The 127,315-nt window shown below is 42.7% G+C and overlaps 3 protein-coding genes across 4 annotated transcripts; 1 reads left to right on the plus strand and 2 right to left on the minus strand.

The window, feature by feature from the left end:
• Positions 1-40,334: 40,334 nt before the first annotated feature.
• MYBL2 (MYB proto-oncogene like 2) lies at positions 40,335-64,553 on the minus strand. Its single transcript, XM_075845365.1, has 14 exons — positions 64,455-64,553; positions 61,114-61,207; positions 59,221-59,292; positions 58,983-59,075; positions 58,645-58,865; positions 57,578-57,716; positions 56,375-56,617; positions 55,219-55,587; positions 54,782-54,921; positions 54,432-54,531; positions 49,099-49,212; positions 48,873-48,986; positions 47,766-48,152; positions 40,335-41,823 (listed from the first exon to the last, which is right to left on the minus strand). The coding sequence occupies exons 1-14, from the start codon at positions 64,472-64,474 to the stop codon at positions 41,695-41,697; spliced, it is 2,235 nt and encodes a 744-aa protein (XP_075701480.1). The 5' UTR covers positions 64,475-64,553; the 3' UTR covers positions 40,335-41,694.
• A 1,728-nt stretch (positions 64,554-66,281) lies between these two features.
• On the plus strand, positions 66,282-76,840 carry LOC142665502 (uncharacterized). Its single transcript, XM_075845217.1, has 2 exons — positions 66,282-66,755; positions 74,511-76,840. The coding sequence occupies exon 2, from the start codon at positions 74,542-74,544 to the stop codon at positions 75,343-75,345; it is 804 nt and encodes a 267-aa protein (XP_075701332.1). The 5' UTR covers positions 66,282-66,755; positions 74,511-74,541; the 3' UTR covers positions 75,346-76,840.
• Positions 76,841-85,020: 8,180 nt separating this feature from the next.
• Positions 85,021-115,632, minus strand: IFT52 (intraflagellar transport 52). 2 transcript variants are annotated; one of them, XM_075847063.1, is made up of 15 exons: positions 115,380-115,400; positions 112,055-112,131; positions 111,601-111,713; positions 109,690-109,777; positions 108,893-109,022; positions 105,993-106,068; positions 104,627-104,698; positions 103,003-103,129; positions 98,726-98,812; positions 92,902-92,970; positions 92,639-92,793; positions 92,444-92,531; positions 90,709-90,817; positions 90,392-90,537; positions 85,021-86,401 (listed from the first exon to the last, which is right to left on the minus strand). In XM_075847063.1, the coding sequence occupies exons 2-15, from the start codon at positions 112,064-112,066 to the stop codon at positions 86,357-86,359; spliced, it is 1,317 nt and encodes a 438-aa protein (XP_075703178.1). In that variant the 5' UTR covers positions 112,067-112,131; positions 115,380-115,400; the 3' UTR covers positions 85,021-86,356. The 2 variants fall into 2 exon arrangements, with proteins under 2 accessions (XP_075703178.1, XP_075703177.1); XM_075847062.1 differs by lacking the exon at positions 112,055-112,131 and having other exon boundaries at positions 115,380-115,632.
• Between the last annotated feature and the right edge of the window lie 11,683 nt (positions 115,633-127,315).

Raw genomic sequence — 127,315 nt, forward strand, 5'->3', positions numbered from 1 at the left:
ACTTTATATGGTAATAAATTTACAATGCATTTCCCTATCCAAGTGATTCTGAGATTGTTTTTTCATGACACATTGTACTTTCTGTTGGTGGTAAATTTTTGTCATTATGCTTTGCGTTTATTCATTAAAAAATGCTAAATTTACAGAAAATTTTGCAAAATTAGAAACTTTCTAAATTTTAATTATTCTGCTTGTAAGACAGTCATACCACACAAGATAGGTGATAGTTAACATTTACCACATGTCTACTTTATGTTGTCATCACTTTTTGAACAACCATTAATTTTTCTAGTACATTACAAGGCTTATAAATTTAGCAGCAATATCTCACATCTTCAAGAAAATTTCCAAAACCTATTTTTTAGGGACCCATTAAGTTCTGAACTGGCTTTGAGGGACCAATATAATAGAAAACCCCCATAAATGACCCCATTTTAGAAACTGCACCTTCCAATTATTTAAAATTTCATTTAGAAACTTTGTTAACCCTTTATGTGTTCCACAGGAATTAAAGCAACATGGAGGTGAAATTTCAACATTTTATTTTTTTTTTACAAATTTTCCACTTGTATCAATTTTTTTGTGCAACAAAGAGTTAACAACAAAGCAAACCTCAATATTTATTACCCTGATTCTGCAGTATGTAGAAATACCCCATATGGGGCCCTAGTGCGCCAGTTGACTCAAACACAGTCCTCAGAAATTAAAGAGGCTCTGTCACCAGATTTTGCAACCCCTATCTGCTATTGCAGCAGATAGGCGCTGCAATGTAGATTACAGTAACGTTTTTATTTTTAAAAAACGAGCATTTTTGGCCAAGTTATGGCCATTTTTGTATTTATGCAAATGAGGCTTGCAAAAGTACAACTGGGCGTGTTGAAAAGTAAAAGTACAACTGGGCGTGTATTATGTGCGTACATCGGGGCGTGTTTACTACTTTTACTAGCTGGGCGTTCTGACGAGAAGTATCATCCACTTCTCTTCAGAACGCCCAGCTTCTGGCAGTGCAGATCTGTGACGTCACTCACAGGTCCTGCATCGTGTCGGCCACATCGGCACCAGAGGCTACAGTTGATTCTGCAGCAGCATCAGCGTTTGCAGGTAAGTAGCTACATCGATTTACCTGCAAACGCTGATGCTGCTGCAGAATCAACTGTAGCCTCTGGTGCCGATGTGGCCGACACGATGCAGGACCTGTGAGTGACGTCACAGATCTGCACTGCCAGAAGCTGGGCGTTCTGAAGAGAAGTGGATGATACTTCTCATCAGAACGCCCAGCTAGTAAAAGTAGTAAACACGCCCCGATGTACACACATAATACACGCCCACTTGGACTTTTACTTTTAAACACACCCACTTGTACTTTTGCAAGCCTCATTTACATAAATACAAAAATGGTCATAACTTGGCCAAAAATGCTCGTTTTTTAAAAATAAAAACGTTACTGTAATCTACATTGCAGCGCCTATCTGCTGCAATAGCAGATAGGGGTTGCAAAATCTGGTGACAGAGCCTCTTTAAGAAGCACCTTATGTATTTTAGGGCCTTGATTTAATTAGGATGTTTTTAGGCACCGTGTCACATTCGATGAGCTTCTAAAGTACCAGTACAAAGAAAATTTCCAAAAAGTTACCCCATTTTGGAAACTCCATACTTCAAGGAATTTATCTAGGGGTAAAGTGATCATTTTCACCCCACAGGTGTTACATAAAAGTTACCGTACAAATGAGAAATTGTATTTTTTCAACTAAAAAATGTTTCATTTTCACAAGAGGTAATAGGAAATAAAGAACCCTAAAAAATTCTACGCGATTTCTACTGAACTCGGAAATACCACATATGTGGTAGTGAACTGCTGTATGTGACATGGCGGGGCTCAGAAGGGACAGAGAGCTATTTGGCTTTTGGTGCAAGGTTTTGCCGGACTAGTTTTCAGGCACCATGTCGAATTCGTTGAGCCAATAAAGTACCAGTACAATGGAAATCCCCAAAAAGTTGCCCCCTTTTGGAAACTACACCACTCAAGAAATTTATCTAGGGGTATAGTTATCGTTTTGACTCCACAGGTGTTACCTAAAAGTTTTTAACCCTGGGCCGTGAAAATGAGAAATTGCAATTTTTCTACTAAACCAACCCATGGGGCCTCTGTTCTTTTTCAGTGGGGGGGACTTCTGTGATGAAATGTTGGCCAGGAACAATCCTGCCGACATTGCTGCTAGATGTACTGACCTCCACTTCCTGGTCAGCACATAACAGGGATAACAGGGATTTGATTACTCTTTCCTGAAATTGTAGGAATGTGTCCCTACTGCCAATATATCTGTACAAAACAAAGGCATTGTATAATGCTATTTGTGTCAGGTGGACAGACAGCTTTTTATACCATACCTTTGTTTTGTGAATGGCACTGTATGGCTTGATGGCTTGATCTGAAAGATCAACGCCACCAATAAGTTTGTACTCCTGTAGACACAGGGATTGAGTTCTTGGGTAGTGGACCTGCGTACAGGGACAAGGCTGCTGCTGCCATCATGTATCTTCGCTGCAGACGGCCCTGCTCTCTCCCACCCTTAACGACTGTCACAGAAAGAGTTTTGGGGAGGCCTTCCTGTTTTTTTCCGGATTGTGCCACAGGGCAATGTGCATCGGGGATAAGGAGTTTGAGCAAAGGGATACTATTATAGAAATTATCTATGTATAAATGGTACCCTTTGTCAAGCAGCGGATGCACAAGGTCCCATACAATCTTCTCACTGACTCCTAGGATAGGGGGGCATTCAGTGGGATACATTTTAGAGTCCTTTCCCTCATAAACTCTGAAGCAATGGGTATACCCGGTGGCACTCTCACAGATTTTGTATAATTTAATACCGTATCGTATCGGAAGGTACTGCCTAAACCTGAGCCTTCCCTTAAAACAAACAATATATCCACCGCAATATTCTGTATATGGGTATAATATTGGAAAAATGTCTGACAATAATGGTCCGGCCAAAATTTGGGGCATCAGGGGTTGGGCAGTGACTGTTGTCATTAAAATGCAGGAATTTAATTATCGCCTCAAAGCGTGTCCTGCTCATTATTGTGCAGTAGAGAGGGGTGTTATATAATATATCGGGGGACCAGTAATCTCTAGTGGTCTTTTTTATAATGCCAAAACTTACAAATATGGCCCAAAATTTACACAGCTTGGCAGCATTTGTTGGAGTCCAATTTTGGCCCCTGGCATAGTAGGAGTCAGGGTTTTGGGAGATAAACTGAGCAACATCAATGTTTGTCTGCTCAACCATCAAATTTATTAGGGAGTCAGAAAAAAAAAAGGGGGAAAAAAATCAATGGCCCTGAACCCTGTGGCATCAAAATGAATACCTGAGGAGGCTGTAAAATCAGGCACTTGGGGGCTATAATTGTCTGCAGCTACCCATGACCTGCGACTCTACGGCACTGACGGGGGAGTTTGGAGTCAATTTTGCTAGATACGGAATCAGATGAAAGCTCAAACTGTGTTTTATCTTCACTTGCTTAGTCCATATCTGAGCTTAACATTTTGTATGCCTCATCAGCAGTGTAAAGTCTTTGGCCCATATTTTATATTTCTAACAGTACAGGAGTGACTGGCCAAAAATGATTTAAAAAATTTGTATTTCTTTTTTTTTAATTCAAAATTTTTTTATTGTATTTTTTATATAGTATGTACAGGTGATGACAGGTCTGGTGACACTGATCACCAGATGATCGTGGTTGTTTAGCAGTTGGTTATCGGGCTGATCGCCAGCTTTGTTTTTTATATTCTGGCTCTGTCAAGCTCCGGGACACAAGTGAGAAACAATCCTTCTGCGCTGTGATTAGCCAGTCAGTACAGACTGGCCAATCACAGCGCTCACCAGCACGGGACCATTCTGATTGGTCCCATGCCAGCATCTCCTGCCCAGCAACTCTGCTTTAGAGCTGAGTTGCCGATTCTGTCACTGTGTCGCTTTAAAGTGCTGACGTGCCTGGTATATGGAAAAGTAAGGTGTAAAAGAAAATAAATAAATAAATAAAGTACCCCAAAGGTGTCTTCTGACATTTGAGGGGCAGACCATAATAAGAAAAAAATAATAGTTAAATAAAGTGCAAAAAAACTTATAATAATAAATACACACAAAATACCTGCCCAAAAAAACATCCGCCCCCCCCCCCCCTGCCAATCATTGTCATAACGCTAGCCCTGACCAAGTTACCCTAAAATAGTAAAACATGTAATATATCAGAATTTACGGTAGACAATGACGATTACAAATAACAGCTCTATTTTAGGGTAAACCTATAGTATTAAGAGAAAAAAAATAGCTTTTTTTTTTACTATTATTTTCAAACTTTAAGCCAAGAAATTCTAAAATAGCAAAAAACGATATGTATAAAAATGCTAAAAAAGAAACCTGCATTGTCTACAAAAAAACATTGCAAAAATCACTTTTGCTAGCCCAACAAATAAAAAAAGTTATAGCCGTTTAACTAACGTGTGCTAAACGGTCTTGCAAGCACAAAATAGCCCAGTCCTTAAGGGTATGTTCACACGGCCTATTTTCGGCCATTGACGCGTAAAAAAACGGCCGCGAAAAAGAAGTGCAGGACACATCTTGGGAAGTTTTTGGAGCCGTTTTCCATAGACTCCATTGAAAAAAGCTCCAAAACGGGCTGTAAAAAACGCAGCGAAAATCGTGAGTGGCACAAAAAAACGTCTGGAAATCAGGAGCTGTTTTCTCTTGAAAACAGCTCCGTATTTTGAGACGTTTTTGACTCTGCGTGTGAACATACCCTTACCGGTTAAACTTTGGGGATTTATTTACACCACTGAGATCCAGAGAGAGACTATACCACAGCTTCACAGCTCTTACTGTAAAGAAGCCTTTTTGTATCCGGGGATTTGAACCTTTTTTTTCTCCAGTTTGGATGAGGTATTCTATTGGCTCCTTTTTTGAATGGATTTTTCGTTACCAGAAATCAACTATGCCATTCCCATGCAAGTTAATGCAAAATGCAACAATTATGGTCATAGCCAAATATCTCTCTATGCTTGGTGCATGACATTTGCACAAATCTTCGATGATTATCATTTCTAGACTTCAACTCTGCGCAGATCAACCATGGGACCTGAAGGCCGTGAAAATCCGGTGGTTTATTTCTATCCTCTGTCTTTCAGGTAAACAAGTAGGATGGAGGGACAAAAAAAGACACAGGGGAGTTCAACATACAGGACAGCAGAGTCATAAATATACAGTAGACAAGGCAATGCATGGCAGATAGATAGATATTGGCTGTGTGGTCGGAGCGTATCATTCTTTTCTCTAGTATTCAAGCTGTGTAACACACTGTGCCCCCAATCCTATTACTCTGATTGCAAACACGGAGAAGCTGTCGTCACATTGACACCACAGTGCAGATTTTCTCCTCGGCTGCAGGAAAATGACTCTGTGTAATTCTTGGTCACACACAATGTGAGGAGCAGCAGAGCCTCAAATTACAAGCTCGCCACCTTGCAAAGGGGGGAAAGAGCCTGCAGTGTGCACTAGAATACAAATTGGAGAGCAACCCCTCGCTGTGTGGGTGACAGGGACGATGTGTATTTAATCTCCACAGCAAAGTCTCATTAAAACACAATTAAGTTAAGAAGTGTGACAGAAGAGAAACGCTGAATAATTGTATTATTAGTGAGGGGAGAAGATAATGTCACATCTCACGGTTCTATAGAGGAACATATCCAAAGCCTTGTGTGTCCTTCAAGAAAATAAATGCTGATTATAATCAGTCCAGTACGGAAATACACGGCTATGAGGCTACGTCTGTATAGAAGAACAACATAATGGACTTCCGATATGACAGTATACGTCGCTATATATACATTTATTAAAATAAAAAAATGTGTCATTACCATATGGAATCTATTTTATATTCAACGTTTTAGAACTTGTAGCATCCAGCGTTATTAAAATGTAACATGCGTTTTTTTAAACGTTTTTGGTGGTGTTGTTTGTTTAGTGTCATTTTGTACGTGCTTTTTTTTTCTGCCGTTTTTGAAGAACTACAGAGAAATCTATGGGAAAAACACCTGAAAACACGTCATACCCAGAACATGCTGTGTTTAAAAAAAATAATAATAAAAACACCACCGACCACAAATTTGCCAAACCAAAATGCAGTTGCACGTAGTGCCTCTTATATTTTACTATAGATGAAACATCTGGCTGCTCTAAAAACACATTAAAAAGACGCCGTTAAAAACATCACGAAGAATGCAGAAAAACGCTGTATGTGACTCCAGCCGAAGGGAAATTGAGCAAAAACTGTGTAATTGCAGTGGCTTTCGATAATTGCTACCAGATTTTAGACCCCCGGTTTGGAACCCAGGAGAGACCTACACTGTAGTTTAGAAACTGCAGTGTGGTTCATTATAAGGGTCAGTACACACATTGCGTAAATACTGCGGTTTATCCGCAGCCGAATTCGTTGCGGAAAATCCGCAGCAAATACAGTAGCGGCAAAGTGGATGAGAGAAAACAAATCTCATCCAGTGGAAAAAACGCTCAGAAATTAACATGCGGTGCAGAATTTGAATCCGCAGCATGTCGATTGTATTTGCGTAAACGCTGCTTATTTGTTGTGGGTTTTCCCCATTGAATTCAATGGGGAGGTATATCCTGCAACAGATAGCAGTTGTTGCGTTTTTGCAGCGGGTTCGCACCGATCCCACCGCAAAAGACGAAATTCAGAAAAAAAAACACATTTATCTAGAAGTCTGTGTTCCTTCCTCCAGCGTGGCCTCCTGGGATGACGTTTCATCCCATGTGACTGCTGCAGCCAATCACAGGCTGTAGCAGCGGTCACATGGGATGAAACATCATCCCAGGAGGCCGGCCTGTATAACGTCAGAGGGCCTGTGTCCTGGGATGACGCTTCATCCCATGTAACTGCCGCTGCACACAATGACAGGCTGCAACAGTCTCCTAGGATGAAACATCATCCCAGGAGGCCGGCCTGCTAGCAGACATTCCGGGCGGCAGTCCATGTGACCGCTGCAGCCTGTGATTGGCCATTGCAGTGACCTGCATACAGAGGAATGCTGGGAGGACACAGAGCATGTCCTCCCAGCATTCTCCCCTCATGTGACAGTTACAGGCCTGTCACGTCCTTGCAATGCCATGGATTTCAATGGCAAGGGCCCAAATGCAGGAATGAAGCTTCCTGGCTCCCAGTGCTCACATTCAGCGCTGTGTTTAGCTTTTTTTTGTGACAGGGATCTGATCATTTCAGCTCCCTGTCACTTCAGGAGGATAGGGCTGACAAAGTGTCAGCCCGATCTCTTTAATAGGAAAGCGCCATAGAGCGCAATCAGCCATTAAAGGCATACACGTATATTTCTGTTCTAGTTGCACGGGCCAACAGCAGCTAAAGACGCAAATATATATATTGTGGCTGTCCAGCGGTTAAAGGGGTTGTACGCAATAAGAAAAACATGCCTGTTTTTTCCCAAAAAAAAACAGCACCTCATTATTCAATTTAATGTGGCTTAGCTGCAATAACAGACACAAACTATGGACCGGTGTGGCGCTATTTGCGGAAGAAAACAGCCATGTTTTTCTAATCCTGTACAACCTCTCTAAACAACTTCAGACTCTTATCTTATAGAGGCTCAATTGGCTCAATATATGTGTGGCACTTACCGGCCTTCTTTTTCTCACTTGTGGTTTAGGTGCTTGCAGTTTATAATCATTCTACGCATGCTGAAGTACAAGTCACCTCAACATGTTCTGACTTCCTGGCAAGCCTATTCTGGGCTCGTAGTTATACATAGCAGTTAATTTAAAGGGAATTTGTCACCAGGTTTATGCTGCCCTATCAGATAGTATCATAAAGTAGTGCCAGGAGACCTTGACTCCAATGCCGTATTACTCACTTTTTAGCGTTCAGTAGTTTAGATATAAAAATCTATTTTTCTCCAGCAGCACAATCATGAGCTGCGCGTAGACCCGCCCACTGGCCGCTGATTGACAGCTTTCTCTCCATACTGTGCATGAGGAGAAAGCTGCCAATCAGCGGTGGGTGAAGATCGAGGACTCCTGAGCGCGAGCACATCATTGAGAGGATTTGCGCTACAGGAGATAAACAGGGATATTCGGAAAACGACTGAACATCACAAAGTAAGTTATACATCGCTGGAATCAGGGTCCCTGGTGCCACTTTATGCTGCCCTCAGATAGAGCAGAATAAACATGGTGACAGATTCTCTTAAATTAAGGATATGCCATAAATGTCTGATAGATACAGGTCCCATCTATGCGATTTATGTAACTCACATAGAAGTGAATGGGAGTTACGGAAATAGTGTAGCAGAGGTAGCGGTGCTGTTTTCGGATCTCTAGAGTTAGAGAAACTGCCTAGCTCGCTGTGCTGCACTGTTTACGGAACTCCCATTCAGCGAGCACGGTTGTTTCTAGAACCCCGACCACCTCTGAAGTAATTCCCTGCCTGGATGTGGCAGCCAGTGGCCATCTCACCAGACGAGGTCAGGGGACCCCGATCTCAAGATAGATGTGTGTGACAGAGTTGGGACCCTCACCTATTAGACATTTATGGCATATCCTATTCACTTGCAGTTAAGCAATAAAGAAGTCAACATTGAAGAAAATACATAGAAAAAAGTATCGCTAATGGGTTAGTGGCTTGAATATAATTTTATAGACTTTAAAATGTTGTTTTAATCACTGATGTAGGGAACTTTTTCAGAGGGCTTTCTAAGCAGAAGCCGGCCCAGGACTCAGCTGATCTCCGCTGAACTGGCTTTTCTATCCCCAACAGATCAGCTGTTATCACCAGGGGTAGCCATGTCACCAGGGGTAACATTACATGCCGGCCATTCAAATCAACAGCCAACCATGTCTTGCGTGGACAAACGCTTTAAACATTTCTGTGTCTACGCCACAATCATATCACCACACCTGCAAATGTACTTCATTATTATTTATAATGCTGAACATTACTTGCTGCTGACATCATAAATAGTGTGATGATGTCACTCAGCTCGAGTATAACAGTTCAAAACTACCTGGCAGCAAAGAGCAATTTTTCCCCAGTCATACCTGAAGAAGTGTGTATCTATTCTCTAGTGAGTACATCTACTAAATTCAACAGCACTTATGACGCAGCTTTGATTTTTCACATTGTTCTTTGCCTCAGCAGATTCTGTAATTTTTATTTTTCGCAGCATGCATGTTTTTTTATGCTTGCCAAAAGTAGACGGGCAGTAGCATGGGACTCAACATCATGATGCCCCTCAACATGATTGACATGGCAGTCACACAGTACTCTTGCTAATTACAAGGAACATAGAGACTGTCAGATGACAGCTGCTCCACTTTCTTCTCACGCCTGGATTTGTATGACCCTGGCAGTAAACATATACTGTAGTTATACTTTGTGCAGTCTACCGCATCAGGAATTTAGAAGGCATAGCTCAGTGTGTAACATTTCATCCTTCTGCATTGTCTGTGGCTTCATTTTACAGAAAAATTCCCAAATGAAACAGAATAATCTTCACCTTTAAAATGTTCCCCTTTTAAAAATCTAAGTGCCCTTACATAAGACCAGATGCTTTAGGGAACATCTATCAATCCTGCTGTGTATTCCTTCTTTGTGAGTGAATACACGTTCTGAAATCGCCCTGTCTTTAAAGCCTCTCATATCTCAGCACTCCCCTGCCCTTTACTGTAGTCAAATCCCGTCATTAAGAAGACCTCGCTTTAGAACATTCACAGCCAGCGAGGAAACAAGAAGAGCGGCTGTAGTGCACGTCTTTTACTAGGACACCCATAACACTGAGATTGGTTAAATTCAATATATTAACTTACATATACTCTAATTTAAAGGGCGTCAATTATTTTAAAGGGTGCAGTCACATATGGCAGATTTAGTTGCAGAAATTTTCTGCAACTGAATATTAGTTCCATTCATTTGAATAGAACTTGCAGGAATCCATACACCTGCTGCAGAAACCAACCCCATTCAGATGACTGGAACTGATTTTCAGTGTAAGAAAATTTCTGCAACAAAATCTGCCACATAGGACTTCACACTTATCAAGGCTGAGTTCCCACAGTGCAGATTTGCTGCAGATTTTGAATGCGTTTTTACGACAAAACCAGAAACGGAACATGTATAAAGTAAGGCTTTACTGGATCCAATTCTGGTTTTGGCTAAAAAAAACAAAACACATGCAAAATCTGCACTGTGAACCCAGTCTAAGTGTGTAAGTACATGAAGGTTTAGTTCAGCCTTTTGTATGCTGTTTTATAGGTTAAAACCAGGTATGGCTCATAAAGGGGCAGAAAGTATAATGGACAAATTCTCCCTTTATTTGAATCCACTTGCCGTTTTGGCTTCATAAACTGTATCAAAAAACCTGGTCAAAACATGCATGTGTACTAGCACCCGGTATCGTGATTTTATTTCAAACGTGTGTGTGTGTGTGTGTGTGTGTGTGTGTGTGTGTGTGTGTGTGTGTGTGTGTGTGTGTGTGTGCATTCTCTGCATGCACTACGGGTAGAAGGTAAGCTGGCGAAGAAATGTCCTGCCATTCCTGTGGATGTTACTCTGACAAGTGCCAGCTACCAAAATGTGCGCCCTGCCACACTGCAAAAATTGTTCAGGAATAGTTTGAGGAACATGACATAGAGATCAAGGTGTTGAATTGGTCTCCAAATTACCCAGATCTCATTCTGATCGAGCATCTGTGGGATGTGCGGGAAAAAAAGTCCGATCCACCTCACAACTTACAGGACTTACAATTTTTTTTTTCTTTGACATAGTTTTGTTAAAAAAAGAATCCATGCTGCGGAACAAAGTATTACTAGAAATTGAATAGGTATATTCACGTATGCAATTTTTTTTTTTTATTATTGCTTCAATGGATCTAAAATTAGAAATAAACCAACTTTGCAAAAAGTCTTGATTTTAAATCTCCTACTATTTTGCATCTACCACACCTATGCAAACCTACAGACTACTGCACATACTCCCTTCCTGCTTTCCCATTCTTCCTGATTTTACTTACCAAACCTATGTTAACAATCAGGGCCGCCATTAGGGCAGTTAATGCCACTCCTGTCAGTCAAAAAAATAAACATCCCGCGACATTGTCCACCACTGCTGCCCATAGTTAATTTGGTGAAAGGTCCCTTCCCCAAAGTAACCAACGTTGTGGCCCTTCTTCACAAGACCGATGCTGGCTGGCACAACGACATTATGCACATACGTCCTGAAGTTGGCGTCATGACGTTGTATGAGCTGCCTCACCTGGCCAGCGTCAATCTTGTGAAGCAGTGCCCCTGGGCCCGGGGAAAAGAGGCGCACAAAGGAGAAGAGATGCCCGGACGGCAAATGGAGGTAAGAAGACCCAGGAGCGGTAAGTACTTAGTGGTCTAAAATTTCTTTGGTCTTGAGTGTAAATTAAATAACCTGGGGTCTAAATTTAGGGGTCAGGTTGGAATTCTAAATTAATGTAGGGCTCTGGTCTGGGGTCTGAATTAATGTAGGGGTCTGATTGGCAGTGTAAATTACTTTAGGGGTCTGGTCTGGGGTCTGAATTAATTTAGGGGTCTGGTCGGGAGTCTGAAATAATTTAGGGGTCTGGTTAATTTTTGATCTGATTGGGGTTGTGAATTAATTTAGGGATCTGAACTTGTTTAGGAATCTAGCATGGAGTCTGAATTAATTTAAGGGTCCGGTCAGGGGTATGAATTCATTTTGTGTCTGATGTTTATGCAGGTCACATGGGTACGACGTGTGAGGAGAATGCAGAGACTTCGGCCAGGTGTGCTGCAGCAGTGAAAGATCAACGAGCCCGCAGGAGCCATAGGCAGCGGCCAGAACTGCATCCTGTTGTGTGACTCTGCTGTGTAAAAGCAGCAGCTTCAGTGCAATGATTTTATTTATGTTGCCCCCCTGCACACCTACTGTCTCTTCCTCAGTGTCCCACAGAGCCCCTGTCATGGTGCGTATCCCCCTTAGCCCCACTCCCGCCACCGTCACATTCTGCTCTCCTGGCCATTTCCCCCCCTACAGAGCTCTGCCACCTAGTCTTCTCCCCTTGTCCCCCGACAGATCTCTTACCATCCCACTGTCTACATCCTGCCCCTCCATAAAGCCACGGCCAGTTTGCGTCTCATCCCAGTCACCCCCTCCCACCACTTTCCATTGTGACCCCCGGTAATGGGGGGCCCAACCCTTTGTAAGGGGCCAAGAAATTTGTGATGGCTGCCCGGTTAACAATGGAAGACTATATACTGCAGTTCAGAGGCCAGATGCCTATGAAGGTTTTTTTTATTTTTATAAAAGCAGTTATTTGATTTGATTCAAATCAAATCCAATACATAACGCCGTCATCGGCATTCTCAATCGAAGAAAGGAACTGCAGCCCTCAAGATAATCCAAAGAAGTGTATTTGACTTATTCACCAAGCATAAAAACACTTGCAACGTTTCAACCCATGAATGGGTCTTTATCAAGCATCGGCATTCTCATCGCCCTCCAGTACCGCTGCCTAACTTGGTCCGGACGCCAAACAGCGCCAGGACCTTGTGTGTACCTGCAACCTGTGAACGTACCCTTACTACTTATGTGGCTGATAGTGGGTATAGTGCCATTGTTTGTGGGTTTTTTCCACTCCCCCTAGATTTTATTTTAAAATAGCATTGTTATCTAGGTAAATGTAAGGAAGTGTTATTTGGCTAATGCCACTGTTGTTTGTGCTCCATACTGTATAATTAGGCACATTAAACAGGGCGGGGGAGGGCATCGACAGAATGTACCACACAGGGTACCATCCAGCTCCAACTTATGCTTATGGCTACATAAACCTTCTTTTCTCTGCCGTTTCTCAGACCGGAGTAGAATTTGGCAGACACCTTATTAGAAAGATCTAGCTCTGCTTCTCAAAAAAACCTCTTCACTGTGACTTCCATACTAAGAGTTAATACCTTTTATAAAATCCTGTCAGCCTCTAATAAAACTGTTGTATTTGATTAAAAATGAAATTTCTTTTGTGCCGGGAGCAGAGTGGTATTGCCCCTTATGAAAGAGTCCTCAGGAAAATTGGAAAATATTTCTGATTCAGGCCTGAATGCTACAGACATGGGATGAAATGTAAGCACTAATGTACTGTTATTACACGAGTATACATATATATAGACGAGGTCATGCCGAGTTTCGTTATGCAATTTGACTACGCTCTTTTTTTTATTTTTTAAAACCCATTCACTCATTATATGCCCAGTAAACAAAGCTTCAATGCAATATAATATGTCAGATACTAGGTGAAAAGAAATGTCAGTTTTTCCATATTGATTTATGTAAAGCCTTACTACTCTGTGTGTTTAATAGGCTTCTGTTATATAGCTACGTGCCATTAAAAGCTACAACTCGTCCTGTAAAAATCCAGCCCTTATACAGATATATTGACGGAAAAATAAGTTATTCTTGAAATGCAACGATATTAAAACAAAAATGAAAAACTAAAATCGGCAGCGTCTTCAAGGGGGTGTCTTTCAACCGTCCCTTATAAGGGTGCAATCACACGTGGCTTATTTGTCTTGTATTTTCGCAGCGTAAAAATATGCTGTGGACAACTTTACAATGTAAGCCTATGGGAAAAATATTCTGCAACACAAAAAAATTAGAGATCTGTCTAATTTGCGAAAAAAAAAAAATCCTTTTGGACATTGTACAGTATGCCACGTGTAAATGCATCCTAAAGTGCCCTATTAGCATCTATTTAGCTGAGGGGATGAGGAGGGGGGATCGCTCATCTTTATCGATTCCTCCCAAGTCCCAAGTGTCCCTATTTAGAGGAACAGTATGTACTTTTTGACACACATCCCTGTGTCCCCTTTTACATCTCAAATGTCCCTCTTTTTGACTTTTGATTTGCATTAATAAATCTACCATATTCCTTCAGAATTCATGTCTGGTTCATAACTATATATTAGTCAGTAGATGTCCAAGATTAGAAAAACGTGGCTGCTTTCTTCCAAAAACAGCGCCACGAATGTTCACAGGTTGTGTGTGGTAGTGCAGTTTTGCCTCATTCACTTAATAAATCGACATCTGTTTGACATATGTGGCATGTAAAATATTTGAAAGTTTTCTAAGAGATGAACTGCAAAATGATATAACGGTGAATAATAACTGGTAACCAGCATGGATACATGAAAAACAGGTCCTGCCTAACCAACATGCTCGGTTTCTATGAGGAGGTAAGTGCAAATTTGGATGTTGGTCATGCGGCTGATGTGATTTATCTGGATTTTGCAAAAGCTTTTGATACTGTTCCACACAACAACATTGTACTGAATCTACAGCGGTAAGGAGTGGAGGACAGTGGCCCCCATTTACTGATGATGTCTAATAGTAAAGGCCCTTTTACATGGGCCACTGATCAGGCAAACAAGCGTTTATATGAACGCTCGTTCCCGATCACTGCCCTGTGTAAACAGGGCAACTATCAACCCATGAACGAGCGAATGCTGCTTCATTGGCTGATTATATCGTTTATGCAGCACAAAATATTATCGTTGTCAGCAACACGTCTCCCTGTGTAAACGGCGAGCTGTGCTGTCGACATGATGGAAATGTATGGGGACAAACGATCGTAGTTACTAGCGCTCGTCCCCAATGACAGCGATGAGCTACCCACGAGTCGGCCGAAAAGTATAAATACGCAGCATTATCTGTATATAGATACCCTGTACATTAAACAAAGCAGCATTTTCACTATATACATGCTCCTTGTGAACGGAGCGCCGATCAATGACCTGTCTTCTTGATCGGCACTCGTTTTCACAGCTCATATTGGCCCTTGTGAAAGGACCCTTTGACAGTGTAAACTCAGAATGCACAAAAAGCAACAATTTTATCAAAGTGGTGCAAGCTGCATGATAATTTTGGTGCATCTAGCAAGACCTCTTCTTTAGACGACTTTTGATTTGGCTTATTTTGTACCATATTGATTTGGCTTATTTTTTTGGCACACATTGGCACATTTTAAGCCACACCCCCACTTTTGTGACACTTTTAAAAAGTTTCTTGTGAGGTGCAAACATCAAAATTGTGTCAAATTGCAGGGCTTTATTTGTTTGCACATACATTTAATTTGGGCTGTTATGGATGTAATGCAGCCTTTGATCTCTGCCAACACATCATGCCCAAATAGCAACCTATGTGGCCCTCCGTGTAGCCATTGTGCACACCAACCCTTCTAGTGTTCATTGATGTTTTCATAAACACAGATCGTATGATACCGGTTGAATATTAAGAAGCCATAGATAATTAAATTAGAAAAGATTGCCTTTAGGGAACAATAAATGAAATGGGATCATCAAATTTTTATATTTTTTCTAATCACACTTCAGTTTTGTGGATATCGCCAATCTTATTTTGCCCTATTAATATTTAAATAGCAACTGGATGACATCATTCTGATACTATGAATGATCATTTATACAAATGGGTTCCCTCTCTTAGCAATTATATTATAATAGGGTTTCTTGAGTTAACTGACAGCTATTCATTTACTAATCTAAAACCGTTACATGAAACATATCCATGTTTGTGTAATTGACAACCATGCATTAGTAATGTCTCTTTAGAGAAATCCATACAGTGAACAGCTGTGAGCCACAATGACAAAGCCCTATCTCTAAACAGACCAACGGACAGAAAACCTGTTCATTTACGCCTTCTAATATTATTCACTAACACAAATGTAGGCGTTCACATACTATAAACAGATTTAGCTATGGTAGGCCACTGACTATATTAGGCCAATACTGCAGCCTCCAAAGAAAAGCAGAGACAACTAGAACTGAAGGAGTGCAGTGCTTTCTTAGGCTATGTTCACACGCTAAAGTAAATACCTGATTTTCAGCCATTTATAAAGCATCAAATGTTTTTTGGAGCCGTCTTAGCAGCTGTTTTTCTATTGACACAATGAAAAACGGCTCCAAAAATGGCATAACGAAGTGACATGCACTTGTTTTTACAGATCGTTTTTATATACACCGGTTTTTTCAAACGACGCGTAAAAAAAAACACTGCGTCGGAACAAAACACAGTTTTTCCCATTGACAAGCCATGAGGAAGGACGTAGTATACGTCTGAAACGCGTAGGCAACGTTCTTGATATATTTCCTTGTACCTGGAAGCTATTCCCTGTTTTTAGGTTTGGAATAAAATTGAAACTCACGTTTCATTTTAAACTTTAATGTGCTGGGTCATTGTTTCCCCAGATTGTTTCCCCAGATGTTTGGAGGAGTTCAGCTTTTGTATTTTCAGGCATTTTTCGGGGCGTTTACATGCCGAAAATCTGCTGAAAATATGCCATGTGAACATACCCTAATGCTAATGACTGGTGCTGCTAGAGGCCTAGATAAGGCACGATAGTAATGGCCCTGACTACGCTATTGTTTCTGTCGGGAACCTTATGGAACGAAGACAAACGGAAACCATTTGCATCGGAAGCATTACCATTGCTGGTTTCTTGAGCATGAATGGCTATAGAAGCCTTATGGGAAAAATAGAAGCATCTATTCCACTATGCGTCAGTGAATTGTTTATTCAATTCACGTTCCAAGGATTTGCAGTATGGGGGGGAGCTGTTGTGTACGTTGGGTGAGAAGCAGATGACAGAGTGTGGCGATAGCATGTGCAGGGGGTGTGAGGGAGGTGGAGAGTCACTCAAAGTCAGTCAGTGAGCGGTGGAAGTTCACGTGTTTCTTCGTAGTAGTGTAGAGATGTTTCAACTGGTTGTATTCATATAGTTGACGAGTGGAAGGCGTGGCGTTCGGTAATATTGTTCTCAGTGGGAGCAAAGAGGAGTAACAGAGGACATGTGTAAAATAGAAAGGGTAGCTGAAGGAGCCACCGAGAAATATGCGGTGGGCTCGGCCAGGGGGAAAATCCGGAATGTCAGTAATTGGAGTGAGTGGACCTAGAGCATCTATGAGGGATCCACCCGACCCCGCTGAGCATAATGCCATAAGGGTTTGTGAAATAGTGAAAGAAGTGTATTTCTCTGAAGTGAGTGCAGTTTGAAGGGGAGGGTAGAGAGAGCATTAGGGCAAATGGCTTGAGATTTAGAGTTCCGGTTGTGAAAGAGATCGAGGATGCGCGCGTGTGTTGCTGCCAAATAATAGAGATGGCAATCTGGCAGATCCATCCCACCCGCAGCCTTAGGGCGAGTGAGAACAGCCCTACTGTCATGATCTCAGGGTATGTGGACCCACTAGGCCGCTCTGCCGTAGCGGAGAGGCAGCTGGCCAAGTCGCAGTCAATGCACAAGTCTATAAAATAAGTACGTAGCACGAAAGTACCTGAGATAGTCCAGACACTTGGCAGAGGCTTTAGCACAGATGAGGCTGGATGTGGCAGGTAGAGCCAGACGTGGCGGATGATAGTAGGTGCAGCAAGTTGCACCAGTTGTGACGGGTGACAGCAGGTTGCGCCAGATGTGGCAAATGACAGTAGGTGCAACAGGTTGCGCCAGACATTGCGGATGACAGCAAGTGCAGCAGGTTGCGCCAGACGTGGTGGATGACAGCAAGTGCAGCAGGTGGCGCCAGACGTGGTAGATGACAGTAGGTGCAGTAGGACACGACTCCAATCACTAGACGGGCTTAGGAACAAAACACAGCACGGGATACAGGATACAGGTAGCAGGGCATGGGAACACAGGGAACAGGATACGGCTAAGGGACCATTTGCAAGACTAACATGGGAATTACAAACAAGGCAAAGAATGAAAGGCCAGGAACCAGCACGCGCCCTCTAGTGGACACTATGGCACAGAGTGGCCGCATTTGCTGACCCGCATTTGCTGACATCTCCAGGGAGGGAGATGACGGCAGGTGGAGGAAGATCTACGTGCGGCAGGTAAGTGGAGGGCAACCTGAGGACCAAATAAAGGATCCAAAGCATCTTTGGATGCAGAGCCAAAAGGATGAAGGATGAGGATAGGGATGGTCTGCAGGAGATTTAATAGTCTGGGAAGCAGTGTCATGTTCATAATGTTTATTCTTCCTAACCAAGAAAATTCCTGTTTATTCCAGGTGTTCGGGTCTTTATGGAAGGAGGCTAACAGAGGGAGGAAGTAAGTGGTGTATACTTGCGACAGATCGGCCATAAGTCGTATTCCCAGGTATGTTATGCCCTTGGAAGGCCACGCGAAGGGGAAGTTAGTTTTGAGAGTAACAACCAGTAAGTCTGGTAGAGACACATTAAAGGAAGGGTGTCGCGAAAAAAAAATGTTTTATATCAATTTGCTTTTAGTGTTTTATTAAAAAATGTTTTATTTATTTGTGTGTTTGTGTTTTACTTTTTTTTTATTTTTGAACTTTTTCTTGTCTACGGGGGCTGCCATTTTTTTTTTTCATCTCTGTATGTGTCGATTAACGACACATACAGACATGGAATACGGCACATACATCCCCCTAGTGAAATAGTGAATGCGAACGGGACCTGTTCCATTCACTATGCTGTACGCCGTCTGTGTGGGAACGGCGCATGCGCCGCTCCCACACAGTCCAAATTGAAGGTCTTCGGCCGAGCGACGTCCGGCGCCATTTTCTTGTGGACCGGAAGCCGCGGCCGGACAGTAAGACTACTACTTCCGGTCGCGGCTTCCGGACTTGTGTTCTAATGCAAGCACTTGGAGCGGAGGGAGCAGACGGAGCGAACAGACCGGAGGGAGCAGCGGCGGCAGGAGCAGGTAAGTTATTTCTGTGTATGTACGTATTTTAGTGTGTGATTACTACTGTATGTAAACCTACTACACTGTGTGTTCGCTCAAAAAATGGCGACACACAGTGTAGGAGGTTTGAACGTTCAATCCCCTCCTTTCTCCTGGCACTAGCCAGGATAAGGGAGGGGGGATTCTGTGAGCTCACTAGAGCGAGTGTGTCTTCTCAAATTTTGCAGCATAAAGCAATGTGGTTGCTTTACCACATGCCAATGCTGCAATTTTTGGAATTGCTCCATCTAGTGACCAGCACTGGGAAATGTTATAAATTAGAATCTAATTTATAATATTTCCTGACTCGTGAAAAAATTAAAAAAATTAGAACAATGTTTAATCATCTATACACTAACTGTTTAACAAAAAAAAAATAATTTTTTTTTTCTAGCGACACATTCCCTTTAAGGGCTTCATGATTTGGAAAGATTAGTTTTAAAGTTGGACCACGTTCCAAATCGAGACAATTCCGACATCAGGGACGGAGGGAAGATATGTGGGTTCGTGAGGTAGACCAGTAGGTCGGCAGCAAAAGCCGAGCACTTATACTCCACTCCCCCTATGGAAATGCCCTGGATGTCCGGATTGCCCGAATGGAAACCATCAGATGTTCCATGACCAGTACATATAGGTGAGGGGACAACCTTGTCTAGTGCCGTTGTGTATGGTAAAGGGCTCTGAGAGGGAACCATAAATTTTGAGCTGTGCGGAAGGACATTGATAATGGGCTAGAATTTTCGTAATAAAGGAGGGGCCTAGTCCTATGTGTTGAAGGGTGGCTTGGAGAGTGGGTGGCAGGTAGAGCAGGCCAGGAAATTCTGTCAAATGCCTTTTCGGCGTCTAATGAAAGAATCATGAGAGGGATTTGGTGGGATTGGGCATGGTGGATGATGTCTAGGGTCTTGAGCGTATTGTCACAGGCCTCCCTGCCAGGCAGGAATCCCACCTGATCAGAGTGTATCAAGGTGGGTAGGTGTTTGTCCAGTCTGTTGGCCAAAAGTTTGGCATACATTTTTAGTTCTACATTGAGTAAGGAAATGTTTCTAACTGGCGCACAATTAGGGGTCTTTGCCATGTTTAGGGAGGACAGTGACATGTGCCAAGTTAGAATTGAGAGGGAAGAGGAACTCAGGGGAGATTGCGTTAAACGATTTGTGAAAGAGGGGCGACAGTTGGTCAGCTAAGAGTTTATAAAATTTGGCAGTATAACTATCTGGTCCAGGGCTCTTGCCCCCTGGTAGATCTTTTATGACAGCAAAGATCTCTGGAGTGGACTGTTTTTTGAGGGGGATAAAGCAACCAGCGTTGCCTCCTTCTTCCTCCATGGGTCCTATAACAGCCATGGGGCTGTCTCTATAATACATTAGCCCCTTAGTTTGTGCCACATTCATCATTGAAATAGCTGTTAACAATATAATTAGTGCATTTGTATTGGGGTCTAATAAATGTCTATTTCAAAATACTCTGCATGGTTGTACGTGTAGCTGGCACACGAGGAAATATAGATCTTGAGAGTCTAGAGGTGGTGGTTGGCAATGTAAGGGTATGTTCACACGGCCGTAAACGCCTGAAAAACAGCCGAAAAATCGGAAGCAGAACGCCCCCAAACATCTCCCCATTGATTTCAATGGGAAAAACGGCATTCTGTTCCGATGGAAAGTTTTTTCACGCGGCCGTTTTTCAAAACGGCCGCGTAGATACGGCCGCGAAAAAGAAGTGCAGGTCACTTCTTGGGACGTTTTTGGAGCCGTTTTTCATTGACTCTATAGAAAACAGCTCCAAAAACGGCCGTAAAAAAAACGCTTAAAAAATGTCCCTTGAATACAGCTCCGTATTTTCAGACGTTTCTGAGTTTGTGTGTGAACATACCCTGAGTCTGAGATTTCTTTATCGGAGACTGCCTCGATTTCATTGAGATGAGGTTTTGTACAGATGTTTTCGGAAGTGATGATTGTTTCTAGACACAGTCATTAACACTCCAGCAACCTATTCAAAATCTTTGTTGTGTGAAGAAATCTCTGAGGCAGAAGGTGCTATGATACAAACGGCTTGAACATATTTACAACCAGTATGAACATAGAGTCACAGCCTTTGTAGGGAGAGATCCCAGTGGAAATCAGGCTTCACTGAGCAGCGGACCATGTTGGCAGCCAGAGATCAGCAGCAGAATAGTCAGTCCCTGCTTTTTACATTTTGTCTTTCATCCAGCAAAGCAAAACTGTGAAAATATTTTAAGCGTCATTCTATTTTTACAATGAGCAGATCACAGACTGTTTCATAATTATCATCATTGCAGAGTAAAACAATATACAAACACATATCCGAGACATAATGTAGCATTGCTTTATACGAAGTAATTATTTCTCGCTCATGGCATTATATTTGGAAACGTCCAAACTCTTAAAATGTTCCTGTGGGCCAATAGTGCATCAAGATCTAATAGTTCTTTACAATGTACTTTAAAAAAAAAAAACTTCTGCATTGGTACATTCCTGTATACAGGTACTTGCATCTTAAGAAGACCTAAGGACATTCGATATGTACCACAATGACAACTTTTGGGTCTACCACCAGGATTGCAGGTCAGGTTGCTTCCTTCTCTATAAGCATTGTGAAACTGTATTGGGCTCTTCCCCACAAATTTGGCAATTTCATTAAACAAGGGTTGAAGGAACTCACCCAAGGGTCACCCCAAGTAACAGGCACTCGTTTTCAAAGTGACTCAGTGGTTAGCACTAGTGCCGTGCAGCGCTGGGGTCCTGGGTTCAAAGCCAACCAAAGACAACATCTGCATGGAGTTTGTATGTTCTCCCCGTGTTTACGTGGGTTTCCGCCAGGTGCTCCGATTTCCTCCCGTGCCCTGAAAAACATACTGATAGGGAATTTTGATTGTGAGCCCCAATGGGGACAGTAAAAGAGGACCTCTGTACAGCACTGCGGAATATGTTGGCGATATATAAATAATACTCGGTAGGGAGAACGTTTTTTAATTTCACCATGGGATTATCTTGTAATGTGATGTTTTACCAAATTTTGTTGCTCCTAATATGCTGTGATAAATAGATTAAAACACAATCCATCAAATAAGTCACTATCAACATCTACCAGTAACAATATAACTAGTTAGCAATAATGGCTATATAAATAGAACATACTGCTCATATGCTTTAATATTTGTTAGATATGCCATAGATTCTTCATGGTGCCACCCAGGTGGACCCAACTTTATTCTTTTAGTAATTAAGTATGTGAAGTTTAAGGCTATGTTCACACGATTAACAAAATACATCTGAAAATACGGAGCTGTTTTCAAGGGAAAATAGCTCCTGATTTTCAGACGTTTTTTGCGGCGTTTTTTACGGCCGTTTTTGGAGCTGTTTTCTATGAGAAAACGGCTCCAAAAACATCCCAAGAAGTGTCCTGCACGTCTTTTGACAAGCCGTCATTTTACACGCCGTATTTTGACAGCGACGCGTAAAATGACAACTCGTCTGCACAGAACATCGTAAGACCCATTGCAGGCAATGGGCAGATGTTTGCCGACGTATTGGAGCCGTCTTTTCAGGCGTAATTCGAGGCGTAACACGCCTCCATTACGTCTGAAAATAGGTCGTGTGCACATACCCTTACACTGTCACCAATACATACACATTATATATACACCTTCATGTACAGAATTACTCACACTTATGAGCATGTACAGGACACGGAGAGGGGAACCATCAGTTATTGATCACTCTCATGCTTCCTCTTCCTGTTATGATCAGCACTGATAGGATTCCCTTAGTCCAAAAACTACCAGAAAAGTCTGAGAAAGAAAATAAAGATAATAGAGCAGTTTGCTTAACCCCTTCCCGCTCCTTGACGTACTATTACGTCATGGCAGCTGTATCGTTCGCGCTCCATGCCGTAATAGTACGTCTCGGGAGTAACGGCCGTTTCGGCCGTCCTCCCGACACATACAGGAGCTGTGACGCTGCTGTCTTGTTCAGCAGCTGTCACAGCTCCTACAGCGGGGACCGATCGCTGTGTCCCCGCTGATTAACCCCTTAAAAGCCGCGTTCTATAGAGATCGCGGCTTTTTAGGGGTTAAGCTGCCATCGCCGGCCTGCTACGCGATAGCGGCCGGCGATGGTGACTATGGCAACCGGACACCAAACAATGGCGTCCGGCTCTGCCATAGACGGAAGCCTAGTGGGTCCTGACAACGTCAGGACCCACTATGCTTGCTGTCAGTGAGTAGCTGGCAGTTCTAATAGACTGCACTACGCATGTAGTGCAGTGTATTAGAATAGCGATCAGGGCCTCCTGCCCTCATGTCCCCTAGTGGGACAATGTAATAAAGTAAAAAAAAAGTTAAAAAAAGATGTGTAAAAATAAGAAAATAAAAGATTTAAAAGTATTAAAAGTAAAAATCCCCCTTTTTCCCTTATAAGTCCTTTATTATTAATAAAAATATATAAACAAACAAATAAACTATACATAATTGGTATCGCCGCGTCCGTAACGGCCTGAACTACAAAATTATTTCATTATTTATCCCGCACGGTGAACGCCGTAAAATAAAATAATAATAAACCGAACCACAATCACAATTCTTTGGTCACTTCACCTCCCAAAAAATGGAATAAAAAGAGATCAAAAAGTCGCATGTACCTAAAAATGGTACTGATCGAAACTACAGTTCGTTACGCAAAAAATAAGTCCTCGCACGGCTTTATTGATGGAAAATTAAAAACGTTATGGCTCTTAGAATAAGGTAACACAAAAAGTGAATGATTGTTTACAAAACGTATTTTATTGTGCAAACGCCATAAGACATAAAAAAAAACTATAAACATCTGGTATCGCCGTAATCGTATCGCCCCGCAGAATAAAGTGAATATGTCATTTATAGCGCACGGTGAACGCTGTAAAAAAAATAGAATAAAAAAACAATAGTACAATTGCTGTTTTTTAGTCACCACGCCACCTAAAAATAGAATAAAAACTGCCGCATGCACCCCAAGAAAACTCCAATGGATTCCTCAAGGGGTCTAGTTTCCAAATTGGGGTCACTTTTGGGGGGTTCCCAATGTTTTGGCACCACAAGACCTCTTCAAACCGGACATGGTGCCTAATAAAAAAGAGGCTTCAAAATCCACTAGGTGCTCCTTTGCTTCTGAGGCCGGTGCTTCAGTCCATTACCGCCCGAGGGCCACATGTGGGATATTTCTCAAAACTGCAGAATATGGGCAATACGTATTAAGTTGTGTTTCTCTGATAAATCCTTTTGTGTTATAAAAAAAATGGTATAAAGAGGATTTTCTGACAAAAAAAATATGTAAATTTCACCTCTACTTTGCTCTAAATTTCTGTGAAACACCTAAAGGGTTCATAAACTTTCTAAATGCTGTTGTGAATACTTTGAGGGGTCTAGTTTCTAAAATGGGGTATTTGATAGGGGTTTCTAATATATGGGCCCCTCAAAGCAACTTCAGAACTGAACTGGAACCTAAAAAAATAAATAAATGAGGCAATACTTCGCTTCTTACATTATACTGATAATAAGCCGTGCCCACCCCGAGATGACCCCAGTTTTGACCGTTTGTATAAACGGAGACCCCTATTAGACCGTTCCAGTGCCCGGTTTTCCCAAGCATACACCCCCGAGAAGTGTATTTCTATTGATGAGTCCTTGGTACATTTTAAAGGGAGGGTTCAATTCCACCAGTACCTGCCGGGTAAGAGGGCAAGGTATGGCGTGAAGATGTATAAGCTGTGAGAGTGCATCCGGGTATACCTACAGGTTTAGGATATATGAAGGAAAGGCCACCCCCAAACCAGACTGCATCCTGGACTACAATAGGTACATGGGAGGGGTGGACTTGTAAGATCAAGCCCTGAAGCCCTACAGCGTCATGCGGTGTGGTATAAGAAGCTGGCCGGGCACATCATACAGATGGCATTGTACAATGCGTACATGCTACGTCGATGTGCAGGCCAGACGGGAACTTTCCTGGAATTTCAAGAGGTGATTATCAAGAACCTAATCTTTAGGGACCAAGAAGGGGGGGCACCCAGTACTTCTGGAAGCGGGGCCACACGCATCGTACCAGGGCAACACTTTCCAGGAGAAGTTCCCCAAACTGGCAAGAAGGGAAAAAGTCAAAAGAGGTGCAAAGTCTGCTATAAGAGTGTGATAATGGATGACACAATATATCAATGTGACACGTGTCCCGAATAACCAGAGCTCTGTATGAAAGTGTTTTAAAATTTATCATACATCCCTTGGTTTATAATTTACCCCAATTTTACTTACCCTGATGCACTCCGCACAGCTTATCCCCCCTCGTCTTTCCCCTCTGGGCCCTGCTGTGTGTCCAGGCAGCTGATAACAGCCACATGTAGGGTATTGTCATACCCGGGAGAACCCACATTACAGTTTATGGGGTGTATGTCTCCGGTCAAAATGCTCACTACACCTCTAGATGAATGCCTTAAGGGTGTAGTTATTAAAACGGGGTCACTTCTTGCGGGTTTCAACTGTACTGGTACCTCAGGGGCTTCTGCATACATGACTTCGCACTAGAAAATCCCCAGTAGGCCAAATGGTGGTCCTTTCCTTCTGAGCCCTCCCATGGGCCCAAACGGCAGTTTATCACAACAAATGGGGTATTGCGGCACTCAGAACAAATTGCGCAACAGAATGGGGTATTTTGTTTCTTGTGAAAATAAGAAATTTTCAGCCAAAACTACATATTATTTGAAAAAAATAATTTTGTTTTCATTCCCAGCCCAATTCAAATAAGTTCTGTGAAGAAACTATGGAGTCTAAATGGTCACATTACCCATAAATGAATTCCTTGAGGGGTGTAGTTTCCAAAATGGGGTCACTTCTGGTGGGTTTCCATTGCTTTGATACCTCTGGGGCTCTGCAAATGCGACATGGCACCCGAAAACCAAACCAGCAAAATCTGTACTCCAAAGAACACACAGCGCTCCTTCCCTTCTGAGGCCTCCCATGGGCCCAAACGGCAGTTTATTGCCACAAATGGGGTATTGATGCACTCAGGAGAAATTGGGCAACAAAATTGAGTATTTTGTTCCCTGAGAAAATAAGAAATTTTGGTAAAAAATTACATCTTATTGGAAAAAATGTCATTTTTTTAATGTCACAGCCCAATTGAAATAGGTGCTGTGAAAAAACTGTGTGGTCAAAATGCTAACAACAACCATAAATGAATTCCTTGAGGGGTGTAGTTTCCAAAATGGGGTCACTTTTGGTGGGTTTCCATTGCTTTGATACCTCTGAGGCTCTGCAAATGCGACATGGCACCCGAAAACCAATCCAACAAAATCTGGACTCCAACAAACATATAGCGCTCCTTTCCTTCTGAGCCCTCCCATGGGCCCAAACGGCAGTTTATCACCACAAATGGGGTATTGCCACACTAAGGACAAATTGGGCAACAAAATGGGGTATTTTGTTCCCTGTGAAAATAAGAAATTTTGATCACAAATGACATTTTATTGGAAAAAATGACATTTTTTTCATTTCAGAGCCCAATTCAAATACGTGCTGTGAAATAACTGTGCGGTCAAAATTGTAACAACAACCCTAAATGAATTCCTTGAGGGGGTGTAGTTTCCAAAATGGGGTCACTTTTGGGGGATTCCTACTGTTTTGGCACGTCAACACCTCTTCAAACCTGGCATGCTGCCTAAAATATATTCTAATAAAAAAATGCACTAGGTGCTTCTTTGCTTCTAGGGCTTGTGTTTTAGTCCACGAGCGCAGTAGGGCCACATGTGGGACATTTCTAAAAACTGCAGAATCTGGACAATACATATTTAGTAGTGTTTCTCTGGTAAAACCTTCTGTGTTACAGAAAAAAAAATGAATAAAATTGAAATTCAGCAAGAAAAATGAAATTTGCAAATTTCACCTCCACTTTGCTTTAATTCCTGTGAAATGCCTGAAGGGTTTAAAAACTTTCTAACTGCTGTTTTGAATACTTTGAGGGGTCTAGTTTTCAAAATGGGGTGTTTTATCAGGGTTTCTAATACATAGGCCCCTCAAAACCACTTCAGAACTCAAGAGGTACCTTAAAAAAAAGGCTTTTGAAATTTTCTTAAAAATATGAGAAATTGCTGTTTATGTTCTAAGCCTTGTAACGTCCAAGAAAAATAAAATAATGTTCAAAAAATGATGCCAATCTAAAGTAGACATATGGGAAATGTGAACTAGTAACTATTTTGGGTGGTATAACCGTCTGTTTTACAAGCAGATGCATTTAAATTCTGAAAAATGCAATTTTTTCAAAATTTTCTCTACATTTTGCAATTTTTCACCAATAAACACTGAATATATCGACCAAATTTTACCACGAACATGAAGCCCAATGTGTCACGAGAAAACAATCTCAGAATCGCTTGGGTAGGTTTAAGCATTCCGACGTTATTACCACATAAAGTGAAATATGTCAGATTTGAAAAATGGGCTCTGAGCCTTAAGGCCAAAACTAGGCTGCGTCCTTAAGGGGTTAAAAGTAAACCTTCCCTTTAAATAAGTTACAATCCTTCTGTTCACTTTCATACAATTATAATATATCCATTTTAAATATTTTTCATATCCACAGTCATTGTCGGCACAGGGAAATCAGACAATAACTGTTAAGTGATACAATATCCATTACAGATTTTGGAATAACAGTGAATTGTGAAGTCCAAAAAAAAAGTCTGTTCTGCAACTTTTAAGTTACATTTTGGAATATTAGGTTACGAATATAAAGGCTATAAGATCTAATCACACATGTATATTATAGTGAATGTAAACGTAGTCAATTGATCGCCTACTGTATATATGAAGATCGCATATCTTGGATAATCTGGTATTGTGGCAGTCCTGACTTCTAGAGAGCTGTATGACTAAATAAAATAGCGGTTGCGGCAGGGCAAAGACCCCTAGGAGAGACGTTACATTTCTAATGAGGAACACATACCCACAGCTTGTAGTCATTTTTCTTCTTTTGTGACATGGGTCACATCCATAGCTTGTGTGGAGAGGATTTATAAATTGTGAATACTATGAGATAGTGCCCAGATCTTCTACTAGAATCAACAGTAAGTAAGTTTTCAATATATTTTAGGCAGTCAGATTTGGTGTCAACATTACCATCACGAGTGTCAAGATCTATCGAACAATGTGTCTCATTTATTAATACCGTCCTTGATGCCCAGAGCAACCAATCACACTGCGGTTTTCATTCCATGAACTACTCTGTTGCACTGTGATTGGTTTCTATGGGCAACAAAGACTCTTGATGTTTTTATACGGGGACCCTAAACCAAATTAAGGGGGGTTTTCAATAAGTCTATAGAAAAAGGGTTTTCCTGTAAGACTAGAAGCTCACAGCTGCTGGATGTTGTGATGGTTACTTAAAGAGGCTCTGTCACCAGTGTAATACTTCTCGAACTCCTACCTAATCGAATAAACGCTTTGATGTAGGTAACTACTGTTTTTTGTTTTTTCTAAAAAAAACGTTTATTAGTGACAAAGTTCTGATAATTTTTACATTTATGCAAATCTTTTGTAAAGGCCCCAATTGGGCTTTTTTTTTTCGTTTCACCAAGTGGGCGTTGTAAAGAAAAGTGTATGACGCTGACCAATCAGTGACCAATCAGCGCCATACACTTCTCTTCATTCATGCCCAGATTTATGCACAGCACAGCGTGATCTCGCGAGATCACGCTGTGACGTCACTTACTCCCGCATTTCCTTCACCGGGCGACGGGAGAATGACCAGACATCGGATCCAGCCGTGCCAAGACGTTTATGCTCCTCAGCAGCAGTCCTGGCACGGCTGGAGGCGATGTCTGGTCATTCTCCCGTCGCTCCGGTGAGGGAACTGCGGGAGTAAGTGACGGGATGTGACTAAAGCTGGGCATGAATGAAGAGAAGTGTATGATGCCGATTGGTCAGCGTCATAGTCTTTTCTTTACAACGCCCACTTGGTGAAACGAAAAAAAAAACGCGCAGTTGGGCTTTTACAAAAAAATTGCATAAATGTAAAAATGATTAGAACTTTGTCACTCATAAACGTTTTTAAAAACAAAACAGTAGTTATCTACAACAAAGCGTTTATTAGATTAGGTAGGAAATAGACAAGTATTAAACTGGTGACAGAGCCTCTTTAAGTGACTAAAGGGTATGTCTTTCATCAGAATGTTATATAATTTTTAATATCAGGTTTTTATTATAAAAAAATATTTGTTTGTTTTTTAAAATCTTAAATATTCCAGCATTCATACAGGCAACGAGCAGAGACAGCTACATGAAAAATAAAAATGTACTAACTCATCAGCTTTGCTGTGTAGACTTGGACAGAGTCAACAGAGTCATCCCACAGCCATTAGAGGGCATATCTAATGTATTGCTGGAGGCCTAAAAAAAAAGGCAAGATAGCAGCATAGATAAGATCTGTATGCATTAGCGTGGTCACTGAGGGTGGGGGCTCTATTACATCTCTTTCTGGAGACTGCATTAATCTACTGACACTTATGACTAATAACCTCATTCATTGCAGCTCCCATAAAGCACACACCCTGCTCTGCTGCCTATATAAACAATGCCAGGAAGAAACGTGTGCTCCATTACGATGGATGGATGGATGGATGGATGGATGGATGGATGGATGGATGGATGGATGGATGGATGGATGGATGGATGGATGGATAGATGGATAGATGGATAGATGGATAGATGGATAGATGGATAGATGGATAGATAGATAGATAGATAGATAGATAGATAGATAGATAGATAGATAGATAGATAGATAGATAGATAGATAGATAGATAGATAGATAGATAGATAGATAGATAGATAGATAAAAGTAGCAGCTTCAGAAGAATGAGTTATTTCTATTTGGCCTATGAATTGAATAATGTACAAGGTTTATTTTAGTGCACACCATTCAGACCTAGATTCAACCAGTGATCTATGGAGTGATATTACTACCTCCCTCTCTGTGTAGCTAATGCCTCTTCCTATACAATTTAGTATCTTGCTGATTTTCCCCTCTGCTTTGCTGCACTGCTTGCTTAGCTCTAAGTCATCTGAAATAATGGCTCCCTGGATCCTTCCTTCTGTAGCAGTTGACATTATAGAGCCATTAATTCTGAATTCTGGAATTTTATGACCCAAGTGGAATACTTTGTACCCTCTATACATTAGACCGCAGTTGCCGCACTCTTGTCCGTATCTCCATATTCCCATAAAAGAAGCTCAATCACAATAGCTGACAATCATCACTTTTGTGCTAACGTTTAGATTACCCCTAGATCATTTTTAGGAATGTCTTTCATCTAATTCTCAGCCGATGGAAATTTTCTATGGGTTGATGATGAATGGAAATCAGATTTAACCACTTCTACAGTCCGTACAAATATATTGGGCAACCCTCTGCATCCCTGAATCGTTCACTAAGCTTATCTATAAAAAGCACTGGGATATATTTATTTTTTCATTAAACTTCAGTATTTTTAGTGGACGTTCCAGCAATGACTACTGAACACTTTTGAGGTACAAACTACAGTTTCCTACATCCATATTATCCAACTAAATTAAAAGACCAATGTGAAGGTTGTGTAGGGTTTGGGGGGGGGGGGGTTAAATATATCCACTATTCAGGTTCATTAAAGCTTGCTGATTTCTTCTATTGCATCTATATGCATGGTGAGTTAAAATGAAATAGAGCTGAGCTGTAATACTAGACACAGCCATGGATAAGAGAGGCGCTGCTTCAGTAAGAAAGCAAACCCTCCTCTCTACTTTCCTAAAACCCCTCTAGAATGGTCTTGATATTTTTCATGGATCAGTTCAGGGTCAGTTCATGAGAGTGCGCCGGAATTGCAGCTCCATGGACGACTTCGAGAGACAGGCTCAGGAACTTACAACCAGAATGAAGGATAGAGGTTTCCCTAAGGGAGTAATCAGAAAGGCCTATGTGGGAGCGAGAGATGCGGACAGGCAGAGTCTTCTTGTTCCTAGACAACGAAGGGAAGAGAGAGTTACGAGACTTATAGGCACTTATGATTCTAAACAATGTGAAATTATGCAGATCCTGAAGAGGTATTGGCGTATTCTTAGTACTGATGTAGATTTGATAGATCAGATTACGCAATGGCCTTCAGTCACATTCCGGAGAGGGAAAAACATCAGGGACAGAGTTATGCATAGTTGTTTTGATCCCATTGTACCTAAAGGAACATGGCTGGACAGACAAATACCAGGCACACACAGATGTGGCAGGTGCAAGGCTTGTGATTTTATTCAAAAAGGTGACAAGTTTAGGAGTGTCGTTACGCAATTGGAATATGACATTCGTGATTTTGTCAATTGTAAAACAGCAGGGGTGGTATATCTGATAACATGTCCACTGAATTATGTGGGAAAAACGGTGCGGCAGTTTCGGCGCCGGATCAGAGAACATGTTGGCGACATTGCGAATTCTAGAGATACTCCTATATCCAAACATGTACACGCTACACATCAGGGTCGTGCAGAATGTCTTAAATTTCAAGCAATTGAACTCATTAGGCCTCCCAAACGGGGAGGTGACTGGGATAACCTCATACTACGAAAGGAAGCCCAGTGGATCTATAGATTGGCGTGCACACAACCAGGGGGTTTAAATGAGCAGACAAATTATGCATGTTTTATTTGAACATTCATTTAAACATGCATTTCCATGGCCAGTTATCCCTTCAGGATAGCAAGAGACCCACATGGTCGTCATGACAGGTGGTCTCTTAATTATCAATGATCATCATGTGGGCAGTCTGGCTATGGTTCCTTATTCAGTAGGTGTTATAATGACACTTTATAGTGGGGTAGACATTCATTTATCTACACAATATGTATTATCAGTGCAGTTGTTTTATCAATGGCAGTCCAGCTGCGGGTTTTGAGCTGATCCGCAACACTTACCCAAACTTTAAATATCTATATACTCCTTCTTTGCAGTGGTGAGTTCCCGGCAGCATGGGCGACTCGATTGTGGCCTCTACTGCGCCTGTGCGTTCGGCTTTTGATGCGGTCGATGTTGGTTCCTGGCTGTCAGCTGATGGCCGGGAGTCACATGGACAGGTGTCACGAATTCGATTGGTGAGTGTGATTGGCTGTTTCGATTGGCGGTGCCGAGGACAGGGGGAGGAGTCAGATGCTTTAAATAACTCAGAGTCCCAGAATGAAGCATGCCGCTGACATCTATGCGAGCATGCTTCCGTGGAGTACAGCAGAATACCTGCTGCTGAACTAAATATCGCTGGCATCCCTGGCCAGAGTGACCAAGCTACAGACCCCTGATGATGAGTATTGAAACGCGTAGGGTCGGTTGTGAATAGGAATTTTTTAGCATTGGGAACACTAGCATTGTTTGTATACCTCAACACTAGGAGCTTCCGGTGCGGTTATCACGGACTCTAGTGTGAATTAGGGTCAAGACTATTGTTATGCCCATTTTTCAAATGCTGATTCCGTATTGATATTCTTGTTGAACACTGAGCTATAGGAGGTTCACAATTGAATTAGAACTCAGAGTTTATTATTTAATACGTTTTTATACACACGGTGGGGCTTTTTCACAGTGGTGATTGTACCTCTGTTTTTAGAGAGTTATAAATAAGTGTTATATTTTACTCATATATTACACCAGTGAATCCTTTAAAATTGTTATGTTGTGGGAGCACAATTGAATACATCTTTGAAATACAGTGAATTTTTTCTTAAACAACCCTGATAAGATAAAACAAAGTTCCTGTACATTACTATTTGATTTAATTCAGAAACTAGGTAAATTTAGGAGGAATCGTGTGTACTAAGGAAAATATATTTTTTATGTTTTTAAGTATAGTCTTTTTTAAGGAGGATGAAATGTACTCCAAGCAATACAGCAGCTGCCTTCCACTAGATGCTTAGGGTATGTTCACACGGCCTATTTTCAGTCATTTTTCGGGCCTGTAAACCCCCCGAAAAATGGGTAAAAATACGGAGGCTGAACGCCTCCAAACATCTGCCCATTCATTTCAATGGGAAAAACGACGTTCCGTTGGGGCGTTTTATTTACGCGGCCGTTTGAAAAAACGGCCCGTAAAAAAAGGCTCGTAAAAACGAGTGCAGGTAATGTAACTTCTTGAGCCGTTTTTGGAGCCGTTTTTAATTGTTCAATAGAAAAACAGCTCCAAAGATGTCTGTAAAAAAACGCAGCAAAAGCCGCCTGATGCAAAAAAAACGCTGAAAATCAGAGGTTGTTCTCCCTTGAAAACAGCTCCGTATTTTACAGACATTTTTTGTTACGCGTGTGAATATAGCCTTATACTATAGATCTTGCCCTGAGTTGTAATCATTTACAACTCTTATGTCTCAATAATACTGCTCCTATAGTTTCCCTCATCCAAACTGATCAGAGTTGCTGAGCGCCAGAATCTTACCCATTAGGAACCGGGCAAGTCCTAAACACTTTCTGTTATTTCCAGGAACTTTCTGCAATATTTGCAAGTTGCACTCATTTTTTATTGGAAAGGACATACAATATTGACAATCTGACATGTGCTGACATCTGGTGGCCAAACAGCCTACACTGCAGACAAGAGATTATATATTATATCTAAAAGAATCTCTGTACAGCCGATAGTAAAATGGAATGTTTTTCCTCATTACTATTAATAAGCAGAGGCTTAATGATAGAACGACACGAGGGGGTTATCGAGGGTGGAGCTGGTGATATCACTGCCCATCTCAAGTTTCAGTCTCCATTGATTTGATCATAAGGCTGGTTTCCCTCTCCTTCCTCCAGAGACCCAACATTCTCAGTTCTAGTTCAGAACCTATACAGTATCCTGCAAGATTAAATATATCATAAATGTCAAGGTGTCTACATTGTTAAAGTTCCCCCAAGTTAGATACTTTTTATGCTGTGTTTAAGAGAAATTGAAGGGGTTGGCCACTTAACAAAGACCTGCTACATAAATTTACTATCGTAACATAATAAAATGTCCAATATACCTTTAAAAACTTTTACGCCTCCTTTTAGAGCCGGCATTTCCCTGCGCATCCCATGCTCCACAGGCGCCAGCAACGCACGTTTCGTCCATGAAACAGATAAAATGGAGTCTACAGGGGCATCATGTGACCGCATCATCCATCCATCACGATCAGCCATGTGATTAGCGGTGCTACGTCTTATATCAGTGAGATCTAATAAGTATGCGCTGGACTTAATAAAATAGCGCCGCTGGTCTATGCTGATAAGAGAAGAAGTACCTGCTGTCCTCTCTTCTGCACGTCAGCCATGTGTTCCCGCCCACGAGGAACTGCAAACAGCAGGAGAAAACAGTGTGAGAGAGATGGGTAGGGCTGAGTTCTATCAGACATACATTATTTAGGTGAAATAACGCTGCCCTGTACATTACTTAACAATTTTAAATTTGATGCAGATGCTGGCAACCCCTTTAATACCAATAAGCTTCTATGACCGTACAGAGATAAAATGGTTACAGGTAGAGATCTTCAAACTGAAACTTGAGATGTGCAACCGGCTGCATGTAAAAACATTATCTCTCCACAAGTGGTAATAAAAAGAAGACATAAAACCCTGAATTTCTCAAGGAGATTGATGCTCTAAGACATCGTGCAGTTTTCTTCATCCCACCTCTATTCTTGTTCCTGAGCTCCCAAGATTTGGACACACATCAAACGGAATCTTAAAAATCTGCAGAAAAAGTAGGATGGTAACATATGATGGCTTCATATAGAACAGGTGTTCATCTCATCTCTTCTGGAGTAGGGCCACTTGGGAATTATTTGCAGGTTGTTGGCACATGGATCATGCCCTATAATTCAGCTTCTACCAGGTAATGATGTCAATGTGCAGAAACTTTCAATTGCCTTAAGACAAATAAAAGATTTAAAAGAATCACAATCTGACACAAAACCAAGGAACACACAAATAATATAGTTTTCAAACTGACTAACGCAAAGATAAGGATAATCCAAAATGACCAGAAAAAAAAACCCAAAACCTAATTGTCAATGCAAAACAGAGTATAGGATGTCTTCTGTGCCCAAAAGTGGGTGCAAATCAATTGGACAAAGCTGCCATCTAGTGGTAGATTAGCAGAAACGCAGTGATGCTTATATATTAATTCACTAAATGAGCAAATTTTTTTTACCGACAAAGTATAATTTACAGAATCTATTTACTATTAACAAAAACATAAGGGCCTCATTAACCCCTTAGCGACCAGCCTATTTTAGGTCTTAATGACCAAGCTATTTTTTTACGTTTTTCCATCGTCTCATTCAAAGAGCTATGACTTCTTTTATTTTTGCATCGACATAGCTGTATAAGGTCTTGTTTTTTTGCGGGACAAGTTGTATTTTTTCATTTCAATACTTTTGTATTGACAATGTTAAAAGGAACAGTGAACATATACAAGTTTCAATCGTCAGGCGCAATACATCTCAGTTGGGAATGCGAAGGCATGAATAATTGAACTGAACAGTGAATGTAGCAGAGATTACATATAACAAAAAAGTTACAAAGGAATAATGTAGAATAACAGTATCAGAACAGTAGTGCAGACCTTGGGAAAAAAACCGACTCTCACATGCAGACATCATATATGAACATAAATGTAAGATCACAACATCCCTGGCAACAGAAGAGGAGGACATCAGGGTTTGAAATCAATGCTCTGAGACCAGGGATTCCATAGAGGTGAATGTATGGAACGACGAGTTACCCAGGGATGATGTTTTTTTCATAAATATATGTGGTGTCGACAATTCATCTAATGAAGGAGCATTGACTTCCTTCCAGTGTTGCGTTATTACCAATTTTGCCATCACAAGGATTTTGCACACCAGTCAACGCACGTGAACAGGTAAATGTCCCATTTCGGGGAATAGCAATGCCAGCTGCGGTGTATGAGTAAGTCGACAGTGGGTGACATCAGTCAAAAGTTCAAAAACCTGCGACCGATAGTTATCTAACTTGGGACATTGCCATAAGGTATGGAAGAGACAACCAATACACCCACAACCCCTCCAGCACATAGGAGATGAACCAGGGAACATTTTATGTAATCTATCTGGGGTGTAAAAACATATTAAAATAGTTTTCATGGCAGCTTCTACATGTTGGGTACACGGAAGAGCTTTGTGGATAAGTTTAAAAGTAGCCATCCATGCTGTATTGTCAAAATGCAACCAATTTCTCTTTCCCAAGTCCGGATAGGGTGGGACTTACAAAAGCAAGAATGCGAGTTGAGCGTATTGTATATATGTTTTAACCCTTTAGTGCGGTTAGAAAAAATGCCAAATAATGTAAAGTTGCACAGTGCATTGAAGTTGTTGTTAGCCATGAGGCAATGTCTAAGCTGCAGATATCGGTACAATTCCGGTTGGGTAGGGAATATTTAAGTACGAGATCTTCAAAACGAACCAATAGATTATTCTCAAACAGTTGAGAGATCTCAGTAACCCCCTTAACTATCCATGTTGTTAGAGTGAGATTTGGGATTATGAACATGAACAAGTCTAGAGGAATATATTTTTGGAGGAGGGGGATACGGTCTAGAGAATTGCGCTGGACATATGACCAACAGTGTAAAGTCGTAAGTGTCAATTGAGACGTTGGTGGAAGGACTGACAAATCCCAGAAATGTAGGAACAGAGTAGACTTCAAACTGGTTGGTGAAATGTATGAGGATTCTATCTGAAGCCAATGTTTATGTTTGTCATTATGCCACCCGGTAGTTATTTGTGCCACTTGGGTGGCTATATAATAATTATGAATGTCCGGAACACTCAGTCCTCCGATCTTCTTGTCTCGGGTGAGTATGTGTCGAGAAATTCTAGGTTTTATAACCCATCCAGATGAAATGGGAGAGTGCTTTTTGTGCAGAAAGGAAGAAACTAGTAGGAATATAAATTGGAAGGGTTCTAAAAAGGTAATAGTCTTGGTAATAGGAGCATTTTGTAGGCAGCTATTCTACCTATCCATGACGTTTCATACGTGAGAAGTCTTGTAGATTCAGTCCGTATGGACTGTAGCAGAGGTTCATAGTTGGCAGTGAATAGGACTTTATGTGAGGGAGTTAAGACAATGCCCAAATATTGGATACTTCTCGTCTGCCAATTGAAAGGGTATTTCGTTTTAAGAAAGTGTAGCGCTACATGATCCAAATAAAGTGGAAGTATCTGGGATTTTTGTGTATTTAACCTGTAGAACGATAATTTGCCAAAGGCGGTTATGGTATCAATAGCGGCAGTAAGGGAGAGTCCCGGATTTCACAAGGAGAGGATGTCATCCGCATATAAAGAAATGGTATGTGACTGATCTCCTACTCTAATGCCTTGAACTTCACTATGGGACCTGATATGTTGGGCCAATGGTTCCATGGAGAGGATAAATATTATTGGGGGGGGGGGGACATGGTTATGTGGAAATCCTCAGAGAGGATGCCAGTTGTGAAAACTTTGGCCGATGGTGCGGAGTAAAATGCCTGTATCGCACTCAATATACTCACGTAGAATCCCATAGATCTAAGGGTATGTTCACACAGCAGCGTCCGTAACAGCTGAAATTACGGAGCTGTTTTCAGGAGAAAACAGCTCCGTAATTTCAGCCGTAATGGCATGTTGAGGCGCTTTTTGCTGCGTCCATTACAGACGTTAAATTGAGCTGGTTTTCCATGGAGTCCATGGAAAACGGCTCCATTTACGTCTTTGACGCGGGCGTCTTTTTCACACCCCGCCTTTTGACAGCGGGGTGTAAAAAAATGACCGTGTGCACAGAACATCGTAAGACCCATTCTAATGAATGGGCAGATGTTTGCCAACGCTATCGAGCCGCATTTTCGGACATAAATCGAGGCGTAAAACGCCCGAATTACGTCCGTAAATAAGCCGCGTGAACATACCCTAAGTGTCAAGAAGGTGTAAGACCAGTTGATACGGTCAAATGCCTTCTCAGCGTCTAAAGCCAGCATTACTGCTGGGGTCTTGTTTTTTTCAATATAATGTAATAAGTTTAAAATCCGTCTCGTGTTGTCTGAGATTTGCTTGGTTTTGACGAAACCGACTTGGTCAATATTTACTAGTGGATAACACGTGAGTGGGTCGAGCTAAAAGTAGTTTGGCATAAAGTTTTAAGTCTGAGTTTAATAAAGATATAGGCCTAAAGTGTTGAGGTGCATCAGTAGGTTTCCCTGGTTTAGGAGGTGTGACAATCAAGGCCGACTGATTTTCGGGAAGGACCCAAGTGTCCATGGCTTGTTGGAAAAATCTTCTCAGATAAGGGACTAGTTTTAGGGAGCAGGTCTTATAGTTGGAGTTTGTAAGACCATCTGGGCTAGGGGATTTACCCTGAGGGAGTGATTGAATAGCAGTCAGGATTTCGTTGTCCGTTATCGGGGAATTCAAGGTATCAAGTTGATTCACTGATAGACGAGGCAAAGAGGCTTTGTGGAGGAAATCTTGTATGTCTGCTGCGGAAGGGCATTGTGTGAATGGATCGTCTTTCAGGTTATAAGGAGTAATATCTGAAAAATTGATCTGCTATCGCTCTGGGATCTAAGGTCTCTCTATGGGATCGGGGGAATACGGAATCCTAGATTTTACGTGTTGGGATTTAAGTCGGGCAGCCAATAGTTTCCCTGCTTTGTTTTTCTGTGAGTAATAATTTGCTTTGGACCTCCTAAGGTTCTTTTCGTAATCTGCGAGTACGAATTGGCAAAGGCATTGCCTTAGGAGGAATAGTTGTGAGGCTTGTGTATCTCAAGGTGAGTTTATTTTTTGTATCTAAAAGACGGATCTCTTCTGTTAGAGATCTCAGCTGATCGGTTTATCTTGACTATGTGACCTAGTCTAATAAAAGGTACCTCTAATCTTCACTTTATGAGCGCTCCATAGAGAAGCATCATTGATGTCTGGAGTATCATTAGTCAGGAAATCGTTATCAAGATCTTTATCCACGGTCTGCTTATGTGTGGGGTGAGAAAAGAAAGGAGCTGCACCGCCATAGGTATGTGGGAGGAGAATTCCGTAATCGTCAATGTGACTGGCACATGATCTGACCAGCGAATATTTTCTATGCTTGTTGGGAGCAAATATCATTAAGATGGTGACAGTATTAACAGAGCAAACGACAAGAATATATCTACCAATGGGATCCGTAATCTATCCAATCAGTTGAAAGGCGACAGTGTTTATTGTTTGTTTTTTTTTACAGCCATCAGCACTCCCCTGGATTTAGTAGAATAATGAGATTGGAAAATATGAGGAAATAAAGGGTGTTTCATACCATGTGCATCTTTTTGTAATAGGTGTCTTTCTTGCACACATAGTATGTCGCATGGTAGTTGATCTTCCTTCCACATATAGGAGCGTTTATGAGGACGAATACATCCGTTGAAGCAAATTTAAGAGCCATGTTTGGGGGGGGGGGGGGGTGCTGATGATTGTAGAACCAAATATACATAAGCATTGCATGTTGTACAATTTTAAGATACATATTCAAATTAGGTAATCTTGAGTGTAGCAGGCATGGCGTGAGATGGTAATCTTGAGTGTAGCAGGCATGGCGTGAGATAATAGTACAAAGGAAGATCTGCACAGAACAAGTGTAAAACACACAACAAGACATAACGGTCAGTTACAATCGTAAAAAGGCGTCTGAACAGCAAGTATGTTCAGATGTCTAGGAGGGGAAACAGTCAATTTGAAGACCGGACTGTAGAGCAGCAGTGTGTACGACGCTTGTTACCGCAACGTCATGAACGGATGTGAAGTTTGGCCATTTGCCATTCATCTCTGAGGGGTGGAGGAAAAGCCCTTTGTTTAGAGTCGGCTGGGCGAACCAAAATGCTCCATTGTTGCCGCAAAGAGGTTCCATCTTCTAATGATCTGACCACATGAAGAGTCGTTTTTATTGAGCAATAGGCGAACTGCAAAGCCCCATCTGTAAAGAATTCCATTATCCCGGAGTGCAGAGGTGACAGGAGAAAGTGGTCTTCGAAGCTGTAGGGTGGTCGCCGAAAGTTCCACGTAAACCGCAATCATTTTGTATTGTGCAGGGAGCGTGTCATTTTGTCTACTCGCAGACATAAAGAGATATTTAATGTGATAAAAGTGAAGGCGAACTAGGACGTCTCTTGGGACATCATCGCCAAGGTGATTCGGCTTTGAGAGGTGGTGAGCTCTGTCGATAATGGGCTCTCTAGGGGTACATTTGGGAAGTAAGGCTTTAACGAAACCTTGAATGTCATGGGTTAGATCTTTGGTTGCAACATCCACCGGTATGACCCGGAAGTGCACATTATTGTATACGCCGAGCTATACGTTTCAATACTTTAGTGTTTAATAACGCATACGCCCGGCGGCAAACGCGATGTGATACAGTAACATAAAAAATAAAAGTACGCACTAATCAATGCACAACAAATGTCATACAGTACAATGCACCATTCTGGAAAGACAGAACTTTATTCACACTGGCTAGTTAGATATTGTCATCCTCATTTTTACATCAACTGCCCATGAAGTACAACTATAGTTTAAATAACACTTCATTCTCGGTAGGGACCCCCCACTTAATAAAAAAAAAAAAACTTCATAACACTGCATTAAAGTGGCGGGGATTATGTAACTATGGCTAAAACAGAGAATAGGGACAAAGTAATTGTCTGAGATTAAAAAATAAAAACCAACATTTTAAAAAATATATATTTTTCCTCCAGAAACAGCGCCACTCTTGTCTTCATGCCGTTTGGTTTTGCAGCTGTTCCATTCAAGTGAACGAGTAAATCGGGCAGAACCAGAATACCCGATACATCCCATAGACAGGAATTGAAGGCTTTCTAATCTCAAACCTCGTAACAATCCTTGGTCCCCAAACGCCAATCTCCGTCTTGGGGGATGTGGCTGCAGAAAGGTTTCTCTGAATGAAGTACGTGTTTGTTTACCCAATCCCAGAGGACCCCTTTAATAGCAGTTACATCAATAGAAAATATATACCTACTGTAAGAAAGAACTCCTTCCCTACATTTTCCACTAGCTCATTTAGATTAGAGTTCTGATTTAAAGGAAAAAAAAAAATAGAAAAAAAAAAAGAAAAACACCCCCCGCTGCTCCATAGTAACCACTAGATTACCAATAAGGCTGGTTGGAAAGAGAATTCTGATTGGTTCCAATGTTCATTTTCTCCAATTTGGCATCTGCACCAATTTTTATCAAGTCCCCTTTGAGTCTGTGGTATTCGCCATCAAACATAGGTCTGGATTGTTAAAAGAGAACTATATCTCTGATTTAACGGAGGAGTATTAACTGCATATAATTGTATGATTTGCTTGATCTTTTAAAGGGGTTGCCCATAATTTAAAAAATAAATAAAAAGGGGGAGGGGTCTGTTTATCTTCAAGAAACTGCACCCCTCTTTGACATGGGGTGTGTGTGGCATTGCAGTTCAGCTGAATGGGGATGAAATAAAATACCAGCCCATGGTGGAAGTTTCTCAAAAATAGCAGACCCTTCTTTTTCTAATCCCGGACCACCCTTTTAAGAGATTGCAACATGGAAACAAATTGTGACTTACCATGTGGTTACATGATTATATTGGGAAAGGGGTGAGGGAGGGGGGGGGGGGATACTGTATCAACCATTTCTTTTGGACCCTTTTACGAAGAATGCACAAGCCTGGGTGATGTGCGTGGTCACAGCCAGATCCCACTATAAATATATAACTTTGTAGCTGCGCGATGAGTTGGTTCTTCTAAATCTGGATGGGTGATGGAAAAGTCCTTTAAAGTCCACAAATTCCTCAAAGTATCAGGACATGATGAGAGTCCTCGAAGTAGAGCTGTGTTTGTGCAAGTTCAGAATTGCCCGTGCTTTCTCCTGCATATGCAGCTGGTCCTGGGAGCCACCAAAAGCAATGATTTTCCAAGCCTTAGTCATCTGGGGAAGAAAGGGTACAGGTACTGTGAGAGGGATAAAAATCGCAACGGTTGTACCCTATAAGCACACTTCCAAATCCCTATATCCACTATAAAGGCATAGCTGCATTACAAGACAGAAAGGGGAGCGCACAAAGTAGAAACGGACATAAAACAATCACTATACATAACCCTCAACAGGCCACGCGTTGCGTGCACAATCCGTCCTCCATCCAAAATGATACTGTTAAAGCGTCTGTCACCACATTATAAGTGGCCTATCTTGTACATGATGTGATCGGCGCTGTAATGTAGATTACAGCAGTTTTTTTTATTTAGAACAACAATCCTTTTTGACGGAGTTATGACCTATATTAGCTTTATGCTAATGAGTTTCTCAATGGCCAACTGGGAGTGTTTTACTATATGACCAAGTGGGCGTTGTACAGAGGAGTGTATGACGCTGACCAATCAGTGACCAATCAGCATCATACACTTCTCTCCATTCATTTACACTGCAGATATCGATATAGCTATATCACTATGTGCAGCCACATGAACACACTATAACGCTACTCATGTGTCATGACAATGAATATACATTACCTCCAGCCAGGACGGGATCTGTATTCAGAATCCTGACCACTTCTGTAGCGTCTCTGTCATTTACAGCATAGCAGGCGTAGTCTCGCGAGATTACACTGTAAGCTGTCATTCACAGCGAGAGCTCGCTGTGCTGTAAATCACAGGGACGCTACAGAAGTGGTCAGGATTCTGAATACACATCACGTCCTGGCTGGAGGTAATGTATATTCATTGTCAGGACACTGCAGTAACATTAGTGTGTGTGTATGTGGCTGCACATAGTGATATAGCTATAATCGCTATCTGCCGTGTAAATGAATGGAGAGAAGTGTATGACGCTGATTGGTCACTGATTGGTCAGCGTCATACACTTCTCTCCATAACGCCCACTTGGTCAAAAAGTAAAACACGCCCAGTTGTCCATTGAGAAAGTCATTAGCATAAAGCTAAAATAAGTCATAACTCAGTCAAAAATGATCGTTTTTCTAAATAAAAAACACTGCTGTAATCTACATTACAGCGCCGATCACATCATGTACAATATGGGGCACTTATAATGTGGTGACAGAGCCTCTTTAAGGCTTGTCCACACACAACGGAGTTGCTGCAGAAAATTTCTACAGCAATTCCGTCGAAAACCAAAGGCTTTCCGCTGCTGCAAAAACGCACCATTTCCTGCGGTTTTTACAGCAGAAAATGGTGCGGAAACTGCTGTATTTTTCCCAATGTTAGGAGATGGTGATATCTCCTCTGAAAAACGCAGCAATTCTGAACACTTTCGATAGCAGGAATGGACATGCTGTGGTCCGAAAAATACGGACTGCAAATCAGTTTCGGCTCGGAAATTTTACGCATCATGTGGATGAGTTTTGTTAAATCTCATCCACTACGCTGCTACTGCATTCTTTCCGGCCAAAATTCCGGCCGTAAAAAAAACGCGCCAATTCCGGAGCGTGTGGACGAGCCCTTATGGTCAACAGCAGCAGTGAATGGTTAGGGTAAAATGCATGGCCATATTCACATAATAATCATGGCCATAAAAAAAAGCATGTCCTAAGGAGTGGTGGGTGAGTAGATGCCTCACAGTTGCCACTACTCAGCCTGTCGGAAAAAAATAATAATTGAATAACTTTTTTTTTAGACGGTTTTACAAAATTAGACCCACTATTCCCTATGTGCGTAGGATTTTGAATCACCTTGCACCTGAGGCGAATGCATTTATCAAAGTTAAAGGCCGTGTTCAGAAGGAGTTTTTCTTTTTACACCGTTTTTGCCAGTGAGATCACGGCAAAAAACGTCCAAAACTGCCGCCCATTGATTTCAATGGGAGGTGGAGGTGGAGTATCTCTGCATTGCCTACCCGGGCGATGGTTAAAACGATGGAGTCGGTTGCGATGTGCAGAGGACTTCCTAAGGCTAAACACTAGCGATCACTCAATGCCCTCCTTGAGATCACAGTAAGACCACCCTGGCATGCAGTGACCTTTACTTCAACTGAAAAGCGGATACACTCAGGAGCCGATTCTTAGAACTGGAGCAGACAATGATCACACATAGGATCCAGGTAAACATTTGATCCGAGGGATGGCTTTAAATGCAGCTGTGGCTTTAAAGGTTTCAAAATGGAAAAGGATAATTATTTAAATTCCTCTAATTATGAATCTGTGTGGGAGCCATGGGTGGCATAGTAATAGCGAGATGGATGTTGTTTGGTACGAGAACACCTGCAGTCAATTCTTTTCTAGCTTCATAATCTGCACAGAAATCAGCATGTGCAATTTAACCTTTTGAAAGCCTAACTTAAACCGTGAATGTTTAGAACCTAAAAGCAGCTCCGAAACACTCAAGTGAATATGTTCTAGCCATTTATACCATGTCATCCACACGGCAGTGTCGGGAAAAGTTTCACTGAAGAAACCAGACACTGCCTGCCGCCAATATGGGCGATAAGCCACTGTTCTATACAATGGAACATGGACCAATGTGCGGTGTACTGCCGTAAGCTGGGTTCCCACGTAGCGCAAAACGCTGTGGAATTTCCGCTTCATCCCATTTAACTGCTGCAGCGGTCATATGGGCTGCAGCGACTTCACAGGAGGCCGGCCTAGGCAGAGAACAGAGGGGCACATCACCATGCCAAGAGCCAGGGAGAAGTATAGACTTTTACTTTCTTTGTTCAAGCTCTGGTTTCGGCAGTAGATTCCGCCGAAAAACCGCACCACTATTGGGTGCGTTTTTTTCCGCCCGGAATTCCCTACAGGTTCTAGGTCAAACACGCTGTGAACTTTTACGCAGCATATTCGACTCGTGGGCACCTGCCTTAAGGTAACCCACTGAACCAGTCATAAATTACCAGTGTAACAGGTATCAATCACCTTTATTAGTTGTGCCCGGTACAGAGGTGGTTTATCGGTGTTCTGTAAATGCAATTTTATATCCTCCTTATCCTACACATACATAACGCCGATTTATCACCACCAGTACCAATAGAAGTCCTTGAACGCTCCTATTCAGTTCTAAAACTGGTAAAATTACATGGTCGTTTCTTAGATAAAGCGGTTTCTAGATGAGGAAGGGCCAACCAATATGGCCATCATGACATCTTCCACTAGGGTTACATAGTACGGTTGAAAGAAAGACATGTCCATCAAGTTCAACCAAGGAATGGGAAAAGGGAAGGGAACAATTTCTACACATTGACATAGGAGCTGATATTTTTTTGTTCTAGGAAATTATCTAAGCCCATTTTTAAAGCCATCTACTGTCCCTGCTGTGACGGCTCCTGCGGTGACTATTCCAGAGATTCACAGTTCTCACTGTAAAGAAGCCTTGTCGTCTCTGCAGGTTGAACCTTTCTTTTTCCAGACGGAGGGAGTGCCCCCTTGTTTTTTGAGGGGGTTTTACATGGAACAGGATTTCACCATATTTTTTGTATGGGCCATTCATATAAGTTAATCATGTCCCCCCTTAGTAGTCTTTTTTCAAGGCTAAATAGGTTTAATTCTGTCCCGCAAGTCCACGCCTCTTTTAATACACAACAATATCTTGCTGGCCTTTGAAGCAACTGATTGACATTGCATGCTGTTATTTAGTTTACGATTTACAAGTACACCCAGATCCTTCTCAACAAGTGAATCCGCCAGTGTAGCTCCCCCTAGGACATGTGATGCATGCAGATTGTTGGTACCCAGATGCTTAACTTTACATTTATCTACATTAAACTTCATTTGCCAAGTGGACGCCCAAACACTTAGTGTGTTCAAATCAGCTTGTAATTCACGAACATCTTCCATAGTCTGAACTATATTACATAGCTTGGTGTCATCTGCAAAAATAGAAATAGTGCTATTAATCCCATCCTCTATATCATTAATAAATAAGTTGAATAATAGTGGTCCCAGCACTGAACCCTGGGGTACACCACTTATAACCGGTGACCATTCAGAGTAGGAATCATTGACCACAACTCTCTGGATACGGTCCTTGAGCCAATTCTCAATCCAATTACAAACAATTTCTAAACCTACAGTCCTTAATTTACCCATTAGGCGTCTATGGGGGACAGTGTCAAATGCCTTTGCAAAGTCCAAATACACTATATCCACAGCGGCCCCTCTGTCTAGACTTCTGCTCACCTCTTCATAAAAACATTAGGTTAGTTTGACAATTTCTGTCCTTCGTAAAACCGTGCTGGCTGTCACTTATACTATTTTTTGTCACATAATCCTGTATATAGTCCCTCAATAGTCTCATTTTCCCCACAATGGAGATTAAGCTACTGGTCTATAATTACCCGGGGAAGACCTAGAGCCCTTTTTGAAAATAGGCACCACATTTGCCCTGCGCCAGTCCCTTGGCACTATACCAGTCACTAGAGAATCTCTAAATATTATGAAGATGGGGACAGAAATAACTGAACTAAGCTCTTTAAGAACTCTAGGGTGTAACCCATCTGGTCCAAGGGCCTTGTGCACATTTTATTTAGCTTGCACCATATCTACATTCATCCAATTCAGTATATCAACTGATATATTAACATCACTGGCAGCGGCTACATCAGATGCTCTTTCTTCTGTTGTATATACAGAGCTAAAGAACCCATTTAGTAACTCTGCCTTCTCTTTATCCCCTGTGACCAACTCCCCATTACCACTATCTAGGGGTCCTACATGTTCATACCTTTTACTTTTTTGAATTTACATACTTGAAGAATTTTTGGGGATTTGTTTTACTATCCTTGGCCACCTGCCTTTCATTTTATAACTTTTTTACAGATTTTATTGAGCTCTTTATATTTTACAAAGGCTACAGCTGTACCCTCAGATTTGTATATTTTTCAAATGCCCTTTTTTTGTCATGTATTGCCCTTTTTACAGAGGGTGTAAGCCATGTGGGGTTTAATTTGAGTCGTTTATACTTATTACCTGTAGGAATAAATTTTGTACTATAATTACCCAAAGTAGATGTTAATATCACCCATTTATCATTTGTACCATTATTTGACATTAGTTCTTCCCAGTCCATATCCTGAATTGCAGCCCTCATCCTGGGGAAATTGGCCTTCTTAAAATGAAGTGTTTTTTCCCTCCCAGCCTGTGTTTGTTTTTTACAGTATAGGTAAAATGTAACTATATTGTGATTACTGTTACCGAGGTTTCCACGAACATTGACATTCCCAACAAGCTCTGCATTATTAGAAATGACCAGATCCAGCAGAGCTTCACCTCTAGTCGGGTCTTCCACAAATTGGCCCATAAAATTTTCCTGCAACAGGTTGAGGAAATGTCTCCCCTTTGAGGTTGAAGCCGGACCATGAACCCAATTAATATCCCTGTAATTAAAATCTCCCATTATCACTACAGTACCCGCCTGTGCAGCCCGCTCCATCTGTTTATATAGCTGACCTTCCATCTCCTCAGTTATATTGGGGGGTGTCTATAGATTACACCAAAAGCAATTTCGGTTAGGGTTGTCACACTAACCTGTCCGGTTACATAGAGGTTACACTACGCTCCCGTAAGAACTGTATCACTAGGCAGACTTTATGTCTAGGAAACCCTGTCAGACCAATGATGACAAACATTAGTTATGCTCTGTTCACACATTTCTTTTCTGCCAGGTTCTCCCGCCGTCATCTTTAAACTTCTGGCAGGAGACGTGGCCATCATGAACGGAGGTACCCTTTAACACAACTGGATCATAGTACGAGTTGGAGCGCCACACTTCACGTTACCTATGAAGAAACAACCTCTATAGAAAAAAATTTATGTAATGTGACCGCTATCAAATTGCGCTAGCTTGTGTGAATTATTGATTCAAATAGTTGGGAAATTCTGGATTACTACCCAGCACTCTAACGTTTTATTAGAAGCCACTTACCGGTTCAGGGTCCTTGTCTGTTCGTGTTGCCGACTGTTTCTCAGAATTACAAATGATAGATTTATCAGGCTTCAAAGCGGCTCCTTTACTTTTGTTATAGGTCGTCTTCACAATGGTGTCTACATCCACAGGCGCGCTTGGGAAAGAGTCTGACATTAAGTGTGTGCTTGGCTCAGTATGGACAGGTATGCGGTTACTGGTCTTCTGAAGAGATGACTCCTGTGTTTTCACCAGCTCTCCAATGTCAGTGTGTGCGGTTTCTTGATGGATAAAGGATCCTTTGTTTGGCTTGACCTGGACAAATCCCTGATTTAATAAACTGTTCTCATTACCGCTGTAAGACGACTCATTGAGGGACATGGATAAGAAGCTCTCGCAGGTTTGAGGCTGAAGGTGGGGGAAATAGAGAAATCATCATCCAAAAGCTATCAAACTGCAAAACCATAAGGCAATACACAGACAGCAACAATAAAACCCCATCAGAGCCATTCTGAAAATTTCAGCTACAGGGAAATCACCAACACAGCAGTTATAAAAAAAAAAAATTAAAACACTTGGCCCCTTTTTTGGAAATCAGCAGATACCCACCCATTATTATCATCTTCAAACATATCATCAATATACATGTCAGTAGACTAGTCACTATCTGTATACACGTCCATAAAAGTCTGAACTATCACAATATAGCGTGAACGCCGTAAAAATAAATTATGGAGTATGGTCATTTTTAATTTAAAAAATATATTATATATATATATTTTGTTTATTTATTTTTTTATATATTTTTTTTTCTTCTAGTTCTGATTTTTGCTGTGGAAATGCAGCTATTCCACATTGCCATTTGTTGCAGTTTCTCTTCCCCTTTTGAACTCAATAGGTCAAATTTGCAACGAATAAGCAACGAATAAGCAACCATTCCGCAGCCTAAGTTGACAAGCAGTGGGTCAATTTCTGCACGGAAGGATCTCTCCCAATTTGATGCTACTGTCATGTGCAGCAGATTTTCCGTGCGCAAAAACAAAAGGAAAAATCTGCAGCAATAACGCTACTTGTGAACTTCAAACTAGTGTTTTCTCAGATGTGCCCAATCCTCATCTAATATTTTACCTCTACTTGTAGACAGACTGCCGAAGAAAGGGAAAGTGTGGAAGGCTTGACCTCCTTGTCAATAACATCTAAAGCAAGAGACTTCCGCACTTTCTTGATCGGACTGTGAGAATGCTGAAAGGATAAAATGACACTTTATACCAATTGTAACTGCGAAGAGGAAACACAAATTTTACATAGTTCTGCACAGTCAGCATTAAACGTGCAGGAATGGACCATTACTTACCCCAGGTTTCCTCTTCTGACGTTCATGCTTGGGCTCCTCTACAATGACCAGTTCTATACCAGACTCACTGCGCAGAACTTCCTTCAGATCCTCTTCAAGATGAGGGGTTGGAGGCTACAAATATGCATCATACTCGAGTCAGCACTGACCACAGCCAACATTGCCTTCAGCATATTACAGCAAGCATATTAACACGTGCTGCTCTCAAAAAATTGTATTTCATTGCTTCCCATTTAGATCTATGTATAGGTAGCAAATATTAGAGCATGTTGACACGCAGCAGATTTGTAGCGGGAATGCCTGCGACTGAAAATCCACCTCATACATCTGAATCGGGTGGTTTCTGCAGCACGTGCATGGATTTCTGAAAACCCCAAATCAGATCAGGGCCTGTTGACATCACGTTTTTTGTTTCTGTCGGGGGTAAACATCGGGAGTAGTACCGACTTATACCTCCAACGGAAAGCACAGACGCGGTATAGGCACAAAGTGGGATATGTCACCCGAACAGTGATGTCAGGTGCTTTCAACTACGGAGTCCCCAGCTAGGGCATCGCATCTGGCCAGGGACTCCTATCTTGGGAAAGCCCTTGACGTAACTGTCCATATATGGTTAAAAAAAAAAAAAAGAATCCATGTCCAGAACAGTGTCACTCTGGCTGGGTATTCCGCTCCTGAAGAAGCCCCTGACATTATATGGACAATCACGCAAGGGGCTTTAAATTACGGAGTCCCCAGCCAGAGCATCAGAGGAGTTCTATCAGAGGAGTTCTGGCCAAGGATTCAGGGACTGGAGAAGCCCCGGACATCACAGTCCATATATGGACAGTAATGTTAGGGGCTTCTCAAGTCCTAGAGTCACCAGCCAGAGAGCTACTGATACTCTGGCTGGGGATTCCATAGTTGGAAGCCCCTTACACAACTGTCCATATATGGAGTGACGTCAGGGACTTCCCCAGGGCTGCAATCCATGGGCCGAGCAATATGTGATGGTCTTCCTGGGGATTCCAGCCCTGGGATAACTCCCTGAGGTATAACATTTAACGGATGTGATGGATGTCATACAGTGGCATCTATCACAGACTCCTCAACATTGAAATTGCAACACCAAGGAGGAAAAGTTTTGGAATTGTGGAAATCACACAGGATCGCTAGACATGTTAATGATATGCAACTGATAAAACAAAAAAAAACTTAAACAAAACATTTTAAACATCTTCATTTATTCAGTATCGAGTATGAGCGCCACACGCAGAAATACACCCACAAGCCTTGGCATGCTATTAAGGAGGTTATTAATGGTGGTCTGAAGAATGTTATGCCCCACTGAATTCACTTGGGTATGCAAATCATCAAGATTGGCTGCTGGCAGCTCCCTTTGCAATTGCCGACCAATGACGTCCCAGATATGCTCGATAGAGGGAGACAAATCCAGAGACGCTGCAAGCCATGGTACCACGTTTAGGCAACGCAGACTGTTCATAGTAGCACGAACATGCAGCCTGGCGTTGTCCTATTGAAAAATGGCTTCTGGGACATTTTGGAAAAAGTGGATGTACCACTGGTTCCACGACCAAATCAATGTAACGTCGAGCTGTTAGTCTACCTAAAATGAAGCCTAGAGGGGTCTGGCTACCGTACATTATGCCACCCCACACCATAATTCTGAGAGTAGGACCGGCGTGATGTTCACTTGTGAAGGCCTCTTCACGGTGTTGCCCATGTGGTCTCCAGACCAGTCTCCGGATATCATTGTGTCAGCGACAAAAGCGGGACTCATCACTGAAGAGGATAGACCTCCATTGCAGCCTTGCTGTGCACCATGATAGCCTTTGAGAGCAGTGGTATGTGGTCAATGGAACACCTGTAGCTGTATATCTGGCTCGTCGCCCAATGTCATGCAAATGCCGTCTGATGCTTTGTGTCGACACTGATTGCCGCCCTAGGCTTGGGATGTGATGTCCAGTTCCACTTGCAGTACAGAATTGATGACGACGCGCCATTGTCCTAATCAGTCCATGCAGAGGTTTGCCACCGCGCAACTCTTGCCACCATTCCGGTTTTTCATTCTCCCAACCTCCGGGACACGCAACGTTGAACGGTGCTGAAATCTCGGCCGAGGCGCGTAGCGATCTGCCATAGTGATGAACCAAGTACTCAGTTCAAGGATTCTGTCCCCCTTAGATTGCGACAATGGCGATAACGGGAATGTCGATGAACAGTAGGCATCGCCTAATCTTCCACACTACTTGATCCGATTTTTGACGTTTTATGTGGCTAAAAAAACGTTGCTATCAATTTGGCTTTTGCCCCGCTCACTTTAGATTGGAGCTAGGTGCTTGAAAATTTGATAATTTACAGATCTTAGCGACACCTGCTACTTCCTTGATTTGATTAACCTTACGGCTTGTCCTTCTTGGTGTTGCAATTTCAATGTTGAGGCGTGTATATGCTCCAATGTTAAAAAAAACGCACAGTGCGTGGTATACTTTTTCTTTTTGCATGATTCCTGAGGAAGAAGCAGCGTTGTATACTACGTTATCCCATCCTCCAAAATACGTATACCAGCCCTAGGAGGTCAAAAGAATACTCTTCAGGCCTCAGACGGGCTAATGGAGCTTTATCGACACGTTTACATACGGAGCTTTCCCAACGTACACTCTAAACGTAATGTAAACAGGCCCTCAATGGGACAGAGGAGAATACCTTGGAGACTTTACAAGGAATTCATTTGCATTCCAGTCCAAGTGATCACACAATCCCGTGCACAATATAGGGTTGCACGATGCATCGAAAGATCATTACTATTTCGATGCTATGCATAACGGTTCAATACTGTTAATTCCTGTATTTCGGCCGCACAGCTTAGTACTGTAAAACATGAATTTGGTCAGAGCTGGGCTGCGGCTGTGTAATACAGCCATTGCCCCGCTCCTGACAAGTATGCGCCCGTGATCAGCATGAGGTGATGCGGCCAGCGCTGCTCTAATGAGCAGCGGGACTGACTACAGAGAGCATGTGGGCGCACCGCAAAACACCCCCATGTTCTGTCATCAGTGTCGGCATTATCAGCGCTGCGCCGGCCGCATCACCTCATGTTGACCGCGCACGCACACTTGCTGTCAGGAGCGGGACAATGGCTGTATCACACAGCTGCAGGCCCACCCTAACAGCGGAGATCAGAGAAACCTCTTATCTTCGCCGCTATTCCTTTGAATGCTGCGATCAAAGCTGACCACAGTAATCAAGAGGAAAATGAGAAAGGGAGCCCCTTGGATTGCGTTACAGGGAATTCCTGTGATGCGATCGAGGGACATACCATATATAGGCATACAGCCCAGGGTCGATTGAAGGACCCCAGGGCTGTCTGACCTTATTTCCAGTTAGGGCATACTTAGGTATGTCAGATTATTCACTGTGCAATAGTAAATATACGTGGTTTTTCCCTTGAGAAATATATGTGTTTCACTGGATAAATACCAATGGGAATTTTTTGGGTTAGAGCCTAACCTTTAATGTGAGATTTATTTCTCTTTTTAGCAATTTAAGATAGTGATACAATTGTATCCATAAAGTTCGTTCACTAGCGCTTGCGCACTTTACATTGATATATGTAATAAGTTCAGATAGGACAAGGATGATATTTAAATGGTTAATACCATCACACTCTAGTATTTATAATTTATTTTTGAATTTTCCTGGTTTTTATTTATTTTTATATATTTTTTCAAAAAATATTATGTTTAAATATTTTAGTTCCAAGTTGGGACCGGTACCCTCCTTGTCACAAGGTGCGTGCCAGGAACTGATGCAGCATGAGCAGCTGCTCTAGGAGTTCCTCTATATGAATCTCTTGTATTTCAGCTACTGCTGCTATAGAGATCTCTGTGCAGCTCTCTTATTAGCAGATCAGCTGCTTTATCAAGCACAGTACCTGCTGATACATAGCTAGCAACTATGTCCAAGTTTGATCATAGAATCAGTGCATTGTCTACACAGACCTCTGGAATGCCAGAAGGTCTAATCTATTAACTCTGTGAGCCCCTGATGAATTACTGCAGAGTTACTTATGAGTAAGGAAACGCGTAGGGCTAGATAACTACAGATAGGCAGGATTAGTGTTTTGCTAAAAACGAGATCTTCATTGTGGAATCCACAGCAGCAGCAGCTGAAGCTGTATCAGCTACTGGCACACACTGTGCTTGATAAAGCAGCTGATCTGCTAATAAGAGAGCTGCACAGAGATCTCTATAGCAGCAGTAGCTGAAATACAAGAGATTCATATAGAGGAACTCCTAGAGCAGCTGCTCATGCTGCATCAGTTCCTGGCACGCACCTTGTGACAAGGAGGGTACCGGTCCCAACTTGGAACTAAAATATTTAAACATAATATTTTTTGAAAAAATATATAAAAATATAAAAATAAATAAAAACCAGGAAAATTCTAAAATAAAATATAAATACTAGAGTGTGATGGTATTAACCATTTAAATATCATCCTTGTCCTATCTGAACTTATTACATATATCAATGTAAAGTGCGCAAGTGCTAGTGAACGAACTTTATGGATACAATTGTATCACTATCTTAAATTGCTAAAAAGAGAAATAAATCTCACATTAAAGGTTAGGCTCTAACCCAAAAAATTCCCATTGGTATTCATCCAGTGAAACACATACTTAGGTCTGTCCTAACAACTGCCTGTGCACTATCCGTATATAGATAAATGCCAGTACACTAAAAGCTTAAAAACAGAAAAGTTTAAAAAAAACAAAACATTTTTTTACAATACACATTACAATAAGTCAATACACAAAATACACACATTCGGTATTGTCACAACAATTTATAGCATCATTTACGTTGTAAAAAAAAAATAATAAAAACTGCTTTCTAAGTGTTATGAATTTAGTACCTCCATGTGCTGCTGCTCATTAATAGTAATTAACTCCATCATGTACCTTACACGTTAACCCAATGTTGCCTGTTATGACTGAGGAACATGATGGGGTTAATTACTATTAATGTGAGGCACATGGAGGTTCAAAATTCATAACACCACGTGCCTCACATCAGAAAACGGAAGAACTTTTTTCTATTATCGTTGGAAAAGTATCGTTTTGGTATCGAGAATTGCAATACCACACAAGGTATCGGTATCGAAGTCCAGATTCTGGTATCGTGTCAACCCGTACACAATACAAGCAGAATTGCAGAAGTTACATGCGCAAAGAAAAGAAAATCAAAAGCAACCTACCATTGCAGTGAATTGGACAAGATCAAGAATATTTAAGTCCCTAGTAACAAAATGATCAGTGTAATAGCACACTCACCAATGGCTTGAATGACCCAAACTTCTCTAAAGCATTCTTGAATGGTGTAGGTGTGTGTGGTGTATTGTCCCCCATAAACTTATGATTTGGCGTCATAAACCTAAAATAAAAAAGGAGGGGGATTTATACATTAGTCCCCAACCATGTAAACTTCATGAATCATGGACCAAAGTCACCAAAATGCAAGTCAGGCAAACAAACATCTACTAGAACAATTCCACACCAGTCAACAGAGTAGTTTCAAGTCTACAGTCTTCAAAGTGCTATCGTCTCTGCTTCCTGGGAGCTAAAATGATCCTAAAATGACTGGTAATGATATGGCGGAGCGCAATCAAGGGGTTAAAACTTACGCGGAGTTCTTCTGTAGCAGCGGTGTTTTGTCTCGATGGAGCGGTGTGGTCACAACAGCCTTTTGGCTGCAAACGGGTGTGGAGGTTAGAGATGGGTTTTCCAGCTCCAAAGAATCGTGTTTTGACCAAAAATTCAAGAACTGGGGGAAGTGAAAAAGATGCTTCTTAAATGTCTGGTTAGTGTTGTAATCAAGTATGATCTTACAGTTCTGATAGGATAAAACATGGACTTTAATGGGTTCCGTCGGGGTGTTCGCGATTTTACCAGACACAATAGCACAGCACGATGCGCTATGGTCTCCGGTAAACCCTGCCGGATCTGCGACGGAGTCCCCTAACAGATCCTGTGACGCAGATGTGAACAGAGGCTTACTTAGACTATGGCATAAACAGTAGTATGTTAAGAAACACAATGGTCAGGCTTTATGGAGTCATACCTGTGAAGGAGAGAACGGTAGTGATTTAACAGGCGTGCTTTTGGGCGTCATGCTATTTGTATCATTCGTGGATGTGCTGCTGTTGGTCACACTTTCCGTGACAGGCGACAAGGTGATCTTCCTCTTCTTGTGATGTTTCAGCAAGGATGGTGGCGTACCAAATCCAGCATGTGGACGTGGAGATATAGGAATTAACTCCCCCTTGCTACCCTTACTCAGGTCAGACAAAGTGTGTCCATCTAGACGATATTCAGTAATATTGGTTGCCGGGGGTTTTGAAGAAGCAGCAGAGGTGGGACTGCCAACGTCCGTAACCACAGAGTCATCTGCCAAATCAAAAGTGGTGAGGTCACACCAACCTTCAGAATCCTAGAAAATAAAAAATTAACACCATGAACAATATACGGGTAGCTTCACACCCAGCTTTTTTTTTTCCTAGGAAAAAAAATTTCATTTTTTTTTGTGGCTAGATGTTATTTGGAAGTCAATGAAGAAATATTGAACGCACTACAAACATTGTGTTGTAGTTTTTTGTGTTTTTTAATTTTTTTGGACTTGCATTTGGCAGTGGCGTTTTTTTCAAAATCGCAGCAAGGGATGGTTGGGCATTTTTTTTCAGGCAGTTAGTGGTGTATTTGTCCCATAGACCTCCACAGGTTTTTTTTTTTACCATCTTAATAAAATAAAAATAAAATAAGAACCCGCATGAATCGATGTGCATCACCTTTTATGATTTTTTTTTGTCTTCACAAAAAATGCGTTGCACATCGGAATCTTTGCAAATCGTGCGATTCATAGATCATTGAATGCAATGTGAAAAATGCAGGTAGTAAAACACACTATTTGCACACAAAAAACAAAACACATGTACCATTTTACTAAAAACACTTTTAGTTTTTAAGATGCATTTTTTTATTTTTTTTTTGCCAAAAGCAAAAAAAACACATATAAGACACTGATGCACATTGATAAGACGTTGAAGCCATATCGGTGTTGACTCTACAGACATGCCATCAATATCTCTGGAAAAAAGCCTCTACATATTGTTCAGAGGGCACTATAGGATCAAAGAAAAAGATAATATGTTATGGAATTTTATATTTTCTAAACCGGGCAATAGGTAAAGCAAAACTGTGGTTCGTTATTTGCTTCTTACCGACTCAATCATTTCATTGCTTGGCACCAGGTAGTTTACGTACTCCACCATCCATTTCTCTGGTGCAGAACTCACAGAGGCGACAGCAGACGAAGGGCTGGAACCCGCACTCTCTTCTTCCTCCTCCTCACCTTCACTCAGCTGCTCACATTTTACCTCAACTATTTTCACTTCCAATATGTCGCCGTTGAGGCCATTCTCTACAGTCTCTACCTCTACCTCGGAACCCAAGGACTGTTCTTTCTGTAATTAAAGAAAAATGAGTAGCGGGAAATTAGGGGCATGTTTCAGGTGATTTAGGCAATATTTCAGAACAGTAAAGCTCTATGGGTGTATTCACACAGCCGTGGTTTTTTTTTTGTTTTTTTTTTTTAACGGATCGCAAATACTAACCGGCAAAATAATTAGAACATGTTCTATTTCCACGGCTCGACGGACCCCCATAAAAGTCAATGGATCCTTTTTTAAACTGCCGTTTTTCAGAAAGCCATCCGTGTGACGGCCGTTAAAAACTTATCCGTGGCTAGCAGTGGCGAATGCAGGAAGTTGCCCAGAAAACCCCCTGTGACCAGGGTCTCTTGCCCAGGGAGGCCCTCACAAAAGGTGCTCAATTATATTTGCATCACTAAAACACGGATACAATTAACAGTGCTGGCAAGGGAAGATTCCCTTTCACACCAGTCAGTGCTTTTTTGTGATGCAGGTTGCACAACGACATCATTGTGCCGTCCACGCTGTTTCACTGGAACCGGTCTAGTCAGAAGACACCAGGCCTACATCTGTAAAGGAGAGAATGGTGCTAGAGTATGTGCGTGGCACCACCTACAGGGGGGCAGTATGGCTGGCACCACCTACAGGGGGGCAGTATGTCTGGCACCACCTACAGGGGGGTAGTATGCCTGGCACCACCTACAGGGGGGCAGTATGCCTTAAACCAGCGCTGATTTTCACACTAGGAGCAGTGGTCAGCAAATATTCACCGGCGTCTGGGAGTTTTTAGGCGGTTAGGACAAAAAAAAAAAATTTTTTTTTTTCATTTCTATAACGGACGTGAAAGATGAATGGCAAACGGCCGTTACAAAAACAGTCAGACAGCCGGGAAATGGCTGAACATTTGGACACACGAATGCAAAACTTCTGTGAAAAAAGTTTCATGTTTTCTTTCCCACTGTTGTGTGAATATAGCCTTACACAAATGGGTACCTCTTCCACAGCAGCCTGATAGCCAGAGTCTTCCTTTTCCTCCTCTGTAGTGCTGCTCTTCATTCCATTCAGATAGCCGCCTGTCTCTACCTTTCGCTTAATGGTCGAATTCCAATGATTTTTCACTGCATTGTCCGTCCTGTGGATGAAACACACAGACCCATGAGATACTGAAAGAACAGAAAAAATAAAGAAAAACATTGACTTCTAAATTGTTTTCTTTCAACCCAAAAAAAGAATCACGTAAAGTGCAACATCTTACTAATGGATTTTTTTTGTACTATTTTATAACTGCGAACACTTGCAGTTGTACGCTTTATCAAATCACATCCTTCCGGTTCAGCTTTATTAAAACATTTTAGTAAATAGAATTGTGCAGCTCTATACACTGGACTGTCAGAGTGTCTGTCAACAGAACCTAATAAAGTGACCATAGACACTGTGGTAGTAATGTTCTAGGTATTTAAGGGTAATTTTTTTTTTTAAAAACCTAACATGTCAGGTTTAATTTGTGGTGGTCCAGATGGTGAGAACATCGATGTCCCGTTCCAGTGTGTGGACACCATAGCGGCGCATGCGCAGTAACTAGATTTGGGGCCCGGACGAAGCAGGGAAAGGTGTCGGACGATACAGGACAGGCCATCTCAGAGGAGATTTTGGCATTTAGGGCGGGCCAGTTATTGGCGGTGGGCGTAACAGGAGGATCGAACAAGAGAGCCGGATTATTACCATAAAAGGCGCAAAATGTTTGCAGACCTTTATTTACGGTTGGAGGAGGAGTTTAGGAGGGGGGGGGGGGAATCGGCAATGAACTTTTGACAGCAACAACCAGCGAGGGGGTGAGTGGAGTTCAATAGGTGAAATGCTGGTGACAGGTTCCCTTTAACCCATCATGAAATAACTGTACATCATGATGGGTAAGGAAAAGTATAAAGTGGGCTCACGGGCATAGCCTGTTTTATACGCTGCGGGTGTTAGCTGGGTGAGCCGTGGGATCCAAGCCGTTAGAGAGGGTGAGCTCCTCTGTCATCACATTCCATAATTCAAGAGGTTGAAACATTACTTACCGCCCAGGCAACATCTTTGCGATTTCTGCCCAGCGATTGCCTAGAAGTTTGTGTGCCTGACAGATAATGCGATCCTCCTCTTCCGTCCACGAGGACTTCTTCACCTCGGGATTAAGGTGGTTATGCCACCGCTCCCGGCACTGTTTACCCAGCCTTCCCTTTAGCTGCTTCGCAATAAGTGTCCAGTGCTTGGTCCCATACTTCTTCACCAGCTCAATAACCTGCATATGCACAGGAGGTTTTATATTCACGTAACATTTTCCCAAGGTGAATGGTCCCAAATCATAACATTTCAGGGATTATTTCTCCTTAGAACTATTTGCGTACTTGGCGGTTACCTTCTCATCTTCTTCTTTAGTCCAAGGTCCCTTGACCCGATCAGGATGAAGAACGCGGAGCCATCTGTGCTGACATTGCTGCTCGGTCCGGCTCTAAATAAAGACAAGTGAGGTAAAAACACACGTAACACCATCCATAAAGAGGTTCTACTCATAGAATATTTATGGGAAATTAAACATTTTAAGCGATCATTCTACTTATACATGACAATGGGGAGAGGATTACAGGGCTACTCACAGGCATGTGGCTGGCTATGTGTTTCCATTCACCCTGCCCATACTTTTTCACAAAGGCTCTCAGCGCTTCATCCTAGTGAAGTGAAAGCAGGTTCATTTAGAAGGCTGTAATATTATCAAATAAATAAGTAGGTAACCATCTTTTAATTCATGGTGCTTTTTTTTATAGTCTAAAACGAGACTACATGTGGGTCAACTGACAACATACATGTAAACCAGGGCTAGATAAATCTTAGTTCTAGTGTGATTAAAAAGTCATCACATCCAGGGTCAGCTCATTGCACCTTAACCCCTTAGGCTGGGTTGCCGGGCGGAATCTCCGCTGCAGAAAGAGGCTCCTGTACGACCCTGGACTGTAGCCATGGCAACGCATGCCTCTGTTGTCGTCGTGCAGTCGGCCTTCCTGGGATGATGCAGCAGCCCATGTGCGTGACGCAGCACTCACATTCTTGCAATTTTTGCGGCGTTATATTTTTCTTTCATTTTTAGACTTTTTTTCAAATTAAATGTAAGGAAAAAAAGAAGGTGAAGTCCCATAGTGGAACTGAAGCATAAAATGGTAATACAGCTAACTACCTGATTTCTCATATAATACTTCTGCATTGCAATGTATTATATGTGTCAGTGCGAAACGGACAGGCAGCCCATTACAACTCTTGTACATAACTGAGATCCGGCCGTAAAAAAAAGGTCCGTGTGTTGGCCGGATTTCCCGGTGAACGGGACTCCTAGAATCATAGACATTTAGGATGCTAGGAGTCTCTGCCTCCCCAACAGCAGTTCCGCGGGAAGGCAGAGACTCCTAGTATCGTAAATGTTTATGATTCTAGGAGTCCCGTTCACCTGTACCGTGGTCGGGCCGGGAAATCCAGCCGACACACGGACTGTTTTTCACGGCCTGATCTCGGTCGTGGGCAAGAGCTGTCAGGCCGGGTTCCTACGCAGCTAAACGCTGTAGGATTTCCGCAACGAAATTCTGTGCGGAAATTCCGCCGCATTTACAGTAGCAGCAAAGTGAATGAGATTTAGAAAATCTCATGCCAACGCTGCAGAAAAAAAAAAAAAAAAAACACAGGGTAAACATTAATAAATTGACCTGCGGTGCGGAATTTCATTCTGCAGCATGTCAATTTATACTGCGTTTTAGTTGATTTTCAGTTGCGGGTTTTCCTCTTTGAATTCAATGGGGAGGCAAATCCCGCAACAGGAAGCCAAGTGTTGCGACTTAAGTCTTTTGCGATTACGCCGGAAAAATCCCAACGGGGAAAAAATAAATAAAAAAATTCTTACCCAGAAGTCTGTGTGTCTTCGTCCGGTCCGTCCTCCTGTCACCGGCCGCAGCACGGATTGTAGCGTCATCCAGGGAGGCCGGACCGGACTGCACATGAGGGACGCATCGCCATAACGGCCTAGGTAAATATGAGCATTTTTTATCACTGCTTTCCGCAGCAGAAAATCCGTCTGAAAAAACGCACCACGATATGGTACGGTTTTTCGGACGGAATGTACTGCGGGTTCCAGGTCGGATACACTGCGCAGATTTTACGCAGCGTATCCGACCCGTGGGAACCGGGGCCTTAGGCTTTGTTTCTGGCATCTAAGGGATAAATCGGCAGAGATGGGAGTAATCGCCGATCCCGGCTTTTAGAGTGGGGCAGTAGGCTGTATATTACAGCCGACACCCGGTAGTGTTAGAAGTGTCACATCCCATCACAGCACCACAATAGTATAGCGGCTGGAAGGGCAGGGAGGTGTTAAACGTTAGTCAGCCAGCTGTCACTGACAGCATCCAGCTCCATATCTCTCTGCAGAAGAATTTACAAACCTAGACCTGGCATAGATTTGTCCAAGCCTCATGTAAACAATGATGTACGCAGCTGGGAGACAGTCTTACCTCCTCATGAGTCCATTTCACCTTGACTCGGTTCTCCCTGTGCTCCGGGACATCAGAATCGGTGTCTTGATAGTGCAAGTCTTCCAGATCGTCACTGAAGAAAGAAAAGCGAAGGTTTTTAATTATTATAAAAAAAAAGTGAGAAACAGGGAAGAACTGGCCAATACGGTCCATGGGCGTTATGGAAATAGCCGAGCACTTCTTGAATGTATGCGGTTCCAGCTGCCTCCAGGCACCGGATATTATGCAGGGGTCGCTGCTGGAAGCAGATGCCTCCGTACAGCGGCCTTGCTGCAACACTGCCGTTTTACACCTATTCACTTGAATCGGAGCAGAGCTGCAGTACGGCCGCTATACTGTGACTGGAGCCATCTGCTTCCGGCACCCACCACTGCATAATATCCGGTGCCTGGGTGCAGGGTCCGGTTCTCATACCCCCACCAATCATATACTGATGACCTCTCCAACCCATGCCCGGACAAACACTTTCAAAGGGAATGCCATGATATTACACTGATTATCTGCTCTTCAGATTAGCCATAAATGTGTGAGGGCGGGGTTTTATAGCCCCAGAGATCAGCACAAGGAGCACTGAAGCCCCTTCACTAGAAGAACCAACACTCATGTTGCGGCTGTGTCCATAGTTCTGCAGGTTGCAACTGGAAACAGTCAACAAGCTTGTTGACAGACAGCCCTTAGCTTAGCTTCTATAATGCAGTATCAGAGGTAGTAATTCCTACATGAGATCACTACAAAGGCACTGATATGCTTTAATATCAGTCTCATGCGTATTTCTACACGTGAATCTGTACCCGCTTCGCTTTCATACCGGAACGCGTGACAGCTTCAGTACCGCTGGGATCCAGAAACAGGCATTATCGGCCAATGAGTGGCTGAGGTGGTGACGTCTATTGATTTAGCCCAGTGGTCCCGCCGTGGTGCAGGCTGTTACTTGCTCTCCTATGAGGAGACACTTGAACACCGCTTACCACTTTCCTGGTACCGTCCCGATTTGTAGGCTCCTGTCTCACTAGATCAGACTTTTTTTTTCGCGGATCTAGCACAGCAGGCAGATATGGCAGAGTTGGGTAAGATACTCCAGGTGATGTCCGTGTTCCTCTCCGGTCTGGTGCTCTTCTGCTGTATCCTCTTATTTTATCATGTTTCCTCTCAAGTATGTTCTAAAGGTGTAAAGCGGCTGCATTTAATATCTGCATTACAGCCACTATACATGAACTTCCTGCGGTTTTACTGAACCAGACTCAGGTAAAGATAGGGGTGACCTAATTTCAGTAGAACCACAAGAGGAAGAGGCCCGTGTAAAGCAGCCGTAATACAGACACTAAAACGTACCTGCATTACGGCCGTCTGAAACGGATTTTGGAGAAGCTGGACTCATGGCGGTCAGCTCAATACTGAAGAAACATCATTCTAGGAAATGTCTGTCCATTTGGGGCACCCCTTTAACCTATATAACCCACAAACATGTATTTTTACTGCTTTGCCCGCTAAGATGTTTTATGTTTTTATCTTTACATTGTATCTCAATATATTTAAGGCCCTTTAATATGGACGAAAGAACTCTCGTCCCCGATCATTGCCCTATGTAAACAGGGCAGCGAACCGCCGATGATCGAGCAAACGCTTGTTCATTGGCTGATCGGACCTTTTATGCTGCCATAAAAACTGTCGCTAGTCAGCAGCACATCTTCCTGGATAATAGGGGGATGCGCTGCCGACAAGATGCTAATGAAGAGGAACGATCGATCGCAGTATCGATCATTTGTTCCCAATCATTCCATTTAGATCGACAAGCCGTATTGTCAATCGTTAAAGGTAGTAAAACACGTGCAAATATCTGCCCGTGTAAAACCACCTTTAGCGAGTAATTTTGTACGGTCTTGTTCTGCAGTTCTAAAACTCACCAAGAAAAAAAACCCTGCTTGCTGTCATGGAATGTAATGATTCTTCTTTACATGAAGCAATAGAATCATCACGTTTACGGTTTTGGTTTCTTTTTAATAAATTGAATTTGTTCAGTATTGTGTAATCAATACATATTACAAAGCTGGGATCACTGGTCAGTCATGGTGGGGGTACTGTAAGCAGGTCATCTAAGGCTAGGTCTACACGATGACTTTGGCTGCGACACTGGTCATGCGGCCAAAGATCACATGCGTGCATTTTACACATTTAAAGTGAATGTGACTGCATAGTGCCCTGCAGGCCGCCATGACCACAACCCTATATAGTTTCAAGGAATCCAAACCAGCTAGATTATTTTTTTTTGCGACTGCCGGCTCGCAACGCAGCCCCATTGACTAATTATGTACAATGGACGCCGTGTCACACATCGATCTTTGGCCATGCAACGTGTGTCGTGGCCAAAGTCAACACGTAGCATGGGGTTAAGGATTCGTTCACATGAGCGTTACAGGCTCTGTAAGGCTTCATTCACATCTGCGTCAGGGCTACGTTCTGGCGTCCCATCAGAGCTTTCTTGACTTTAATGGTGATGGATCCGGTGCACATGGCTTATGTTTGTTTCAGCCATAGTTCCATTCTGTTGGAAAGCTGACGGAAAGCCAGAACGGGGCCCTGACGCAGATGTGACGCAGCTTTAGTAGCATCTGTCGCCGATCCGGCCAAAACTGCCAGATAAAATAGCACAGCCCTAGCTTAACGGAACCCATTCAGCTAGGGCTACACAACGACTTTGGCCACAACACAGGTTCCACGGCCAATTATCACTGAACGCTGGATCTCCGTGTCTGCATAACGGTGACGTCAGTAAATGTGGCTGCCACGTTCACAACACTACAATTGCAAACAATCCTTCAAGTTAGGATTTCTCGCAATTGTAGTGCTACGGCAACCTGCAGATCGCAACATTTTAGTTACGATGATGCAAGCAGGGCGACACCGCGATCTTTGGACACGCGTCCTGTGTCACGGCTAAAGACGCCATGTAGCCCTCCCCTAAGGGTCAATGTGTTTTGTGGGGCGCCATTGGTGTACGTCATGAAATAGATCCAGCGCTCCGGTACCTTCTTTGTTTTGCTCTTATGATGAAATCGAACAGAACCAGATGCAGACGGGGTGCACAGCAGTTATGAAGGTTCATGATGGGGTAGAGAACAAAACCACTAATACAAGTGCAACCAATTGAGTAATAAGAGAGCAGACCGGTGTAGTGCACAGAGGAGGAGGACGACTCGGGTGATATTAGGGTCACATAACCTTAAAAGCACCAACAGGATGTTTATAGATCTCCAGGCCGGCAAATATAAACAAACACTGAAATAAGTTTCCCGCCGATCTCCCATAGCTAGCCGTCTCACCTGCGTCCCATCCGGGCCATGACGATCGCCTAGCCGCCGATTCGGGCGTTATTGTTTTTCCTATCTCCCGCCCGCTGCGCGCGCAGCTCGGGTACGCCTTTTCCGGGGTCGGAGGACACGCGATGACGTCAAGGAAGGGACACGCCCAGAGAAGCTGAGTCGTGCAGAAAGTAACAGTGTGGCCAATGGGCGGGCTGACACGCTGCCACGCTCCAATCAGAGAGCAGCGCGGGGCGGCGTCCAAAAAGGCGCTCAATCTGAAATTATAGCACCAGTGAGTGCGGATTGTGGGACAACAGGGAGCGTCAAATACCGCAGCGTCTTCGCTCTTTCCTGACATTTTTGTTTATAGGGTTTTATTTATTTATTTAAGTTATTTAATTAAAAAAAAAATATTTTTGATAGACAGTTATCAGGAATCCAAGACAAAATGCACAAGAATTCTAGCAAAATATATTATGCTGTTTTGATAAATTTGCTACGGGAACGCTGCCTTTTTTTCTGCAGCTGTTTTACCTGCAGATTTACTGTTAGGCTGGGTTCACACAGAGTTTTTTGCAGGCAGAAAATCTGCCTCAAAATTCCGTTTGGAATTTTTAATCCGATTTTGCTCTGCCTGCACACTGTTTTTCACCCGCGGCCATTGAGCACCGATGGGCAAAAACGCAGCGAAATACACTTTCTCTGTCTCCCATTGATGTCAATAGGAGGCAGACATGTAAATGCCCGAAGATAGGGCATGTTGGTTTTTCCACTCGCAGGGAAAAAACACAGCGAAATACGCTTTCTCTGCCTCCCATTGAAGTCAATGGGAGGTCAGAGGCGGAAGTGCCCGAAGATAGGGCATGTCGCTTCTTTTTCCCGCGAGGCAGTTTTAGGCTATGTTCACACTGAGTATTTTGCCGAGTTTTTTGACGCGGAAACCGCGTAGCAAAAACGGCCCGAGAACGCCTCCCATTGATTTCAATGGGAGGCGTCGGCGTCTTTTTCCCACGAGCAGTAAAACTGCCTCGCGGGAAAAAGAAGTGACATGCCCTATCTTCGGGCGCTTCCGCCTCTGACCTCCCATTGACTTCAATGGGAGGCAGAGAAAGCGTATTTCGCGCTGTTTTATGCCCGCGGCGCTCAATGGCCGCGGGCGAAAATCGGCGTGCAGGGAGAGGAAAATCTGCCTCAAAGTTCCAAACGGAATTTTGAGGCAGATATTCCTCCCCCAAAATACTCCGTGTGAACATAGCCTTACTGCTCGCGGGAAAAAGACGCCGACGCCTCCCATTGAAATCAATGGGAGGCATTTTCGGTCCGTTTTTGCTGAGTTTTGCAACGCGGTTTCCGCGTAAAAAAACTCGGCAAAATACTCCGTGTGAACATAGCCTTAAAGTGCAGAATCCACGGCACTAATCCGCAGCGCGTTTTTGAGCTAAACAAAGGAGTGGATACAAAAGAAAGGACATGCATTAGTATTTTCTTTATTTATGGATCCACTTCTGGCTTTGGAAAAAAAAAACTGAGCCAAAAACTGTAGCAAAACCGTGTGTGTGATCCAGGCCTTAGAATCTGACTCTACGGCATCTTAACACACGCTAAATGACATTGCAACATCGCATGCAGTTTTATCCTATGGGAATGCGTGACAATGTCATCCATGTGCAATTTCACAATCCAAAATCCAGCCATTTCAAAAAAATAAAAAATCACATATCACGCTCAAGTTTGCACAAGGGATCATAGCCCAACACATCACAGGCGACATAATGCTGTGGAGGACCTTAACCCCTTCGCGCACCCAGACGTGCCATTACGGGGGGGGGTGATGTTTGGAGCGCGCTCCATATGCTGCGGGTGTCGGCTGTATTTTACAGCGGACACCTGGGACTAACAGCCGGGAGCAGCAATTGCGCTGTTCCTGGCTGTTTAACCCCTCAAACTCTGCTGTCAATCGCGACCGCAGCATCTGAGGTGTTGGAAAGAGGGGGGTGGCCCCCTGCAGTGAGATCGGTGGTTGTTATGAAGGCCCCCAGGACTGCCTTCACTCTGCCTCTGCTAAGCCCTGCCTGTGGCAGAGCTTAACAGAAGCCTGTAAAAATGAAAAATGACAATATACTGCAATACGTTAGTATGCCATGTACTTGGCATCTATGTCAATACATGGAAAATCCGATCCATTTATCTGCATGATCTCTCCAGTGCGATGAGACTCCACATCTGTGCTGTGACAGGCAGGTGACCCTGATTTCTACTGACTGCAGGTGACCCTGATTTCTACTGACTGCAGGTGACCCTGATTTCTACTGACTGCAGGTGAGTGAATACAATACATAAAGGCCATACAAAGCAAGTGTGAGAGAAGAGCTCAGTGGTGTTTAGTGAAGGGCACAGAGGTAAGAGGATGGCTGTGCGCACTACATGGAGCATAGGGGTGATCATTGATAGGGGGGAGATTATATATATATATATATATATATATATATATAATGTTTGATTCTTAGATTACAAGTTGTTGTTCAATCCCAATATAGGCCTGGGATACTTATCAAGTGAAATGTGTTCTCGTGTATTTACACAAGCTGTTTTGTGGTGTGGGTTTTTTTGTTTTGCTTTTTTAACCTATTGCCGCTTTTACAAGTTGTAAAATATGTTACTTTGCTGAAAACTATCTATTTTTGGTGTGTTTTTTTGGCAAAGTCTCCTGTAGATACCCCGCTTTTTATTTTTTCTGAGGGTGTATGTGGCGAGCTATGGGTTGTTGGTGCTTTACTTATTTTGTTTGTGCCCCAATATTGGTGTAAATGTGCACTAGCCATGAAGTCCTGTAAGGAAATGTGTCTTGGGCTACTTTCACGTGGCAGTATTTTTTTTTTGCATCCGTGTTTGTAAGCTCAAACTAACAGTGGAGCCTTCACACAACCATAACTCCCAACTGCCCTGGATTCCGGGTGGTGTCCTGGTTGGCCAGTGGTATGTCCCAGTTTCAATTGGTATCTGTGTTCTCCGGATGCAAATACAGTTGAATCTAATGCTGAACTATGGAGTCCCGGGCCAAAGCAGCGCAAGCTCTCCTGCCGGGGGTGCCTGTCTTAGAAAAGCCCTTGATCTTACTGTCCGTATATGGACAATGAATTCAGTGGCTCCTCCAGGAGCAGAATCCCTGGCCAGAGTGTGGTTCATCTAGCTGGGGATTCTGCTCCTAGAGGGAGCCCCAATGGAGCTATCTACAGGCAAGTTGGTGTTATCTTCCAGGGGAATGTAGCACTATCTATGTGGGCACTGGCACTTATGGGGGCATTGTTGTATAGAGGCATGTGGGCATTATACAATGTGGGGGGGCAGCTATAGTGGCATTATACTGTGTGGGGGTTCTATGGGGGCATTATATTGTGGGGAGGCACTGTGGGAGTATGGCACTGGGTGTGTATGGGCGAGGATTGGATGGGGTTAGAGGCCTGTCTTAAAAGGAAAAACATTTGTTGCATTACGCACGCCACATCGGCTGTGTGGCCCTGGGCAAGGTTAAAAGTTGGGCCCCAAATGCTGCATTAGGGCCTGTTTACATCTGCGTTGGGGTTCTGTCAGACCTTTCCGTCAGGGGAACCCATAAATGTAAACCATAGCTTTCTGATTGCGTTACCACTGATTTGAATGGTAACGATTCCATTGCAAATGGATTCTGTTTGTCTCCGTTCCGTAAGGTTTTTGGCAGAAACCATAGCGCAGTCGACTGCATTACCATTGAAATCAATGGTAATGCAAACAAACTATGGTTTCCGTTTGGCTTTCGTTCATGGGTTCCCCTGACGGGGAGGTCTCACAGAAGCTATCGATGGAACCCCAATGCAGATCTGAACACACCCTTGCTGTATCAATAATGCAGTTAATTCAGATGGCGGTGTGCCTAGAACTGAGCAATATATAAGGGGAAATATGCGACCAAAAAACGCTTGATTAAACTTCCCATTCAAATCATTGGAAAAGCACACCTTTAGTGCATACGTGGGTTGTGGTGTTTATTTTTTTTACGCAAGTGTATTTAACCGCTCCTGACATCCGCTGTGTGTGTATATATGGCACACGTCGGGTGGGGGAGTATGGAGCGGGCTCACTCCATAGAACGAGCATGTCAGCTGTCTGTTACAGCAGACTCTTCAGGGTAACGAGCGATCCCGTTCATTTAACATGTTAAATGCTGTGGTCAATAGCGACTGAGATTTAAATGACTAGAAATGGGGGGCCGCCGCGTATCGATCACGGGTGCCGCTCGTTGGCATGGCAGCCTAGAAGCCTGATGAAAGCCCCCAAGTATGCCTCCGGCAGGGCTTCATAGGGGAGTGTCCGTATCGAGTTATAGTGCAGTAGATTAGTATTGCAGCATATCATACAAGCAATCCAATGATCACTGGTTCAAGTCCTCTAGGGGGACAAGTAAAGAAACACTATAATAAAGTTGTTGCTTTTTTTTAAATAAAAAAAATAATAATTTCCCACAAGCACAATGTAAAAAAAAGTTAACATAACTGGTATTGACGCGTTTCCGTAAAAGTCTGAACTATTACAACACATCATTTAGTCCGCACGGTAAACGGCGTAAAAAAATTAAGTCAATCGCTGAATGGTACCAATAGAAACTACAACACCCTTGAAAACCGCTCTGTTTTTAGTCTAGTGTGTGCACACACCCTTAGGGTATGTGCACACGTAGGGTGTTCAGGCATATTTTGGGGCGTTTACACCTCGCGAAACGCCTGAAAAAACGGAAGCAGAATGCCTACAAACATCTGCCCGTTGATTTCAATGGGAAATACGGCGTTCTGTTCCGACGAGGCTTTTTTTTTTTTTTTTACGCCTCCTTTTCAGAAAACGGTGCGTAAAAAGACGCCCATGAAATTGAGGTGCATGTCACTTCATGAGCCGTTTTTGAAAAACGCGAGTGACTTAAAAAGGTCTGACAATCAGGAGCTGTTTTCCCTTGGAAACGGCTCTGTCTTTTCAGACAATTTTGACTTTTTGTGTGTGCACATACCCTAAAGGGCTTGTCCAGTGATTTACGATCGCCCATGCTGACATCAGTTGTGGAGAGATGCTGGTTAAGAAAGTTGCCAAAGCAAACGTTGACTCCCAGCACGTATCGTGCACAGGTCATATTTTGATGGGACCCATGCACGATGCTTGTTGAGCAACTGTCCTTCCAGGCGTGCAGCAGCATCTCTCCATGCCCGATGCTTGATCAAGTGGGAGAGCATTGCTAGATAACCCCTTCAATGTAGCCAGATCCTGCTGACTTTGAAGGGTTTCTGTCAGTCTGTATAAGGCTCTCACCGACCTGTAGTCTGATGGCAGAACCAAACTGGGATTGGGACCTTTGGCTTCTAACCTGCTTGACCATTTTGTTAGTTGCGATTATAAGCTGGTGTCTGCTAAAGGCTAGCATCCCTATGGCAGTGTCATGCCCCCCCCCACTCCAACCACTAGTGACACCAGGGAAATCCTATCCTTACTAAAACTTGCCAATAATGGCCCTGTGTTTGAGGCGGATTTTGACCTGCTTGCATTCTCTTTGCAGTGTTTTGCGGCCGTTGAGTGCCGCGGGCAAAAAAACGCAGCTGCAACCGCTTTCCCTGCCTCCCATTGATGTCAAAGGGCGATCCGACATGAACTCCTGAAATGGCATGACGATGCTTTTTGCGAGGGGAAAAAAAAAAATCCTCTGCCTCGCATTGAAATCAATGGGAGGCAATTTCGGATTATTTTTTTTTTTTTTGCATGGTTTCCGCCCCAAAAAACTCCATATGAACATGGCCTAACACTGTCAAAGTTCACTCAGTCTCATGAAGTCACAGCCCCTGTCCATATGTCCCATATGGGCATATGAGCATCATAGGAGGAGGTCCCCTGATCAAGGACCCCGAACCCCCCCCCCCCCCCCCCCCCCTGTATGAACCAGAACTGAGATTCTATGAGCAGCTCTGGCCAAACTAACATGTCCACTAACGTTGAGGCTGGCCATTTATTTGCATGGCCAGCACATGCCACAAATCTACCCTCGGACATGACAATAACTGATTGGGGTTAGAGGAGCCAGACTCGCAGTAATGAGCAAATTTATATGTGTTTTTTTTTTTTGTTTTTTTTTTATATATAAAGGGTTCATGCGACATACATCTAAATTATACTGACTCCACCATATACATGCCCATCCATGATGGCCGATTAATCATGTTCTTTCTATAGTGGGAAGAAAATTGGCAACCACTAGACGTCTTGTGGCAATCGAATAGGCAATTTAATTTGGTAGATGGTAGACACTGGGAAAGAGAAGTCATAGACATGAAATTATCGCCAGCGTTGGCCGACTAATATCTCATGCCTGTCAGCTGTAATCTGCCCCAACCTTCAATCTGTAATACAAACCTATTGGTACATTCAGGAGAATCCTGTCAAAATACATGTAAGATCAAATGTGTAAATCATGTATAGACAGGAACAATGTGTACGCCAAGTAACCTTGGTGCATTGACCCTACAAATTAGCACAAAAACCTATAGGGTTAAGGGTTCAATTAACACATGACAATGTTGTATAGAGAAAAATACAAACTTTATTCACAAAAATGGTAACAATGTGGATTAAAAGATGAGTCATGCAGAGCATAGACAAGGCGTCGCTCTTTGCAGGGATAGTATATTCACAAACTGTGTAATACATGGGCATGAATGAATGAATGGATAAAGTGCATGGTGCAAATTGTTCTATGTCGGCAGTTAATCCCAGCTTGAGACGGTTACAAATGACACATAAAGAATAGTAGCTGTGCCTGGAAACATTGTGCCTGGGAACATGAAAAAACTGCTGTTACATACCCATGTAGTGAAGCCTGCTGGAGAGAGACGCCAGACCCGACGCGCGTTTCGGCGGAAATGCCTTCGTCCGGGGGTGGCGTCTCTCCAATGGGGATCAACATTAAAAAGGACAAGCAGCCAATCGGACATTGAGGGGGCGTTACCATCCATGGTCATGTGTGTACTGATGGAAGCGTCACACGACAGGTGTAGATATGGCCGGAGGCGCGTCTCCGGCCGAGCGTCATCGAGGAGGGCGGGGGCCAACGACGTCTGACATCGTCAACACACGCCCACCGAGATACAGACGCCCGGACCGCAACACAGTCCAGCCACTCCCCCCGGCGTGAGCGCACAGTCACCATGCCTGAATATAAGGTACGTAGAAATAGAAATATGTCCGACAAATTGGGTAGTGAGGAGAACTATTTGGACCAATTGATCTTTTGCTACATATATATCTTACAATAAATGCCATGGCATTCTTTACAATTGTGGGCATATGAAAATGAAAATAAAAATAAAATAATAATAATGAAAATAAAAATAATAATAAATATAAAAATAAAAAATGACGATAACGTGGCAGATATGTCGCATAAAATAAGTATTAATAAATAAAGTGATAAACTTGTCCTGTGTGTAAAGAATGTGATATATTTGAAGAGAAAAAAGTGAACCAAACAATAGTGAAAGATGTATGTGTAGAAATAATGCATGAGTGAACAAAAATAAATAAATAGTGTCAAGTGACTAATATGCGTGTAATAAACTATGAGACCAGCTCATGTGTGAATAAAAATGATGATGGAATGTGTGTGAGATACAAAACAAATGCAAATTTTAATGCATGTATTTTTTACGAATAAATGCCGTGATATAAAATATATGAAAAAATATATATATGAAAATAATGTGACAGAACAATCACATTGTGACGAAAAAAAGTAAACAAACCAATAGTGAACAGTGTATATGTTAAAAGTGAATCATAAATGAGTGATGAGTAGATGAGTAATATTGTGTGTATGTAATAACTGTAAAACCAGCTTATATGTGAATAGAAATGATGGAGTGTATGTGTGACAAATTGATCCAAATAAATCAGACCACATAAAAAGTCATATTGACTCAGCCCACAAGGAACATTTCAGAACAATAATATAGGGAATGTCTGGAGCCCATTCCCTTTACCCCCATTCTTCCTTTTTATTTCTACATATGTATTCTTTATTTATTTTTGTTATTTATATATTTTTGTTTTTATCATTTTTATATTTATTTTTATTTTTCAGAGTTATATCTCATGTGTGTTTACACACACGTGACATATATTTTTTGCTGTATGTGCGAGAACATACATGTTTATGACATGCATATCGAGTTTGTGTATACATGTGCATTATTTTTGTATTTTCTCCATATTTCATGCACTAATGTTGAGAGATTTGCCAGATATTATGTATGTTTGTCATTTTATATGGAGATCCAGATATCATATGTATATATTTTTTTCTATATATACACATTTAGTTATATGCATGTTTATAATTTTCATCATTCTTCATTTTCTTCATTATTTATTTTGTTGATATCCTTGTGGGCTGAGTCAATATGACTTTTTATGTGGTCTGATTTATTTGGATCAATTTGTCACACATACACTCCTTCATCATTTCTATTCACATATAAGCTGGTTTTACAGTTATTACATACACACAATATTACTCATCTACTCACTCATTTATGATTCACTTTTAACATATACACTGTTCACTATTGGTTTGTTTACTTTTTTTCGTCACAATGTGATTGTTCTGTCACATTATTTTCATATATATATTTTTTCATATATTTTATATCACGGCATTTATTCGTAAAAAATACATGCATTAAAATTTGCATTTGTTTTGTATCTCGCACACATTCCATCATTTTTATTCACACATGAGCTGGTCTCATAGTTTATTACACGCATATTAGTCACTTGACACTATTTATTTATTTTTGTTCACTCATGCATTATTTCTACACATACATCTTTCACTATTGTTTGGTTCACTTTTTTCTCTTCAAATATATCACATTCTTTACACACAGGACAAGTTTATCACTTTATTTATTAATACTTATTTTATGCGACATATCTGCCACGTTATCGTCATTTTTTATTTTTATATTTATTATTATTTTTATTTTCATTATTATTTTATTTTTATTTTCATTTTCATATGCCCACAATTGTAAAGAATGCCATGGCATTTATTGTAAGATATATATGTAGCAAAAGATCAATTGGTCCAAATAGTTCTCCTCACTACCCAATTTGTCGGACATATTTCTATTTCTACGTACCTTATATTCAGGCATGGTGACTGTGCGCTCACGCCGGGGGGAGTGGCTGGACTGTGTTGCGGTCCGGGCGTCTGTATCTCGGTGGGCGTGTGTTGACGATGTCAGACGTCGTTGGCCCCCGCCCTCCTCGATGACGCTCGGCCGGAGACGCGCCTCCGGCCATATCTACACCTGTCGTGTGACGCTTCCATCAGTACACACATGACCATGGATGGTAACGCCCCCTCAATGTCCGATTGGCTGCTTGTCCTTTTTAATGTTGATTCCCATTGGAGAGACGCCACCCCCGGACGAAGGCATTTCCGCCGAAACGCGCGTCGGGTCTGGCGTCTCTCTCCAGCAGGCTTCACTACATGGGTATGTAACAGCAGTTTTTTCATGTTCCCAGGCACAATGTTTCCAGGCACAGCTACTATTCTTTATGTGTCATTTGTAACCGTCTCAAGCTGGGATTAACTGCCGACATAGAACAATTTGCACCATGCACTTTATCCATTCATTCATTCATGCCCATGTATTACACAGTTTGTGAATATACTATCCCTGCAAAGAGCGACGCCTTGTCTATGCTCTGCATGACTCATCTTTTAATCCACATTGTTACCATTTTTGTGAATAAAGTTTGTATTTTTCTCTCTACAACATTGTCATGTGTTAATTGAACCCTTAACCCTATAGGTTTTTTCTTCAATCTGTAATGCAAAGTGTGAATGGAAATGTTTGGGGGTTTTTTTTTTTTTTTTTGTTTTTTTATATGGCTAAACTGGTAAAGCTGTACCTAGTATGTAGAATCTTTAATAAAGAAAAAAAAAAGTAGGTATATTTTACTTCTGCTATTATGCAGTTCACCTTATGTTCTGTTTCTCAGTTTTGTAGTGGTCTGAAGCTGGAAATAGAAGATGTCTTCTGGCTGGGATAGCTTCTTCATGTCCAACTCCAATCGCACATTGACTGAGATTATGGATGTGGGATTTGTTTCAGCAGTGCGGGCTAATTCTTCTCCCTACCTACCACTTGAGCAGTTGGACCACAGAACCAAGTCTGGTGCATCCCCAGTCTTTATAAAGTCCACACCGCTGACTAATGGAGCAGGGAGGCTATGGCTGGGAGTGGAAGACATTGGACCGAACGTTTGCAGATCTCCACTTAATCCTGATGGTTCAGTCTTTGAACAGTCAACATCTGACCCTATAAACCAATTTAATAACTCTATTGTAGAGGTCTTCTATGGAGAAAAAGTTTCTACACCTTATAAGGATGAAGAGATCTTGGAGAACTCTGACCCTGTAGTAGTTGATTTTACCTTCTCAAAGATGCAAGATTCAGAATTGGTTCTTAATGCTGTTGGGCAACAGAAGCCTGCTCCACCAATGTGGGAAATCTCTGAAATAAATTCTGCACTGGAAGAGAACACTCCTTCAATAGATGTGTCAATCTCTGACTTGAGGTTTCCAAATGGCTCTAGTGAATCTGAACCAGTGGCTTTTGCTCAGCCGTCTGTGCCCTTTGCTCAGTGGGTAGGTGTTGAGCACAAAGATGTGGGGCGCTCTTTCCTTCAACCTTTCCGATACCAGCGCCAGTTAAGTGCATCAGAGATCCCAATTGTCAGTCTTGCCCCTCCATTCCGCTCCTTTCAGATTTCTGCAGTGACTCCTGATGAATCAGAGTGGCAGTTTGAGGTAACTGGGGCAAAGGCTCCTTAAGCGACTGAATATTTTACATATTTATGGTGGCTGTATGTTAAGCTAATGGTGGTTTCAGATCAACTTTCTTAATTTTATCAGTGAACGTTTAATACAGACAAAAAAATACACTTGCCCTGCATGTACTGTAATACAATTCACATTTGTCCTGATCATGTAACATGTTGATATTAATTTGTAATAAACACATTGAGAAAAGTATAAAATATATGAAGCCGGCTGGTACTGCAGTGATAATGGGAGATTTTAATTATCGGGATATTAATTGGTGTCATGGTTCGGCTACAACTGCAAAGGGGAGACATTTCCTCAACCTGTTACAGGATAATTTTTATGGGCCAGTTTGTGGAAGACCCGACTAGAGGTGAAGCTCTGTTGGATCTGGTCATTTCTAATAATGCAGAGCTTGTTGGGAATGTCAATGTTTGTGAACCTCGGTAACAGTGATCAATAATATAGTTATATTTTACCTATACTGTAAAAAACAAACGCAGGCTGGGAGGGAAAAAACACTTAATTTTAAGAAGGCCAATGTCTCCAGGATGAGGGCGGCAATTCAGGATAGACTGGGAACAATGGCCAAAAAATGTACAAATGCTACATGGGGAATCTTAAAATCTACTTTGGGCAATTCTACTGTAAAATGTATTCCTATAGGTAACCAGTATAAACTACTAGAATTATACTCCACATGGCTTACACCTTCTGTAAAAAGGGCAATATATGCCAAAAAAAAGATTTGAAAAATACAAATCTGAGGGTACAGATCTAGCCTTTGAAAATTACAAAGGGTTAAATTCTAGATTTTGTTTTTTTGTGTATTGTGTGCTAAAGGATGTAAATGTTTTTCTGACTTTTTTTCTTTACACTGAAGATACAGCTGCTCTGTATACAGAGAAGCTGGATCTAGCACTATTCACTGAATCACTGTCTTGAGGACCTGAGGGGTCCAGTGACAGCGAGCCCTGCTTCTTTCTGACACACCAAATCCACCTGTAATCTATCACCTCTAATTCAGACATGCAGGACCTGCTGTCACTGAACCAGTCAGTCTCGCAGACCTGACGGGAGCAGGATTTAGCGCTAGATACAGCTGCTATTGTCAGGGATCATTACCATGTATATTGTTTGCAAAAATATTATCCTTACATATATATGTATATTACACAAAGAACTGGAATGTAACAAAATGGACCATGTATCAGAAACACGCCTATGGAAGACACCGCCCCTGGAATGCAAGAGGAGTGTACAGATGGACTTACAGCTGAGGAGCCAATGGGGCGTAAGCACGTCCCACATCTCTAGGGAGGAAACTTGTGTTTCTTTCTCTTGTTCAATAAAAAGTTTAGTTCTTACTTCCTACTTGACTGAGGGAGGATGTATACCAACTTCTCTGCCTGGTATATTTTCTCCACGCATGCCCTCAGATTCCAACTTACGGAGGTGGTTATTTGGTGTGAAATAACAGGGAAAAGGAAGTTTGCCCTGACACTATGTATAGAGAACACAGAGCAGTTGTATCGTATAGAATTTTTAATAAAATGTATTTACAAAGTTAACAAAACAGTAATACACTTATTAAAAAAAAAAAAAAGTCACTGTTACACAGCCTTTAAAAAAAAAAAAAAACCTCATAAGCCATACAAAATGAAAGGCAGGTGGTGAAAGACGGCAAAACAAATCCCCAAAAAATCTTCAAGCATATAAATGCAAAAAAGCCATGGTCTGAACATGTAGGACCCCTAAATAGTAGTAATGGGGAGTTGGTCACAGGGGCTCAAGAGAAGGCAGAGTTACTAAATGGGTTCTTCAGCTCCGTATATACAACAGAAGAGCAGCTGATGTAGCCGGTGCCAGTGCTGTTAATATATCAGTTGATCTACTCAATTGGCTGAATGTAGATGTAGTCCAAGCGAAGTTAAAGAGGCTCTGTCACCAGATTTTAAGTGCCCTATTTCCTACCTAATCTGATAGGCGCTGTAAGGTAGATAAGTGGTTTTTATTTTGAAAAACAATCATTTTTGAGCAAGTTATGAACAATTTTAGATTTATGCTAATTAGTTTCTTAATGCCCAAATGGGCGTTTAACTTTTTACCAAGTAGGCGTTGTAAAGAGGCGTGTATGACTGACCAATCATTCATACACTTCTCTTCATTAATGTTATCTGTACTCACAGCACAGCGTGATCTCGCGAGATTATGCTGTGCTGTCACATACACCCACATTAACTTTACCAAAGTGTCTTGGAAGTGAATAGACCGCCTCCAGCCAGGGTGCGATGTCTATTCACACTCGACACTTCAGTAAAGTTTGTGTGGGACTTACTCACAGCATAGCGTGAGATCACGCTGCACAGTCAAAAGTGACTTAGTTGCAACGTTTAATAATCCCCTTTCAACGCTGTATTTAAAGTGTTCCTACGGGTTTGTTCACACATCAAAGTGCTGATTTTGTAGTTTTTGCAAAATTGTAGTGAAAGCACTTCAACACATTGCCACACTAATAAAAAAAAAATATATATATTTTTTTTCCTCATAGTTTATCTAAAGGCTTTAAACTGTGCAATTAGTACAATTCTTGTAGTAAATGGCCAGTGTGAATGCAGGGAGAAAAAAAATTGTCTTGCAATGCAAATACCTTTTATTAATGCGAAATGGGATTTACAATGTGCATAAACATGACCTGCCTAGGTAGAGTCGTGTGTTAACCTTAAACCATACTATCCCCCACCCCCATTTAGTAACGACACATGACACCGAGGTTGGATGTGAAATGGCCACAGCAGCCGTTTATTAATTTCACAGTTTTATAAAAACAATTTAAATCCGAAACATTCGGATAACTAGTTAGGAATCCACCAGAGAATTCCTCCTAATAATTCACATGACCCAACATGGGTCAGAATCATAAATAACCATTAAACGTTAACATTAACCCGAGCAGAGGAAGTCCTTGAAGCCCCTTCAGATGTTCCTTTCAAGAACACACCGAATTAGCCATCTGCAAACCACTAATTACCTCCAGCCGTAAACCAGCTCGGAAGCACCGTTCACCTCTGCAGATGGCTCCACCCACTAGAAGTCCACTTCAAGGGGATAACACCCGTTGAAGCCCTCAAGTGATATACCGACCACTAGAAGTCCACTTCAAAGGGATAACACCCGATGAAGCCTTCAAGTGACATACCTTCTACCAGAAGACCACTTCAAAGGGATAACACCCGATGAAGTCTTCAACCATGTACCTTTTTTGGGGGACGCATACCCCCGATGCGACCCCCCCACCATTTTGTACTGACTGGCCTCAAGGACTCCCCCCGCCAGCTGCCATGACAACAGAACCTACTCCGGAAAAAAGAAAAACATGTTAAATAAACACACAAAATAAAACACAACGCTCATATACGGACGTACAGAAGACCTAAGGAGTAACAAAACAAGGGTGGGAGGGTGGGAGCTTTGCTTCTTGTGTACTACTCCTCCCGCTGCTTCCGGCTCAATGCCGAGAAACAGCGGGAAGCGCAGTAACGGCCCCCCCGTCCCCCCTAGCTCCTCCCCGTCCCTCCTTCAGCTTCTTCACCTTTCCCTCACCTCTTAACATTAACCCTTTCCCTACCAGGACGGTCATGTCGGCTTCCCTCAAGCCTGCAGCTGCGTCCAGCCTCTTCTTGACCTGCCTAGGTAGAGTCGTGTGTTAACCTTAAACCATACTATCCCCCACCCCCATTTAGTAACGACACATGACACCGAGGTTGGATGTGAAATGGCCACAGCAGCCGTTTATTAATTTCACAGTTTTATAAAAACAATTTAAATCCGAAACATTCGGATAACTAGTTAGGAATCCACCAGAGAATTCCTCCTAATAATTCACATGACCCAACATGGGTCAGAATCATAAATAACCATTAAACGTTAACATTAACCCGAGCAGAGGAAGTCCTTGAAGCCCCTTCAGATGTTCCTTTCAAGAACACACCGAATTAGCCATCTGCAAACCACTAATTACCTCCAGCCGTAAACCAGCTCGGAAGCACCGTTCACCTCTGCAGATGGCTCCACCCACTAGAAGTCCACTTCAAGGGGATAACACCCGTTGAAGCCCTCAAGTGATATACCGACCACTAGAAGTCCACTTCAAAGGGATAACACCCGATGAAGCCTTCAAGTGACATACCTTCTACCAGAAGACCACTTCAAAGGGATAACACCCGATGAAGTCTTCAACCATGTACCTTTTTTGGGGGACGCATACCCCCGATGCGACCCCCCCACCATTTTGTACTGACTGGCCTCAAGGACTCCCCCCGCCACCGCGAAACAGGCCTTGACCACCTTAAGCCTGTGAGTTCCTCCACACCACCACCGCCCTTTCTATGCCTTCTGCTATAGCCAAGCTCCAAATATCAATGCCAACCTCGGTCAGATGAACCCCGTCACTCCTCCAGAAATTCCCCAATCCTGACTCCAAATCCCTATGCCTCACGCAAATGCCCCCGTTCTTTGCCACAAAACGGGACACCGCCCGGTTAACTTTTATCCGAGCCTTATGGACTCTCCACCGATCTAGCTAACCGCCAATGCTTCCTTGGGACTATGTCCGACCACACTACCACCAACTTGGGATAAGATACCCACAAACACAACAAATCATGTTTGATATCCCGCACCAACTCACGAAAAGGGCGGACTCCTAAGTCATTCCCACCCACGTGCAACACTAAAACCTCCGGAACCCTATCAAGCCGCACATATGTCTGGAATTCCGCCAACACCCTGTTCCACGACATACCTCTAAACCCCAGCCAATGCACAACCGCATCCTGTCGCGGAATGCGCAACTGGCGACCATCCGGGCGGACGTCCGCCCTCAAAGCCCCCCAGTGCACGTACGAATGACCCATCAACCACACCAGACAAGGAGGCGAATCTGAAACGGAAAACACAGTTAGGCACCACCATATACATTTGCAAGCATAAACAACAAAATTACAACATATGGGGGCGGACATAGGACTTAAACCTTTTAGACTCCCAACGACCAATACGCCTCACCCCCTCATCATCCAACCCCCAGCGCCCTGCTTCCGTTGCTGCGCCAATCCGGAAGGAATGAGATGAATATGAGCCTGCCGCAACCCCAACCGCCGTCAAACATTTTTTAAAAAACAGCTCCAAACTGAAACCTGGACAAGAACGACCCGTCCACATGACATAACAAAGGCAAATCTGGAGACCCCCTGTTTTTTGTAAAACCACGCATGCACTCTACTGGGCACATGACCGACCCCGGGAGAGCGAACAAAACTATCAGTTTTCCCTTCCCTAATTGGTCAGTTTTTGATCTACGCAACCATACCTCCAACCGATCTGCAAAAAGGCTCACCTCCCCAGATCTCAGCCCCCCTGCCTGTTTAGTACTTGGCGACACCAACTCACCTATTCTAAATGCTCCGAAGAACGCCAACGAGAAAGCCAACCGAAACAAATCCATTTCATCTGAAGAACGACATACCGATGCCAATGAACCACCCAACAAGCCCAGCAAAGCAAACGACACCGGCCTTCTACTATCCGCCTCCACCCTACCTCTGCGCAACCCCTTCAAAGCCTGCGATACCAGAAATTCCTTCGATACATCCCGCAAGCCCCGCAACTTAAGCCCAAACGCCACCGCGGATATAAACCGGTTCACCTTCGCTACTGAAAACCCCGCCTCCCAGGCATCCCCTAACCAATACAAAAGTGCCACCAACCTGTCTCTATCCGTATTGACATCACCCAACTCTCTTACCCACTCCTCCCACTGCCTCCAACAAGCAGCATAAGCCCTCCACGTCGTGCCCGCCAAAGACCTTTGTAACAGCTGCTCTACGGGACCGATACCAGATCCCATAGATGATCCGGACACGCCAAACCAATACGTTCCGCTCCCGGAGCCAATTGCCGAAACCGGTCCCACTGCGAGCGAGAAAGAGCATCAGCAACACAATTCCGTACACCCGGGACATGCACCGCCACCACCCACGCGTTCAGCGACAAACACACCAACACTAAATGTCGCAACAATTGAACTACCGGAGGAGAGGACGCCGTGATGTTATTAATGGCAAGCACCACACCCATGTTGTCGCAGTAAAAACGGACCTTCTTATCCCTGAGCCTGTCCCCCCAAATGGTAGCCGCCACCACGATGGGAAACAGCTCGAGCAGGGCCAGATTCCGCGTCAATCCACTGGACACCCAGCTAGCCGGCCATTGACCTGCGCACCACGGACCTCCCCCGTAAGCTCCAAAGCCACCCGCCCCAGCCGCATCCGTGAAAATATTCAGATCACTCGTATCCTGCGCTGGGGCCATCCATAGCGAGCGACCATTGTACTGGCCCAAGAAGTCATCCCAAACCTGAAGATCCGCTCGGTGCTCCTCCTTGAGCCTCACAAAATGATGCGGCGCCCGCACTCCCGCCGTTGCCGCCGCCAACCTTCTACCAAACACCCTCCCCATCGGCATAATCCGGCAGGCGAAATTCAACTTCCCCAGCAGCGACTGAAGCTCCCTCAACGACATTTTCTTCCTTCTACAAGCCCGTCGCACCTCCAGCCTCAAAGCACCCAGCTTATCCGCCGGGAGCCGACACTCCATTGCCACCGAGTCAATTTCGATTCCCAAGAAACAAATCGTCGCTACCGGGCCCTCCGTTTTTTCCGGCGCCAAAGGGATCCCAAAATCCCTCGCCACCTTCTGCAGGGCATGAAGCAAGTTACCGCAAACCGGCGAACCCCCCGGGCCAACGCACAAAAAATCATCTAAGTAATGGATCAACGAATCGACCCCGGATACTCCCCTCGTTACCCACTCCACGAAGCTACTAAACGCCTCGAAGTATGCACAAGAAAGAGAACACCCCATCGGAAGGCACCGATCCACGTAAAAGGCCCCATTCCAAAAACAGCCCAACAGCCGTTGGCTTTCTGGATGCACCGGCAACAACCTGAACGCCGCCTCGATGTCGGTTTTTGCTAGCAGCGCCCCCGGACCCGCAGCCCGCACTAACCCCACCGCCTTATCGAATGAGGTATAAACTACGGAACACAACTCGTGATCAATCCCGTCGTTTACCGACGAACCTTTGGGATACGATAAATGTTGAATCAAACGAAACTTTCCGGGCTCGCGTTTAGGGACAATACCCAAAGGGGACACAACTAAATCTTTCACCGGCGACTCCACAAATGGCCCCGACATGCGCCCCAACGAAACTTCTTTTAACAACTTTTCCGACACGACTTCCGCATGCACGTAAGCCGATTTTAAATTTCTCCGCGTAACCGGAACCTCATAAGGAGGCGGAGGAATAACAAAACCAACACTAAACCCTTCATAAAGCAACTTAGCCGCCGCCCTATCCGGATACTCATTTAGATAAGGGGCCATCCTTTCCACCCTCACCGGCGACACCCCCTTGACCAGCCCCGTGCTGGTTCCCGGACCTCTTTTTACGCAGACATTTTGCCGCCCCGTGTGATGCACCATTACACTCGGAGCACACGTGCTTGAACTTGCACGTGGCCCCGAACTTACACTGGCCTTCATTGAATTGCCAGCAAAACCCCGCCTTTCCCCCGCCGCTTGGTCCACTCTGACTAGTCTGGCCTCCCTGGCCACCGCTCCCGGGAAAGGGCTGCCTAACCGGAACCGTAACCCGTAACCAGAGAGCAATATCCTTCTGGTCCCACCGAATCGCCGGCCGAACCGCCTTCCGCTGACGGAATTGCTCATCATATCGCAGCCACGCCTGACCCCCATACGCCCTATGAGCCTCCCCAATAGCATCAAAATAACAAAATAACGCCGAACAATTTTCCGGCGCCTTTTCCCCTATCACACTAGCCAATATGGCGAACGCCTGCGACCAATTAACGAACGTCTGCGGGATAAGCCTATACCGCCGCCGTTCCTCCTCGTCCTTTTTACTCTCATCCCGCTTGCTCTTATCCAAATTGAATTTAGCCAGCGGCAAGAGAGAAAAAATTTCAACATATTCATCTTTCCAGATCCGATCACGCACCTCCTGCTTTAAATGCGCCCCCAACGGACCCTCAAAACAAACATACACCTCCCCCCGAGCACGATCGTCCATGCGCACTCGATCGCCGTCCTTCTGTGCCTCAGTCTGCACCGACACCGCGACCGCCTCTCTAACCGCCACCACAGGACGCGCCTGCAACGATCCCACTTCCCTGGGGCCTTCCCAAACTACCGCAGGGGACACTTCCGTTACTACCGGCGCCGCGGCCCTATCCAGGCGCCCCACCAGCTCCCGTAAGCAACCCACTAAATCTGCCGAACCCGCTCCGTCGCGTCCGCCCGCGCCACTACCGGCCCCCGATGCTATGCTAGCAGCCCCCCCGCCGACACCCGACATAAAAATCGCTGGATAAGACAATAAAGGAGTTATACACTCACCGGGCTGCACAGGCGCTGTGTTCCCGTCAGCCGGACCATCCTGACCTCGACGATAGACGTCCAGTTCACCTTCCTCCAGTTCTTCTCTCGCCGACGACTGTCCCTCCCAACGACCTCTTCGGAAAGGGGATGAGGACGCGCTGACCGATGGGCCGGCAACCTGCCGCCCGACCGCCGGGACCCAGACTTCCGACCGGACCTGTTGCCTCGACGTCGCTGCAGATCTAGTCGTCCGTCTAGACGATCCTGACGAAGCCTGCCCCCTGGCCGGAACATCACCATGCGGGGCGGCCGTACCTTGCTCTTGACATCTTCCATCTGATGGGGGAGGGGTGACAGGGAGCCCGGCCTGCGACTCCCTGCTTACCGCCGGACCCCGTCGCGGCCTGGGATTCCTGCCAGGACGCAGGGCCTGGGAAGGGGCGGTCCTCCCAGCTGCCTGGCCTGCAGCGTCCGGGATCGGGCTCCCTCTGCGACGCCGTGTCCGCGGGACTACCTCCGGACTCAGGCGCTCTGGAGGTCGGGACCGCCGAGAGGGACGGGTCGACACAGCCTGCATCGCCGTCACCCCTGCTACCGCTCTCTGCCTGCCCAGCGCAGGAGCGGTTGTTGCCGACTCCCCCCCCGCCGCCATAGCCATGCTCGTAGGGGGGCCGGGGGAGGGGAGCCTGTCCCTTACAACAGACCCCGAACGCCGTGCCCGACGTGGCGAAACGGCGTCCGGGATCCGCGTTAATGCAGCCACGGTCTCCTCCAGCCATCCGGGACCGTGGTGCACAGCAGCGGCACGCAGCCGCTCTAAAATCAGGGCCTCTGCCATACTAAAAAGCCGGGCAACGGGGAGCTTTGCTTCTTGTGTACTACTCCTCCCGCTGCTTCCGGCTCAATGCCGAGAAACAGCGGGAAGCGCAGTAACGGCCCCCCCGTCCCCCCTAGCTCCTCCCCGTCCCTCCTTCAGCTTCTTCACCTTTCCCTCACCTCTTAACATTAACCCTTTCCCTACCAGGACGGTCATGTCGGCTTCCCTCAAGCCTGCAGCTGCGTCCAGCCTCTTCTTTATCTTACACAGGGATTTGCAGTGGGTGAACAATGTTCACCCCCTGCGATTATTTTCAACAATTCATTTTTTTTTTATTTGTCTGTAGCTATTCACACTATTTATTTAGTGTGGTAAATGCTGTTAAAAATAAACAAAAGCCTGAATTGCGGTTTTTGCTTTATTTTGCTTTTTTTTTTCCTCAAAAAATGGTGGTAAAATTGTATGTCATGTGTACCCCCAAAATGCTATCCAATAAAATCTACAGCTTGCCCTGCAAAAAACAAACTCGTATGGCTATGTTGATTAAAAAAAAAAATGATGGCTCTTTCAAGACAGAACGAAAAAATTAAAATTGGCTATGGTGTGAAGGGGTTAAACTGAGCTGAAAAATACTCACCTATCCTTTAAATTAATTTGATGTTTCTAATCTATCTGGCTTTTCTGCTATTCTATTCATTTATTTTAGTGATCAAAATATATATTTTTTTTTTTTGCTGAATATATTGAAATATGCTCTCTAGGTAAAAAACTTCCATTGTTGTAATGGAGAAAACAAATCAATATTATGTGCACAAGGCTCTAGCCACATCGCAGCCCAGAAGGGGTCAGAGAGCATGTAGCACAACAGAGGATGGATAATTTGCATGAGAACGTTATTGCCTGAGGAATTTTACCACTGCTATTCCTGGCACGTTACTATAGTATGGGTAGTCCCAACCTAAGGCCTCATGCACACGACCGTGTTTTTGCGTCCGCAATTCAACCGCAAATCCACGGGTAAATTGCGGACCCATTCATTTCTATGGGCCCATACACACTATCCGTGTTTTCACGGCTCTCCGCATGTCCGCACATCCGTGCCGCAGAAACTACGGACATGTCCTATTATGGGCCGCAAATGCGGTGCGGACATGCCAATAGAAGTCAATGGGCCCGTGGAAATTGCGGATACACCGCCGTGTGTCATCCGCAGTTTTGCGGATTTGCGGAAGTGTTGCTAGGCGACGACCGGGAATGAGTTCTGTCGTCATCATGTTTTACCTAGGCTTTTTATTTTTCATCCGCATTTTGCGGATTACATACGGATGAACTGCGGAGGACATACGGATGAACTGCGGATGACATTTCACGGAACACGGTCCTGGAATTTGCGGACCAGAAAAACACTACGGTCGTGTGCATGAGGCCTAACACTAATACACGGACACGTATCCAGAGTACAGCTGCAGTGGGCAGTGCCAGTCTTCATCTGGCTAGCAGAACACACATCCTGTACCACAAACATCTGCTTGGTCATATCTGTTAATCGAGTTTTTAAATGACAAAAAACCAAGAACCTTGTGTGTGTGTGTGTGTGTGTGTATATCTATATTGCAATTTAGTCTACAATCTAATTTACTATGTCCCTACACAAATACAAAGTTAGAAAAATATGAATAAATAGAACTGATTGTAGTCTTCTTTGGGAATTCAGCTGGTGAAAGGGTTACATGTGGGGTTTCAGTTGCTTTGGAAGCCGGCTTCACTAGTATCCAAGTCATGCTCCTGAAACAAAAGTGACAAACATCAATTGCAACTAGGACACTAAAGGCACTATACGCGAAGCTGGACCACTGCCATAGGTACATTTTATATATATGTATATATAATAATAAACCACAAATGAATGCGTGGCTGATCAATGGGAATAAACTCCCATTAATTAACGTGGAATGATTTACATGTATGTCATATGCGGTGGTTAGTTGCCGCGGAATGCTATACATGGATGTCATTCTGATCGCACAGGAGCCCGGCTGTGACTGACAGTTGGGCTCCCACTGCAACAGCCGGGATTGGAGAACTCTGATCCCAGCTGTTTATCGTGTTGTACAAAAGTTTTAGGCAGTTGTGGATAAATGCTGCAAAGTAAGAATGCTTTAAAAAAATAAGTGCTAATATTTTTGGTTTATTAATTAACAAAATAGAAATCTAAATCAAATCAAAATTTGGTGTGAACACCATTTGCCTACAATACAGCATCAATTCTTCTAGGTACACAAGGCCATGGATTTTGTAGGATTATAGTCTAGTGTATGATTAACAAATTATACCAAACAGGTGGTAATCATCATTTTCATATGTAGGTCACTAACTGTAAGGGTATGTTCACACGCAATGTTTTCAGACGTAATTCGGGCATTTTACTCTAATTACGCCCCTAATACGCCTACAAACATCTGCCCATTGCGTTTTACGGTGGTCTGTTCCCACGAGCCTTAATTTTATGCATCGCTGTCAAAATACGGCTTTTAAAGAGATGCCCGCGAAAAACTGCTTGTCACTTCTTGGGACGTTTTTGCAGCCGGTTTTCATTGACTCCATTGAAAAACATCTCCAATAACGGCCGTAATATACCCCGCAAAAAACGCAAGTTGTTACAAAAACGTCTTTAAAAACAGGAACTGTTTTCGCCTGAAAACAGTTCTGTATTTTCAGACGTTTTTCTCACTGCTTGTGACCATACCCTAACAAACAGCTGTGTAGGAGACTTAAAGAGGCTCTGTCACCAGATTTTGCAACCCCTATCTGCTATTGCAGCAGATCGGCGCTGCAATGTAGATTACAGTAACGTTTTTATTTTTAAAAAACGAGCATTTTTGGCCAAGTTATGACCATTTTTGTATTTATTCAAATGAGGCTTGCAAAAGTCCAAGTGGGTGTGTTTAAAAGTAAAAGTCCAAGTGGGCGTGTATTATGTGCGTACATCGGGGCGTTTTTACTACTTTTACTAGCTGGGCGTTCTGACGAGAAGTATCATCCACTTCTCTTCAGAACGCCCAGCTTCTGGCAGTGCATACACACAGCGTGTTCTCGAGAGATCACGCTGTGACGTCACTCACTTCCTGCATCGTGTCAGACGAGCAAGGACACATCGGTACCAGAGGCTACAGTTGATTCTGCAGCAGCATCGGCGTTTGCAGGTAAGTAGCTACATCGACTTACCTGCAAACGCTGATGCTGCTGCAGAATCAACTGTAGCCTCTGGTGCCGATGTGTCCTCGCTCGTCCGACACTATGCAGGACCTGTGAGTGTCGTCACAGCGTGATTTCTCGAACACGCTGTCTGCACTGCCAGAAGCTGGGCGTTCTGAAGAGAAGTGGATGATACTTCTGGTCAGAACGCCCAGCTAGTAAAAGTAGTAAAAACGCCCCGATGTACGCACATAATACACGCCCAGTTGTACTTTTACTTTAAACACGCCCACTTGGACTTTTGCAAGCCTCATTTGCATAAATACAAAAATGGTCATAACTTGGCCAAAAATGCTCGTTTTTTTAAAAATAAAAACGTTACTGTAATCTACATTGCAGCGCCTATCTGCTGCAATAGCAGATAGGGGCTGCAAAATCTGGTGACAGAGCCTCTTTAAAACTGGGTGAGGAATAGCGAAACTCTGCTACAAATGTGAGGTTAAGGAAGACTGTTTCATGTCACAGGTGCACCTTTTACAAAACTAAGCACCGCAACAAGACACAATATAGTTCTTCTGCATCAGCAAAGTCTAACCAGGCAAAGATTTCAAGATGTCCTGTTCAAGCTGTTTTGAAGCCCCAAAAAAATGGGCAATTTTGAGGACCATAGACACCGTGGTCGGCCAAGGAGTCTTAGTGCAGCAAATTAGAGACTATACACGCTTACTTCCCTTCGAAATCTGAAGATTTCCAGTGGTGCCATCTGCTCAGAACAGGTACTTTCTTGATCCCACAGCACTCTGTTTCAAGAGTGCGTGAGTAGGCTTCCACACCAACGTATAAAAAATGGGAACTCAGCACTCCAAGGTATTATGCAATAAGTGATATTTTATTTCACATATAGCGAAAAGTAGTAATCCAAAAATAAGTTTAACGTTTCGGTCTATAGATTCAACCTTCAGACACGGATTACGGCCGTGGCTAAGGATATGCGGTTCTTGCGTCCTCGGTCGCTGTTCGGTAATGGCGCTCATTACCGAACAGCGACCGAGGACACGAACCTTTGAGTGCGGAGTTCCTATTTTTTTTATCAGCTCAGTACTGGCAGAAAGCAGTGGGACACAGGTACACCTACACCCATCTACTGTTCGGAGAAGTCTGGCCAAAAGTGGTCTTCATGGAAGGAGTGAGGCCAAAAAGAAATACCTTTGACATGGAAACAAAGCCAAGCGACTTATCTATGAACGAAAACATACGAAGTAGGGTGCAGAAAAATGGCAACAGGTGCTCTGGACTGAGTCAACATTTGAAATATTTGGCTGCAACAGAAGGCAGTTTGTTTGCCCTAGGGGTGGAGAGCGGTACAATAATAAGTGTCTGCAGGCAACAGTGAAACATGGTGGAGGTTCCTTGGAAGTTTGGGGCTGCATTTCAGCAAATGGAGTTGCGGATTTGGTCAGCATTAATGGTGTCCTCAATGCTGAGAAATACAGGCAGATACTTATTCATCATGCAATACCATCAGGGAGGCGTCTGGCTCCAAGTTTATTCTGCAGCAGTACAACAACCAAAAACCTAATAAATGTCATTAAGAAGTATCTTCAGCGTAAAGAAGAACATGGAGCCCTGGAAGTGTTGATATGTCCCCCACAGAGCCCTGATCTCAACATAGTCTGTCTGGGATTAAATGAAGAGGCAGAAGAATTTGATTTGAGGAAGCGACATCCACAGAAGATCTGTGGTTAGTTCTCCAAGATGTTTGGAACAACCTCCCTGCCGAGTTCCTTCAAAAACGGTGTGCAAGTGTACCTAGAAGAATTGATGCTGTTTGAAGGCAAAGGGTGGTCACAGCAAATATTAATTTGATTTAGATTTATCTTTTGTTCATTCACTTTACATTTTGTTAATTGATTAAAAAAAAAGCATATTTTTTAAAGCATTCTTACTTTGCAGCATTTTTCCACAACTGCCTAAAACGTTTGCACAGTACTGTAGACCCCTAAATGCCCTGGTCAATGGCGACCACGGCATTTAAGTAGTTTGAAAGAGGGAACAATACTATCAGTAATCAAATTATTGCTTTGTGAAGTCTCCTAGTGGGAATATAAAAAATGTATTAATTGAAGTAAAATAAAGTTTATTAAAAAAATAATTTTTTCTTTTCTAATATTTTTTTTTTTGCGTAAAACAGTAGTAAAAAACCAAACAAAAACCCTATACATATTTGGCATCGCTGTAATCGTACCAACCCATAGAATATTGATAGAACATTTTTTTTAAACCGCATGGTGAACGGCGTGCATTTAAAATTCAAAGAACGGCAGAATTGCTGTCTTTATCCCATTTTCCTCCCCAAAAAAAGTTAATAGGCTATTAAATTATTTATACACTAAAATGGTGCCATTGAAAAATACAACTCAATACACAAAAAACAAGCCCCCATACAGCTATATCAGCGAGAAAAAGAAAAAGTTGCGGCTCTGAGAGTGTGCGTTTTTTTCAATAATTTTTTTTTAGATATTTGGAGCCATTCCCAACCGCACTCACTATGTACAATAGGTCTTGGTATGTTCTTTATACCTGATTAAGTTTCTTGAATTCAACGACTTGGAAAAAAATGTGCTGTAGTATGTGTTTGCCAGCTTGTTCTTCCTTTGGCAGGCTTCCAGTTACCCCTAAGATATCACCACACTTCCGTACATAGAACTCCAGGTCATCCTCTGTGCCTGCATGGAAAGAAGATACAACAAGTGTTTCAGATTAAAAATTCACCTGCAGTAATTACACTTCTATGACTGTCCACGGATCTCTCTTTAGCGTGTTCAATTATTTATACCACACAATGTAATGACTACCCGGGCAGAGGAAGTGTCAAGAATCACCGGATGAGTACTCACATCGATTTGTTATTTGTGCTAGCCGTGATCTTTCAGAAGAGAAATTCTCATCCAAATCAAACAGTTCAAGGGCCGGTGCGGGAGGTTCCTGGAACGATGGTGGAAATACCTAAAGGGTGAGAAAAAATAAATAAAACAAAGTGTTAGACAATGCCATCCATATAAGATACTTAAAGAATGTAGTTACAGTAAAGATCCACTCCACTATATTCAGAAAATGCAATATTCTAAATGTATACACAAAATGTCAAACTGTAATAATTCCTTGAACTTTTTATTGACAGTATACATACTTATGTAACTGCTACTGTACTCTGCTGACAGGATCAGTGGAGAGAAACACAAGAAAAAGGTGAAATGTTCACAGCACCCTTTGTCAAGATTGGAAAATAGGAGATTGCATTATTACAATTCCCTAATATAAAAATGCTTGTATTAGACTCTGAAATACTTTGTACACACCTGCAAACAGCCATACATTGTTTTCAATGGTAAAAAGCTGTATAGCTCATACGAGGCTTAATTATCAGCCGCCATTTTAAAAAAACGCAGCGTAAAACTATATCTCGAAAAAAATAAGTGCACATCACTTCTTCTTGAGGCGTTTTTGAAGCAGATTTTTTACAATGCCAAAAATGATTCTAAGTTACACTTCACAAATGCTTTCAAATTCTGCTCCAAAAAAGCATGGTTTTCAGAGGCTGATTTCTCTTGAAATCAGCCATGTATTTTTCTGCCAGATAATAAGCCGTGTGAATGTGCCCTTTAAGTCCTATAAGTTGTGAGGTGGGGCCTCCACTGACCATACTGGTTTTTCCAGCACATCTCACAAATGCTGGATTGGATTGAGATCTGCGGAATTTGGAGGCCAAGTCAACACCTTGAACTCTTTGACATGTTGCTCAAACAATTCCTGGACAATTTTTGCAGTGTGGCAGGACACGTTATACTGCGGAAAGAGGCCACTGCCATTAGGGAACGCCATTGCCATGAAGGGCACATTGCGACAATGTTTAGGTACGTGTCAATGTAACATCCACAAGAATGCCAGCATCCCAGGTTTCCCAGCTGAACATTGCCCCGAACATCACACAGTCTCTACTGGCTTGCATTCTTCCCATAGTGCATCTTGGTGCCACCTTATCCCCAGGTAAGTGACACACACTCACCCGGCCGTCCACATGATGTAATAGAAAACATGATTCATCAGACCAGGCCACCACTTTCATTGCTCCGTGGTCCAGTTCTGATGCTCAGGTGCATTTTGTAGCCACTTAAGCACTCTGACCGGTCTGTGGTTACGCAGCCCCACCTTTATATCATAGCCAGCAGTAACTTTTTGAGCAATTTGTGCTACAGAAGCTCTTTTGTGGGATCGGACTAGCCAGGCTAGCCTTCGCATCCCATGTGAATCAATGAGCCTTGGACAGATATGACTGTCGTCGGTTCAGCAGTTTACTTTCCTTGGAGCAGTTTTAGTAGGTACTAACAACTGCATATCGGAAACACCCCACAAAACCTGCCGTTTTGCCGATGCTCTGACTGTTGTCTAGCCATTACAATTTAGCCCTCATCATTTACGCAGATACTTACACTTGCCCATTATTCCTGATTTCAACACATCAACTTCAAGAATTGACTGTTCACTTGCCGTCTAATATATCCCACCCCTAGAAAGGGGCCATTGTAAGCAGATAATCAACGGCTGATCAGGATGACCTTCTAAAGTACTTACAGCAGGTTGCAGAGCAGGAAGCGGAGCCTCAAATTGCGGCTGGATAAGCTGCAGCGTCTCATGCTTCAGACTTAGTTCTTTATAGGCTCTGTAAAATAACAATGTGGGAGATTAGAACGCAATAACCGATGAAGTAGGGAAAGGTACAGAAGTACAAAAAGGAGAAGAGAATACAATCTGGAGCCTGACACATACTTGATGACTTTGGATAGAGAAGAAGTATCTAGCTGATAGATGCTCATGTCAAACAGAGTGGTGAAATCCCGAGGATTTTCATCTCCTTCCTGCAGGCAGACCCGCAGCTGCTGGGATAATTTGTTGGTGTCGGGGATCATGGTGTAATCTGAAATCTGGAAGGATGAGAGGTTTCAAAGTAGGAACGGCCAAGCCAAAGGGCTCCTAATGCTCAATATCTCACGGACAACCCCATAGGATTTGGCAGATTCTGTCACACTCACCTCTGGAGATTCTGCATCAATTTGGTTTAGCTGGATGTCATTAGTTGTGAGCCACTGCATAAGAACTTCCTGTTGATAAGGAGTTGGAAAAGTTACTGTGTGTGACAGTGGGGTATGACATACTCATAAGCTATTTAGGCTATTGAGTTCTCATATGAGAAAAAGATTCTGTGAAATGGCTAAGCATTGTACCGAAAGTGATTTAAAAAACAAAGTGTCACCCTTACCCTTCTTCAAGCACCTAAATCCCTGGGTAGAATGGCAGCGATCCACCTCTACTTTTATTATCTCGCCTTGCAATTGGTATATGCATGTTGGTGGATTGACATTGATATGGGCAACGCCCCCACAGTTTTGGCGCTCATGAGCTCTTATGGGAGCCCCACTAGCTCATTATATAGATACAGATTGCCCTGCTCGATGGCCCTCCCACTTCAAACGGTTGCCCGAGTGTGGCAGATTACGCATAAGGTGCTTGCAGACCCTACGGACTCCTCTTGCTCCCCTAGAACTTCATTATGGGACAACCCTCATTTATCCCGTCTTGAGTCGTTGCCTGGGGCGGTAATGTGGGTGGGGGCCGGGATTAATTTCGTAGGTCAACTTTATTTTGTAGCTTCTGGATTGGTGTCTGTCTTTCTCAGATCTTAGGGACAGATATGGTATATCTAAAAATGCTTTCTTACACTACCTACAATTGCGACATGCGTATGAGGTCCAATTTGCCTCCCGAACATCTGTCTTCTCTTACTCTAAATTGGGGAACCTATTGGGCTCGCCGGACCTCCCTAAACCTGACTCAAATATACGCTCCATTGCAAACGGTGGGACCTCGTCCCTTTGAAAGAGCTTTCTTTGGATGGAAGGGTGATGATCCCGGAGTTATCAAATGAGGAGTGGTGGGAGGTGGAATGGTCTTTGATACTGCTGTGAGTGCTAGTGATTTCCTCATTTAGTCCAGATTTCTACATAGAATCTATTATACTCCAGTACATCGGAGATTAATTGGTATTTCTGACTCGGATATATGCTTTAGATGCCAATCGGATGTTGGCACGTATTTTTACAGTGTATGGCTATGCCCTAAGATCTTGCCCATTTGGTCAGCGGTGGTTGAAATTTCCTAGACTTCTAGTCCCTCAAGTTTGTTTGTTGGGGATCATTAACCCCTTCAGGACTGAGCCTGTTTTGGCCTCGAGGACGAAGACTATTTTTTCAAACCTGACATGTGTTACCTTATCTAGTAATAACTTGGGAATGCTTTTACCTATCCAAGTGATTCTGAGAATGTTTTCTCGTGAGATATTGTACTTTATGTTAGTAAAAAAATTTGGTCGATAAATTAAATATTTATGTGAGAAAAACACCAAAATTTAGATAAAATGTGCAAAAATTAGCATTTTTCTAAATTTAAATGTATCTGCTTGTAAGACAGAGTGATACCACACAAAATAGTTACCATTTCATATACCCCATATGTGTACCTTATGTTTGCATCGTTTTTTAATCATTCTTTTATTTTTCCAGGACGTTACAAGGCTTACAACTTTAGCAGCAATTTCTCATTTTCTCAAGAAAATTTCAAAAGACTATTTTTTTTCAGGGACCAGTTCAGTTCTGAAAGTCCTCATAAATCACCCCATAGGCGTTTCTCAGGAATTAAAGCAAAGTAGAGGGGAAAATTACAAATTTCATTTTTTTTTGCCAAAATTCATTTGTAATACATTTTTTTCTGTAACACAGAAGGTTTTACACGAGAAATGCAACTCAATATTTATTGCCCAGATTGTGCAGTTTTTAGAAACATCCCACATGTGGCCTTAGTGTGCTAATGGACTGAAACACAGGCCTCAGAAGCAAAGGAGCACCTAGAGGATTTTGGGGCCTCCTTTTTTAAAAAATATATTTTAGGCACCATGTCAGGTTTGAAGAGGTCTTGTGGTGCCAAAACATTAAAAAACAAAACAAAAGAGACCTTATTTTGGAAACTACACCCCTCAATTAATTTATCTAGGGGTATAGTGAGCCTTTTGACCTCACAGTTTTTTTTGCTAAATGTATTTGAATTAGTCTGTGAAGATGAAAATCAAATTATTTTTTTTAATTTGTACAAGGAATAAAAGGAGAAAAAACACCCCAGCATTTGTAAAGCAATTTCTCCAGATTACGGCAATACCCCATATGTGGTAATAAACTTCTGTTTGGACCCACAGCGGGGCTTAGAAGGGAAGGAGCGCTATTTGGCTTTTGGAGCTGAAATTTAGCTGAAATGGTTTTCGGGTGTCATGTCGCATTTGCAAAGCCCCTGAGGGACCAAAACAGTGGAAACCCCCCAAAAGTGACCTCATTTGGGAAACTACACCCCTTAAGGAATCTATCTAGGGGTATAGTGAGCATTTAGACCCCACAGGTCTTTTGCAGAATTTATTAGTATTAGGACATGAAAATGAATATCAACATTATTTCCACTAAAATGTTGAATTTTTTCAATTTCACAAAGTATAAAGGAGGAAAAATCCGCCCAACATTTGTAAAGCAATTTCTCCCGAGTACGACTATACCCCACATGTGGTCATAAATGTTTTTTTATTAGAAATTATTTAATCCCTTCTGAACTGATCCATTTTTTGCTTTTTTATTTTTGTTTTTCCCTCCCTGCTTTCCAAGAGCCATATCTTTTTTATTTTTCAGTCAATAGACTGGTGCGAGGGTTTTTTTTCTTGCGGGAGGAGTTGTATTTTCTATTTACACCATTTAATGTACTGGAAAATTGAAAATAAAATTCTTCGCAGGTTGAAATTAGAAAAAAACTGTGATTCCTTCATTGTTCTTTGGGTTTTGTTTTTACTACTTTCACCGTGAAGTAAAAACGACAACTTTAAATTTTTTCTGCAATTACGGTGATGTCAAATTTATATCGTTTTTTCTATATTCTACTACATTTAAAAAGTAAAAACGATTTGTTAAAAAAAAAAAATTGTTTTGTTTCACCACATTCCGAGAGGCATAACTTTCTTTATTTTTTGGTTGATTGAGAGGTGTGAGTGCTTATTTTTTGCGGGACGAGATGTAGTTTTTATTGATACCATTTTTTGGTACATACAACTTTTTGAGCACTTTTTATTAAAAAATTTTTAGGGCTACGGTGATCAAAAAAACAGCGATTTTGACGTTTTAAATTCTTTATTATTTTAGAGATAAATAATGGTATATTGTAATAGTTCAGACTTTTATGGATGCAGCGATACCAATTTTGTGTATTTTTGACATTACTTTAGCGGAAAAATGGGAAAAGGGTTTTCTTTTGGACTTTAATTTTTTTTCACTAATAACTTAACTTTTTTTTTTTTTTACACATTTTATTAGTCCCCCTAGGGGACTTGAACCAGCGATCATTAGATCGCTGGTACAATACACTGCAATACTAATGTATTGCAGTATATTGTCATTTTTATAGGCTCCTGCAACAGTGCAATCGCTGTTCCTGTCCGTTAGTCCCGGGTGTCAGCTGTAATACGCAGCTGACACCCGCAGCGTATGGCACGGGCTCAGCGCAAGGGCCCGAACCATACATCACCCCCTGCACCACGACATACTATTAAGTTGTGGAGCGCGAAGTGGTTAATGCGCAACGGATGGATTACAACTATGATGCTAGGAGCCCGGCTCCCTGCAGTGTTTTCGCTCCAGGACTTGCGGCTGAAATAAGTTCCGTCTATTACGGACGTAACATGCTCGTGTGAACCGAGCCTTATAGTTCGGTTTGGAGTTTTCGCTGCTATTTCAGTTTATAATGTGGGGGCATATGTAATCTGTGCGGAGTAGATCCGGGTACAATAAGAGGGTATAATAATGGGGTAAATAATAATCCGCAGATGTGAGGCCAGTGTCGCAGTGATAAATGGTGCCAGATGTTATCCGCTTTTTGAACACTCTGCACATTTTGCATCACCATAGTCTGAGAGACAGAACGTTTTTCTCCAACGGAGCTGTGTGAGGGCTTATTTGTTACGGCACAATCTGTAGTTTTCATTGGTACCATTTTGGGGTACATGCGTTTTTTTATCACTTTTTAAATTTTTTGGCAAGCAAGGTGACCAAAAGACAGCAATTCTGACAATTTATTTTTTTACGGCATTCACCGTGGGCTATAAATGACAATTTTACTTTATTCTGCAGGACGATACGATTACGGCGATACCACATGTATATCGTTTTTAAGTGTTTTGCAGCGTTTTATAAAAAAAGTGATTTTATTGCGCAAATTATGTTTTGTGCTGCCATATTCTGAGAGCCATAACTTTTTTATTTTTCAGTCGAAAAAGCTGCATAAGGACTTGTTTTTTGCGGGACAGGTTGTAGTATTTATTGGTACATGCGACTTTTTGATCACTTTTTAATGTGTATTTTGGGAGAGGTGACGACCAAAAAATAATAATTCTGGCATTGTATTCTACTTTTAATTTTTTTATTTCTTTGCAGTATTCACCGTGCAGGAAAAATAACATTATAGTGTTATAGTTTGGGTCGTTACGAACGCGGTGATATTAAATATGTGTACTTTTTTTTTTTAACATGTTCATTTTTTTCCTATATTAAAAGACTTATTGTAGGAAAAAAAAGCACTTATAACTATAACTTTTATTTTTAAACTTGGAAAACCCATAGTGGACGACCCCATCCAACACACAAACCCCCCTGCAACGTGATCGGGGGGCATCAATGGTTTTCATGGCAGCCCGGGGGCCTAATAAAGGCCCCCCAGATCTGCCTTCTGTCTGCCTCTGCTAAGCCTTGCCTCCAGCAGGGGTAACAGAAGCATGTAAAAATGACAACATACTGCAATACATTTGTATTGCAGTGTATTGTACCAGCGATCTAACGATCGATGGTTCATGTCCCTCACGGAAACTAATAAAATGTGTAAAAAAAAAAAAAGTTAGATACATTTTCAGGAATCTAAAAAAAATTCATTTAAAAAAAAAATCCCTTTTCACATTTTTCCCCCAAGCACAGTGTTAAAAAAAAAAATTGGTATCGCTGCGTCTGTAAAAGTCCAAAGTATTACAATATACCATTATCTAACTCGCACGGTGAACGGCGTAAAAATAAATAAATTTACAAACACCAGAATCGTTGTTTTTTGGTCACCTTAGTGGTAAAAAAAAATGAAATAAAAAGTGATCAAAAATTTGTATTTACCAAAAAATTATGCCAATAAAAACTACAGCTCGCTCCGCAAAAAATAAGCCCTAACACCGCTCAATCGATGAAAAAAATAAGTTATGGCTCTCAGAAAGTGGTGAAACAGAAAAAATAAATTTGTAACAAAGTTTTTTCTTTGTAAAGGTAGTAAAATGAAATAATTTTTCCCTATTTTCTGTGGTCTAAAACCTGTAGTCAGGTGTGTCTTATAGTCCGAAAAATACGGTACACGAGGCAAAGTCACGTGCATGAGCCTTCCTCCATGGCACACAGAGTCCGTAAGGAACTCACTATGCTGCAATGCGGTTCCTCCATAGCAATTATGGAATGTGAGGAAAAAAATTACTTTGTGGCTGAGAATAAAATTGGAGACACACAGAGGCACAGAATGGCCCCACAGAAGGTTATGGGTATAATGGATCCATATAACACAGATCCGTGATATGGCCGTGTGCACAAGAGATATTGTATTGAAGAGGTTCTCCAACGTTGTCAAATCTGGCCTTATGGCCAATGCAAACCACAGGGTCTTCAGTGCAGGCACATCCATAGCTATTTCACCAGCACATTGATAGCTATTTGGTTTGTCTTATGGGAGCATACAGCAGAAAAATCTCACCAGAATCTTTGCATTTTCTTCTTTATCCAGGTACTGATCGTTGAACATCTGACATGATCCCACCACGGCCAGTTTGCCTTCATGTGACTGAAAATATAAAAAGTTAAGATAAATCACCCATGTTCATGTAAAAGGCCATCGATGTGAATTTACAGTAGAAAACACATGTCAGAGTAAGTTATATATCATCCATTTTCAATTAATACAGCTGATAATTAGATATCGGACAGTCAAGCCCTATGGATGCAACGTCACAGGGCTGGGCCATGATTTGATGACCTGGTCAAGTGACGAGACATCGTCATGGACATCACTAATAGCGTAGTCGACTATGCTATAGTGTCTGTTAAAAAAAACAAAACAGGAACTTTACAAAACGGAAACAAAATTAAACGCAAGCATTACCATTAAAATCGATGGTAATGCAAATGGAAGCTATGGTTTCCATTCGGCTTTCCGTTCATCTGTTCCTCTGATGGAATGGATGAACAGAAACTCCAAACGGAACCCGCCGCTGATGTGAATAGGCCCTTATACACATATGTACACTTTTGCAAGCTTTTTAGTTTGATTATAAATACATTTAACATGCTCGTGTAAGGCCTAAAAGTATTCTCTTATGTCTCTGTGTTTTTTTAATACTTTATTAGCGCCTGGATAATGGCAGTTGTCTATTTGACGACGTCCATAACTAAGGCGGGGCTTAGTGTTAGCCAGTGAAAAGGCTGCAACTAACCCCCCATTAGTACTCCGGTACCCACCGCCACCAATGGTGTCGGGAAGAGCTGGGTACGATCGAGTACCCGACCATCTGTAGTGATGGACGGGTAGCGGGGCGGTCGCAGGCTGGTATTATGAGGCTGGGAGGGGCCAAAAACCATGGCCTTTCCCATCCTTGTAATGCTAGGCTGCTGCTGCTGCTGTATTATGAAAATGGAGGGGACCCCATGTCGTTTTAAAAATAAATAAATAAATATGACGTGGGGTCCCCCCCATTTTTATAACCAAATAGATACAACCCAAATAAAGTATAAAAAAAAAATACCGAGACATAAGAAAATAATTGCAATATATTGTGATTCTGACAGTCTCCCTTGAAGCCCTGCCGGATGTACAAAGATGGCAGACCTGGGCCCCTTTATTAGGCCCTCAGACTGCCATAACAACCACTGTAAACAACCCCCCCTTGATTCTAACAATTTAAATGTCATAATTTAAGGTGTTAAACAGGTGGAATCAAAGTGATCTTTGATTCTGCCCTTTGCAGTGAGGTGTCGGCTGTGTAACACATGCCGACACCTGTATATGGAGCGAGCTCAGTCCGTAAACCTCTTCATTTTTTTTTCAAATCTGACGTGTTAATTTATGTGGTAATAACTCTGGAATGCTTTTACCTATCCAAGTGATTCTGAGACTGTTTCCTCGTTACATATTGTACTTTATGTTAGTGAAAAAATGTGGTCGATAAATTCAATATTTATTTGTGAAAAATACCAAAATTTAAAGAAAATTGGAAAAATTAGCATTTTTCTAAATTTAAATATATCTGCTTGTAAAACAGATCGTAATAGCACACAAAATACTTACTATTTCACATGTCTACTTTATGTTTGCATCATTTTTTGAACGTCCTTATATTTTTCTAGGACGTTACAAGGCTTAGAACTTTCGCAGCAATTTCTCACATTTTCAAGAAACTTTCAAAAGACAATTTTTTCAGGGACCAGTTCAGTTCTGAATAGGCTTTATATATTAGAAAGTCCCCATAAATCACCCCATTTTGAAAACTGCACCCCTCAAAGTATTCAAAACAGCATTCAGAAAGTGTTTTAACCCTTTAGGCGTTTCACAGGAATTAAAGAAAAGTAGAGGTGAAATTTACAAATGTAATTTTTTTTACTCAAGAAATGCAACTCCTCAATATTTATTGCCCAGTTTCTGCAGTTTTTAGAAATATCCCACATGTGGCCCTAGTGTGGTAATGAACTGAAAGCAAAGGAGCAACTAGTGGATTTTGGGGCCTCCTTTTTTTGTAAGAATATTTTTTAAGCACCATGTCAGGTTTGAAGAGGTCCTGTGGTGCCAAAACAGTAAAAAAAAAAAAAAAGTGACCCAGTTATCGTAAACTACACCCCTCAAGGAATTTAACTAGGGGTATAGTTAACATTTTGAACCCAAAGTTTTTTGCTAAATTAATTTGAATTAGTCTGTGAAGATGAAAAATGCATTTTTTACAAGGAATAAAAGTAGAAAAAGGACCCCAACATTTGTAAAGCAATTTCTCCCGATTACGCAATATGCTATATTTGGTAATAAACTGCTGTTTGGACCCACAGCAGGGCTTAGGAGGAAGAAGCACTATTTAGCTTTTGGAGCTCAAATTTATTTGAAATGGTTTTTGGGTGTCATGCCACATTTGCAAAGCCCCTGAGAGACCAAAAGAGTGGAATCACCCCAAAAGTGACCCCATTTGGGAAACTACACCACTTAAGGAATCTATCTAGGGATATAGTGAGCATTTAGATCCCACAGGTCTTTTGCAGAATTTATTAGAATTAGGCCGTGAAAATGAATATCAACATTATTTCCACTAAAATGTTGAATTTTTTAATTTTCACAAAGTATAAAGGAGGAAAAAGCAACATTTGTAAAGCAATTTCTCCCGAGTACAGCAATACCCCACATGTGGTCATAAATGTTCTTTTATTAGAAATTAATTAACCCTTTCCGGACAGATACCTTTTTTGCTTTTTCTTTTTCCCTCTTCACTTTCCAAGAGCCATAACTTTTTTATTTGTCTGTCAATAGAGTGGTGTGAGGAATTATTTTTTGCGGGAGGAGTTGTAGTTTTTATTTACACCATTTAAAGTATGATTTAATGTACTGGGAAACTAAAAATAAAAATCTTTGCAGGCTGAAATTGGAAAAAAAAACTGATTCCTCCATTGTTTCTTGGGTTTAGTTTTTTACGGCTTTCACCGTGCAGCCCAAGGCATAATGTCTGTGTGCCTAGCGCAATTTTGCGAATAGCACATGTACCTATTCATTTATATGGCCCAATGCACACAACCGTGATGTTCACGGATCCGTGTGGGGGTCTTGAGTTCGTGCTGCAAAAACTCAGGACATCTCATTTTACTGTCCAAATTTTTGAGGGGCTATTGGGAGACTTGGCAAATGAAGTTTAATGTAGATAAATGTAAAGTTATGCATCTGGGTACCAACAACCTGCATGCATCATATGTCCTAGGGGGAGCTACACTGGGGGAGTCACTTGTTGAGAAGGATCTGGGTGTACTTGTAGATCATAAACTCAATAACAGCATGCAGTGTCAATCAGCTGCTTCAAAGGCCAGCAGGATATTGTCATGTATTAGAAGAGGCATGGACTCGGGGGACAGGGATGTAATATTACCACTTTACAAAGCATTAGTGAGGCCTCATCTAGAATATGCAGTTCAGTTCTGGGCTCCAGTTCATAGAAAGGATGCCCTGGAGTTGGCATTGGATCAGCCACCATTAAAAACAATGGTGATGGAAACGGAAACCTCTGGCTTCCACTTATGTCTGTCAGGGCTCCGTTGGAAAATTTAGACAGAACGTCAGAATGGAGCCCTGACGCAGATGTGAACGCAGCCTAAGGGGGGGACATGATTAATTTGTATACATATATGAATGGCACATACAAAAAATATGGTGAAATCCTGTTCCATGTAAAACCCCCTCAAAAAACAAGGGGGCGCTCCCTCCGTCTGGAGAAAAGAAGGTTCAATCTGCAGAGGCGACAAGCCTTCTTTACTGTGAGAACTGTGAATCTATGGAATAGTCACTGCAGGAGCCGTCACAGCAGGGACAGTAGATGGCTTTAAAAAAGGCTTAGATCATTGCTTAGAACGGAAAAATATCAGCTCAGTCAACGTGTAGAAATTCTGTTTCATCCCTTCCCTTTTCCCATTCCTTGGTTGAACTTGATGGACATGTATTTTTTTAACCGTACTAACTATATAACTATATTTGTGGATCATGTGACCTGCTCAGGGGGTTCCAGCCTTTCTTTTTTTCCAGATTCGTGAATATTGATGACACGGATTAACTATGGAAGTTTTTGTGGACAAATGGAGAGCAAATACAGAAAACGGACCACAAAATTAGTATGGTGGTATGCAATGCATTAGGCCTTACAGTATAAAATGGCCACAAACAGGACAGAAAGCAGGTCAAATACCAGGGCAGTGCCATCCATTTAAATCTTACATTAACCTTTACGTTTTTATTACCTTGGATTGATAGAACGCCATGACTGGTCTATTCAGTGGGAAACACACTGATCCTGTGGACAGAATAGCCACTGCTGGCTTCATAACGTTAAGTGTGGCACCAAATGGGTAAACAAATGTCAAACCCCTGAAAATAGAAAACATAACTTGAGTAGCTATTAAATAGCATTGTAAACAGCATGACATGACAGGCATTTGAAATAGATAAAGGATTATAATACCTTTTACTAAATTACTATATCAGTAGAGAGCATTGTCCTTGTAGACAGGTTTACCCCTCAATAACAGGACTATTTGGGCCTTAAAGGGGTATTCCCATCGCTGATATTTATAGTATATCCACAAGTTATGCCGTAAATATCCGATAGATGCAGGCCCCACCTGTGGGACCCGCACCCATCTCTAGAATGGGACCCACTGACCCCCATCCTACCTTGTCCCTACTATCGGAGTTATGGAATTAATGTTTCCGTGCTCCCGGTCACTTCGTAAGTCTGTGGCCGGAGAGCAGCCGACAGCAGGACAAGGTAGGACAGGGGGTCAGGAGGCCACGTTCTACAGTGATTTTTACATTTCCCTTTCCCAGTCCCTGTTCCAGTCCCCCCTCACGTCCTGCGGCCGTTGATCAATGACCTCCAAAACTGATCAGCAATTTTTGCCACAGGACTTTTTTGTCAGTTTTGCACCATCTCCGTTTGTGCGCCCTGCGGCCACGGAGTGCTGATCTTTATACTAAGCAATCACATTTTGTTGTCATTTTTTGAAGACATTTTATTTATTTATTATTATTTTTTTTTACCCCTGTATGCGAATACATTACGATCTGTGTCACTATGATACAGGATATTAGAGCAACACTTAGTGTGCCCTAACAGCAGGCTTAGTGAAAGTCCTTTCTAGGTCCCCAGGGCTGACTGCACAGGGATCCCCTAGTCCCCCGTTTGAAAGGGGAAGACCCCTTTGGTCATGCCACGGTCACAGGATTAAACGGGAGGGATCGGTGCAGCCTCCGATCCTGGCTGTTAGGGTATGTTCACACGGCCTATTTACGGACGTAATTCGGGCGTTTTTGCCCCGAATTACGTCTGAAAATAGCGCCTCAATAGCGCTGACAAACATCTGCCCATTGAAAGCAATGGGCAGACGTTTGTCTGTTCACACGAGGCGTATATTTACGTGCCGCTGTCAAATGACGGCGCGTAAATAGACGCCCGCGTAGAAGAAGTGACCTGTCACTTCTTTGGCCGTAATTGGAGCCGTTATTCATTGACTCCAATGAATAGCAGCGCTAATTACGGCCGTAATGGACGCGGCGTTCAAGCGCCTGCACATGCCGGTACGGCTGAAATGACGGGGATGTTTTCAGGCGGAAACATCCCCGTAATTTCAGCCGTTACGGACGCCCTCGTGTGAACATACCCTTAGAGTAGTAGTTCGCTGTAATCTAGGATGGAACAGGATGCAGAGCTTATTATACAAAAGGCAGCACTGTATAACATGGCACTATAACGGCCACCATAAAAGTTGAATTGGCGAACGATAGGGGGTTAATGAAAATAACACATCACACATATTACTCCACTTTTCAAATACATTTCAGTCGACCCGTCTTTTGAGAACTTACTGTGAATTGTTCCCTTCACCCTCATCATCAGTTACAGCCGAGACGTTCTTTCCAGCTGCTCTATTGATCTCCCTGTGGGAAAAAAGTGACAAAAAACATCATTCTTTTTTATTCTTCAGTATCTAACTACTGAGAACAGTCATACATTTCTAACAGTTTAGCTGGGCTCATATATTTCAGTTGGATCGTCCATTTTCTCTACATCAAATTACTAAACAGTGCTTGCTGTGAGAACTCCGCTTATCAGAACGCAAATCACCAAAACAAGCTTTCAGCAGACACTAAAGCAGCAAAGAATGCCTAGAGATTTAAACTCTGGAGCATGCAGAATTGTGAATGCAGCTCTGAACTAAAATATTGCGCACAAGATAAGTAATGTAATTGACAGTTCTGTTTCCAAATGACAATGAAACTCACAATTCTGCACACTTTTATGCTGGATTTACACACGACGTTGTGCTGCGTTTTTGTGTGTTTTTGGCTTGTTTGGCAGCGTTTTTTAATGCGGCCAGATGTTACATTAGAGTTTATAATTTTATTTTATAAGGCGCCTTTAATTGGTATATGAGCAGCATTGTTGTTACTATTATCATTGGAAACGGACAGTTTCATGAGTGCAGGGACAGGAAAATCAGCCCTCAGGGACCTAACTTTTGTTTTATTTTTCCCTTTAGAAATTGGGGTTTGGGTATTTACCTATTAAGAAGTTTCCAGTAATACAATTCCCATCGGCAGCGGGCACTAAAGTCACTCTGGGCAGACAACTTTATGTTATTTGTAGCCAATCAGATGCAGAAAAGGTGTCAAATGTATAAAACTTACAATAAATCCTCAATGCGAGAATTCTGTAGACAACTGTGCTTATCTGAATGTAGAGTGGAATATATATGAACTAGATTTCTAATGCAGGTTAGAGGGCTGCAATGTCAGATCCAACGTGCTATTTGAGCTCCATGGAAATTGCTGATGCAGGCTGCCCCTACTGGATCTCCAAAATGTGGGACCCAAATAAGGGGTTGTGTGAGCACCCAAAACCGTGAGCAGAAATTTGCCTTGGAGAGTCTGCATTCAATTTTCAGGGTGGATTTTCAGTTCAAAATAAACCATTAGGCCCCCATCACACGCTGCAGAAATTTTGCTGAAAATCAGCTCCATTTATCTGTATGGGGTAGTTTCTGCAGCAAGCATAAAATCTGCAGCGTGTGCAGGGGGCTTCGTAGGTAATGCGGGTATGACAGGGTGTGAGAAATTAAAGCTCCTATCACAAACTACTAAACTTGCTTTATCACACGAGGCTGGCAACGTATTAAACTATTAACAAACACCATATTTTACAGATTACAGTGTTTATACTCAGCGGACTTACCGATTCAATACTCCATTGGAAATAAGTGCTTCCTTGGGGTGGAAATATTTGTAGTAAACATTTCTTACAACAGCATCTTAAATGCAAAATAAAATTTATTTTTTTATATATATATACACACACACACACACACACACACACACACACACACACACATTATTAACATCATGTACTTTCTTATTACCCAATATTAAAGCAAAATGCCATGCATTGTCAAGGAACCAATAAGATTCAAGGTCCTAATCTTCGGCGATAAAAAATTGTAAAGATGTGTTATAGTTCGCCTTTGGGTCTAGACTTCAAAAAAAATTTGCTATTATTATGTTTCAAGAAAGTATCCAAAGTGAAATCTAAATATGGAATAGGGATAGAGAAGGAATCTTCCAAAATTCCTATAAAGTTGCCAACCCCTTTTAAATCAGAATTAAGTTGTTTGAGATTTTTTAAGATGTTCTCAATTACAATAAGTTATTGTGCATCAATTTTACAAGTTTTGAAGTTAAGTTTATGTAACCGATTTTTTATTTTTTTTACTCAACCCGTAATGCATTTGCACGTTTTTCACAGGATCCGAGTGGCACCCGATAGTTTTCACGCACCTATTCACTTTAGTGGGTGAATTGGATCCGTGAAAATGGACCAGACTCTTTGATCTGTGGAAAGATGCGACATGTCCTATCTTTCCATGGCACACAAGGTTGTGTGCATTAGGCAATACCCTTCCCGCTTTGGCCACTTTTAACCTTCCTGACAGAGCCTTATTTTTAAAATCTGACATATTTAACTTTATGGGGTAATAACTTTGGAATGCTTTTACCTATCCAAACGATCCTGAGATTGTTTTCTCGTGACACATTGTACTTTAAGTTAGTGGTAAAATGTAGTCGATACATTTAGTATTTAATTGTGAAAAACACCAAAAATTTTGCTTTTTTCTCATTTTAAATGTATCTGCTTGTAAGACAGATAGGAATGCCACACCAAAGAATTGCTAATTAACATTTCCCATATGTCTACTTTAGATTGGCATTGTTTTTTCAACATCCTTTTATTTTTCTAGGATGTTACGAGGCTTTGAACTTTAGCATAAATTTCTCACATTTTCAAGAAAATTTCAAAAGGCTACTTTTTCAGGGACTAGTACAGTTCTGAAGTGGCTTTGAGGGGCCCATACAATACAAACCCCTATAAGTCCCCCCATTTTAAAAACTGCACCCCTCAAAGTATTCAACACAGCATTTAGAAAGTTTCTTAACCCTTTAAGCGTTTCACTGGAATTAAAGCAAAGTAGAGGTGAAATGTATAAATTTTTTATTTTTTTTTGCAGAAATTCATATTTCATCAATTTTTTTCTGTACCAGAGAAACGCAACTCAATATTTATTGCCTATATTATGCAATTTTTAGAAATATCCCAGGGCTCAGAAGGGAAGGAGTGCCATTTGGCTTTTGGAATACAGATTTTGCTGAATTGGTTTCTGGGCGCTATGCCGCATTTCCAAAATAGTGGAAACCCTGCAGAAGTGACCCCATTTTGTAAACTACACCCCTAAAGGTATTCACCTAGAGGTGTAGTGAGCATGTTAACCCCGCAGGTGTTAACCCCGCAGGTGTTTTGCAAAAATTAGTGTGCACTCGATGTTGCAGAGAGAAAATGGAAATTTTTCCATAGATATGCCAATATGTGGTGCCCAGCTTGTGCCACCATAACAAGACAGCTCTCTAATTATTATGCTGTGTTTCCCGGTTTTAGAAACACCCTACATGTGGTCCTAATCTTTTGCCTGGACATTCAACAGGGCTCAGGAGTGAAAGAGTACCGTGCGAAATTGAGGCCTAATTTGGCGATTTACGAAGTATTGGTTCACAATTGCAGAGGCTCAGATGTGAAATAATAAAAGAAACCCCTGAGAAGTGACCCAATTTTGGAAACTACACCCCTCAAGGCATTCATTAAGAGGTGTAGTGAGCATTTTCACCCCACAGGTCTTTTCCATAAATGATTGCACTCCGGATGGTGCAAAGTAAAAAATTGCAATTTTTCCCTAGATATGCCATTTCAGCGGCAGATAGGTCGTGCCCAGCTTGTGCCACTGGAGACACACGCCCCAAAAATTGTTAAAAGGGTTCTCCAGGGTATGGCGATGCCATATATGTGGAAGTAAACAGCTGTTTGGGCACACTGTCGGGCTCAGAAGGGAGGGAGCCCCATTTGGCTTTTAGAGCGTGGGTTTTGCTTGGTAGTAGTTTTGATGGGAGTTTTACTGGTATTTCAGTTTATAATGTGAGGGTATATGTAAGCTGGGCAGAGTATATCAGGGGCATAGTCAGGTAGTATAATATTGGGGGTAAAAAAAACAAAACAATTAAATAATCCATAGATGTGTGTTACGCTGTGAAGCAATCCTTTATGCACAGGTCAGTGTCTCACTGATAAATTGTGTCCTTTCTTATCCCCCTTTTGGTCCACAGTCCGCACCTTTGCAGTTTGGGGAATTTTGCTGGGAAAGTGTTTTCCTGGAAGACTTTTGTACTAGACAGACCGGGAAGCTTGTATTAGGCCTCCAGTTGCAATTGCAGCCACCGGCACCCCGGTAATTTCATTGCTGGGGGGGTCGATGAGCTGCAAACACTTTAAATGCAGCGATCGCGTTTGACCGCTGCATTTAAGGGGTCAATGGCGGGGATCGGAGCTAATTTTCGGTCCCGCCATTACAGCAGGGTGTCGGCTGTAACATACAGTTGACACCCGGGAATGATGGCACCGACTCAGCTTCTGAGCCGGTGCCATACATTTGTCGTAAGCATACGACATTTTGTGGGAAGCACTGGCTTTCCATGACATATACTTACGACAATTCTCAGGAAGGGGTTAAAAAGGTAAAGACCATGAATTCTTACCAGTATTTACCATTATACCATATTCCTCAAGCAAAAAGTTGATATTCGTATCATATTTGGCCTCTCCGCCCTCTCCCAGCATCACCAGGATGTCACCACCTTTCCCCAAAAACTGCTTCAGTGTTTCAAACTGTGGAATGAAATATAATAGGTAAGACAATGCGAGATTTCTAAATCGTAACTAATGTACTGTTCTTAAAGAAATCCTCTGGCATCAAGACATATCTTTTATCTGCAGGTAACTATCAACCGTAACATTATAGTATTAAGATGACATTTTCCTTTACACGTTAAATTGAGACGTAGTGTCAGAAAGTGTGTATAGGCCATTTTATGGTACGTTTCCACCTGGCGTACTTACATTGTATTTCTGCAGCGTAAATATACGTTGCGGAACACTTTATAATGTATGCCTATGGGAAAAATATTGTGCAACACAAGAACTAGAGAAATCTGACTGCGTTGCAGAATTTTCCCATAGGTATACATTGTATTTTTCCACAGCGTATTTTTACGCTGCAAGCAAGTATGCCATGTGTGAGCGCATCATTAGGCAAGGATCACACACACACAGTTTTTGATGCAGTTCCCGTGGCAGTTTTTGGCTCCGTCTTTTGAGGAAGTGGATCCAAAAGGAAGGAGAGGTGAAAAGAGAAAGCTGATTCATTTCCTTCCTTTTGAATCCGCTTCTGTGTTTTTCTAAAAAAAAACGGAGCCAAAAACTGCCACATAAACTGCATCAAAAGGGTGTGTGTGTGATCCTGGCTTTACAGTGGAAGTTGCTCTAAAAAGTTCACCTCAGCAGCTGTGAATTTCTCCCTGGGTCCAGCAGTGATCCAGAGCTTGACACCTGACAACTTCTCTGGTGAAATATCTTCTTTCAAACTAGAGTAAAGAGGAGCGAGTTGAATTACAGATATTGACTACCCCTATGCCGCCATGACAGACACCTTAAATAAAACTTGAAAGATGTCCTAAAGAGTTAAAGGCTATGTAAACCTTTTAAAAGTGATTTATTTATTTTTTCTAATAAAAATGGCAATAATCGTGTTTGGTGTAACTTTACATTTAATTTTTATTAAAAATAATTTTTATATAGTATCTTTCACTAAGGCCTCATGCACACAACCGTAGCCATGTGCACGGCCGTGATTTTCGGGTCGGCCGGCCACGGAGTGTCAGCCGCAAGCCGCCCGCAAATCGCGGGCTGTGCACATGGCCACGGCCATTATTTTCAATGAGCCCGGACCGCAGAACACGGCTGTAATAAGGCTTGCCCGTTCTTTCTGCGGTCCGGGCTCCGGGGCCACGCACGGACCGTGAAAACCACGGTCGTGTGCATAGCCCCATAGGAATGAATGGGGCCGCAATTCTCCCGTGGATTTTCGGGGGAATTGCGGGCGCAAAAGCACGTTCGTGTGCATGGGGCCTAAGAGTCCCGCGAAAGATATGAACTTAGATGTGATAGATTACAGGTGGATCCTGTGTGTCAGAGACTTTCACTGAACCCATCAATCCCGCGGACCTGACGGGTACAGAATTTAGTGAACAATACAGCTGATCTGTATACATGATACAGAGCAGCTGTATCTCAAAAAGTAAAATTAATATTACATAAAAACTAATTATACAGTTGCACCAAACGCACTGACAAACATTTTAATAAAAAATATATTTTTCAAAGGTTTACATAGCCTTTAAGTGGGTTATGTACTACTAGTGATCTATCACATATCGCTAGACTATGCCATCAATACGCTATCGGTGTGGATCTAAATACCGTGATACCCACTGTGGTCCCTTTAGCTTTTACACAGCACAGTGCCACCATCAGCTGAGCACTGTGTCTGGTATTGCAGCTCAGTCCCATTCTAGTGAAAGCGGCTGAGCTGCAAATAAGCCCTTCGTTCTCAAAATCGGGAAACCAGTGGTTGGACCTGTAACAATCACATTAATGGCATATCCTAGCAATTCGCCATCACTCACCATTGGTATAAAACCCTTTATTGAAGCATATGGACAAAATAGAGGGAGGTTCCCCACTAGAAAAAGTGGCTCCAGCGGATGTGACCATGTGTTACATGGTCACCCATTCATTTGAAGTATAATACTACATTTCTTCTGTAGCAGATACTACAGGGGAAAGGAGGAGTCACACAGTGCTTTCCGGGGAAAGGAGGAGTCACACAGTGCTTTCCGGGGGGAAAGGAGGAGTCACACAGTGCTTTCCGGGGGGAAAGGAGGAGTCACACAGTGCTTTCCGGGGGGAAAGGAGGAGTCACACAGTGCTTTCCGGGGGGAAAGGAGGAGTCACACAGTGCTTTCCGGGGGGAAAGGAGGAGTCACACAGTGCTTTCCGGGGGGAAAGGAGTAGTCACACAGTGCTTTCCGGGGAAATGAGGAGTCACACAGTGCTTTCCGGGGAAATGAGGAGTCACACAGTGCTTTCCGGGGAAATAAGGAGTCACACAGTGCTTTCCGGGGGAAATGAGGAGTCACACAGTGCTTTCCGGGGGAAATGAGGAGTCACACAGTGCTTTCCGGGGAAATGAGGAGTCACACAGTGCTTTCCTGCTGATAACAGCTGTTCTCAGGGGGTTAGAGAAGACGGATCCAAAGCAATCGACTCAACACCGCTTAATTCTATGAACAACCGCTTTCAAGGGATACGTCCTTGCGTGCAAATTATCTTGAAATATCACACTCACCTTTGTATTTTCCAGTTGGTCCTGAGTCTTTTGTGTAGAGACTTGTACCCTCCACTCTCATTTTTTGATACGTTAAATAAGATGGTGGTTCGATTCTCATGATCAGATGCAACCTAAAAAATAAATAAATAAAACTGATACAGACCGTCAGCCAGAACTAAAACATATAATAAGATAAAACGTTACACAGCTCATGCATACTAAAGTACTGAATGAAAACCAAATGTTTATCCATGGCAGCAGTCATTGCTATTACTGCAATTTATTATATCATATAGCTTCGATTAAAGCCATCCATACATACTATCATATAGATACACCTACTTTTACGTGTTCAGAGACAGATTACAGGAAGGGTAAAAGGGGCAATTGCCAAGGAACATCCACAAAGTACCCAGTTGCCTACAGTCCCAACACGAAGACACAGGAATTTATAAAGAGATTTAAAGTGTACCTCCAAAAACATAAAAGTTTTAAGATTGTAGGCTGCTGGGTTCACACAGTACAACCAAAATGCATTTTTATTTGCCGCTGCAAGAAAAAAAAAAACGGGTTTTGATCACGCAGTGTGAACCCAGCCACATGCAACTTTTACTAATATTTATTACTATGGTAGTAGCTCTATTGTACCCATCCGCACTACTAACAGGAACAAATCCGGTGGTCAAGCAGACATGTTTATTGCCATAAGGAGATAAGCGGTGGTCAGATACCTCCGGCTCCGCTCATCTCCATATTGTACAAGGCCATGTTGGAGATTCAGCACTGAAAGTACAGTACAAAACATGTTAATGAGGTTTTCCCACTATTACAAGTGATAGCATATAGCATCACTGTTGATTAGTGTTGATCCGACTGCCAGGACCCTCACAAATCCTCAGAATTAAGGGGCTGCAGTGGTAAACTGTTGTTTCCCTGCGCAGGGTCCTGTAACACAGCCGCAGTCACCTAAATGAAGCCTTGGCTGCAGTCCCTGGGACAGCGGGAGGCCGGGAGCATCACTGTACAGAGAAAAAGTTGAAGGAGCTTCGGTTTCTTCGTTCTCGGGATCAGTGGGGGTCCTAGATGTTGGGCCCCCCCCCCCAATAGGTCATAACATTATGTGATGGGAATAATCCTTTAAAGATCAAGTATGTTAAAATCAAACATGCCAATCCTTACTTTACCCAATACCAGGCGACCGGTGGGCTGCTCCATACACATTAGACTGTGGGAAGATCCTGTTGACATTTGCCCTGGGGGCTTCACCAACCTTATTCTGGTCTTGTCTGTGCTCGGTTATTTGATGGGGGTTCTTGAACACAGCACCACATGTTCATAATTTATAAATATATTGTGTCCCCAAATCAACGCCTGAGTGCCAGTCTTGGACCTCATGGTTACATGTATTCTTAAATATGATCCAAAATACATTTGTGCATGGTTCAATACTCAATATACATCTTCAAAACTAAAAATCGACCTTAGAGTAATATAAACCGGAAAGATAATCATGTGGATATGAAATATACTTTTATTATAATATATTAAAAACAAAGATCACAACGAAAAATATATAGAAATGGAAACAACATAAAGCTGGTAAATGTACAGTGGTAAAAGAGTCTACACAAAGTTATGCAAATATATGGATGTTCTAGTAGAATAGCCAAGGAATAACCCCTATGTTAAATAGATATAGTGATACAAGTGATACAACATATAGTTAATAAATAAAGTGTCAGTTGAAACACAATATTGACTTTGTTAGCACTATGTAGTGTAAATACTTGAAGAAGTTTATGAAAACAAAGTGAATCATATAAATGTTTATAATGGGGTTATAAGAGCATACCTGGTTGAGAGTCTTAGGTTATGTTCACACGGCTTATTTACGGACGTAATTCGGGCGTTTTACGCCTCGATTTACGTCCGAAAATGCGCCTCGATAGCGTTGGCAAACATCTGCCCATTCATTAGAATGGGTCTTACGATGTTCTGTGCACACGGTCATTTTTTTTACGCCCCGCTGTCAAAAGGCGGGGCATAAAAAAGACGCCCGCGTCAAAGAAGTGCCTGTCAATTCTTCAGACGTAAATGGAGCCGAATTCCATTGACTCCATGAAAAAACAGCTCCATTTACGTCCGTAATGGACGCAGCGAAATAGCGGCTCAACATGCCATTACGGCTGAAATTACGTTGCCGTTTTCTCCTGAAAACAGCCCCGTAATTTCAGCCGTTACGGACGCTGCCGTGTGAACATACCCTTAGGCTGGGTTCACACGACCTATTTTCAGGCGTAAATGAGGCGTATTATGCCTCGTTTTAAGTCTGAAAATACGGCTCCAATACGTCGGCAAACATCTGCCCATTCATTTGAATGGGTTTGCCGACGTACTGTGCCGACGACCTGTCATTTATGCGTCGTCGTTTGACAGCTGTCAAACGACGACGCGTAAAATGACTGCCTCGGCAAAGAAGTGCAGGGCACTTATATACATTATATGTAGGACACTTCTTTACAACGTAATTTGAGCCGTTCTTCATTGCATTCAATGAAGAGCAGCTCAAGATTATGGGCGTCAAAGACGCCTCGCATAATGCGAGGAGGAGCTTTTACGTCTGAAACGACGCAGCTGTTTTCTCCTGAAAACAGTCTGTAATTTCAGACGTAAAAGCAAGCTAGCATGTGCACATACCCTTAACGCCGAAGGACGGATACATCTGTCCTCAGCAGCTGCTAGTTCGCGCAGGAGGACGGATATATCCGTCCTGTGATGGCGCGGGTACTGACACTGTACCCACGCGATCAGCGGCAGGAGCACGGCTGTTCTACACAGCCTGGCTCCTGCTGCAACTGCCGGAATCGAAGCGCGCTCCGATTCCGGCAGTTTAACCCATTAAATGCCACTGTCCATAGTGACAGCGACATCTAATGTGTTTGACAGAGGGAGGGAGCTCCCTCTGTCACCCGATCAGCGGCCCCACAAAGAAATCGCGGGTCGCCGTCGGGTTTCCATGACAGCCGGGGGCCTAACAAAGACCCCCAGGTCTGCCTTCAGCATCTGCCTGTTAGGCGATGCCAGAGGCATGACCTAATAGATTGCCTGTCAGTTTTACACTGACAGGCAATAATGCTTTGGTATACTAAGTATACCAAAGCATTATATATGCGATCAACAGATCTCATAGTGAAGTCCCCTGGTGGGACTAAAAAAAAAATGTCAATCAGTTAAATAAAGTTCGTGAAAAAAATAAATAAAAATTACAGTCAAAGTCAAATAAAACTACTTGAAACTACGTGAAAAATGGCCGGGTCATTAAGGGGTTAATGAAAGTGAACCAGCCGCCTCAACCAGGTATGCTCTTATAACCCCATTATAAACATTTATATGATTCACTTTGTTTTCATAAACTTCTCCAAGTATTTACACTACATAGTGCTAACAAAGTCATTATTGTGTTTCAACTCACAATTTATTTATTGACTATATGTTGTATCACTATATCTATCACATCAATATGGGCAGGTGTAAACAAACATGCTATCACCGCCGCAGCATGATCACTACTGGGGGGCAGAATAAAGTCCGAGCCCATTCTGTGTTCGCCGATAACCTTTAGTGGCACAGTCCAGCAGCAGCACCCTTATATACTATTTACACAAAGCACAGACGTTATTACAGGATAAGACAAGGACTGTGACTGTATCATGCCCCCTTCATTACTTCACGATGTATTTCATATAATATTACACTGGGAAGGGTTATTTGTGAGGCGCGCACTGATAACATGTTACCTGTTTGCTGACCCCCATCTTTCCCCCGATGCTGCCGCGCTGCATTACAGGTAACCAGGAGCCGCCGCTGCCTAGCAACCAACCGCCGTCACGTGATGTGGGCCTGGTCTCCCGTTCCGGAGCGTGAGTCTGTTCACCCTACAAACTGCGGCAGAGCGTCGGCAGAGGACGCGCTGTGTGAGAAAAGCGCTGCAGGGATACAACGGGCCTAACCGTACGAGGGGTCTGTGGGTGATAAAACACACCCCTAGCCCGCACGAATATCAGGCCCGAGCAGCCATATTAGAGGTGGCAAACCATTCTCCCCAGAATTCCTCGCTTTCCAAGCACCAGCAATGTTTGGGATTGAAAAGAGCGGCCAGACGGATGAAAATGTAAAAACTAGAGCTACTATGTTGTGTGGTGACTCCTGCCAACATAGAGATGTTTGCAGGGGCGTAACTAGGAAAGACTGGGCCCCATAGCAAACTTTTGACTGGGCCCCCCCTCCCCTGGGTGTCACACAACCCCCCCCCCTCCTTGTAGATAGTGCCTTTTTTACAGCCCCCCCCCCCTGTAGATAACGCCATACAGCCCCCCTGTAGATAACGCCATACAGCCCCCCTGTAGATAACGCCATACGGCCCCCCCTGTAGAGAACGCCATACAGCCCCCCCTGTAGGGAACGCCATACAGCCCCCCCCTGTAGATAACGCCATACAGCCCCCCCTCTGTAGATAGCGCCATACAGCCCCCCCTCTGTAGATAGCGCCATACAGCCCCCCTGTAGAGAACGCCATACAGCCCCCCTGTAGATAACGCCATACAGCCCCCTGTAGATAACGCCATACAGCCCCCCTGCAGAGAACGCCATACAGCCCCCCTGTAGATAACGCCATACAGCCCCCCTGTAGATAACGCCATACAGCCCCCCTGCAGAGAACGCCATACAGCCCCCCTGTAGATAACGCCATACAGCCCCCCTGTAGATAACGCCATACAGCCCCCCTGTAGATAACGCCATACAGCCCCCCTGCAGAGAACGCCATACAGCCCCCCTGTAGAGAACGCCATACAGCCCCCCTGTAGAGAACGCCATACAGCCCCCCTGTAGGTAACGCCATACAGCCCCCCTGTAGATAACGCCATACAGCCCCCCTGCAGAGAACGCCATACAGCCCCCCTGTAGAGAACGCCATACAGCCCCCCTGCAGAGAACGCCATACAGCCCCCCTGTAGAGAACGCCATACAGCCCCCCCTGTAGAGAACGCCATACAGCCCCCCTGTAGATAACGCCATACAGCCCCCCTGTAGATAACGCCATACAGCCCCCCTGCAGAGAACGCCATACAGCCCCCCTGTAGAGAACGCCATACAGCCCCCCTGTAGGGAACGCCATACAGCCCCCCCTGTAGAGAACGTCATACAGCCCCCCCCTGTAGGGAACGCCATACAGCCACACCCCCCCCCCCCCCCCTGTAGGGAACGCCATACAGCCACCCCCCCCCCTGTAGGGAACGCCATACAGCCACCCCCCCCTTGTAGGGAACGCCATACAGCCACCCCCCCCCCTGTAGGGAACGCCATACAGCATTCCCCCCCTCTGTAGGGAACGCCATACAGCGTCCCCCCTCCCAAAAAAATGCGACCTACAGTGTGTCCTACAAAATACATGTATCCCCTCTCCACAGGACAGGGGATACATGTGTGATCGCTGGCAGCGATAGGGAGAACGGGGGACTGAAAGTCCCCTGAACTTCTCCATGACAAACCTCTGACTTCCGGCGTCTGCGCAGCTCAATGAAAATGAAAGGAGCACTGGTCACGCATGCGCACAAGCACGACCGGCGCTCCATTCATTTCTACGGAGCTGCCGACACAGACCCCGGAAGTCCGAGGTTTGTGACGGAGAACTTCAGGGGACTTTCAGTCCCCCGTTCTCCCTATCAATGCCAGCGATCACACATGTATCCCCTGTCCTGTGGACATCCTGTGGAGAGGGGATACATGTCCTGTGGAGGGGGGATACATGTCCTGTGGCGATCCTGTGGAGAGGGGATACATGTCCTGTGGAGATCCTGTGGAGAGGGGATACATGTCCTGTGGAGATCCTGTGGAGAGGGGATACATGTCCTGTGGAGATCCTGTGGAGAGGGGATACATGTCCTGTGGAGAGGGGATACATATCCTGTGGAGGGGGGATACATGTCCTGTGGAGAGGGGATACATGTATTTTGCTCTATTTTGCGCCTTCAGGACCAGACACCGTTTAGCCATTTTTAGCACATGTTAGTTAAACGGCTATAACTTTTTTATTTGCTGGGCTAACGACGTGATTTTTTCGACGTCTTTTCCGTAGACAATGCAGGTTTCATTTTTTATCGTTTTTATACACACCTTTTTTGCTATTTTAGCATTTTTATTCATAAAGTTTAAAAATAATAGTAAAAAAATAAGCTTTTTTACATTTCAGCAATTTTTTTTTTTTTTGTAATAACATAGTTTTACCCTAAAATAGACCTTTTATTTGTGATCGTCATTGTCTAGCGTAAATTTTTATATATTACATGTCTATATTAGCGTAATTGGGTCAGCGCTAGCGTTACAACAATGATTGGCGGGGGGAACGTTTTTTTTGGGGTGGGTATTTTATGTGTATTTATTATTTTTATTTTTTTTGCACCTTACTTTATTATTTTTTTATTACTATGGTCTGTCCCCCAAAGGTCAAAGAAGACCTTTGGGGAACTTTATATATTTTTTTTCTTTCTTTTAGGCCTCATGCACACGACCGTATTTTTTCCCACCCGTAAATACTGGCGTAAATACGGGTTCGGTGTCACACGTATTCCACCCGTTTTGCACCAGTATTTACGAACCCGTGCCCGTAAATATGGGTCCGGTGTCACACGTATTCCACCCGTATTTACGAGCGCGTTTTTGGCAGCAAAATAGCACTGCACTTATCGGCAGCCCCTTCTCTCTATCAGTGCAGGATAGAGAGAAGGGACAGCCTTTTCTGTAATAAAAGTTAAAGAAATTCATACTTACCCGGCCGTTGTCTTGGTGACGCGTCCCTCTCTTCACATCCAGCCCGACATCCCTGGATGACGCGGCAGTCCATGTGACCGCTGCAGCCTGTGATTGACCTGTGATTGGCTGCAGCGGTCACATGGCCTGAAACGTCATCCAGGACATCGGGCCGGATGTCGAGAGGGACGCGTCACCAAGGCAACGGGCGGGAGACCGGACTGGAGGAAGCAGGAAGTTGTCGGTAAGTATGAAAGTCTTTTATTTTTATTTTTTACAGGTTTATACTGATCGGTAGTCACTGTCCAGGGTGCTGAAAGAGTTACTGCCGATCAGTTAACTCTTTCAGCTCCCTGGACAGTGACTATTTACTGACGTCGCTTAGCAACGCTGCCGTAATGACGGGTGCACACATGTAGCCACCCGTCATTACGAGAGCTCCATAGACTTCTATGGACTGTCCGTGCCGTTATTACGGCCTGAAATAGGACATGTTCTATCTTTTTCAACGGCACGGGCACCTTCCCGTGAGAAAACGGGAAGGCACCCGTCGCCAATAGAAGTCTATGAGCCCGTTATTACGGGTCGTAATTACGACCCGTAATAACGGGAGTTTTTACGGTCGTGTGCATGAGGCCTTACACCATGTTTTTCCACTGTAACTGGAGCTGCACAGCGGCCCCAGTTACAGGGGAAATCAGCCCTCTCATAGTGACGATTGTCACTAATAGGGCTGTGCTGGGTCTAGTAAGACCCAGCAGCAGTCTGTCACTAACGGCACCCGGCGATCATGTGACCAGTCACATGATCACCGGGAGGAATAGAGACAGCGCCGCTGCTGCTGTCTCTATTCCTGTACACCGCGCGCATTCAGCGCTGTGTACAAGTGATCAGAGAAGACAGAAGCAGCGAAAGCTGCTTCTATCCTCTCCTCAGGGTCCCCGGCAGTCACTGACAGCCGGAGACCCGACATTCAGCTGCCTGATCGCGCGGGCAGCAAGTTAAAACCCGAGCCGTAGAAAGTCTATGGCTCGGGTTTTAAGGACCCTGACCGCTGGCCGTAAAAATACAGTCAGCGGTAGGGAACCAGTTAATTGCAGAGCGGGGAGATACCTCCATGCTCTGCCGTAGTGTTCAGTGGCGTCCCGCTGTAGCAGCCATAGCGGCTGCTAGTGGAGCCTCCGGCCATGGTGGGGGCCCGTGCCGGCGGGCGACACGGGCCCCCTCATGCCGCGGGCCCCGTAGCAGCCGCTACTGCTGCTACGGCGGTAGTTACGCCACTGGATGTTTGTTTTTCAGGTACCACAATCCCCTCATAAGTCTCTATTCACACGGCTGTGATGGGGTTACTGCAGTCATCACATGTACAACTTTTTCCCATAGAAACAAATTCACCACAGATCCACACATAGTTGCCAACATTTGTACATTTTTTCCAGGGACACTAAGGCCTCATGCACACAAACGTGCTTTTGCGGCCGCAATTCCCCCCAAAAATCCACGGGAGAATTGCGGCCCCATTCATTCCTATGGGGCCATGCACACGACCGTGGTTTTCACGGTCCGTGCATGGCCCAGGAGCCCGGACCGCAGAAAGAACGGGCATGTCTTATTACGGCCGCGGCCATGTGCACGGCCCGCAATTTGCGGGCAGCTCGCGACTGTCATTCCGTGGCCGGCGGACCCGAAAATCACGGCTGTGCACATGGCTACGGTCGTGTGCATGAGGCCTTAGGGTGTGGCGTCCTTGGGTGGGCGTGGCTTTCCAGAATTTCTGCATATAAACAAACAAAAAATTCTGCACTAGTTTGGCTGACAACTATTTTGGTAGCCAGTATATCGCTATGGTTTTCCGTTTGTTTATCGGCAGGTGATGTCTCACTTTATCACTCAGTGCTCCTTATAGATGTCACTGTCCTCACTTAATGATCAGGAAGTGAGACAGGAGATATTACTTTTGATCTCCTGTCTCCACGCTCGGCAGGGGGGACCGGAGAGGTAATTGGGGATGCATCCTGTGGTGCACTTGTGCACCATAGGACATCCCCCACTGATTGTACTTACCTTGCTGAAATCTGTAATAATCTAGTATATAAATACAGCTGTCTCAAAAGAGACAGCTGCATAAGTAACTTTCTTATGCAGCAATAATCTCATTACACTGCCTCCACACCACCCAACAGAGTACCATTTTGGACAATGCACACATCAGGATTTGAACCCAGAGCTGCTCAGAAGACACTCACTGTTTAGCCACCACTTAATCACCACACCACCAACTCACATTTACATCTTAGTTTTCTTATTGTCCCCATAAGACCAAATAAAATCATTACCTCCAGCAGGAATAAGAACATGTTATCTGTGGAAGAGTTTGTGGCCATCTCTTGACAGCAGAGGTAGCACACTGGTAATGTTCTCTGATGATGAATTAGAGCAATTAGGGACATGTTGGTTCTATCCCCAGGATCTCCTCCCTGTGTCTCTGTTTTTAAAGTCTTTCACCAGTGCAGGTTCACAAGGCGAGGAATCCTTTTATAGGAGAAATGCAATGCCCTGTTGAGCATCAGCTGTTTGCCAAAATTGTTGGGAAAACGTCACCAAGCAACAAACTCGTATAAGTAAGGAGTATGCCCTCTACCACGCATGCAGGATGCTTTGAACCTAGGGATATGGGCTAACTCCACAGTAATCCAGGCCTAGGCATTTAAACCCCAAGCCGATATCATACTGCCCCTCTTAACCAATGTGATCTAAAGTTTTTATTGTTGAAGGTCCAAGTACCCCTTTTTTTAAAAAGAGGTGAAAGATGTGTCTTTACAGGCTGCCGTGCAGCTAGCTCACAGCTTGCGTGATCTGAGTTGAGTGCAGGAATCACTTCTGTACAATGTGGGTTCTAACCCCCACATTGTCTCCCTGGTGACCTTGGGCAGCTCCCCCTTTCCCAATGTGCCACCTATGAAGGAATGGATTCTGATACCTGTCTGAGTGATGAGTATATTGCTGAAATCTGTAATAATCTAGTATATAAATACAGCTGTCTCAAAAGAGACAGCTGCATAAGTAACTTTCTTTACATAATTAACTTTCTTATGCAGCAATAATCTTATTGCACTGCCTCCACACCACCCAACAGAGTACCCAGCAGAGTACCATTTTGGACAATGCATACATCAGGATTTGAACCCAGAGCTGCACAGAAGACACTCACTGTTTAGCCACCACTTAATCACCACACCACCAACTCACATTTACATCTTAGTTTTCTTATTGTCCCCATAAGACCAAATAAAATCATTACCTCCAGCAGGAATAAGAACATGTCATCTGTGGAAGAGTTTGGGGCCATCTCTCGACAGCAGTGGTAGCACACTGGTAATGTTCTCTGATGATGAATAAGAGCAGTTAGAGACATGTTGGTTCTATCCTCAGAACCTCCTCCCTGTGTCTCAGTTTTGAAAGTCTTTCACTAGTGCAGGTTCACAAGCCAAGGAATCCTTTTAAAGGAGAAATGCAATGCCCTGTTGAGCGACAGCTGTTTGCCAAAATTGTTGGGAAAACGTCACCAAGCAACAAACTCGTATAAGTAAGGAGTATGCCCTCTATCACGCATGCAGGATGCTTTGAACCTAGGGATATGGGCTAACTCCACAACAATCCAGGCCTAGGCATTTAAGCCCCAAGCCACCATGATATCATACTGCCCCTCTTAACGAATGTGAGCTAAAGTTTTTATTGTTGAAGGTCCACGTACCGCTTTTTTTAAAAAGAGGTGAAAGATGTGACTTTTTAGGCTGCTGTGCAGCTACCTCACAGCTTGCGCGATCCAAGATGAGCGTAGGGATCACTTTTGTACAATGTGGGTTCTAACCCCCACATTGTCTACCTGGTGACCTTGGGCAGCTCCCCCTTTCCCAATGTGCCACCTATGAAGGAATGGATTCTGATACCTGTCTGAGTGATGAGTATATTGCTGAAATCTGTAATAATCTAGTATATAAATACAGCTGTCTCAAAAGAGACAGCTGCATAAGTAACTTTCTTATGCAGCAATAATCTCATTGCACTGCCTCCACACCACCCAACAGAGTACCATTTTGGACAATGCACACATCAGGATTTTAACCCAGAGCTGCACAGAAGACACTCACTGTTTAGCCACCACTTAATCACCACACCACCAACTCACGTTTACATCTTAGTTTTCTTATTGTCCCCAAAAGACCAAATAAAATCATTACCTCCAAGGAGTGGGACAGAAATAGTGAGCGTGTATTGCATTATAACCATATTCTATGTATGTTTAGGTAAGTGGGTGGTGGTATAGATTATGATTGTGATACCGTGTTCATACTGTACTACGTATAGTGTGAGTATACTCAGTATATATGAACTTCTTATATGTATTGGGGTATACTGATACTATACTGTGATCAGTTTCTGTGTTCCATGTTTGGTGTATTTTATATGTAAGTGTGATTATTGTTAGTAATAAATATAACCCTTTATTTACCACACAATTGTATTTACTGAGTCTTATTCCCATAAGTAGCAGCAAAGCAAGTAGATTAACGTTAATATAAGGAAAAGGTAGGGGAACTAGGCATAACCCTAGTGATCCTGATTATAAAGGAGGTAGTAATGGTGGGCAACACAAGCGAGCGAAACCCACTATTACACCAGCCTTTTAACACCAAGTAACACTCTCATAGGCCGGGTTCACACATAGCGTAAATACTGCAGATTTTCCGCAACGGGTTTTGTTGCAGCAGTATATAGTAGCAGCAGAGTGGATGAAATTTAAAATCTCATCCAAACGCTGCTTAAATTATGAGCGGAAAAATGCTCAGAAATTGACCAGCAGTGCGTTTTTTTTAATCTGCAGAATGACAATTGTATCGCTATTTTGTTGCAGGTTTTCCCCATTGAGCGCAACTGGGAAGGTAAAACCCGCAACAAATAGCAGGTCACGCTGTGAACCTTTACGCGGCGTATCCGTCCTGTGTGAACGTACCCATATAGTGCCTAAATAATGTGATATCCAATTAATACTACAATGTTGTGCGCCTACCTAATATTACAATAGTATGCACAAATAATACTGCTTAAATGTGCCAATTAAATATATAATACTCAAATAATACAGTGCACACATAATGCCACGAATTATAATGCCATTTAATGCTAAAATAATACCAAGGAGTGGTGGAAGGAGTTAACCCCTTAGTGACCAGCCTATTTTAGGCCTTAAAGGGTTATTCCCAAGTTGACTCAAATTTTTTTTTTTAGACATTCTAAGCAGGAAATGAATTTTAAAAAATTTGCTGTTAACATTTTTTAAAAATTCATTTCCTAAGTACCTTTTTTTTACACTTGATAACTCAGCAACTGCTGGTTATCTTTTCTAAAAAGGGGCGTGAGCGGCTCGATGTCAATCAAGCCGCTCTGCTCTGCAGTGTGCGCGCTCCCGATGTTGCTAGATACTGTAGTTCTAGCAGCATCGGGAGAATGTTCGTCTCAAGCGGGCATGGTAAGCCCGATTGAGACGAACTTACCGTGAATGTCAACTACACTGTTGTCATGTTTGTATGTGCATGTATGTGTATATGTGCATTTATGTATGTTTTCATGTATGTATGTATGTATGTTTGCATGTATGTATGTTTTCATGTATGTATGTTTTCATGTATGTATGTTTGCATGTATGTATGTTTGCATGTATGTATGTTGTCATGTATGTATGTTGTCATGTATGTATGTTGTCATGTATGTATGTATGTTTGCATGTATGTATGTTTGTATGTATGTTTGCATATATGTATGTTTTCAAGTATGTATGTTTTCATTTATGTATGTTTTCATGTATGTATGTTTGCATGTATGTTTTCTTGTATGTATGTTTTCATGTATGTATTTTTTCATGTATGTATGTTGTCATGTTTGTATGTGTATATGTGCATGTATGTGTATATGTGCATGTATGTGTATATGTGCATGTACGTTTGCATGTATGTATGTTTGAATGTATGTATATATGTGCATGTTTGTATGTATGGTTGCATGCAAGTATGTATATGTGCATGTATTTATGTATGTATGTTTGCATGTATGTATGTTTGCATGTATGTATGTTTGCATGTGTATTTTTGCTTGTGTGTATGTTGTCATGTTTGTATGTGTATATGTGCATGTATGTTTGCATGTATGTTTGCATGTATGTATGTTTGCATGTATGTTGTCATGTATGTATATATGTGCATGTTTGTATGTATGGTTGCTTGCATGTATGTATGTTTGCATGTATGTATGTTTGCATGTATGTATGTATGTTTGCATGTATGTTTTTATGTATGTATGTTTTCATGTATGTATGTTGTCATGTTTGTATGTGTATATGTGCATGTATGTGTATATGTGCATGTACGTATGCATGTATGTATGTTTGAATGTATGTATGTTTGCATGTACATATATATGTGCATGTTTGTATGTATGGTTGCATGCAAGTATGTATATTTGCATGTATGTATGTATGTTTGCATGTATGTATGTTTGCATGTGTATGTTTGCTTGTGTGTATGTTGTCATGTTTGTATGTGTATATGTGCATGTATGTTTGCATGTATGTATGTATGTTTGCATGTATGTTGTCATGTATGTATATATGTGCATGTTTGTATGTATGGTTGCTTGCATGTATGTATGTATGTTTTCTTGTATGTATGTTTTCATGTATGTATGTTGTCATGTATGTATGTTGTCATGTTTGTATGTGTATATGTGCATGTACGTTTGCATGTATGTATGTATGTTTGAATGTATGTATGTTTGCATGTATGTATGTATGTATATATGTGCATGTTTGTATGTATGGTTGCATGCAAGTATGTATATTTGCATGTTTGCATGTATGTATGTTTGCATGTGTATGTTTGCTTGTGTGTATGTTTTCATGTATGTATGTTGTCATGTTTGTATGTGTATATGTGCATGTATCTATGTTTGCATGTATGTTGTCATGTATGTATATATGTGCATGTTTGTATGTATGGTTGCTTGCAAGTATGTATGTTTGCATGTATGTATGTTTGCATGTATGTATGTTTGCATGTATGTATGTTTTCAAGTATGTATGTTTTCATGTATGCATGCATATTTGTTATGTATCTATGCATGCTTGTATGTTTGCATGTATATATGTGCTTGCTTGTATATATGTATGTATGTATGTTTGTATATATGTATGTTTTCATGTGTGTGTGTGTGTGTGTGTGTGTGTGTGTGTGCATGTATGTATGATAGTTTGCATGTATGTATGTATATATGTTTGTATGTTTGCATGTATGTATATTTGCATGTATATATGTGCATGCTTGTATATATGTATGTATGTATGTTTGTATGTATGTATGTTTGTTTGTATAAATGTCTGTATGGCCATGTATGATACTGTCTGCTGGCGCCCTGTATCTAAGCCAACTTTGCGGCAGACTTCTATACATGGTATAACAGTCAGTATCACACATGAAACTGAAACTAAGCCTACGACATTTTTTATTTAATTTTTTTTTAAATATTTTTGAGTTTTTACAGGTTTGGTGTTTGGACTACGTCGGTTTCGAGGACTACTTAGATGACACTTTTTTTTTCATCAATAAAATGGTTAATGAGGGTTGTGTTGGGGGTGCTTTATTTCAATAAAATATTTTATCTATATCATTGTCTTTTCTTTTCAAGTTTTATTACTACCACTTTAGTAATGGCCGCTGTCTGAGTGACAAGGTCCATTACTAAGGGGAGGCTTAGTGTTAGCCGGTACAGAGGCTAACACTAAACACCATTATTACCCCGGTACCCACCACCACCAGGGGTGCCGGGAAGAGCTGGGTACGATCCAGTACCCGACCATCTGTTGTGATGGTCGGGCTCTGGGGCGGCCGCAGGCTGGTATTATGAGGCTGGGAAGGGCCAAAAACAGTTGACCTTCCAACCCTTGTAATGCTAGGCTGCTGCTGCTGCTGTGTTGTATCTGGCTGGTTATAAAAATGGGGGGGACCCCACGTCATTTTTAAATTATTTATTTATTATTTTTATTAAAAAGACATGGGGTTCCACCCAATTTATCATAACCAGCCACAAACAACACAGTGTTATTAGCCTGGGAATGTACTAAACCAGTGGCCCCTCCCACCCATGTAATGCCAGGCTGCTGCGGCCTTGTATATGGCTGGTTATTAAAAATGTGGGGGACCCAACGTCTATTGTTAAATTTTAAAAAAAACGACGTGGGGGTCCCCCCCTTTTTTTATAACCAGCCAGATACAACACAGCAGCAGCAGCCTAGCATTACAAGGGTGGGAAGGTCCTCTGTTTTTGGCCCTTCCCAGCCTCATAATACCAGCCTACGGCCGCCCCAGTACCCGACCATCACAACAGATGGTCGGGTACTGGATCGTACCAAGATCTTCCCGGCACCCCTGGTGGTGGTGGGTACCGGGGTAATAATGGGTGGTTAGTGCTAGCCTCTGCACGGCTAACACTAAGTACCGCCTTAATAATGGACGCTGTCAATCAGCCAACTGCCATTATCTAGGCACTAATAAAGTTTGAAAAAAAAACAAATACAATTTTTTTTTATTGAAATAAGAAATTCCCAACAAAACCCTCGTTATCCATTTTATTAAAATTTGCAAAAAACGTAGATCTACGCAGTAGTCCAAAGAATCGAAGACGTAGTCCAATCGGTACATCAAAATCTGCAACAACATAAAAAAAAAAGTTATCAATGTGAACAATACTTATACTCCCCTACACACACACAAACAACCACACACAAACACATAAACACACACCCATATATTACACAAACACACACATATACACAAACACACCCATATATACACAAACACACCCATATGTACACAAA

This window comes from Rhinoderma darwinii, chromosome 13, assembly GCF_050947455.1.
Source record: "Rhinoderma darwinii isolate aRhiDar2 chromosome 13, aRhiDar2.hap1, whole genome shotgun sequence".
Lineage (NCBI taxonomy): Eukaryota > Metazoa > Chordata > Amphibia > Anura > Rhinodermatidae > Rhinoderma > Rhinoderma darwinii.

What these genes read in the sequence shown, in the direction of transcription:
- IFT52 (XM_075847062.1), bottom strand. Translation starts at nt 115,424, where the DNA reads ATGCAGCGCGGCAGCATCGGGGGAAAGATGGGGGTCAGCAAACAG. An exon ending in AGAAATTCACAGCTGCTGAG is followed by an intron (nt 109,023 to 109,689) that starts GTGAACTTTTTA and finishes TTCATTCCACAG; the next exon opens with TTTGAAACACTGAAGCAGTT. An exon ending in AAGAAAATGCAAAGATTCTG is followed by an intron (nt 92,971 to 98,725) that starts GTGAGATTTTTC and finishes CCTTATCAACAG; the next exon opens with GAAGTTCTTATGCAGTGGCT.
- MYBL2 (XM_075845365.1), bottom strand. Translation starts at nt 64,474, where the DNA reads ATGGCCCGGATGGGACGCAG. An exon ending in ACATAGCCAGCCACATGCCT is followed by an intron (nt 59,076 to 59,220) that starts GTGAGTAGCCCT and finishes GTCTTTATTTAG; the next exon opens with AGCCGGACCGAGCAGCAATG. An exon ending in CTGCTACAGAAGAACTCCGC is followed by an intron (nt 54,532 to 54,781) that starts GTAAGTTTTAAC and finishes TTTTTATTTTAG; the next exon opens with GTTTATGACGCCAAATCATA.
- LOC142665502 (XM_075845217.1), top strand. Translation starts at nt 74,542, where the DNA reads ATGTCTTCTGGCTGGGATAGCTTCTTCATGTCCAACTCCAATCGCACA.